Below are 144,179 nucleotides of genomic sequence, written 5' to 3'. Positions count from 1 at the left end.
TTTTATTCGTGATCTTTATGAAAATGATATCATTGGTATGGAATTTGTGCCTTCCGAACAACAATTGGCTGATATTCTCACCAAACCCTTAGACACTGTAACTTTTCAACACTTGCGGCAGTCTATTGGTTTTGTTTTGGTTCATTAAACCGTTTCGATGACTCTTGCCCCTATGCTTATCCTTATCTTTTGGTCAATTGAGTCTGAAACTCCAGTAGGTACTTTCCAGTTCAGTTTCTGTAGGATTGTTGTTGTTTTCTTTTTAGTATCTCTTTAGTGCTTCAAAATCCTTCTTTTCTTTCGAAATTTAAGGTCGCTCTTGTTTTTTTTCAGGAATGACATCAAATGGGGGAGAGTTCTTTTGAACTTGTGCTTAATGGTAATATCTTGCGGGGTGTGCGGCTGTGAAATTTTATAGGGGTTATCTTGTATCTTAAAACTCCTTGATGAATGCATTTAGCTTCGGCTTTATGACTACATATAAATTAAGTTGGTATGTATTTTTTTTTCTTTTAGTCTATGAAACGTCTCTTCTCGGAAATTTCATTAGGATCCCGTTCTTGTACCTTTGCCAATTTTATTGACAAAAAGGGGGAGAATTAATGTGTAGTTCTACTACATATACATATGGTCTTCGGATCATTGTGTAAGGGGGAGTGGTTTCCATGTAAGATGGAGTATTGACTAAGGGGGAGTGATACATATCACCATAGTATTATTGTTAAAGTCGTGATGCAATTGGAATTTGATGTTACATAATAATACTATGTCACTGTATAATGATGATCGAGAATCTCGATTTCTCTCATTGTTATAGATACTGATCTTCAACAACGGTGATGCTACACTTACAACCTTTGGGATCATTGGAGTACTTGGAAGGATGAAGATTTCAAGGAACGTTGAAGATTAGACTATGGAATAAGAGCCACTAAAGTTTATCTTTTTTGTATTACATATGTATTAATAGTTTTGTCACTAAAATTGACAAAGGGGGGGATTGTTAGAGAATAGCTCGGTCGACCTCGCATGTGTTGCTATATCAAGCATGTTTGTCAATGTTAGTGATCAAAACTATGAGTCTTGATTTCTAGTCTACATAGCTAAGTCTCGGACTAGGATAGAAAAGTGTAGTTGAGCTCAAGGACTTCATGGCGATTCATCATACAACGACGAAGATCTACTCAAGGAACCGTGGAACTTCATAAACAAAAAGGTATATGGAGACTTGAACTTATCTATCACTCAAAAGTCTATCTATTCTATCTCCTACTTCTTATGAGACAAAAGTCGTATGCTATATAAACTGGATCATACACATTTGATATTTCGAGCTGAGTATACTCTACTTATATATATCTCGAAATCATGTGTTGGTAAAGCGTTTCGCTTTGATCAGTTTATCTTCACCTAGTGACGAAAGTCATAATGTTTCAATCACTTTGAAAATCGATTTGACGACAAATAGTGTAGCAACTATATAACGTCCTCTAAGAATGTTTTAATGGTTGGAATGAGAGTTTAGGTCTATATAACCAATGATGGATATAAGCATTGTGTGGTGACACATATGTGCATAAGTCATATTCGTTAATCCGAATTTTGCGAACTTTGTTGATTGAGAGAAACCGTAGGAATTGGCTTTGCCAAGTCCGCGAACTCAGTTTGCGAACTCAGTCCGAGAACTGACGGAAGTTCTCTTACCGAGAATTTCTGCTGGCATTTCCAAAAATTCGTTTGTGTGTTTAGTCCGCGAACTGGCAGAAGTCTCTTTGCCGAGATTTTCTGCTGAGTTTGGAAAACTATGCCAGTTGCCTTAAGTCCGCGAACTTGTTTGGGAACTTGAGTGGGTTACGATCTAAAGATGTGCTATGAACATGAACTTAAATTACTAAGGAATGCAGTACGCAAACCGTGGCTAAAGTTCATGAGCCGATACAAATCGAATCGAATCATCTTTGTTTCAATTGTGTCTTGTGTAGTAATAACATAAGATCTCATAGCAATTGAACAACTCTCTAACTAGTTCAATTGAGTCAATTGAACTAGTTATGGTGAAGAAGGACAAGGTTAATATGAAATGCTCATATGGTTAACCTTTTGGGTTACTATATTGAACCAACATACACGTACACGTTTGGGTACGGTTTTCACAAACCCAGTAAACGTATATCTCAAATGTGTGTGACAAGCTAAGTTTTCTATCTAAAGGTTGAGAAATATTAGCTTGAATATAAATCAGGTTTTCATCTAACGGTGAATATTGATTGCTTTTTATCTAAGGCAAAACCCTGATTTGAAGACTATATAAAAGAGACATCTAGCATTGGGAAAAACTAATCCCCACACGTCTGTGTGATACTAGTGCGCTCGCTAGAGTCGATTCTCCTCCAACCTTTGTTTTTCTTCTCTAAAACCAGGTTAACGACTTAAAGAGACCGATACTACTTTTATCGTAGTTGTGTGATCTGATCTTGCATCTTCTATCGTACGAGTATAATCGATTGATTGGCTTGAGATCGTGAGAGTTCTCCGATAGGCAAGATAAAGAAGTTACAAACATCTTCGTCTCACTGTTTGTGATTCCTCGAAAATCCGCTTGTGTAGTCAGGATGGATTGTAGAGAGGTGATTGATTAATCTAGGTTGTTCATCGGGAATATAAGACCGGATTATCAACTGGTTCATGTTCACCTTGATTCCATATCATAAGACAGAACAAAAACCTAGGGTTCTTCTGTGGGAGACATATTTCTCCTTTGATAGACTTTTCTGTGTGAGACAAATTTGTTTATTATCAAGTCTGCGATTTTGGGTTGCAGCAACTCTTAGCTGTGGGGGAGATCAGCTAAGGGAATCAAGTGCGCAGTGTCCTGCTGGGATCAAAGGCGTAGGGAGTACAACTGTACCTTGGATCAGCGGGAGACTGATTGGGGTTCAACTATAGTCCAGTCCGAAGTTAGATTGGAGTAGGCTAGTGTCTGTAGTGGCTTAATACAATGTGTATTCAATCTGGACTAGGTCCCGGGGTTTTTCTGCATTTGCGGTTTCCTCGTTAACAAAACTTCTGGTGTCTGTGTTATTTCTTTTTCGCATTATATTTTTTATATAATTGAAATAATACAGGTTGTGCGTTAAAGATCATCAATTAGAAATCCGACCTTTGGTTGTTGATTGATATTGATTTATCCTTGGACATTGGTCTTTGGTACCGTCCAAGTTATTCCTTGTATTTGATTAGTACTCACAGTTTCTGTTTGAGGAAATCAAATCAAGAAAGAGATATAAACTCATTGATATACTTTTAATTGATTGAGTCTTGTTGATTCTCTTAAAAGTATATTCGGGTTTGTCCATACAGATTGCTAAGAAAATATTGGGTGGTGTTGTTAGACCTCCGCTTTTTCAGTTATTTTTGAGAAAGAAGATAATTTTAGGAGAATAAAAATAGAGGCTCGCTTAAAATTTGGACTGAGATATTGTCGGAATATTTATTTGTTTTAATACCTTCTACGTAGGACCAATCCCGACCTTTTTGTCACTCAAAATTTTCATATATTTTGGAATGATAAGAAAATGGACGTATAGGTAATGGCATACAAATGTACAAACCATATGAATTAATCCTAAAAAAATTATCAAGAAATTAATACAAAATGTGTAGGATTCAACAACAAAATTTTGAGGATACATTAGAGGCCAAGTACATTTCCACTAATTAATACTTGTTAACCAGCGTTTTTATGCATTGCAAAAATTAATTTTCCCAAAGGATTTTAACGTTGCACACAAATTTGCTACGCCATATTTCCAACGTATATACGCGTTGGTGAAATTCATTGCAACGCGTTTATCCGTCACAAACCGGATGTTTTGGTTGTTAGGATTAATGTCTTAGGATTAACCTCTTCACAAGACACTAGTTCTTTGGATCAATGTAGAACTAAAGAAAACAAAAACTAGATGCACTAAACGAAACAAGAAAGACACAAGATTTAACGTGGTTCGGCAATATTCCTACGTCCACAAACGGCTACGATCAACTCTTATTATAGAACAAATTACAGAGAATTAAACCACAACTATGAGCAGCAGGTTGCTGTTCACAAACACCAAACTAATTCTCTATGAACAAACGTTCTAAACCCTAAAATTATCTAATTGTGAGAAATTCTCTAAACTGTGTTGCGTGTGTGTTTCCTTAGGACTTTTACACCTATTTATATAGGCTACAAACTTGAGTTCCAAGTATACGAGTTATACTAGGAAACCACAAACTTGAGTTCCAAGTATATGAGTTATACTAGGAAACCTCAAACTTAGCTAAATCAGGAAACTCCCTAACTTAGGCAAACAAGGAAACCTCTAAAAGATTCTAGACTATTCTAGACTCTTCCTTAAACATCGACAACATAACAATTCTCCACCTTGCCGATGTTTCCACCAAACTGAGCTTGATCTTCATAAGTTAACCGTAGACTCTAATGCCCCTAGGGCCTTAACAATGAGCAGTATTGATCAAGCTGAGACACCTCTCAAACTTGACCTTCGGAACGACTTTTGTCAACATGTCTGTTGGATTATCTTTAGTATCAACCTTCAATAGTTTTACTAATCCGTTATCAACCACTTCTCGAACCTTATGATAACGAACATCAATATGCTTGGTGCGTGAATGACAAACGTGGTTCTTAACCAAACCACGAAGCCATAACGCTTCCTTAAAAGCCTCTGTCACATCAATATACTCTGCCTCCGTAGTAGACAAAGCTATGATTGGTTGTAACATAGACCTCCAACTGATAGGTCCTCCACTCAATGTAAAACAATACCCCGAAGTAGAATGACACGAATCTCTATCACCCGCATAAACAGAATCAACAAATCCACAAACCTTCAAATTCTGCTCCTTCTCAAACACTAAACCAATATCCAAGGTCCCATTAAGATATCTCAATATTCCCTTCACCGCGTACCAATGTGCTCTCCCAGGGTTAGCCATATAACGACTAACTAAACCAACAGCTTGTGCAATATCTGGACGAGTACAAACCATAGCATACATCAAAGAACCTATCGCATTAGCATAGGGTACCTTTGACATAAACTCCGTCTCCTCAGTTGTAGTAGGACACAACTGTTTTGATAACATAATTGTAGGCGGTATTGGAACACTAATAGCTTTGGAGTTATGCATTCTAAAGCGACGAAGAACCTTCTCAATATAGGATTTCTGAGTAAGACATAAATTCCCTTTAGATCTATCTCGAGTAATTTCCATACCCAAAATCTTCTTAGCTGGACCCAAATCCTTCATCTCAAACTTTAAACTCAATTGTTTCTTTAAAACATCAATTTCTGACTTGCTCTTTGCAGCTATGAGCATGTCATCCACATAGATTAAAAGATAAACAAAACTTCCATCCGGAAAATTCTTAAAGTACACACACTGATTGTATTTACTACGAGTATACTTTTTCTGCAACATAAATGTATCAAACCTCTTGTACCATTGTCTTGGATATTGCTTCAAACCATACAATGATTCCTCAAGTCGACACACATGATCTTCCTTACCAGTAACTTCATAACCAATGGTCTGTGACATATAAATGTCTTCCTCCAAATATACATGCAAGAATGTTGTTTTGACATCTAATTGCTTGAGCTCTAAGTCAAACTGCGCCAAAAATGCTAAAAGGACTCGGATAAAAGTGTGTTTAACAACCAGAGAGAAAACTTCATTATAATCCACACCTTCCCTTTATGCATATCCCTTAGCCACTAACCTTTCTTTGTATCGTACACCACTAACAATACCCTTGGAATCTGGAATTCCATCCTCTACCGTATAGACCCACTTGCACCCAATCTTCTTTCGAACCTTACGCAACTTAACAAGTTCCCAAGTGTGATTCTTGTGAAGAGACTTCATCTCCTCATCCATGGATGTTTTCCATTCAATGGCATGAGTATTACTCATTGCCTCTTCAAAGGTAAACGGCTCATCCTCAAAAACAGAAAACGCGTAAGACGCATACTCATCAAAACCATAACGGGTTGGTGGACGTCTCTCACGTTGAGACGTCAAGGACGGAATATTTTCAACTTGTTTCTGTGTAGATTCCTCACTAGGAACCTCAAACTCAACTTCATCTTCTACAAAAGTTTCTTTTTCTTCTTCTATAGTAAATGAACTAGGAACTCTTTGCTCCACCTGCATCGAATCATCTTCAACATCGTTACTACTCTCACTTTCAATTTGAGAGTCCCAACCTGTGAACTTCTTTAAATCAAGCATCGCTTTCTCATTAAAGGTCACATCACGACTAATTATGAACTTATTCAATTCTGGACACCATAGACGATATCCTTTCACACCTAATGGATAACCTAAGAAAGTTGTTTTCTTAGCCCTAACACCCAACTTATCTTCTTTCACATGAAAATAGGCTGGACAACCAAACACCCTTAAATTAGAATAATTCACGGGATTTCCAGTCCATACCTCCATAGGTGACTTACACTTAATAGTTGTTGATGGTGATCGATTCACTAAATAGCACGCCGTATTCACTGCTTCAGCCCACCAAATCTTGTCTAAATTTGCGTTTGACAACATGCACCGTGCTCTCTCAAGTAACGTTCGATTCATTCTCTCTGCTACTCCATTTTGATGTGGTGTACCCTTAACTGTGAAGTGCCTAACGATACCTTGTTTCTCAGAAAACTTCTTCAGTGGGTCTTCGATGTATTCACCGTCATTATCGGAACGTATCTTCTTAACCACACGACCAAGTTGTTCTCTACCATGGTCTTCCACTTCTTAAACACCTCGGTGACTTCATTCTTATGCTTCATGGTGTAAAGCCAAACTCTCCTCGAAAAGTCATCGATAAAGGTCATAAACCACCTAGCACCTCCCTTAGAAACTGTACGAGAGGGACCCCAAACATCCGAATGGATGTAATCTAACATACCATGTGTGTGGTGTACAGCGGTACCAAAACTGCTCTTACATTGCTTCCCGAAGATACAATGCTCCAAGCAATCCTTTACTACTCAACACGGACATACCTTTCTCACTCATATGCCCAAGACGCATATGCCATAGACGTGTTGACTCCACCTGTTTCTCATCAATTGATTGAGAAACCATAGCTCCACCACAAACTATATCTCCTTGTAAGAAATATTGATTACCATTTCTTTCACCGGTCATCTTCAGACTACCATTGTAGAATACCTTCAAGAATCCATATTCAGAAAGATACTTGTATCCAAGAGATTCAAGTACTCCTAACGAAATCAAACTCTTCCTCAAATCTGGAACATGTCTAACCTTTGAAGGTGTTGTGATAACACCATGCGAACGAACTTGTACCGTACTAACTCCAACTGTTTTGCTGGCATTAGAATTGCCCATCATAACAGTACCACCATTCACTTCTCTGTAAGTAGTGAAACAATCCTTTGAATGACACATATGATACGAAACACCGGATTCAAGCATCCAACCATCATTGAGATAACTCTTTGATGTAATGGTTAACACTTCCTCATCAAAACCACACATTGGGTCTTCTAAAACTTCACTGCCTTCAGCAACCGAAGAAACAATATTCTTCGAATCTGATTTCTCACGTTTCTCATCTCTTTCCTTAAGCTTGAGATAGTCAGCCCTAATATGACCTGGTTAACGACAATAATAACACTCAATATCGCTTTTTGTGGAACGACTCTTTGACTTTGACTTCTTATTACCATTCTTTCCCCTATTAACAAACAATCCCTCGACTTGTGCTTCATCGCTGAACTCTTGCTTCCTTAAAGCCTTAGCTTGTAAAGCAGAAACCACATCATTGAAAACCAACTTATCTTCATCTTCGTATTCATCGGTTTTCCCACTCAGCAAATAATCAACAAAAGCATCATACGATAGAGGCAAAAACATAATAATATCATGGATTTATCCGTATCAGAGATAGTGATACTGATATTAGACAAATCAATACAGATCTTATTAAACTCATTAATATGATCCATCATAGACTTACCTGGAGACATCCTAAAGGCATGGAGTCTACGCTTCAAGTAAAGTTCAAAAGTCAAATCCTTTTATAAGTAAAGCTTCTCTAACTTCTCCCACAACACCTTTGCGGAGGTTTCACTCGAAAGGTTATGAGTGATATACCTTGACAAACATAAACGAATAGTTGAGCACGCCATCAAATCAAGGTCATCCCACTTCTCATCAGTCCAATCCTTTGGTAACGTTGCTGGCTTCGCCTTGATTGCTTTGATTTGTTTCATACTAACAAGAATATCTTTTACATCAGTTTTCCATGATATGAAATTATTCTTCCCATTGAACTTGATAATATCAAATCCATGCACCTTCGAAAATCCACTCGATGTAGAACTAGACATCTTCAATTCTAACTATGATCCTCTCCACCTTCACCGCACCACTTGTTAGGATTAATGCCTTAGGATTAACCTCTTCGAAAGACACTAGTTCTTCGGATCAATGTAGAACTAAAGAAAATAGAAAATAGATGCACTAAACGAAACAAGAAAGACACAAGATTTAACGTGGTTCGGCAATATGCCTACGTCCACAAAAGGCTACGATCAACTCTATTATATAACAAATTACAGAGAATTAAACCACAACTATGAGAAGCAGGTTGCTGTTCACATACACCAAACTAATTCTCTATGAACAAACGTTCTAAACCCTAAAATTCTCTAATTGTGAGAACTTCTGTAAACTGTGTTGTGTGTGTTTTTCCTTAGGACTTGTACACCTATTTGTATCGGTTAAAAACTTGAGTTCCAAGTATATGAGTTATACTAGGAAACCACAAACTTGAGTTCCAAGTATTTGAGTTATACTAGGAAACCTCAAACTTAGCTAAATCAGGAAACTCCCTAACTTAGGCAAACAAGGAAACCTCTAAAATATTCTAGACTATTCTAGACTCTTCCTAAAACATTGACAACATAACATTGGTGTAGTTGAAAAAGCGGAGGTCTAACAACACCACTCAATATTTCGATTAGAAATTTGTATGGACTAACTCCGAAACACTTACTAGAGAATCAACTAGACAGTCAGACTCAATTTAGATAAAAGTATCTCAAGGAGTTAATATCTATCTCTTGTTTTGATTCACTCAAGCTAATAGAAATCAGCGAGTCTATAATCAAACATAAGGAATAACTTGGACGATACCAAATACCAATGTCCAAGGATCAATCAATATCAATCAACAACCAAAGGTCGGATTTCCAATTGATTGATTCAAACGCACAACCTGTATTATTTCAATTATATAAACAAATATAATGTGGAAATAAAAATAACACAGACACCAGAATTTTGTTAACGAGGAAACCGCAAATGCAGAAAAACCCCGGGACCTAGTCCAGATTGAATACACACTGTATTAAGCCGCTACAGACACTAGTCTACTCCAAGCTAACTTCGGACTGGACTATAGTTGAACCCCAATCAGTTTCTCACTGATCCAAGGTACAGTTGTACTCCCTACGCCTCTGATCCCAGCAGGATACTACGCACTTGATTCCCTTAGATGATCTCACCCACAACTAAGAGTTGCTACGACCTAAAATCGCAGGCTTTAACAATAAACAAATCTGTCTCACACAGACAAATCTATCAAAGGATCAATCTGTCCCCCACAGGAAAAACCCTAAAACAATTTGTTCCGTCTTTTGATAATAATCAAGGTGAATAAGAACAATTGATAATCCGGTCTTATATTCCCGAAAAACATCCTAGATTAATCAATCACCTCACAACAATCTTAATCGTATGGTAGCGAAACAAGATGTTGTGGAATCACAAACAATGAGACGAAGGTGTTTGTGATTACTTTTTATATCTTGCCTATCGGGGAACTCTCACGATCTCAAGCCAATCAATATGATTGTATTGTTACGATAGAAGATGCAAGATCAGATCACAGAACTACAATAAAATTAGTATCGGTCTGGCTTCACAATCCCAATGAAGTGTTTAAGTCGTTATCTGGTTTTAGAAGAAGAAAACCCAAGGTTAAAGGAGAAATGACTCTAGCACGCAACCTAGTATCACACGTAAAGTGTGGGGATTAGTTTTGCACAATACTAGATGTCTCCTTTATATAGCCTCTCAAATCAGGGTTTTGCCTTAGTTACAAAACAATCAATATTCATCGTTAGATGAAAACCTGATTTAGATTCAAGCTAATATTTCTCAACTGTTAGATCGAAAACTTAGCTTGTCATACACAAATGAATGTACGCTTCTAGGTTTGTTAACCGCACCCAAACGTGTACATTGTTGGTTCAACAATAGTCTACCCAAAGAGGTTAACCATATGAGCATTTCATACCAACCATGTTCTTCTTCACCATAACTAGTTCAATTGACTCAAATGAACTAGTTAAGAGAGTTGTTCAATTGTAAGGAAATCTTATGTAACTTACACAAGACAAAATTGAAGCAAAGATGATTTGATTCACTCGAATCGGTTTATGAACTTTAATAGCCACGGTTTGCAAATGCATTCCTTAGTCTTTTAAGATTAAGTTCAGAAATCATCTTTAGATATATAACCTTCTCAAGTTCGCATACTAGGTTCGAGGACTTAAAACACAGGATAGAGTTCATAGACTCCAGCAAAAATTCTCGGGTTCGCGGACTTGGCTCACGCAAGTAGTTTGTCAACTCCAGCATAAATTCTCAGGTTTGAGAACTTCGGCAGTTCGCGGACTGAGTTCGCGGACTTGGCACTTGCCATACTTCCGGTTCTCTTGATCAACAAAGTTTGAAAACTTCGGTTCAAGGAATCCATTGGTTATGTAATCTAAACTCTCATTACAATCATTGAAACATTCTTAGAGGATGTTATATAGTTGTTACACTATTTCTCGTCAAAGTGATTGAAACATTCATGACTTTCGTCACTAGGTAAAGATAAACTTGGTCGAAGCGAAAATCTTACCAACATATATTTCGAGATATAGATAGGCGAGGTATACTCGGCTCGAAATACCAAATGTGTATGATCTAGTCTATATATATATAGCATACGACTTTTGTCTCAAAGAGTAGAAGATTGAATAGATAGACTTTTGAGTGACAGGTAAGTTCAAGTCTCCACATACCTTTTTGTCGAGAAGTTCCACCGGTTCCTTGAGTAGATCTTCTACTTGTATGATGAATCGCCATGAAGTCCTTGAGTTCAGCTGCACTTACTATCCTAGTCCGAGACTTAGCTATAAGAGACTAGAAATCAAGACTTATAGTTTTGATCACTAACATTGATAAACATGCTTGAGATAGCAACGCATGCGAGTTTGACCGAGCAGTTCTCTAACAATCTCCCCCTTTGTCAATTTTAGCGACAAAACTATCAATACATATGGAATACAAAAAAGATAATGAAACTTTAGTAGCTCCTATTCCACATGTCTAATCTTCAACATTCCTCGAAATCTTTTTCACTTCCAAGTACTCCAATGATCCAAAAGGTTGTAAGTTTAGCACCATCGTTGTTGAAGATCCGTCACTATAACAATGAGAAATCATCGGTCTCGATCATTGTTATACAGTGTCATAGTATTATTACACAGTGACAAAGTTCAATTGTATCACAACTTTAACAATAATACTATGATGATATGTATCACTCCCCCTTAGTCAATACTCCATCTCGATCACGGAAGCCACTCGCCCTTACACAATGATCCGAAAACCATATGTATTTGTAGTATGAACTACATATTAATTCTCCCCCTTTTTGTCAATAAAATTGGGAAAGGTAAAAAGAACGGGATCATAATGAAATTTCCGTAAGAGACATTTCATGACGAAAAGAAAGAAACACACGTCATCTTATTTAGATGCAATCATATACCGAAGCTAACAACATTCATCAAGGAGTTTAAAGATACAAGATAACCCCTCTAAAATTCCACAACCGCACACCCCTCAAGATATGACCATTAAGCACAAGTTCAAAAGAACTCTCCCCCCATTTGATGTCATTACCGAAAGAACAACAACGAGCGACCTTAATTTCAATAGAAACGAAGGATTTTTATTGGACACCAAAACCATAAGAATGATTTTTATATCCAAAACTCAATCAAATTATTCACAAGTAAACCCATGAATGATTAAATTGGAATACATAATAAAATTAACCACAAAAGTGATAAATTTAATTCATTGTGCTCAACATAAGTAAACTTACGGAGCAACGACTAAGATAACCATACAAGAAAGTGATTGGCTTAATCGTTCATGTACTCAATACAAGAGAACTTGTGGAGTAATAACTAGATAACCAAGAAGATGATTAATTTAGTTCTAAATGCTCAACATAACGTACCTTACGGAACAACCAACCAAGCTAATCAAAAATAATCAACTTAGTTTTACCGTGCTCAACATAAGACACATCACGGAGCCTTCACGGTAATACAAGAAGATGGATCAATGAAGATCTATACCGTGGAATACACAAGGATTCATTATTTTTCACAAGTATATACAATAGCAATAATCCTTGGATACAAAAGATTTTAACCTATCTTCCGTCAAGGGTTGACAATATTGGCTTAAATTTTGTGTATGTTGTCAAGAGTTCATCGATCTTGTATCAATATTTGCATATTGACAAGTGAAGGAGTTAACATTAGACAACATATGAGCATTTTATGTAGCAGGTTTTAATTAGAAAGATAAACATTCAAAATCTAAACATAAGGTTACTACATGCCATAAAGTAACTTGTAATACACAAGAGAAGACTAAGCTTGATTGCGATAATATTTCTCAGCAATCTTACAAACCGGTTCGGAGAGTTCAGGATGAGCTTCCAACACAAAGCTTAGTTTTTCTTGAAGACACTTAATTCTTACATCACGTGGGTCTTCAGAGATGACTGGTTTATTCATTTTGTTAATGTTTGTCTGAGACAGAGGAGAAGGATATCCAGTGCAGGTGCCAATGGTCTTGACCTTAAATTGACTGCAGATCCTGCTGATAAGACATGGAAATCCACGGTTCTTTTTCTGTGGAACCATGTGAATCATCTAACGAATAATCAACCCGCAGAAATCAACTTCTTCTCCAGATATTAGGTAGCACATCAATTCAGCAAGAGTTCTACTCCATAGATGCCTATCTAGGGTGCTAGGGATCAGATTAGCAAGCATCAAGTTTACTAAAAGATTTCAAATAGAAACTGATATTGTCGACACACAATTTGCCTCCAGACCAGGACTCACTTCTATTTAGAAGCAATTCAGAGAGTTGTCCCTGTTTTGGCCTAAGATGTTCTGGTTGAGGTACAACAAGAGTATGGTCAAGAGAAATATTCAACAGATATGCAATTAGTTTGCGGTTTACCTCAATTTGTATACCCCCAACCATTTTTTTGAAGTAATAGTTGATTTTGTCTGCTGCATAAAGGTTAGCATAAAACTGGCAAGTCATTTCAGGATAAGACGACCCAAGACCATCATGAATATATCCCCACTCATATTGATTCATGAACTGATGAAACTCAGGTTCGCAAACAGTGCGATCATAAATTCTTTCAACAACAAAATTCCCTTTTAGAAACTTAACATACTTATCCCTAGCAGTAAGACTAACAAAGCTAATTTGAAGGGAAGGATCATAATAAGGCTGGAATATGTCTAAACCAATTTCATCATCTTCAAATTCTACATCACTATCAAGTTCTCGAATTGGTTGAGCACTTGAGCTTTCACCACGACTTATCCTTTTCCTAGACGCCATGAGAAGGCTATAGTGAAGAAGACAACTTACTTGGTTCGCGAACTGTTTTTAATGGTGGAGTACACGAACGAGCTTAGAAAAACAAACCGTCTTCGACCCAGGAAGCACCGTCTTCTTCTGATTCCGAAACTATCAACCACTAGAAGAAGGTTCAAGAAAAAGGAGGAAGAGATATGTAAACTGTTTGGGTTTCTCTCAAGTTCTCGTACTCAAGAAGGTGAAGAGAACAAGAACTAAAGGAAAATCCTTTTTAATATGTCAAGCAAACACGCTGACACGTTCGAGAACTGGACTCGTGCGTGAGATGGTTCCTAACCCAAGGTGTGCGAACTGCACGTGTTGGCTAAGGATGTGTTTGGTACACAAGTACCGTTTTTCAAGAGAGTTTGCATACCATGACACCATGAGAGAGCTTCCTTCCAACAGCTCTTACAACACGAGGTATTGAGACCATCCCAGAACATAGTAATTATAGAACAATCAAAGAGTATTATCAGTGTTGAAGAATTGAAGATCTGATTTCCCTTTTTCCGTCCAAAATATGTTCATGAGGATAATTACCAAGGATTGGGTAATGACAAAATTTATTTGTAACGAGGTGTCCATGTGACTGAGTTATAAACTTTTCTTGAACTATAACCAGTGGGTTGCTAGAAGGTTCCAAAAAAGAGTCACAGTTCTCATTGATGATTAAATCAATGTTAACCTCTACAAGAATATTATTTGCCATAGCTTGATTTAACCTTTCAAGGGATGCTTTCTCATTCTGGAGACACACATCAACATCAGAAGACAGGCTTCAAGCTTCTTTTCAATTTCATAAAAGATTTCAAGGGATTTTGTACCTGGTGAAGGTTTAGATAGAATTTATTTTACGGATTTTAAAAAATCAGTCATGGAAGAGAATTCTGAAAGGGGAAATTAGGCTCAGGCCCAACCCATGGATAACCCATAATATGAGGCCCTTAATTAAAAAAAGTTTAAATCTAGGCCCCGAGTTTTTAAAAGACCTTGATACCCTTATGCATATTGTCAAGCCCATAATTAAATAAAATTTAAATCTAGGCCCAAAATTATTAAATCTAGGCCCGAAATTATTAAAATACAGTGCGAAGGTGTAAACAGAAGTTACACATGCATATGGCATGTGTAACCAGAAGTTACACATCCTTATGATATGTGTAATGCAAAGTTACACTTGTATATATATGCAAATAAATAGACATCAAAAAAAAAACACAAAAAAAAAAAGTTATTACTTTAATATTCATTTACAATAATTTCTTAGCATGTGTAACTAGAAGTTACACACGCATCTGTTTAGTGTAATTGAGAGTTACATATGTGTCTATCTAATGTAACTGAGAGTTACACATGCATCTGACTTGTGTATTCAGCGTCAACTCCAGTTCCAGCGAGACCATTACCACGTTTAAGCAATTAGCTTTTATGAAGTTATCTAAAACCTGAAATATAACAACAAGCAATCAGTATTTATACGATTAAAATGAACAGTACATAAAACAATGTATATTTCAGTTTCACAAGCATCTGACTAGTGTAGCTAGCGGTTACACATGCATCTGAATTGTGTAACTGAGAGTTACACATGCATATAACATGTGTAACTAGGAGATACACATTCATCTGGCTAGTGTAGCTAGCAGTTACACATGCATATGACTAGTGTAACTAAGAGTTACACATACATATTGATATGTGTACCCAAAATCAGTATGTGTAAGTAAAAGTTACACATCTAATTAACATGTGTAACTTGCAGATACACATGCATCTGAATTATGTAACTAGGAGTTACACATGCATCTGACTTAGATATGTCAACATAAAATCAGCAAATCCATCTCTAAATGAATAACACTAGAAAAAACGAGAGGTGACTATCAAGCAATTACCAGTCATAAAATAATACAGTTAACCTTGCAAGTGAATGAGAAGCTCTTAATTAAGATATCACTGCTTCAGCAGAAAGACGTTGTTAGCACTGTATTAACAGAAAGACGTTTTACAGCGCTAGTCTAGATGTACCTAAGCCATTTTCATATTATCGATGACAAAGGACATTTTAAGCAACAGAAAGTAAAGATTCAGACAGTAATTATACTGGCAGAATAATACAAACACCTGGGAACCTTGTGCTAGCACATTAATATCGCAAAAAATGATCACACAACTGATTCAGCAGGGTATAGATATGAACCAAGGAAAACAAAATGCATGTGTAATCAGTAGTTACACATGTAAACAATAGTTACACATGCATATTAGCATAAGTTACACATACAATCATCATGTGTAACTAGAAATTACACATCTAATTATTATGTGTAACTATAAGTATAACCTGCATCTAATTAGTCTAATCTGCATCCACTACTACTCCCTACTACTAGGACTTGATGTTCTTTTCTCAATTTCATAAATATGACCACTATAACATATCCCATCAAATTAGCATGTGTAACTATAAGTTACATATGCATATCCCATCAAATTAGCATGTGTAACTATAAGTTACACATCTAATTTGCATATGTAACTAGTAGATACACATTTATTTGGCTTGTGTACCTAGAAGTTACATATTTAATTAGCATGTGTAACTACTAGTTACACATCCATAGTCTGCACCTGTTTATCCTAACATGCATCTAGCATGCAATATTGAGTTCTCAGAATCAGGCCATAACTTACCACATATCAATTCCATCGGAACCCATGTCCTGCAACTGCAACCAACACCAACTGAGTACAAATCTCAGCACCAGCCAGCTTCATTTCCTCTATTCCATACCACTGTCTTAACTGTAGTTGCACCAGTACATGTAATGTTAACTCCTAACATAAATCTACCTGAGCATCATTAACTCAAACCATTCTGATTCTTCAACCAGTGCATACCTGAGCTATATGATATCAATAACAGTACTCGTTCATTACAAACCAATGCCAAATCTGCATCTGTACAACTTGCACACTCCTACAGCTCTCTATGAACTTTCATACTCTGAAATCAACACATCAATAACCTGTTCAGTACCATTTCATTACAAAAGATCAGCATACCTTCCACTACAAATTTCATCAAATCATAGCATATGTATAATCAGCTAACTAAACACTCATAAACAAGCATGTATAATCATCTAGTACACATAAAATGCATGTGTACTTTGGAGTTACACATGCATATAAAATGTGTATTTGGAGTTACACATGCATATGAAATGTGTAATCAACAGTTACACATGTCATATAAGGTGTGGTGGCTATGGTAGTCACTCCAGCATCTTCCTAGATGCTCATATACAAATCACCTCCAATACATGAATACTAGATACTTCAGTTTTAGAAGGCCAAGGAAGTACCTATTCAGATATAAACGAAGACTCACAAACATCAAATAAAACATACAACTACAGGCCAAGAGCAAACAGCTAAAAAAGGATTGGTTTCACATGAACATCATTCTTGGTTCAGTTTAAATATGTCAATATATGTGATGATATCAAGTGCCAAAGCTAGTCTATCAGTCAAGTCCAGTGAATTACTTGTAAAAGTTTCAGACAAATAACAAAAGGTACTGGCATTTAAAAATCAAAACACAAACCTTCATCCTTGCACTTCTGATACAATTAAGCAAGCTCTATGTAGTTTAACGTAGTCAATCCACTACAAAAGAAAAATTCAGGAACAAATAAAATAATCAAAATTATTGCCAGCACCATTCAATAGTTTCTAAGAACTGTATATGCATATCTCATCAAATTAGCATGTGTAACTTATAGTTACACATCTAATTAACATGTGTAACTAGTAGATACACATCCATTTAGCTTGTGTACCTATAAGTTACACATTTAATTAGCATGTGTAACTACTAGTTACACATCCATAGTCTACCAATGCTAGTTAAACACTCAGACTGTCACGTAGAGTACACATAGCTGCAAACTGATAAACAAGGATATGGTTATAGAAATCACATGATATCCTTCTCAGAGTCGATAAAAGATGAGATTATAGATGGCTAACATATTTAAAACATGATGTGCATAAAAATATATTTCATACCAAAACACCACCACTAAGACAAACAGAATGTAAAGTAGATCCAACTTACAGTGTCTAACACAGCTCCAACATCCATACCAAACCTCTAATCTTCATACCAAAACACCACCACTAACTCCAAATACAAATTATCCATACTAAACCTCTTAGCTTCATACCAAAACACCACCACTAACTAGCAATTACACGAAGATAAGACCTTGGGTGTTTTGGAAGTAACGTCTCAATAATGGGGGGAGGAAAGTTCCTGCAATTGCTTTTGTCTCAACAATTGGGTGATTTTGTTTGCTTAGCATGTGTAATTAGGAGTTATACATGCACCTGACTAGTGTAACTGAGAATTACACATCCATATATGACATGTGTATCCAGCAGTTCAATGAAAACACATATGTAACTATAAGCTACACATTCAATTAGCATGTGTAACTCCTAATTACACATGTGTATACGCAAATTATACATGTGTATACGCAAGTTACACATGAAATTTGGATGTGTAGACGCAAGTTACACATGTTGTGCATCAGAATTCTAAGACTCATACACTTGCACAGTAATTTCTAAGTATCAAACTATCCATACACATTAATGAAACAACACAGAACATGTCGTATTGCTATAAATTTGTACACAGAATACAAAATTAATGAACAACACAAAACATGTCATATTGCTATAAATTTGTACACAAAATACATCTATTCATAAAAAAATGTTGAAAATAAAGCAAGTTATGTCAAATAACAAAGAAAGAATCAGCTTACTTACCACTGACTTCAGATCCTCCTCCAAAACTTCTCCAATACCACCAACTCAACCACTACAACCTCCTCATCTTCCACCAGAACCTGCATATCCACCACCAACACTGCCACATATTCATCAATCAAACGATGTGTAGGCGAGATAAGCAAAATAAAAACAAAAACAAGTCAACAACAACAACAAAAACAACAGAAACAACAATATCCTAAACGCATACCTAGATTTAAAACTTGTTGATTCAATTAAAAACGAGAGAAATCTTATTGATTTTCAGATATTTTCTCGTACGACGAATTCATTTCTGCTGCTGTTGAAGATCTTCTTAGTTCCATTGTTGAATCTGCATAAAAAGTAAGTAATTAGGGTTAAAACTACATTAAAGATCTTCGATTGATTCAAAAAAAAAATCAGGTTCTTCTTCTTCTCATATATGAACAGAATCAATCAAAATAAAAATCAAAAACCTAATCGAATTAATCGAACTAAGAAAAGTAAGAATGATGAACCTAATCGGAAATGATTTCTGCTGCTTCGAATCGATTGAAACTTAGATTCGATTCAAAATCTTCAAAAAAAACAGTCGATCCAACGAAAACCTAACCTGATGCAGCTTAAAAACTAACTAAAACCTAGATTCAAATGAAATCGATTGAATGATTGATTCATATTTGAAGATTAACTGATGATCAGCTGCAAAAACTACTGGATCGATTCGTCTTCTTCTTCTTCACAGATCTGAAACGCTGGAGCCGAGAGAGAAAGAGATGGAGAAGAAAGAGAAAGAGAATGAAGAAATGAAATATTTTCTGATATATTCCTCTTGTATATATACTAAAGGGTAGTGTTGCCATTATTAAAATTCATAATAATTAATTATGGGCCAGATCTGAAGAAAATTTGATGTTTTGGGCCTAGTAATATCATTTTCTGAAAGTATGGAGTTGACAATATATGATCCATTTAGTGGGGCTTCTATATATTGAACCCATATAGTAGGGGGTTCTAGTATTTTTCACATTCTGAAATCCTTGGATCTGGTGGTGCATTTATTGAGATAGCATAACAGTCCACAGAGTCAGATCGCTACAAATACAGACTTGTAAGATCTTGAACGTGTTTGCCTGCTCTGATACCAATCGAAAAATCGGGGGTCTAACAACACCACCCAATATTTCGATTAGCAATCTGTATGGACTAACTCCTAAACACTTACTAGAGAATCAACTAGACAGTCAGACTCAATCTAGATAAAAGTATCTCAAGGAGTTAATATCTCTCTCTTGTTTTGATTCACTCAAGCTAATAGAAATCAACGAGTCTATAATCAAACACAAGGAATAACTTGGATGGTACCAAATACCAATATCCAAGGATCAATCAATATCAATCAACAACCAAAGGTTGGATTTCCAATTGATTGATTCAAACGCACAACCTGTATTATTTCAATTATATAAACAAATATAATGCGGAAATATAAATAACACAGACACCAGAATTTTGTTAACGAGGAAACCGCAAATGCAGAAAAAACCCCGGGACCTAGTCCAGATTGAATACACATTATATTAAGCCGCTACAGACACTAGCCTACTCCAAGCTAACTTCGGACTGGACTATAGTTGAACCCCAATCAGTCTCCCACTGATCCAAGGTACAATTGTACTCCCTATGCCTCTGATCCCAGCAGGATACTGCACACTTGATTCCCTTAGCTGATCTCACCCACAACTAAAAGTTGCTACGACCCAAAATCGCAGGCTTTAACAATAAACAAATCTGTCTCACACAGACAAGTCTATTAAAAGATCAATCTGTCTCCCACAAAAAAACCCTAAATTTTTTTGTTCCGTCTTTTGATAATAATCAAGGTGAACAGGAACCAATTGTAATCCGGTTTTATATTCCCGAAAAACAGCTTAGATTAATCAATCATCTCACAACAAAATGTCGCGGAATCACAAACAATGAGACGAAGGTGTTTGTGATTACTTTTTATATCTTGCCTATCGGAGAACTCTCATGATCTCAAGCCAATCAATATGATTGTACTGTTACGATAGAAGATGCAAGATCAGATCACACAACTACGATAAAAGTAGTATCGGTCTGGCTTCACAATCCCAATGAAGTCTTTAAGTCGTTAACCTGGTTTTAGAAGAAGAAAACCCAAGGTTAAAGGAGAAATGACTCTAGCACGCAAACTAGTATCACACGTAAAGTGTGGGGATTAGTTTTGCACAATAATAGATGTCTCCTTTATATAACCTCTCAAATCAGGGTTTTGCCTTAGTTACAACGCAATCAATATTCACCGTTAGATGAAAACCTGATTTAGATTCAAGCTAATATTTCTCAACCGTTAGATAGAAAACTTAGCTTGTCATACACAAATGACTGTACGCTTCTAGGTTTGTTAACCGCACCCAAACGTGTACATTGTTGGTTCAACAATAGTCTACCCAAATAGGTTAACCATATGAGCGTTTCATACCAACCATGTTCTTCTTCACCATAACTAGTTCAATTGACTCAAATGAACTAGTTAAGAGAGTTGTTCAAGTGCAAGGAAATCTTATGTAACTTACAAAAGACAAATTGAAGCAAAGATGATTTAATTCACTCGAACCGGTTCATGAACTTTAATAGGCACGGTTTGCAAATGTATTCCTTAGTCTTTTAAGATTAAGTTCAGAAATCATCTTTAGATATATAACCTTCTCAAGTTCGCAGACTAGGTTCGCGGATTTAAGACACCGGATAGAGTTTACAAACTCTAGCAGAAATTCTCGGGTTCGAGAACTACGCCGGTTCGCGGACTGGGTTCGCGGACATGGCTCACGCAAGTAGTTTGTCAACTCCAGCAGAAATTCTCGGGTTTGAGAACTTCGGCAGTTCGCGGACTTGGCACTTGCCATATTTCCGGTTCTCTTGATCAACAAAGCTCGAAAACTTCGGTTCAAGGAATCCATTGGTTATGTAATCTAAACTCTCATTCCAATCATTGAAACATTCTTAGAGGACGTTAAACAGTTGTTACACTATTTTTCGTCAAAGCAATTTTCAAAGTGATTGAAACATTCATGACTGTCGTCACTAGGTAAAGATAAACTTGGTCGAAGCGAAAAGCTTACCAACACATATTTCGAGATATAGATAGGCGAGGTATACTCGGATCGAAATACCAAATGTGTATGATCTAGTCTATATATATAGCATACGACTTTTGTCTCAAAGAGTAGGAAATAGAATAGGTAGACTTTTGAGTGACAGATAAGTTCAAGTCTCCACATACCTTTTTGTCTAGAAGTTTCACCGGTTTCTTGAGTAGATCTTCTACTTGTATGATGAATCTCCATGAATTCCTTGATCTCAATTACACTTACTATCCTAGTCCGAGACTTAGCTACAAGAGACTAGAAATCAAGACTTATAGTTTTGATCACTAATATTGACAAACATGTTTGAGATAGCAACGCATGCGAGTTTGACCGAGCAGTGCTCTAACAGTAGTGAGAGGCAATAACTAAACTAAATGAAATGTTGCATCACCTATTTTCTCTTTTATTGAACACTATTAAAACACCATGTTATAGGTGTCATTGGTTGGGTTCAGAGTTCACCGTTTCATTGGATAAATGTTACAACGTGTCTCGTTATGGTACGGATTATCTCTAGTACAATTTACAAAATAATACAAAAAGTGTCCACAAATTTCTTTAGAAATACCTTTCTAAAGATTTCACGAGATCAATACAAAGGGCAGTGACTAAATGCAACCCACGTTTAGGTTAAACACAACCCCGACTAAATACAACCCATAGAAAAATGTAATTTTCTAAATACAACCTAATCATTTTTAACAATTTTTTTTATATACAACCCTACTCGATTCGATCCAATCTTAAATCGAAGCATAATCACGTTTGAAATTCATATTAAGAATGTTAGAAATTCCAAATGAAAGAGCTAAACATAAACACGTAAGGTCATCCAGTCATGATCATCGAGATGACTAAATAGTCAATCACCAGTTGTTGACTCTAATGATTCACAATCATTTAGACCAACTACTATTTTTCCGCTATTTCATTCTCTTTGAAGCTAATAAAAAGAAGTTGGTGTTTGAGATGAAAGACATCATGAAGTTTTCATAATAATTTATATGAGTAACTTACTTGCATATGATTTTAATATAGCATACAACGATTATGATGACTTAGGAAACCTTAGATTTTAAATGTGAAGATTTTTACTTTTCTTCTAGATTTGCTATATGGACAATAGATTTTTAATGCCACCTTTTCCACTATCTGCTGGTTTATCTGGAAAGCAAGATGCGACTTCATTTTCAGGAGTATCCCTCCTACAGCAAATTCTACTGCCAATAACATCATTCAGTATCTCTGCTCTTTTAACATAGTGGTTCACAATCCAAGGAACATTCTCAACAACCCTTTCTATAAAAGAAACTCTGATGCCAATCCTGACAGACTCATAAGAACTGACAAAGAAAAGTTTGAAATTGCTATTAACATAAGCACTATGGATGTTCTTTCTCACAATGCTAATGGTGATGTCTTTCTATATACCAACTTTGCTCTAATTGCTATGCCTTTCTCAGGGAACTGCATGGCAGCAAGAAACTACAAGGACATCGTCCTTGGAATCAACAGAGCAACAAGAGGAGCTAAACTAGCCTTGGATTGGGGGGAGGAGTATCATAGATCCAACATAGACTTCGCAGCACAAGATGATGTAACACTTCAAGTAATCAAGGAAGGCTACCACATAGAAGTTCAAGGCAGATATCACCTAGGATTCCACCAGATGCAAGGAGGAAATTTTAAACTGTTGATTTTATCCTAGGCAATTTAACCAAAGTGGAACACCACCAAAACTTATCGGCAATTAGATTATCTAAACTTTCTATTCAATCTAATTATCTGAAAAACTTAAACTGGAGAGGGCCGAACCTCCAGCAATTCCTCACTACTCTTCAGTCACTTGATATTTCAGATATTATTCACAATACCACTATTATGAATCACAATAAGGTCGTTTGGCTTGGTGTTAATTCTATCCCAGCAAAAACTAAATGATAACCAAAACCTATTACCATTAACCAGAAAATGCTTGTGGCGAGCGATGAAGACATGCTGATACAGTTACCCCTAGCTTTGAAAAAGTTAATGATTATATTTGTTTTAAGCGTTTTACTTTAGAGAGAATTTGTGTCATCAAAATTTTGCCATGATGAATGTAGTCATGAAACCACTGTTTTGTTTTGAAAAGAATTGAGATGTGATTGCAGCAAAAAAAAAAATATTGTCCAGTTTTTCTAGTAATTAAAATTTGGATTATGAGTAATTCTTGCATTTATCTCATGAACCTTGCATTGTGACTTCTATATTCTTCTAGATCAGGATCCAAATTCTTCTGTATAGGCTATAACACTATCTTTTATGGCTCAAATTTCAGTACTTGTCAAAACAGAAAATGGGCTATATAGCCAAAAAGGTGTGTTTCCTGGGCCAAATAGACGGGTGGGGATTTCGTCTGGGTCAAATGGACAATGAAACTATATAATTGAAACTAACCCAATTACCCTTACCTTTCTTCTTCCTCTCTAGATAATATCGACCTCCCTTTCCAGATCTCCATTGTTTCCATTCTTTCATCTTCTGCTCTCTGCTCTCGATCTTCTCTTTCTCCACCACCACCATCATCAACTATAACCACATCTACCACCACCACCATCGACAATACTACAACCACCACCATCAGCATCTACAGCATACTACAACCAACACCACCACCTTCCTCCACCACCGCAACCATCAACAATACTACAACCACCACCATCAGCATCTACAACAATTACAACCAACACCACCACCGCAAACATCAACATCATCGTTGGCATTGATATCACCACCACCACAAACGCCGACTGCCATAATAAAAAACGAGAAATGCAATGAAATCGTTGCATCGCTCAAGGAGAGTTCTCAAATTCATTCAAACCAAAATCAAGTTTTTTTTTTGTTCCATCAATTTCACTGGTAAGTTTCTTGATCCTATTTTTTTTCTTGATTTTACTATCCAAACTTATCAATTTTACACGAATTGATGTTAACAACCTTAATTTTCTGAAATGAATCATTTTATTTATGAGTGAAGTTTCATTCATAACCCTGATTTTGGTTTAATTCTATCTTATGAACGAATTGCATTGGCATGTGTAAATATAGATTAAAACATGATTACAATTGGTTTGGATTAAACTGGTTTCATATTGGTTTAACTTTTGTAAAATCCAATTTAAAATTCATTGAATTTTGTTTGTATGTAACTAGTTTCATCTGGGTTAAGCTTGTGTGAAATCTGGATTGAAATTGATTGAATTTTGTTTGTATGAAATTGGTTTCATCCTGTTTTGGATAGAGTTGGAATTGTTCTCATCAAAGTTAACATGGATGAAACTGGTTTTTGGGTTTTATTTGGTGGGAAGCATGAAATCAGTTTCATCTAGTTTACATGTTGATATACATTTAGATGAAATTAGTTTCATTTAGTTTTCGGTTGGGTTAAATTTGTTTCACCCATGTTTAAACTAAGATGAAACTGGTTTCGTCTTATTTTACATTGGGTTGAATGTGGTTTCATCAATATTTAAACTTTAAACTAATAAGAAACCAGTTTTATCTAGTTTTAAAATAGGTTGAATTTGGGTTGAAACTAAGATGAAATTGGTTTCATTAATTTTTAAATTGAATTAGGTATCACTCATTTTAAACTAGATGAAACTGGTTTCATCTTGTTTTATATTGTTGAATTTGGTTTCGTCATGTTTAGATTAGGTTGAATTTGAATTTTCAGTAATTTTAAACTAGGATGAAACTGATTGCATCATGTTTTAGATTGGGTGAATCTGTCATAAATGATTGATGAATCTTTGATTATTGAATTAGGTATCACTCATTTTAAACTAGATGAAACTGGTTTCATCTTGTTTTAGATTGTTAAATTTGGTTTTGTCATGTTTAGTTTAGGTTGAATTTGAATTTTCAGTCATTTTAAACTAGGATGAAACTGATTACATCCTAATTTTCAGTCATTTTTCAGGATTGCATGAGTTATGAAATGAAGTTGCAGTTGCGGATTGGATTGATCTTGGTTGCAGTACAACCGTAGATGGGGTTATGAAAGGAAGTTCATAGATATGATGTTTCTCCAGTGGTTGATCTCTACTTTTACACCAAATATGAAACATTATGTCCACAAAAAGGCGAGAAGATTTGTTTCTCAAGTTGTTGCAAAATCCTGTAGTGTATTTTGTTGTTGACTCAGTCGATGTAGTTGTGACTGAAATGAATTGAGTTTTGCATGACTGAGAACTGAAGGAATGAAATGATGTGGTGTTGTTTGTTGCCTGCAAGGTTCAAGTGGTTGCAGGTGAATGTGTGAGCAGTGTTGAGGTTGAAATTCATGGATTAACATGCGTGAATTACACTGGTGCTTGCTACTGTGAACGAGCTGCGAAAGAGATGGTCTGAGTATGAGGCAGTGGTTATGTTACAGGAACTGGTAAAGGTTTAGATGAATGCTAGGACTGAGATGGCAGTTGCAGGATGTGAAACTGAATTGCGGCTGAGAGTTCTGAGAGTATGGAGATGCACAAATTGGTGTTGCAGGTCATTGAGAAACTACTGTGTTGCAGGGAATATTGTGTTGCTATAGTTGTGTTGGTGGTTGATTGAATGTGTGTGCTTGTGTTAAATTTAGTATTTGCAGGGAAGGGGTTGAGTGCCAAGGAAGTTGTAATGATGCAAAAGGAGATGAGCTTTAAGAGTTATGAACTGAAGCTGCAAAGAGCCATCATGGCTGGGAATGAAGCAGTGTTGCACCATGATGGCGCGACAGATTAAGGACAATGCATACGGCTTAGGCCAAGGCCAATCATCCTAGTCAGTCAGGCTAGTTATATGACTGCTGACTTTCTTCTGACTCAGTGACTCAGCCTCGACCTTTGATCGTTCACATTGACGGTAGACCCTCAACGACTCAAGTAGCCGACAGTAGATATTTTTTTCCCCTTCAGATTTGGTTTTGTTGGTCCCGCTCAATTTGGATGTTAGATTAAATTCGTACGTGGGACAAATTTGTTTGCTATAAAAAAAAAACTTAGTTTAAAGGGACAAGGGGTATTTTAGGTGAAACATATTTTTTTGTTTTATTTTTTCTGGGTGAAATATCCGAATTGGCTAATTGAACAATATAATTCTGATTTTTGCCTATATAAACATTATCAAAAGCTAGAAATCTATTTCACCCAGGAATTGTTTGTTTTGGTCTTTTTGACCAATTTTGTGTTATCAAAATTTACCACACTACCCAAAACCTGTTGTAGGTGATGCGACTATGTCTGTGAAGGTGGCCCTGCCAAAATTTCTATGGATGACCAAAAAATATACTACGAAGATGCTTGTGGACCCATCCAACGTCTTTTAAAGTGTCGTCACCATGACGACGGTATCCAGAAAAATCCCCATACACATATATCCCATATGATCAAAGTTTGGCACTTACACAATGAGTCGCTTGGCTAACCAACATTGCAATATACCAGATGACAAACGTGACCCAACGCAAATTTTTTTCTCCATGACCAGCAGGAAAATGTAGGCCAGAAACCAAAATTTACTACTTGCAATCCAATCTGTTTCATGAAAATTCTCGATATTGGGGAACGTTTTTCCCAAAATTTGACTCTACTAAGAAAAACTGATAGGACCCATTTTCAGCCTTTGCCATCTTAATAACAGAGGACTTGGGGGAGCGCCATTGAATCCCCTCACGAGAAAAGTCTCGGGAGAAAACGGTGTCGACGTAGAATTTATTTTTTCTTGCGCGAGTCTCTAGTTAAAAATTGCAATTAATCAAAATTTTGCTTTGTGATATATTAAAAACCAGATTTGACTTCAAAAAATCTATTCAGTTTTTCAAAATATACATCGTGATCGATCAATGAATTCTTTCTCCCACATAACTAGCAGAAAATATACGCCGTGAACCAAAATTTACTACTTGCGGTTCGAAATCTTTTAATGTAAATCTCCAGTCTATAGAATAATAAATAATCTGCTTCGTGATACACTAGAAATAGAACCGACTCCAAAAATATCCTTAGTTTTCTAAATATACATTATAGTTGAGTAATGTTTGTCTTCCGATCTTTTGTGTGGATGCACGAGAGGTTTTTCTTTAAAAACCTTGGTTTTGTCTATAGCACTAAAGGGGTCAGACAAGGGGATCCATTGTCTCCTTTCTTATTTATCTTGGTGGTAGAAGTTCTCTCTTTGATGATACAAAAAGTTGTTGGTTTAAATCTTATTCAAGGTTTCAAGCCATCTGCAAATGAAGACACAATAAACCATTTATAATTTGTTGATGATCTAATAATGTTTCTAGATGACACTGAAGAACAAATTACAAATCTTAAGAACCTCTTGATTGCTTTTGAGATGGTTTCAGGATTGAAAGTGAATTTCAAGAAAAGTGCTCTGGTAGCTATAGGAAATGCACAATTTTCTAATTCTGGTGCCTTGATTTTTGGTTGTCCAGTAGTGCAATTTCCCCTAAACTATTTCGGAATTCCTTTAGGCAGCAAATCCAACTCGGTTGCAGTTTGGGAGGTAATTCTGCAGAAATTCCAAAAAAGATTGTCAAATTGGAAAAGAAGACACGTGTCTAAAGGAGGAAGACTGATGCTTATTAAGCATGTACTTTGTAGGCTTCCAATTTACTATTTCTCACTTTTCCAGATTCTTGCTTCTGTGGAAAAATAGATGGACAGTATCATGAGAAGTTTCCTTTGGGGTAATGGAAAAAAGAAGGTTGGGTAGGATGAAAAAGAGTATCCTTCTCAAAATAAAGAGGTGGAGTTGGAGTAAAAAAGTTAAGACTCATTAATAGAGCTTTACATGCTAAATGGATTTGGAGATATAACAATGAAAGAAGGGCCTTCTGGAGATCAATTATGCATCAAAAGTTTAGTGGTTCTGTCAATGCTATCTTTCCATCTGATACAAAAAATCCAGTGGGCAAAAAGTTTGTGGTCTGGCATTTTAAAATCTAAAAGCATCATTCAACAACTATCTACATTACATGTTCAAAGTGGTAATAGATGTTCTTTCTGGAATGATATATGGATAGGAGAACATTCAATTTCCAGCCTTTATCCTTCACTTTACAGGTTAGCCGGGAATAAAAATGCTTCTATTAGAGATATGGTACAAGTTACTGAAAATGGCTCTGCTTGGGATTTCAGTTTCACTAGGAATCTCAAAGAAGATGAAGTAGAAACGGTTGCTGCTTTACTGGGTCAAGCTAATGCTCCAATTTGACAGATTCTGGGACGATTACCTGTCTTGGAATCCTGGTAACAGTTTCTCTGTTAAATCATGCTATGAAGCGATTAAGGTTGCAGGTTTCATCAGATTTCCACATAAGAGTTATATGGAATCCTAGAGTTCCACAAAAGGTTTTATTCTTCACTTGGAAATTATGCTACAATGCAACACCTACTCTTGACACACTGCATAACTCTATTGTAATTAATAGGTGTATTATGTGTAAGAAGGCAGCTGAATCTAACTCCCATTTATTCTTACATTGTGATGAAAAAATAAAGCTCTGGAACTTCTTTTTTACAAGTTTTAAGCTTGTTTGGGTCTTCAGGAAGGATGTCAAGGCAACTTTGTGGGAATGGAATAAAAAGAAAGGGAATTCTTGAAAAAACAAACTTTGGAGTATGATTCCTTTTGCCATTTGGTGGGTAATTTGGAATGAAAAAAATGACAAATTATTTCAGGGAAGATATAAGCATTTCAATCTGCTTTTGGATGAAGTAAAATGCTTTCCCTACAATTGGTCTTTAGGCATCAAGATTTCTGAGAACATCACTATTAACAATTTGTTGTCCAACTGGAATGAAGTGTTGGGTATCACTCAGTCTTCTGCCTTCAAAAGTTGAACATTTTGTCGTTGTGTTTTTGTCTTTATAAGTTTAGTTTAAGGCAAGTTTTGCTTTCTCTTGGGTCTTAAGGTTATTTTGTAGCCTATTCATGGTTTCCACTTCTGTAACACAACTTCATGGTTTCCACTTCTTTGTGGTAACTATTTTTCTTTCTAATATAAGCCCTGTTTGAGTAAAAAAGCAGACATCAACAATTTCATCTCGACTTTTGCAAAAACAGCCCATACGACAAGCCCAACTTAAAATGCGTTCGGATGAAGTAAAAGAATGACAAGCGATCTAAGAATCTAAAGATGCTTCAAAGATTTTCATTTTAAACTAAGAGTTTAGCTCTCCCATAGTTGTTGAGTTTAATATAGGAGCCCTTGGTTACTTCAGGACCGTAAAGTATTTTTAAGGGCGTTGTTTCAATTGATTTATTCGACGAGCATTTGAGATATCATGGACACGCATGCCAAATTTCAATTGTCATCCAACATGAATTTGGACAACCATCCATCACACTAACAGCAGAAACATAACCACTAGTAAGAGTAAGGAGAGAACATCCACTACAACAAAGACTGAGAAAACAACGAGAACAGGAACAGTTGTAAATGAAGTAACAAGAAGAACCAGACTGCAACAAAAACACAATGAGGGTAGCCAAAACAACAAGAAGCGCAAGATGAAGTGCTAAAGCAACAAGAAGGATAATAACATCAACAATACAGGAAACTCGCCAAATGATGTGAAAAAGACTACAGAGAAATTCTAACAAACAATGCCAAAAGCTAAAAAGAACCTTCAGAAATATGAACACAACTACAACACCCTGGATTCACTACAATCACATCTACCAACAGAGTAACCAGGGGGAAAAAGAAAAACCTGGATGACAGAAAGAAATAAAAATATTTAGACAAGAGCCGAACCCATAGCTAAATGCTACCAAGTGTGAACTGTTGCCTTGCAAATAAAGAATAAAAAAAGACATGTTCATTCTACAGATTGATCATCGGTGCCGTATCAAACACTGGCACATAAAAATGATGTTCTGTCTCAACCATAGACTGGCAGAGATAATGACTGAATTACTGGACTACAAAAACTTCCTCAAACAATATTCAATATGAAAAGACTCAGAAAGAATTTTTGGGGGTTCTATTGCTACAGTTTCCTTTTATATATAAGTCTACAGGAAGACAGATTAAGGTCCTAAACAATTCATCAAAACAGAAAATAGAAACTAACCAGTGGTATATAGACAGTGGTATAATAATCATTCATAAAGAATATATTTCAATCTACCAGAAAAAGGTCTCAATAATGTTTTACTTTTAGCCGCTAAAAGAGTTAAAAAGAAAATAAAAGGAAGTTCAGCATATAAACCCAATGAAAGGATACTATCACGAGAATGCTGCAACTCCCAACGAGGTGTCTCCCTCAGCATGCTTCTTGGACTTTCGCCTTTCTTCACTCTTGATTTTCGTACTCATAGGTTTAACATTACTAATCATCCGCAACAAACCATTCAGTAATCTTTTCAATTTTGGGGTCCTTGCAATCAACTTCTTGAAGCAGTTGCGAATTTGTGCGTATTGTATATTGGGTTTTTCATCGCTGAAACGAAGTGGTTACAGTGAATAAAGTCAACTATGCTCAAAAAATAACAAACTGATCCTAAGATAATTGAACAAACTCATAAGAACGCAAGCTAAATTGCAGAACAGTACTGCCATACTAATTTAACTGTAACTAAAACCACAGGATACACTTGAAATAACTAACCTGGCACTTGATGCAAAAGAGAGCTGCTTCATTTCCCTTATCCATTCTTCACCTTTACCAGATGGAATAGAATTTTCTACGTAACAGATACATATATCCAACTGGAGAAAACACATACATACACACACGAAAATAAAAATGTTAGAGGTTTTGTTATTGAAAAGGGAAAATAAGGAAAAACGGACCATAAGACAAACCTTCAGCTGTGGTTTGTAAGTATGAAAGGTGTGGAAGCTCCCAATAGTGTTTTTGGAAAACATATGAACTCGGATTAAATTCATAAATATAGCAATGGAACTCTCCTCATCGACATTTCCGGTATCAGTCTCCAGTTCTTCTGCCCTTTCTATATCGTAATCAGGAATATCATCATCAGGCTCAATTGGACCTTCGGTATAACTCGCATGGTTAAAATTTGAGAAACTAACATTTCCATCATTCGGACTTCCATTCTCCATTTCATCATTTCTGTCACATTCTGATTTTTCTGGATATAACATTCCCCATAGGTCTTCTCCGGAGTGAATTAAATCCACATCTATCTCTAAGACATTGTGGCTCAAATATTCTCTCTGAATATCTCCTGACCTCAAACAGACCGAAGGATCCCCAATTGTTTCAAGGGATTCAGCAAGCAACTTATCGAAAGGCCTTCTGCCTCTTTTCTTGAGGATCTTGACAAAAGTAGGCGGCAGTACGGTTACTATATCGTATCTACTAAGTAGACTGTACAGCAAATCAAAGTGACATCCAGAATTCAAACAAATTAAAGTAACCAAGAGAACCAACTTGAAGACCAGACGAGGGTAGTAAACCATATTGTCAGAATCAATTTTCCATAGCCATTCTAACTGACTTGAGAGAATTTCTTTGATCATGGACGCTATAAAATCGAAAGACCTCCTCGAGAATTTTTTTGAGTCGGCTACTGAAAAAGAGCTTGAGTTGCATCTTAGATTCCCCCAGGGAATTGTTTCACAGACGGAGGATTTTACTGTGAAAAAGGAACCATGCCAAGATGATGCCAAGAAAAGAAGACGTTCTAGAAAATAAACAAACCAGGAAGCTGGCATGCAACCAAACTCTTTGGATTCAAAAGTTTCTTGCAATGATTTTCCGAAACTACTGGCCAAAGAAATGGAGACTGCTCCTGATATCTTGCTCTCTTTCAACTGCTTAATGAAAGTTTTGTAGGCTGGAGTCAGATCCGAACGCTGTATTATAACTTGACAAAGTTCTTCGCTTAGGTTACCACACATAAAAATCTGTAAGACCACACTCCACAATTCCACACAACTTAACCTGCCTTTTGTGCTCATGATTTCAATGGTAACTTCTTTGATTAAATCCTTAGAGAGATCAGTTAGTCTCAGATTCATCATATTTTTGAACTTTGTATATTTCGTATCCGTCAAAATTATTATCTCAGAAAAAATCTCCTTCGAATGTTTCAAACACTTGAGAAGTTCCCCAGGAAGTTTTTTGTCCAATATCTTGTACTCAATAACTGATTTTGCAACTTGGTAACTGTTAAGCGCAGTTATTCCACGTAGGAAAGGAACACTATAAAGCCTGTGAGAAACATGACCACTTTTGAACGTACCAATAATTTTATCGAGGCTTTCCAGCTTCTCCAATACTTGCATACAGAGACTAAGTAGTGAAGAAAACCAATAACTTCGAGCAGAAGATGCAAATTGGTGATCGTTAATGCCAATTAAGTGTCTGGTCTTCAGAAGAAATCGATCCTCAATTTCTTTTCTCCAACAGGCATCACTGTGCAGCAAAAAGTATATGGAACTTTGATTCTGTTCCTGCTTATATACACCTAAGTAACCCAAACAGAAATTCTCATAGCGTTTGCAGTCTTGTTTGTCTTGAGTTCCAAGAGAATTGAGATAATTTAATATGTTTACTATCTTTTCCTTCCATAAATTCCAAAAGTAAGTCAATGTTTCCACGGATACCTTGTTCTGGGATATTAAAAACTCTACATGCTCTACTGTATTCAAAACCACATGATCTACCCAAGCGTACTGTAAAGGTGCTACATCTAAATGGTAATCGATGATTTTCCTTAAAGAAATAATTTCACCGCATAGACTCCCGAGTCTTTGTGAAGCAATAAGAGAGTCTATCATCTCTGACAATCTAATATTGGTGTCTGATAATATGCTTGCCTCTGTTATAACGAATGCGTAAAAAAGATCATCTTTGTTTTTTGCCATCAACAAAACTTTTGCCAAAAGTTTTTCTTTGCCCGGAAATGTTTTCAAGGGCCAACCTTTGTTTCCATTTGCCCAAAGAGAATTTCCAAGAACATAAAACAGAATGACCCCTGCCGCGTCTACTAAGTGCCCTGCCTTCTCTAACATATCTGCCTCAAGAAGATGATCCCCTTTCAATCTCGCCACAGTGGCAGCTTCCATAAATTTTTCAGACCCAGCTTCAAAGACGGCGAGCTCATCAAGATAATCATGAGACATTAAAAAAGTCCTTACCATGTCCAACGAGTTAAAGGCTTTGATAAACTTCATCATATTATTAGTATCCTTCTGTTGATGATAGTGAAGGGCACATCTCTCCAGAAAACTTTGTTCCATATCTATCAGATCTTGGCCTTTGTCTGTATCAGGGTTTAGCCTTGCACTTTCTTTCCAACATTCTATGAATTGAAGACCGGTGTCAAAGAGATTGCCATTCGTGCAAACCAGCAAGCACTTGGAAAAGCAGTTACACCTCGAATACACGTCAGCTGCAGTAGACCAACATCCAGCAAGGCTGAAACAGTCACTAGCATCTTCTAGCCTAGATTCCCCACAGTTTACCAAATAAATCGTACCTGTTACACAAAAAGAAGCTAAGAACATAAGCAAGCTGAACATAACCTGATGGGTAGGATGATTCTAAGATCCATACACTGGCAATCACCTGACGTTACAAGTAATCAAAATTCAGGGAAATAAGTGGAAAAGACTTGATTTTATGTAACCGCAATATAGTGATAGGAACTTTCAAGTGGAAAAAGGTTGATTTTACTAGTTTTCCAGTTGTAGTACCAATTTAGTTTTGAATTCTCTTACTACATCTGTTGTTTCATGCGCTATAGATATGATTACTTCAAGCGCAGAAAATATAGAGGTAATATTCTAAAATGAAGTGTTATAAAATAACAAAGCATAACTAAATAAGTAGGCATGATGTACAGAGGAAAACAGTCCATACCTGCTCTTTTGAAATCCTTTAACTCCATAAAACATTTTGCAGCAAAATCAGCCTTGCCAATTGATTCATAAATCTCAGCTGCCTCTACAAGAGCAACGCGAGCTAGTTCAGTATTAGAACCAAGCATGTGAACACCAGCAGCTCTAAGACCAGAAGCTTTAGCGAATTTCTCCAAGAATAAATCACCAGCTTTTTCAAAGCACATTGTTGCCATCTCAAAATTACCTTCATCCAGTAACTGCACGATAATTAAGCATGTAAAAAATGGTATCTTCAGAGCACAATAGGTAATAAGTTAGTAGCATGGACGCAAGGAAGATGGAAACAGGGTTATCCATAATGCAACTAATTCATATGAAACAATAGGGTATACTCGTGTGATTCCCATCTATAAACAAATCTATGTCTAATCACTTTTTATCCAACCATCCAACAGATGTACATTTGATGGTGTAGTCCTCCAAGTCGCACATGTAACTAATAAAGAAAGATGTTGACGTATTGGCATGTAGCAAAAATGCTAAAATAAATATCCGCACGGAAATTGTGTATTCATGAATGTGCATGAGAGGTTAAAGTTCAAGTTCAAACTTCAACCTTGATACCGCGTGAACTCCATTCCTCTTTGCTGCTTGTAACCTGCATTGCCTGTACAAGTGATTCATCAAGTTCTCTCACTTGAACGAGACATAACTTCTTCCAGTAATCAAACATAGGCTTCGAAAAATCCATATCTAGATTCTCACAGATCCACAATCTCTGCCTAGTACGAGTGATAGCAACATACAATTGCTTCAGTTCAGAGCAGAGAATTTGGTGTTTCTCCTTGCTAAATTTTGGAAATTTCGCATCACTGGAGTCGAGAAGATTTCCTTCCTTCATATACCCATAAACAACTCTCCATTGGCTATTCAAAGGTGATGTTCCAAAAAAGTTGTAAAGCAAAACATCCTACATAAACAACAAATGCAATGTCAGGTTAAATCATATGCTGTAGAGTACACTCATGAAGCACAATAAATAGTTCAAAGATAAAAAAATGGTGGAGCTTGATCTCAAAATACTTAAGGAATACCAGCCACTATCACAAACCTGAAATTCTAAGCCCTTGCATTCTGCTATAGTCAGAACTAGAGCTTGTTTTCCAATATGCTCAGCAATTTCCTTCCTCACAGAATCATCACGCACCAAAATAACTTGTTCTGCACCGAATCCACTCGTACTCCTACCAGCATTTGCACCGCTTTTGCCAAAAATAGTTATAATTGCGTTATCATCATTTGCAGATTCAAGCCAAATTGGTGCTTCTCCATAAATAAGGCTTGTTTCGGGACTTGTATTGTCAATGTGGTGTGGGAAGAATATGTGAAGAAATTCAATCACACTCTCTGACAAGTTGAGAACACCAGCATGAGTACGGAAGTTCTGGTTCAAATGATAGATTTCTGACATACGAGATTGATCCATGTGCTTTGCGTTTCCCATGCCATCACTTCCTGAATCCAAAATAAATTCGTTGTAGAACAAAGACCTTACATCTTGAAATCTAAAATCAACCCCACCAGCAATAGTTTGCGCAGTATCACCAGAAAAAACAAATCCTTCCGCAAAATTTCTACAAATATATTTAAAAAGACCAATCTGTCTCACGGTGAGATCCTGTACTTCATCAATATACACGAAATCCATTTCATCTCCCTGGTAACACCCAGTTTTTAGTCGACGGTGAAGGTCAATGACAAAATCAGCCAAATCAAACTCATCATTCAGTATTTTCTTCTTCTCGTATTCAAGGAAAATATCATAAATCATCTCCCTTCTTTCCCTGCTTATGGATGACACCCGTCCCTCAGATAGTAATATGTACTCCTCCCGATTAAGTCTATCATCAGGTAGCCTTCCAGCAAACAGCCCACCTTTTATGTGCGAAATTATCTCAGTAAAAACCATAGATGAATCAAGCTTCTTGGTCATCTGGCAATTAAAATGAGGCCAGTAAGCTGAGTTGAATCTTTCATAATTGACCTCTTTCATTCTTATAAGAGCACGCAAAGCAAATGACCTTGAAGCTGCAATTTTAGATTGTGAAAGTTCCCTTATATCACTGAATCTATCAAAATACGAACTTCCCGTACTTCCATCAAGCATTGTTAAGAATTTCTGAAATGTTATGACAAGTGGAAAGCTTTCGGGTGGAATGTCCTTAAGAGAATCTGGTATATCTAGATATTGAACTGCATCATCAACATCAGGCAACTCAATGGAATTGTGTTCTGTTAAGGCCCTGCCACTGCTGATAAAGCTGTATTAAAACTACACGAAAACTGATCAGAATACACAAAATACTTAAATATGAAGTGAAGATAAATAATTAACATACAAACATCATCCAAACCCACAAAGGCACCACAATCTACAAAACAAACATACAAAATAAAAAGAAAAATGTAATAGAGAAATCTCAAAGCGGACACTACAAAAATAATCAGATACCTTTTCAAGTCAGAAATTTGGTTTTTAACAGCAGAGCATAGTTTGGGCTGACTGTTACGAACAATTGCCGTAAGAAAGTACCTTTTGTCTCAACCACTCTGCAGAAATTCCCGGTTGGAGCACTCAAAGAAACATCTCCCATGGCTTCCACAAGTCCTGTAGAAGAAAAGTAGTGTTGCTGCTCTTTTTGAAACAATTTCATTGTCAAGACAGTGGTTTTCCCTGTTCCAGACCTGCCAAGAACGAAAGTACTTCTAGGAAAAAGAATCATATCCAATTCCTGATCCGTTACTTCAAAAGGAAGATCGAGCTCTTTCCCATCGCTTCCCGAAAGCAAATGGTTCACCAGACCAGCTGATAAGGAGTAGAACTTCATGAGCAATAGACTATCTCTCACTTTTGAGTTTTCAATGTAACATCTCCCATCTGATATCCCGTCACTTGAACTATCTACTATGTCAGCATTATTAGTATTCTTATATCTAACGATCCCATCATCTATTCTCCAGGTAATTGGCACTACCAAATCCCTGCAACAATAAATAATGAAAACTTTGTGCATATTATTATTTACTAAAATCCACAGTAAAATATTGTTAACATTCAACCTGTAAAGCAACCTTGAAATTTAGAATTGACCAATATTCACCATCTAAAGTCGAATGCAAATTCAAGAGACATTACAACTAAAAAGCTAGTGTTTGTTAGATGAAAGATAGCATATATACCCCTTAACATGTTCCATCTTACAGCGGTTGAGGTATTCGTCAGTGTATATGGAGAATATGCTGTGAAGACTCTTCAGTAGTTTAGATATTTCCTCGAGAGGTAAAATATCCCAAATCTTTAAAACTTGGGTGTAACATGAATATTTTGCAACATCAACGCTAGAAATAATATAAATTCTTCCAACCTTGTACTGTTTCACAAACTGGACAGAGTTACCACATAAAGTTTCAACCTTAAACTTCTTCGGCCGCCAACCATTGGAAAGTTTGACCAGTAGATTAACCACAGATTTTTGTGTTTGTGATGACTTCAGCTTCTTAAAAGACTTCCTAAAGTTATTGCTGAACATGACCTGTAAGTTTGAGGTAAGAGAATGAATAATGAGCAGAAACAAACAAAATGGTAGATATTTGATTTAATCTTGGAATAACTCACCTTCCACAACGCACTTTTGAAAAGCATACTATCTTCATTAAGTAAATTATCTAACTGATCAAGCTCTTTGTTGGCCTTGATCATTGCTTTCACCAGCTCGTCATCTTCATCAGCATTATAAAAACATTGCCGGTCTTTTGCATCACGAATTAAATCTTCCCAGAAAGATCCAATTCTAGACAACTTTTTGTCATTCCCCAAAATCCAAAGGCAGTGCCTGAAAAGTTAACACACAACGAGTTAACGAAGACTAAAAGATGTGTGTGATCAAAATTAGCATGTACAGGAATCTCCTACTTTAAATAAGTACCTAGCCCGTGTTAGAGCAACATTAGTACGTTGAGGATTAGAAAGGAACCCATCTGATCCACCACTATGGTAAGACCCAACAGTAGATATTATTATGACATCTTCCTCGCCACCATGGAATCCATCTGCAGACATCACCTTTACTATAAAGCCCTTTAGCTTCTCATATTTATGAATAACTTTATTCTCTATAGCAGCAATTTGGGCAGAGTATGGAGATATGATACCAATGCTTAAGCAATGCTTGGAGCCTTCCCATGCTGTAAACAGTTAAAAAATCCTTTACAAGTAGAATAAATGGACTAATTAAGATTTAACAGTGCAACTGGGAATAATGTGACATATATTGTATTTCACATCTACGGTATTATTTCACAGTAACAATGGTGTCCTAACTAATACTGAGAATGATACGAAGGCATGATAATGGCAGAACAATAACATGTAAAACTACACAGAATCTTCTACTTAACAATATATAGTATAACAAAAAGATATTGCAATCAGTTTACTAAACATTAATCATACCTTTATAAAGGTTACGCACTATTGCCATAACAACTGCTACTTCAACCATATTTTTTATACTATGCCCAGCTTCTTCAGGCTCCTCCCTTCCATTGGAAATATTTATGAATGAGTAGGGACCAAACATAGGTCCTGGTATATAGTATTTTTTAAAATTTTCACAGAGAACACTAGGAGCATCTATAATCTGGTCTTTATAAAATTTGCGATTTGGAAAGGAGCTTATTTCAGGATGCATTCTGTACTGCATGTTGAGAGCATCTTCCGAATGCCCAAACGAACTTAATCATTCAAAGAGACTTCTTCCAAAGTCAGCTTCATCAGATACCTAAGATTAGAAAGCATTGGAAAATATTAAGAACAAAAACATCATATTAAAGCAAAGAAATTGATGTTATACTTACCCTGCTTCTGACCCTAGCACGTGGATGGCACTCATCGCCAATTAGTACAACGTGTCGTATGGCTTCAAGCTGCATTGGAATCACTGATTCACACTCTTTCAACTGAGCAGCTTCATCAATTACCAATAAATCCAGTGGTTCCAGGTTTACCACATGCAGATTATATGAACTTGACACAGTGGTAAAGATGAGAGATGAATTTTTCAAACAGAACTCTGTTAACAAACTTCTATTTGAGGAACTTGGAAGGCGACTACTTAGAGAATGACCAACAGATCTTAGAACCTGCACACTTTCAATTCTCATCTTGTGTAATGTGGCTGATATATGATTAAAGGCTGTACTTCGTTGTGCCTCGACATAATCTTCTTGTCGTGCAAAGAGTTCTTCTAATTCCTTGTCAGCCACCTGACTTTGGGAGAGCAAAATTTCAAAAGATTCAAGCAAACCACAAAGAGTAACCAACTTTTCGAAATTGTCCAGCAAAATAAGTCTCTTAGGGAGATGAGTGCATATTATTCTGATGCTTCTTTTGAGTGGTACCGCTAAAGCTCTGAAACGGTCTTTTGCAAACTTGAAAAGTGACATGTGGACGTCAGAATCAGTTCCAATATCATCCGTAACATGATCCAAAAGCAAACGATACTGAGATGCACAATCTTCAAGAAAATCCACCATGGAATCGAAATGTTTCTTCCAACCAGTTAATGGAGCAAAACACTCTACAAGACTGTCCACACGATAATCCACATAAATCTTTCGAAGATCATCACAAAACTCCAATTTATCCATACTCCCAAATATGAGAAAGTCCCCTAATGAACAACCTGCCTTGCTCTTTCCCAAGTTTGATTCGCAAGCATCTTTGTGAAGGTTTAAGATACGTAACGCAAGTTCAGCAACTGCAATGCTTTTTGGGGAACAAGCAAGGGTTCTACAATTCATGCTCAGCAAGCTATACACTAATACACTGATGGTTTTGGTTTTCCCTGTCCCAGGTGGACCCCAGACAAGTTTCACAGAAGACCTGTGGTTACAATGCACTGCAGATATAGTCCCAAGTATTGCAGCTCTTTGAGATTCATTAAGAGCCAGTAATTGTGAATCAACTTTTCCATCCCAACTCCTGTCATCTTGTGTAGAACAGAGGCCACACTTTTCCTTTACCTGCATTACCATAAAGCCAATGTGAAAATCATTTCCCACACAATTACTCCATAAGAATTGTTATACTAACATTTTACTTTTCAAGAGGAGGAAAAAATCTTACTATCTTTGTTACCATATCTATGTAATATAAAAGAAAGAGAAACCAAAATTTTAACTAAAAAACCAACTCCAAAAATTGAAACAGAAACAGTGAAGCCAAATCGCGCAATTGCATCCTTTATTTTCACATTACAAAAGGTCTTTAAATGCTTCAGATACACCTAGGCATATATACTTTAAACTGATTAAGTGGTGAATACATCTTACCATGGAATCGGCACACAAAACTTCCTTGATAATATTCAAGTTTCCAAACATATGTAGCGCCTTCCACGTTCTAGTATTTGTCGCCAAGTTTACCAGAAATACTACAAAAAGTGATTTCCTCATGCCCTCTTTCATCTCTATCTTTATGGGCTTTGGGGTCTTAACCTGAAAGTATGTGAGTTTGTCTTCGTCCCCCACAGAATCGGACTCTTTCGCATCTTCTACAACTGAAACCAAAGACCAACTGCTTCCAAACCGCTGCAAGTCCGAAGCAACCTCGGGTACAGTATCACCCAAAATAAACAGATCCCAAGGTTTCGGACTGTATGGTTCTTTGTCATATACTCCATACCGGTTTCTCCAGGAATTGACCTTGACGCAATACAAGAATGACCCCTCATGCAGCTTAGACTCCTCTACTGAGATTACTTCAGCATGAGGTACACCTGACATAAACTCCATTTGCGCACAAATCTCCATGCGAGTTTCTTCGAGTAACGGCATAGTATAAGATAATGTTGCACGGATTCAAAACGCTTTGGTATTTTTTCCACCTAAAAGAAACATACACAATTTCTGAGTTTAAACAGGACATAAAAAATTCAACCAATCATGGTACAAAATCCACATATGAATACCACACCTTAGCTAAACCCAAGATTGTTAAGTTACAAACTTACACAGAAATATGAGTAGCGTAAAGATAAGCTAGGATCATAAAACTGGAAGTCACAACGGCCAATATAAAGTAGTACTTAGTCCCTTGCAAATCCATATAATTGTCGCTGAGGTTGATAGTTCATACTTTAAAACTTCCATAACATTTGGGCATGCATAGACCACCACTGCTCCCACGGAGGTAATGGGTGTTCACAGTGGTGGTCTATGCAGGATCAATTGTAAAACTTCCCTAATATCTCTGGAAATAGCCATAGCGATTACTAAATTGGGGCAAAAATGTTCTAGTGAAGCATTGGTATCTGCAGATTCATATAACTGCTACCAGGGTTAATAGTTCATACTGTAAAACTTCCATAAACCTGTGTTGTGTGGACCACCAAAATACCCATAAACATCACCACCACCATGGTGGTGGTCCATCCAGACCCAACTGTAGAACATCCTTTGCAAAATAGTCATAGTTTTGTATTTCTAAACCTACACCACTATCACCAGCCTATCCTGCACTCCATCATAAACCTGTACTACTAGTAATCACTGAAATTGGGGCTACAATGGTCTACTCAAGCATAATCCGCTTCGTTTATGTGAACTATTCAAGAAATCAAGACTAGAAAATCAAAAAATCTAGGGCAAATTCTGAACTTGAAAGCTATAAAATGATTTAGTGAGTGATTGAGTGAGAGAGAGATAGAATTACCTTGTTTTTGTAGAGATCATCGTTGAGTATATCTTGAATACTCCAAGAAAACACATGTTCTATCAAATCTTTTACAGAAGAAGAAGTCGAAAGTTCGTCGGTTTCTTTAGTACCGGAAGTAGAAGGTTCGTCCATCGGTTTAGTACCGGAAGTAGATGCCATACTCAGTTTCATTCACTATTGCTACTATTTACACACTATAAATCTTCTTTGTCGTCGTCGACTACCTGAGATTTCTACGAGTGAGTGAGGGGAAATGAACCCTAGAAAAATAATGTTGAGAAAATGTGAAGTATGAAATTTTTGGGGAGACGTTAATACCGAGAACTTTTGGGCGCGTACGGAGCTTTATTCATTTATTTATTGTTTTGGCGTCAGAGACGACTGACGAGTGTAACTAATGGTAAAATTTGAGTGGTGTTCTCAACCGCATAGATGAGAACTAGGTCCGCCGTCCGCCTAGCAGCCTACACCAAGGCCTCCCTTGAAAAATAAGGTAAAGCTTTCTGGATAGAGATTTTATCTAGACTCACCGGCACAAAATCCCCACGAGAATTCCGAAAAGAGATCCAACGGTGAAGAAAAGCTCTTTGAGAACTGAATTGTGATATCGGATTTGGATTTGGATTTGGACGAGTGGTTCAAGATGCGAAATTGAAGTTTACTACCATAATAATTGTTCACTGCCATATTGTAGCCAAAAATGAGAAAACATGCTCATTGTACTGCGTCGTCTTAGTCATTTACGTACATTGTCCTCATACTTATTAAAAAACAAATTTGTTCATTCTCAAATTAGGACTTATATCGGAGCTTTGTCAATCGCATAAATGAAACTCAGTTATTGCATGAATGTAACCTTCAACGGAACTAGAGCCAAATAGTATTAATAGCTTTGATTATTTATTTTTTTCACTTTTTTTAATTTTTTCATTCGATCTATATATGAAATTGGTTCAAGAAAATTCTAGGATGGTGAAGGATATTGAAATTGAAGAGATTTATTGAAGATGAAGATTTTGTAGAAATCCATTAAGAGTTAATCGTGGTATCCCCATGAGATTGAGAAGTCGTTGAATTAAACTCAAAATACTAAAGTGTTGTTTGCTTCATCCTTATAGGTCATAAACCATTTATTTGCCCTAGCATTAATTTCCCAAAGAAGCGTATATTTATTTTTATTTTTATTTTTTCTTAAAAGTTAACTGCAACATAAACAAACAAGCAAAGGTAAGCAATTCTTGGTATGGCAACAACCATTACATCATTATGAAACAAATTAGTTATAAAATTTGGCATATTCCTAATCCAGATGCCTTCATGTTCTTTAATAGATCCTTTCTTAGCCAGAAGATTAACAACACTATTTGTTAGAGCACTGCTCGGTCGAACTCGCATGCTTTGCTATCTCAAGCATGTTTGTCAATGTTAGTGATCAAAACTATAAGTCTTGATTTATAGTCTACTTATAGCTAAGTCTCGGACTAGGATAGAAAATGTAGTTGAGCTCAAAGACTCCATGACGATCATCATACAAAGACGAAGAACTACTCAAGGAACTTGTGGAACTTCATCGACTAAAAGGTATGTGGAGACTTGAACTTAGATATCACTCAAGAGTCTATCTACTCTATCTCTTATCTTGAGACAAAAGTCGTATTGCTATATAGACTTTGATTATGCACATTTGCTATTTCGAGCCGAGTTTATCTCGCTTATCTATTTCTCGAAATATGTGTTGGTAAGCTTTCGCTTTGGCCAAGTTCATCTTTACTAATGATGAAAGTCATAAAGTTTCTGGTTTTTGAATAACAATCATATAACGTCCTCTAATAATGTTTCAATGGTTGAAATGAGAGTTTAGAATATATAACCTTGGAAGGATATAAACATTGTGTGGTAACACATATGTGTGTAAGTCCTTATTCCTTGAACCAAAGTATGTGTACTTTGTTGCTTAGGAAAACCGGAACTAAAGTCCGCATACCAGTACGCGCACCATCGGAAGTTCACGTCCCATGAAAATCTGCTGGAGTTTGTGAACTGAAAACAAACTCATTCCGGGTACTTAAGTCCGCGTACCAGTCCGCGTACTTAAGTTGATTATTTTCTAAAAGCGATTATTCGTGAACTTAAGGAATGCATATTTTCAAACCGTGGCTATAAAGTTCATGAAATGATTCGAATAAATCAAATCGTTTTTGCTTCGATTGTGTCTTGTATACTTCTATAAGATCTAAGCAATTGAACATCTCTCTAACTAGTTAATTTGAGTCATTTGAACTAGTTGTGGTAAAGAAGAATATGGTTGATATGGAAGTGCTCATATGGCTAACCATATGGTTAACTACTGTTGAACTAACTAAGTGTACATGTTTGGGTACGGTTACACAAACCTAAATAAACGTGCATTTCATTTGTGTGTAACAAGCTAAGTTCTATCTAACGGTTGAATGATATTAGCTTGAATCTAATCAGGTTTTCATCTAACCGTGAATATTGAATGCTTTAATTGTTACTAAGCTAACATTGATTGCAAACCCTGATTTGAAAGTCTATATAAAGGAGAACTCTAGCAACTGGGAAACCTAATCCCCGACACCTTCTGTGTGATACTAGTTGTATTAGCTAGAGTTGATTCTCCTTTAACCTTAGGTTTATTCTCGAGATCCTGTAGGTGAACAACTTGAAGACTTCATTGGGATTGTGAAGCCAGACCTAACTATTTTCTCTGTAGTTGCGTGATCTGATCTTGCTGTTTCTATCGTATTTGAGTACAATCGTAAGATTGGCTTGAGATTGATATCTCAGATAGGCAAGATATAAAAGAAGTCACAAACACCTTCGTCTCATCGTTTGTGATTCCGCAATATCTTCTTTCGCTAGTTGATTAAGATTATTGTGAGCTGATTGATAATTCTAGGTTGTTCTTCGGGAATAAAAGTCCGGGTTATCAATTGGTTCCTGTTCACCTTGATTTATCAAAAGTCGGAACAAAAACTCGTATTTCTGTGGGAGACAGATTTATCTATTACCGTAGACTTTTCTGTGTGATATAGATTTTTTTATTAAAGTCTTCGACTTTGGGTCGTAGCAACTCTTAGTTGTGGGTGAGATCAGCTAAGGGAATCAAGTGCGTAATATCCTGCTGGGATCAGAGACGTAAGGAGAAAAATTGTACCTTGGATCAGTGTGAGATTGATTGGGGTTCAACTACAGTCCAGACCGAAGTTAGTTTGTAGTATGCTAGTATCTGTAGTGACTTAATACAATGTGTGTTCAATTTGGACTAGGTCCCGGGGTTTTTCTGCATTTGCGGTTTCCTCGTTAACAAAACTTCTGGTGTTTGTGGTACTTCTTTTCCACATTAATATTTGTTATATAATTGAAATATCACAGGTTGTGCGTCGAATCGATCAATTAGGAAATCCAAACTTTGGTTGTTGATTGAAATTGATTGATCCTTGAACATTGTTCTTTGGTACCGTTCAAGTGATTTCTCTAGTATTCAATTAAACTCGCAGATTTCTATTTGCTTGAGTAAGTATTGAATCGAGAAAGAGAGATACAACTCTTTGATATACTTTTATTAAGATTGAATCTGACTGTCTAGAGTATATTGGAGTTTGTCCATACAAATTGCTAAGCATAATATTGGGTGTGGTTGTTAGACCCCCGCTTTTTCAATTGGTATCAGAGAAGGCAAACACGTTTAAAGACCTTATAAGTATGTGTTTGTAGCGATCTGACTCTATGGACAGAAATTCTATCTTCATAAACGTACCAACAGTCTTCGATGGATCAAACTACTTATGGTGGAAAATTATTATGCGTGCTTTTCTTCAAGCTCGTGATTTGCAAACATGGGTACGTGTTGTTAATGGCTATGATCCTCCAGTTAATACAGAAGGAGATGTATCTATACCTAAGGATATTCATAGATATAGTCCATAAGAAATCGTTGTTGCAAAGCAAAATTTTGAAGGCTTAAATGCTATCATACATGCCATTACCCCAGATCTTCCGCATCATTTGACTACGTGCACAAAGTCTAAAGAAGCCTGGGATATCTTTGAAGGAAATACCAGTGAGAAAGAAGCTAGTCTTCAAAACCTAAATTCTGATTGGGAAAACCTTCGTATGGCAGATGAAGAATCATTTGATGAGTTTAATCACAAAGTGTCTGAAATTGTTAATGCATCGTTTGCATTGGGTAAAACTATTCCTGAAAAGGACATTGTAATGAAAATTATCATATCCTTGCCATCCAGATACGATTCTAAGAAGCATGCCATCGTTGAAGGGAATAATCTCGCAACGCTATCCAGAAATACATTGGTTGGGAAGCTAAAGATCTTTGATCATGAGCATACGTCCAAGCCTAGTAAGGATGTTGCTTTCAAAGAACTAAAGAAAACTAAATTACTTGATAAAAGTAAAAATGTGTACATCTCTGAAGATAATCTTTCTGAGGCTGATTCATCAGATGAAAATCTTGACAAGTCAGTTTCGTTGATCACAAGACAGATTAGGGATCTTCTTTTGAAGAGAAGTAAACGGTTCTCCAGGGATAAATCCAAGTCATCAGTTAAACCCCATAACCATGTTCCTCCTAAAAATAGGGATAATGATGAAACTGATGACAAGGATATGCCTCAGTGCTTTAAGTCTAAAGGTTTTGGTCATTTTGCAAATGAGTGTCCAAATCGAAAGAAATACACTGAGAACAAAGGACTTGCTGCAAACTCTTGATGAAATGTCTGACAATTATGACTCTAATGAAGACGAAAAATCAAGTGTTGCATTTCTTTGTGAAAATATTGATTTTGATAATTGCAGCAATACATACATCAATCTCGATATTCTTTCAGAAGAAAACTCAACCAATCTAGAAGATAAAATTGACCTTTCTATTGGAAACTCTGTGTATAACGTTTCAGGTACCACTATGTGTCTAGCAGCTTGCACATCTCAGATGCCTGAATTATATCAATGGCATGTCTTAATTCTCTTATGGACATTATTCATAAGGACTTTTCTCGCAAAGATCTCGGAAACTTATCTTTCTTTTTGGGTGTTGAAGAGACATATGTTACTGATGAATTTTTTCCATCTCAGCAACGGTATGTTGAGGATTTAATTAAAAGAGATAATATGCACAGTGTTAAACCCGTTTCTACACCATTAAGTACCTCAACCGATGTCAATCCTACTAGCAACAATTTATTAAAAGATCCTACATCTTATAGGAGTCTTGTTGGAGGCTTGCAGTATCTTCTCATTAGCCGACTACAAATGGTATTCACAGTGAACAAAGTTTGTTAATTCATGCACTCTCCTACTGAGGCGCATATGCTAATGGTCAAAAGAATTATCTGTTATCTTCAATCCACAACATTTTATGGTATTTTTCTTAAACCATCTCCTTCTTTGCGTTTCAATTTTTCTACTTTCACCGATGCAGATTGGGCTGGTGACCGTTTTGATCGACGATCTACTAGTGGATATTGTGTTTTCTTGAGTCTTCACATCATTTCATGGAGTTCCCGAAAACAGAAAACAGTCTCAAGATCGAGCACATATGCTGAATACCGTGGCCTATCCATTGCTACCGTTGAACTCATATGGATTGAATCGCTCTTAAAATAGTCACGTGTTCGAATTTTCAAGCCACCATTTCTTTGGTATGACAACCTTGGTGCGACTTATTTAACAATGAATCTGGTGTTTCATGGTCGAAAAAAACACATTGAAATTGATTATCACTTCGTACGTGAAAGAGTTCAACAAGGTTTACTTCAAGTGCGTTTTGTCTCCTCCAAAGATCAGGTTGCAGATGTTCTTACCAAAAGTTTGAGTAAAGATCAGTTCTCTAATATGCGATCCCTGTTGACTGTTTCCGACCACCCACTTCGATCGTGGGGGAGTGTTAGAGATATGAGTAATTGAAGATATGCATGGTCAAAGATACACTGTATGTAAGTGAGTTAATTAAGATTTAGTTTCCTTTCCTGTATATATTTTGCATTAATTCCTGTTGATATCTCGGTTGTAATCATGTAAATAATCAATATAAATATATGGAGTCACTCCATTTTTATACAAAGGAAAAGTCAACCAAATATAAAAGGTAATGGTGAGGATCGACCCTGAGACCTCCTACTTCCTAGGAAGAACCTTAACCACTGCTCTATTGCGGATTTTAATGTCTAAAGTGAACATATTTTTAATTTATGACAATACTCGTACATTTTGATAATATTTCTAGGCGTGTATATATATATATTAAAATATAACTCTTCAATAACCAATCATGAATCTTTGCTCCACGCTTCAACAAATGATTCTCTTCTTAAAAATAAAAAAAAACGAGTCACGCTTCACTTCACACTTTAAAAACCTTGTCAGCAGCGTTAGAAACCTTCCCGTGGGTGGTTAACTCGGAATTATACCCGATAAAAATTAGAGGGTTATGTGGAACGATGGAAACAATGGCTAATTGGATCTTTTTCCTGAGTGTTACCTTAGTTAGATTTCTAGGCCCTCTGTGTACTCTTCTGGTGTTGTGTCTTATTATATATTTTGGTAGGAAACTTATTTAGTCGTTTGCTTAAGAAGTCTTAAGCCAATATGCTTCTTCATAAGAAGATTATGTACCTTAATTGCAGAGGTTGGACTGCAATGCGGTTGAAAAGAATACAATCATATTGAAATGACTTATTCTTTTGGTATATCTGTCTGTAGTTTTGGTCTTATATAATGTTTCTTTAATTTTGCATAATTTAAAAGAATATCTTTCAGTAGTTAGCACATGCCTAAGTGCAATTCGGTAGAGCATTTCTGACAAGTCAAACCACATCTTCAGGCATTAGTCATCTTACCTTCAATTTGGTGACGTGAAGAACAAACGAAGCTGATCATTTACTCAGCCAATTTTTTTTAGTAACAGTGACGTCACTGGCATAGCTCGAATTCGTAGATATCAATTTCAAAAGTGGCATAACTTGGTGCTCGACTGATAGTGATGATGTTGCTGTTCAGGATGATGATTCGTTAACTCCAATTCTTATTTGATTAATTAGGGTTTTTCTTTTAGGAGAAGAAAATTACATCTAACTGTTATATTTATTTTGATTTTTAAAACTTCAGTTTTACGATTTGATTGGTATAATAAGAGTTTCGTGTTTTTTATTCGTATATTTCAGGGTATAGCTTTATATGATAGGATTGGGGTGTATTGAGCGTTGATTGAAGTGGTTATGGATTTTGGGTTTTCTTGTGGAGAGTAGTAGAAATAAAAAAAAAAGGGTTGTGTAGTATGAGATCATGTAGCTGTACAATTGAGTAAAATTCAAAAAAGTTTCAATGTTTAAAATTTATTTTTATTGTTTTTTTGTGTGTCACCATCCATTTACCAATTTCAGGTACTCATGTATCAATTTACCAGAGTAATTCATCCAGCATTGTACCGGTCAGATATTTGGATACCACCTAAAAAGTAAACCTTTAATTTAATTAAGTCGAAAGGCAAAATTTAGTTTGTGGTGATTTTCAATAGTAAGGTAAAGTTTTTGGGAACAAATCATGTAAGATTTTTTGTGAATAAGATAGTGCATGGATCCTCCCTTATATTTATCCATACCTAGTTTTATTTTTATTTTCAACATTTTTTTCTTAAACTTGGTTTTTTATTATATTTTTAATATCTTGTATTTTTAACACACGACATATTTTCATAATTAAATTAATATTAATACATTAAGATATTATGAATACTTATGATTTGACAACATTCTTAATGATATTGAAGGTGGCATCTCTTGGATGACAGAAGACAATTTTGTTACCAAACATTTTGTATTCGCTGTTCATTATATTTTCAGTTATGTTGTAAAATTTTCAGTTAAATATAATATTTGTGCAGAGTCATCAACAAACTGAAATAAGAAGCTTAGAAATAGGATCTCTTCTCAGGATGATATCTACAGCCACAATAGTATTTTTGCGCTAGGAATTGTGTATGTAGCCACCTTACAGAGTAATTGGGATTTATCATTTCTTATTATTCAGTTTGAGGGATTCTGAATAGAGTAATTGGGTTTTACCGGATTCCAGGTGTAATCTAACGACTATGTGGATTCAAAAGCAAGTTGTAACAGATCTTTCTACAAAAGCATGTGACACTGCCAAGTAAGCTTGTTCGTTTTAGTGACTGGGATATTAATTTCATCGAGTATAACAGCTTGGATGAGACCCCTATTTTTTGCTCTTTGATTGACTTTCCAAATCACATAATTTTTTTCGAAGTTGATGCCATTGTCTTTTATATTTTTAGCTCCTAGTCCTGTTGAGTTTCAAGTTTTGGTAGTTGATTGTGTAAGAATCGTAAATCATTTAAAAGAATAGAACCATATTAAAACCCAATATTGCTCAATCACGTATCTTTGTCAATATTAAAACCCAATTACTCTATTCAGAATCAATTAAAAGAATACAACCATATCGAAATGACTTATTCTTTTGGTCTATATGTCTCTATAATGTTTCTTTCATTTTTCATAATTGAAGAAAATATGTTTCAGAAGTTAGCACATGCCTAAGTGCAATTCGGTAGAGCATTTATGAAAATCACATAATATATTCTCGTGTTGGTCAAATTACCTTAAATTTGGTGACATGTAAAATGAATGAAGCTGCTCTTTTACTCAACTAATTTTATTTTATCAGCAATGTATTGACATGGCCTGGATTTGTAGATGTCAATTTCAGATACGACATAAAATCGGAAGGCCTTCCAAACATTTTTTTTCGTCTGAGATAATAATTAACGAGTTCTTTATCGGTTGATTTTTGAAACTTCATTTTTACGATTTATTTGTTCGGAGTATATGGAAGGTTTTTTATATTCTGTTTGTATGTTTCGGGGTATAACTTCATATGATAAATTGGTTTATATAGATCGTTGATTGAAATTGATGTGGGGAGTTAGATTTTGGGTTTGTTATGGCGACTGGTGAGAAGTAGACATACAAAGGATTATGTAGTATAAGATCAAGTAGGTCGTACATGGGAGTAAAATGCAAAAATTTCAGTTTCTTAAAACTTATTTCGTGGTTGCATTGGAAAAGAGTATTTTCTTTGATTCCTATGTGTCACCACAAGTCATTCACATTTCAGGTACTAAGAGCGTCCACAATCTTGAAACATACCAAATACCAGATTAAATCTTAGAAAAAATTGGTATTTCCAGAGTTCAAACGCAGTGGGAGAAGACAAAATTTATCCTGGCGCAGATATATAAATACCATATGATGGTTGAACGCTGATATAGTCTACGCCTGGAGCGTTGGTTAAACGCACTCGCGGTACTAGGTGTACATTACATAAACGACTGGTATGAGAGACTATTTGAATTAACGTCAAGAGTCCAGATGTACATATTGATAATTTCTAGTCAAGTGTGAGAATATAAGTCACGCCTGGCTCTGTACGGGGATTACTATGTTCTTTTCTGCCTTTTGGATTGTTAACGAAATAAAACAAAACATAAGAAAGTATCAAAATCCAACCAAAACAGATTTCAAATACAATGAATATCTACTTTAGCCTCCTTCTACAAAAAAAAAAACTTCTTCCACTGTTTGATTTTTTTCTTCTTCCACGCAACATCATTAGAGCCGATTCAATTAGGGTTTGAAGAATGGATCTTAAATTGTCAATTATGGTTAAAATGGAAACCAATTTTGAAGTCTTAAACTCCCATTCTATAAAATCCTAATTGAAACTTATATTAACTCATGAAATTGGATATGGGGTGGTGACTTGTGTTGTTTTATATATCTGTTTCGGTATTCTTGCTCACCTGAAAATCAATTGAGAACTGATTTTTGCTACCATTTGATTGTGTATTGATTGGAGAGGATTTATGGTGATTTTAGGGTCGTGGTTGGAGTAGAAAACATGGGTTGTTGTCGAATTCAGAAACTTAATAAAAAAAGTCAGAAATTCGGTGGAGTTTTAATGACTTGAAATTAACGTAGATAGAAAGGAAACAAGTTAAGTCTTGTATAACTAATCTCGAATACAAGGATGATTTTTTCATTGATGTCGAAAGTCTTAAGGTTCTTCAGAGTAATACGAATTTGTCTCAATATTTCTAGACTTCCTAGTCTAATCTAACGAGGTTGACTATTGTAATATAATCAAGTAGCCTTGAGTTTTTGAACTAAAATATGACAACAAACCTTGACATACCAACGCTTGGTGGGTTCAACCGAGCAATGCTCTAACAGAGTATTTTATCATTCTATAATACTCGTTTAAAATTGCTTGGGAGTATTCTCATAAGTTGTTATTTCTACGGACCTTCAAAAACAAAGGCGATGAAACGATCATATGCAGATTCATGGAAGAACTTGAAGAACGAAGAATTCAAGAAGATGTTGAATAACCAAGGAAATCAAGCATGATGTACTTTGAGTTGAAGGTTTACTTATTTTGTACCCATATGTATTAATAGTATTATCATTAAAATTGACAAAAGGGGGATTGTTAGAGCACTGCTCGGTTGAACTCGCAAGATTTGCTATCTCAAGAATGTTTGCAATGTTGGATGTACAAAACTATATCTTGAATTCTAGTCTACTAAATTCAAGTCTCGGACTAGAATTAGAGTATGGTAGTTGAGTATCAAACATTATTCAATAACCCTCGAAGGTTGAAGACTGAAGATCAAACGAAGATATTTGGAAAACTTCATCAACAAAGAGGTATGTAAAGACTGAACCATCCAATTTACTCATGATATTACCATTCTATCGATGTGAGACTGTATCGTGTGATTTTTAGAAGATTTAACATTGCAAAAAAGAAGTTTCTAGTCAGCTTGACTTAATATTTAGTTTCCAACAAATGGATTGTTTACAACTAAAGTTGTCAAGTAGATGATGAAGCTTTCTAAGCTTTAAACTCGTATTTCGAGAATTATATAAATGAGATAAACTCGACTCGAAATTTCAAATGTGATTCAAGCAATGATGTTCGTAGATCCTTCGTAATCTTATAGTTAACAACAATTTAGTGTTCAAGAACTATTTTTTTTCAAGTTGATCATTTGGAAATCACCCAAGAAATGATAGTTCATATATATAACGATAGAGAATATTTCAAATTATTGAAAGAGAGTTATCAGAATTACTGAGTTTCAAGATACATGGTAGGTATGCATACCCAGTACGCGTACTCTTAGGTTTTGAATTCGTATAAAGAGAGGAGGTACACATTCCAAGTACGTGTACCCTAGGGACCTGAATTCACGAACTGGTTCATAGGTACGTGTATCTCTACGCATACCTATCCAGCACGAGTTAATCACATGCCCATAAACTATTTTCACAAATACATATGGGATTGTCAAATCTCTCGTAAACACTTCTAAGACATCTTTGACCACTAATCACCTTGTATGTGTGAATCATGATTTAAGTCTTGAGTGTTAAATGAACACGATTATGCTTATATGTTCATATGGCATATTTTCCATGAACTATCATTATACACGGTTCCAAAACCATAGACCATGGTATATATATTCTTATATGTAATCTCAAGACGAACTTCTCACATGCTTACATGAACTCCTTACAAGAGTTATATAAAAAATACCTATAGTCTTGAAAGTCTATAAATATAGAAAATCAAACAACTGGAAATTCCAATCCTTGACACTTCTGTGTCATAGTTGTATGCTAGATTCATCCTCTATTAACCTAGGTGTCCTCTGAGAAACGTAATTAAGTTTACGACTCAAAGACTTCACTTAGGGATTCGTGAAGCCAGGTGCGACTATCTTTAATTTGATAGTTCGAGTATCATGATCTTGTTCTTCTTAATTGTCGAGGTTTTCATCAATCTCCAATCAAGAACGATATATATAAATTGCAAAGTCTCATCGTTTCATAATTTGTGATTCCTAAAGATGTATATCTAAAACTCTTATTTGTTGATCGATTTAAGATTGTTCTTGAGAGGTGGTTAGTAATCCAGGATTCTTAGCTAATTAGGTATAAGTGTTTCATATTTATAAGGTTTTCTAGATTTATCTATTGCAAACATATTTCCAAGACGATCTTAAGGGAAATCAAATAGGCTTATATATTAGAGGCAGATTGATATCAAAAGTCTTTTCTGAGGTTGAAGAAACTCTTAGGCTTTAAAGGATGTCATCTAATGAAATCAATTGCGTAGATCCTTGCGAGGTTCAAGAGATGTAATGAGCACGACTACAGCTAACTTGTTCGAAGGGATAATTAGGTCTCAACTATACATTCTAGTCAGAAGTCTGGTAGTAGGCTAGTTTCTATAATGGCTTAATATAATTTGGCTTTCAAAGGTGGACGAGGTCCCGGGGTTTTTCTGCAGGTGTAGTTTTCCTCATTAATAAAACTTCTGGAGTCTTGTGTTTTTCCTTTTCCATATTATACTGTTTAATCTGTATAATAGGTATAACAAAAGTAGTAATCTAGGTAGTTTAAGTCCTTGTTAATTCTGATCAATTACGATTGTTCGTGTATAATTCTTATCTTGAGATGTAGATAACAAGTTTCATACTTGGCGGAGTTCAGATCCTCTTGATTTGGATACGACTAGATTGATTTTGGATATTGATTTGTGAAATCGTCCAAGAACTCTTCTACACAGTCAGGTTCATGTAGTTTTTTTTTTGTCTAGACATATTGACCGTGGAAGAGACAAGAGAAAAACTCTATATACTATTGTTCAAGGATATTTCATTAGATGTACTTGCAATTGTATGAGGTTTTATCCATAAAGGTTCCCAAGCGAAAAAGTTGGCGGTGTACTTGGTACCTTTTCCTTTTCAAAAATGTTATTCCAGCTAAATATCACAATATCTTATCCGAGTTTTAGTGTTCTACCATAAAATAGAAAGATGTGGGTGAGAAGAATTGTGGCAAAAAAAATTTGACTTACAATTTTGATTGCAAACATCTTAAACACATTTAGTAGAATATACGCAGACAACAATTTTCTCTTAGAACAATAATGTTAAGTTTTGGGGTTGGATTGATTTCCGGAACTTCACATTTTTATATATAAGAAATTTGTATACTCAACCTAAGAGATGATCCAATACGCACAAATTGTAGTTTTTTTTTTTTTTTTTGTAATCGAAAAGGTTTTGTTCGACTATTCGGTTGTCCTGTCAATCTTAAAAAACCAACAAGAAATAATATAATGATCCTGTTCACTTTTAGTATTGTAGAGTTTTATAACACGAACGGATCTCTAAATAAATTAGTTTCATAATCACCTATTTACAATTTGCCTAACAAGAAAAAGAAAAAAAGTTAAAAATATTGGAATCAGTCTTGATGTCTAAATACATAGAAATAATACGGTAGAATAGATTATTGGATAAAGTAATCTTAGTATAAAAAATTTCCTCATTTTCCTCTAGAAATATCTTTAAAAAATTTCACTTCAGTTTTGCCAGTAAATTTGTGGGCTTTTCAAATTATGCTTAACGATGTTATCGTTGTTGTGATTCTCCAATTTTTGTATCTTTTTCTTGTCATTTTCGGCATCCCCAAATAAGAATGTTAGACACTATCCCCATAGGTGCTAATAGGTGTATCAGTTTGCTCGAGGGTGTACGATTTCAAATGTATACGTGGTTTTGTTTTGTTTGGAATCGGTACACCCCAGGTAAATGGGTATCCCACGAAAATTGAAACACCGACTCATTTAGAGACTACATCTAATCCATTGTTGTGCCGTCTCCTTAATCTTTCATTCCGTGGCAAGAAATCCGAACAAAGAAAACTAATCTTTGCGGACCAAAGTTTTGCCTCATGCCCCAAAATCCGCACTCAAAGGCAGCCATTTGTGAATAGATTGCGACTGTCTTTTTAATCTTTTCTTTCTCCCAAAGGCTGATCCACTTGGATCATTACATTGATCAGCAAGCACCAACTGGGTTGTTCAAAATGGTAAACAGTAGACCTTTCAACTAGCTTATACTCCATCATCAATAATCAAAATATCTTTTGAACCAAAAGACAAACCAAAGCAAAGTCACACTTTGTTTCGAAGGAAACACAATGATAATAATATTAGGTAACCACCAAACTGCAACTGTTAAAATATGTTGGAAAAGTCAAGAGAAGAAATTTTCTTTTCCAAAGATCTTTTCTTTTGATATTAACAACATAACACCCCACCAGAACCAAGTTGCTGACTTGAGAAACAAAAAAGAGTACTTCTCACATTTTTTATACATTTGAGGTTGCATTTCTTCTCATTTTGCAGAAACAAGTGAACCCAAATTCTATTTATAGTTCATTTTTTTGGCTACACAAAACACTGAAAGAACAATCTAACAGTGTTCCCAAACTACGTACTATGAGAAAACCTTGACGACGTTTACAAAAGGAAAAGGAAAAACACCTGTGAATGGTTTATGAACTCCCAAAAGCTTTTACCACATCTCCGGTTTTGGTTTTTGTTGTAGCAAATGAACGTATGTTGTCAGCTTTTGAATTGTGATGGTGAATGTTTGAAAACAAAGGCAAATGATGGCCAAAGACTGAAAGAAGCTCGTCGGACTTGATTCTTTTTAAGTCACAGAATTGAGCATGAACATCTGTTGTTTGCCGCATCAGCAAGTTGTTTCTCTGTCAAAAACATCCTTTTGTTAGTAGCTCAAAACAAGTAAAGAAGGTGCACAAAACTCAGGGGACACTAATTGCGCTATCCCTACTTTTGTATAAATGGAGGGAGTCCATCGCGGACTAAGAAAACCAACACTAGTTGACCACAGGCTCTACTCTCTAGCTAGCATATGTGGCAACGTTTTTATTTAGTCGATCTAGTGACATAGTTGAGAACCTCTTGCTCAGTGCAGAATGTGCTCCTCCCCCCGCACATGCCAACTCACCAGAAACTACTGATGCAGCTAAATTTTGCTAAAACAAACCATTTGTGTTTGCAAGAATCAAAACACTCACAGGATTACCTATTGCAAGAATCAAGACGCTCACAGTTGAGAATCTCTTGCTCAGTGCAAAGTGTACTTATCTGAAGATTCCAACTCACCTAAAACTACTGATGCGGTTAAATTTTGTTAAAACAATCAATTTGTGTTTGCAAGAATCAAGACTCATACGTATACAGAAAACATATCAAGGCTTTATATGGTTCTAAGAAATTACCACTTTTCTTGTCTACCATTGGATGTTGAACAACTACATGCATAGTTATGGTTCCTCCTGGCATCTCACCAACTGGTACCCTAGACTCGGTGAGGGTTTTGTTGTTCTCCAATATTCTTCCTGCGTTTATCAGCTTCACATCACTTACGGCCTTTGGACCATTTTGTTTACCTACAACGCGAAAACAGCTTTAGTAACAAAATAAAGAGAAAATGAAATAGAACACCAAGTAAGCACAAATTAAACACAACAAGAACAAAAGAAATGATAACATCATGAACAACACTAGTCGTAACCAGTTCAGCAGTAATTGTGCAACCAGGACAATCGTAAACAGACATCAAACCGCAGAATATGATGATTTACAATTTTCTAGTCCAATTACGGAATACGGCAGGGGACCTCAGTCGACACCAACAAAAGCTCATGAAACTGAAGCTATTTGCTAAAAGATAACTACAAAAATGGGTTAAACTCCTCAGTAAGAATCATATAAACACCACAAATAAACAAGCTAGCTAACAGAAAAACCATTTCGCCCTTGGCGAAATTTGGACTTTCTAAACATTAAGCAGTCAATAGAGCTCCAATCAAGCACAGTATCTTTAAACATCAAAGGATAATAATCTACACTGATAGCACAATCAATTTAAAGACCTCATAACAACCATCAATTACAAACATAGAACATGAATGTTTCAATACTAGGCTCGTATGTGCATGAGTTTTAGTAATAAAACCCAACTTACCAGAATCATGATGATTAAGCTGATGATTGATGAGAAGAAACTAGATTTCTCCAATTTCTGCACACTGATTTGGAATCAACAACTGATTCTGGTAAGTTGGGTTTTATTACTAAAACTCATGCACATATCAATTCAGCAAGGGACCTCAGTCGACACCAACAAAAGCTCATGAAATTGAAGCTAATTGCTAAAAGATAACTACCAAAATGGGTTGAACTCCTCAGTTTGATCATATAAACACCACAAATAAACAAGCTAGCTATCAGAAAAACCATTTCGCCCTCGGCGAAATTTTGACTTTCTAAGCATCATGCAGTCATTAGAGCAACAAATGAAAATGTTATTCAGCAGTTCCAATCAAACACAGCATCTTTTGACCATAAAAGGATGATAACCTACACTTGCAACACAATCAATCTAAAGAGTTTATCACAAACCATCAACTACAGACATAGAACATGAAATATTTCAATACTAAAAACCACAAAAATTCCAATTCAATCAAAGCAAAAAGGAAACTAAACAAAAATAGAAAAAAAAGGGGGCAGAGAATACAACCTTGAGGCCATTGAGAAATAATGATTTCTTTCAAAGATCCAACAGTTGTAGTTGGATTATATTTATTTGGACCAATATCACTTCCATCAGCAAGTCTAAATTTCAACTCAATTAATTCTTCTCCACCCATTTTATCATACCCCTCTTCTCCTCCTTCCTAAACAAGATCTTCACCCCAAATATAAAAAAAAAAAATTCTCTCTTAATTTTGACTAAAAACAAAAACCCACATTAGAATTCATGATTAATCAATGAACCCATCACTAAATTGTTGAGATCTTTTCCCAAATCAGAAAAGTCAGCAGCAGCAGAACACAAAAACCCAATATCTGACTTTCCTCAGATGGATATAACAACAATAAATGAAATTCAGGCAGGAAAAAGATTTATTTGATTCTGGACTGAAAAATTTAAGAAGCCATTAATGGATTTGTTTCCTCTTTAAAAGAAAAAACACATCTGAGATTTCTGCAATAAATTATAGGGAGATAAAAATAAATTAAAATAAAAATCTTTGTTGGTGGAGTCTTCAACTTTTCACACACCTTCACCTTTAATAGTGTGTCTCTAGTACAACCCCCCCTTTTATTGCTCTGTGTGTACTGAAAAAGTAAAAGATTAACCCAAATGCCAAGTTTGTTAAGTTTCTTTCACACACTCTGTAACAGAAAATGAAACAGAAAATGAAACAGAAATATGACACCTTTTTTTACTCAGGAATACTGCCTACATCCAGACTTTTCCGAAAATGCTAGTCTTCCCCCGCCCGTGTCTCCCGCCCCTGTTCACCATGAGGTGTCATGTAGATAGCCACACAAAAGGCTCCCTGCTAACTCCAATCCAAAAGTTTAAGGGATAAGATCAATGCCACCTAATGATGGAAAGAAGTGGGGAAGATAGCGGGGGAATGTAACAGCTTCGAGCCTTTTCCTTTTCCAAATGAAAAAAAATCTACCAGCTCCCTCTTGTGGGACCCACACATCTGAATTGCCACGTGTCATGCCATCCCAGGACACTGTTATGTTATTATCCGATAAACAGGGAGCCAACTGGTAAGTTGGAGTAGTTTGCTAAAGTCCAGTAGAAGGGGCTAAGGGAGCCGGTTGGACTAAGTCTTATGGGGTGCTAGTCTACCAGTTAGATTAGCGGACTATCTCCTAAGTTTTATGGGAGTGCTAATCTAGCTGTCCACGTCAGCCCAGCGTTGAATCATTCAGCGCCCATCTCAGCCGTCAGATCAAAAATAAATCTCTCAGTGTTGAACCATTCCGCGAAAAGGTGGTTTTTCAAACGCTGAATCATTCTGCGTAACTATCTAGCAACTGGCCGGAGAAAAAACTAGTGCTAACCTTTTTGTCACACTTTTTTTTTTGAATTACAACACTTAAATGCTAATTTACCACCTCCAATCTAAACCCATAAGACTAAGTCTTAGCAAGACGGCGCAACTGCTCACTACTTGTTAGTACCTGGCTCCATCATGAAATGAAGTGAAGGTACCGAAAGCAAGTGTCCAATCCGAAAGCCTATGATGTCTACATCAATTAGCGGAAACTAAGAACCGATAAACATAGGGAACTATGATGGAAAATCAGGGTAACATAGGATGAAAACCAGAGAACGAAAAGAATGTTGTATCACTGGAGCTTCAAGGCCTTGCGATTCTTTTCAGCAATTATTTCGACCCTTCCCAATAAATTGGCGAGTACAATCGGTTAGCGAAATATTGCTGTCAGGATACAATGAAGCCCTAACAACGTTGTTGGATTCAAAGGTTGTACTCCCTTGACCCAACCAATAACACACTGTATTTGTTTCTGAAGATGCTTAGAGAGAAAGAGTTTTTTTATTTTTTGATTGTAATGGGAAGAATCCTTCGCTATTTATAGAGGGTTTCATGCCTTTTAGAGATGTCGTTTCATCTTCAAAAGACACTATCAAAGGTCGTCATCCATTAATAGGAAGAGACGCGACTGTAGAAAATTTTGGAAACCGAATTAGGTTTTGAATTTTAAAACCAGAAAATTCCCCCCCCTTCGTAGCGGCAAACAATATTGAAAATATCTAACAACTAACCGGTATTTTCTACTGTTATTTTAGACTAGTAGGTAGACTTTGAGAATTTCGAATTCAAGTTGCATGACATATGATGACTCTGCCAAAGAAGCGTCTGTGACCAGACTAGAGTGCTTGCTGATTGTAATCGGGATTTGTTACCATCAATACCACTAATCCCATATTAGCGGTGAATAAGCAATTCAACCAAATCCTCTAATCCATCATTAGTAGTTGGCCAATTACACCCAATGAGTAAGCATTATTAGCCAAATTTAATGAATTTTTAATAGCAGGCCACCGCCATTTTACTTTAGGATTTTCACCTACCAGACTACCCAGACATAAAAAAATATACAGACGGCCAAAATCAAGCATAGGCGGCTGCAGTTCGAGAGCCTACCAACACTCTGTCAGTCTCGGACAAGGAAAACTGAAGTTACCAGGTTACCTGCAAGCAGTTTCGTTTGACTAAAGTGTCTGGAACATGCATTCTTAGCAGTTTTTGACTAAAGTGTTTTTCAACCCTGAAGATCATGCATTCTTCACGGCTGTTCTATACATTTTAAAGATGCAAAGGGAGATAAATGGAACCTAGGATGACGTCGAGAACAAAGAAAAGTAGTGCTTGTAATAATGAGGTTGAAAAGAAGAGGGGTTTAGTTGGATCCCCTCCTTTCAAGTACTGATAAAAAGCAGATACCCAAATTTAGGTTAAAGGAATGATGATTGTTCTAAAATTCTTATTACCAGGAGTTCCGCAGGAAAGCTTTCTGCAATCAGAATAGGAAAAATGGGAAGAAAGAAAGATATATAATAACAAAAGAGATACTGAAAGATATGATTAAGAAGAAAGGAAGGGTGTTAGTAGTGGTGCTTGCACTTGCATCAGAATAAACAGAAAAGATGAAGCATAATAATAAGAAGTACTCGAACACCACAGATACATTATGCCTTCTCATCTTTCACTAATGAAATGTTATTACGAGGACCCTACCATTAATAAGCTTCTAAAACAAAGAGATAGAAGGTGTCATGCTGTGGTAATAAACCTGCATGTTCATCTGTTGCTTCTGCAATGTGAATTTTATCACTTTTAACCCACCTGAGTTTTGGAGCCTACACTGGAAACAAGCTACAAAGGAAAACTTGTTAGAATCTTAATATGACAAACAAGGCTGTAAGAAAACAAGATATCATAAACACAATTCGTGTAACATTGCTATTTTTATGAGAAACGGGCAAAATATATTTTGGGATTTATTCATATTGAGATTTTATTGGTTACATACATGAGAAAGAACAAACAGGAATAAATAAAAGACTTACAACGGCAATCAAACAAAACCAATATAAACTGTGATATTTTATCAAGATAGATGATAAACACAAGATACATTTAAAACAACTTACATAATACCTTTTAGAGCTGCAGAAACGGTAAGTGATTGACCAATATCCTATCATACTTCAATATATCCTCGGCACCAAGAGTCTAGCTCACCAAAATTTCATACTAGCTGCACACTATACGTCTTACGACTGGGTACTATTTTATAAGGGTACTATCCTGAAGAAAGGCAAATGGATGCAATAATTTGATTCCCAAAATAGATACTGGAGAGACTTGATATTGACTGGAACTACGTGTTATATATCAAGAACCTGACAGCTAACTAGTTCGGCAGACCCAAAATTCCTACTACATATGATCCTCCAAACATCAGGTTCTACTTCTTCTGATGATTCCGGTTGATCTTGGGAGGACGACGAGGAGCTAGTTGAAGATTGTGAGCTGACAGAATCAAGCTGGTGATTAGGGTCGGCCTGCATTATTACAATGTCGTGACTGGCATCTTTAGTGATAACATGAAGCTTTCCAAGAAAACCAGCAAGTAGGTATGGAGATTCAGAATCAGTGAAATCCTGAATAGGGACCTTGCCGATAACAACCTTCCAAACATCCTCTTGATGATCATAGATCTTGATTTTACCACTATCTAGTGAAGTAGATGGATCCAAAGCATATAGTTCTCCATCTACCACGACACTAAGTTTCGTGCCAGCCTGCCTAGCAGGCCAACCTTCTCCCATACCACTAGGCATTTCCGACCACGAATTTGTCGAAGGATCGTAAACCTCGCCCCCAACGTCGACGAAAAAGGGCCACGAGTAGAGACTTTGGGGAACACATAATTTCCCTCGATATGAAGTCATTCCTGTTGCAATGGGTTTTAGCATGTCAGCTAAGAATGCAGTAGGTAACATCTGAGCTCTTGAAAACGGCATGCTTGGTACTTCTGACCATATTCCTGTACAAGGATCTAAAACCTCAGCAGATTGAAGAGGAGTCAAACCACCTCGACCCCTACTAACGCCTCCTACAACAAATAGTTTGTTGTTCAATATACCCGTCTTACAATATGCCCTACCTACAGACATAGATTCCACTTCGCTCCAACTATTCAAAATAGGATCAAAACGCCAAACACATTTCACAGCTGAGGCCTTCGAGAATCCACCTAAGACATAGAGGCAGCCATCAACAGCCCCAATGGCACAACCACAGAATGGCAATCGATCTAACGGGCATCTTCGCCCTAACCAGGATCTAAGAACATCTGCAAGCCCAGAGAAGACTCTCTTGTCCTCCTCGCCGTAAGCAATATCAGGCATTGGGGGCAACCTCTGCCAGGCTTGGGACCAAGGATCAAAAGCATGCCATGAGAGCTTATCATCTTCAACCTTAGTCAGTATATACAGCCATTCTTCCGTTTTCCCAAATTCTTTTCTCAAATCATAGAGTTCAGAACTCATGATAGCACTTCTCCAGCTTCTTGACACTGCTTTTCCCTTCAAATAATAAATTCTTGGTAATCTAGCAAGAATCTGAATAGAAATTTCATCAGGGAGAGTAGGAATCAGTCTTGGATTCTCCCCATCAGTGAACGAAGACATCCTCTGCCTCTTGCACATTTCACATCCTGGAACCTCATTGCCCTCTGTCGACCCAACCTTGGTCGAGGCTATACTAAAAAATTGCCCCATAACAACCCTCTGCTTATGTAAATTGTCAGAACACTAGAGTTATTCAGGTGCGAATAAACTAATCCATTCGATGCATTACCTGTGAAAAACAAAACAGTACATTTACAATTTACTAAAAGGAGCAGCTGAAACCAATAAGTAGAGACAGAGTAAAGCAACTTTAAGGAATCAATGTCTGTAAAATCTTCAGAGCTCACTAGCTGCGATTATCATTAAATCAGCTATGCACAGTAAAAACATCAAATCCGAACACCATTTTCTAGTAAAACATTTGATGACCAAACCAAACTGAGCTTGAGATAATATCAAGTATAAAACACTACCGACACGACACCTAACTAGGGCGGCTTCGATAAGATACCACCTAAACTCACAACCACCACACACCACTCTCATTCCCATCAATCATGTACTCAAAATTAGACAAATTCTCTTCCAAGTTCATCTTTTTCCTGAATCAGTCCCTGTCTAAAACATGACTCACTCACCAGAATTCAGAATCAAAAACATCAAATTTTACTCTAAATCCAACATATAATTTCAAATTAAGCAACAAGAGAATCAGATTGAAAACCCTAATATCTTATCTTACACCTACCCCCAAACCAATAATTCCCATCACCAAAACAACTCAACACAAATCAAATTTAACAAAAATTTCACCAAAACAACGAAATTTCAATCAAAATCTACACAATTTACACCAAAAAGAGTAAAAAAGAAACGTCAATAGCTACTTCTGCAAGTCAAACAGCTAAAAATAACGAATTGGAGAAGAAGATAAATAATAATTACCTGAATCTGTAATTGATCTGAGGAAGAAAAAGAAGAATGAAACCCAGAATTAGGGTTTGAAAAGGGGAATACATAGAATCAAAACAGATACTTTGGTTTACATAATTTATTTCTCTCGCTCTTCTTTTTTCCTAAAATTCTTCTCAGAAGTGGAATTTTTTGGAATTGGGTAAACGGGAATGGAATCAAATAATAAACAGATTCGGAAAGTACTGTTTTATCCTGGAATACTGAATTACCAAATTCAGAACCGAATCCATAATTCCACCTACTTACGTCAGTGGGGCCAGCTGAGCTGGTAGCCTCCTGGTACTGTGTCACTCATTTGTCCACCTTTTCTTCCCTCGGAACTTACACGACTTGGTGGTTTTCTTGACCGACTATCTACCGTAACTACCGATTTTGTGCATATCTTTTTGAAGATAATCCGGTGACATTTGGATACCGGGGTTTGAACATTTGGATTCCAACCAATACTAATATCACCCCCAAAACCTGTGTTGAACATCTCATCCTCCCAAGTGGTTAATAGAATGTTACCCTGATAGATTCTTGTCTCAACACTTCTACTGCTCAAGCCATTCTGGAAACATCCATCCACTCGGAGAGAAGGACAGAATAGCGTGGAATCTTTCCGATTCCAGAAAGTTTACTGTAAAATCTCTCTACGAAGACAACATGGATAGATTATACAACAATGATACTCAAACCAGTAATTAGAAAGCCTTATGAAAAATGGATATTGTTCCAGTTATCCAGATCTTCATCTGGAGATGTGCTCATGAGATTCTCCCCATAAATGCTAAAACTGCTAGCATTCTAAACTACATTGATCCTGTCGGGAAATCCAATATGCCAGTTGTGCAATACCGGGAAGGAAACCTTGGCACATATGATGTTAAACTTCCCTGTTGCTAACTGAGTTTGGAACCTCCTGCTTGGCCCAAATCGTGGGAAGTTTGATCATAACACAAACTTCATGGATTGGCTAAACTCTTGGTTCTGTCCTGGAACTATAAATTCTAGCTGCAATATTTATGCAACTACTTGCTGGTACATCTAGAAAGCTAGGCGTGACTTTATTTTTAGTCACATTCAGCCGCATGCCAGACAAACCACCACTAGAATCAACCAGCATTTATGCAACCATAACAGAATACACCATAATCAAAACCACATTCTTAAACCCCTTATTCAATATATGAAGACAATGGGTTAAGCAATGAGGATCTCACAAACTAATTCTCTCTGGATTCTTACAGTTGAAGAGATTTTGGTGTAACTATTGAAATCTGCACTTTACAGGATCTAGAAAATCTGAACTACATCACTGCACTTACAACTCTTGATTTTGAAGGAAACATCATTGAGACTAGAGGATATTCAAGATACTATGGAGAAGGAAGAGCAACAGGAGGAGATGATCTAGCATTTGCTTGGGGTTAAGGAATGTCAGCACACCAGCATAATAAAAATAAGCTGAATCCATAGAAATCTTAGTTCGTTTCAACATGCTTTACCATACTGCAGTCAAGGACGATTTCATCTAAGCTACCATGAACGAATTAGAAGGGAAGAAGATTATGAAAATGATCAGAGTCTATATTTTATTTCTTGTGTCTTAACAAGTCTTAAAGCAATCCATAGGTTTCAAAATTTGGATTCTTTTGATTTGGCTATGTTTTGTAAGAACTCTAATAGCGCGAGTAGTGGCTCCTCTTTGGCCACTAACTCCTTTTTGACTTCTCTTAGTTCGTTTTCTAAAGCCTAAGTTTTTCTATATTAAAAAGTGAATAAAAAATCCACTGACGTTTTATTTCGTATCATACTCGAAATGTATACAAAATCTAGTTTTAGGTTCTTAGATAAACAACCCATGTGAGTAAATGTTGTGATTGACTAGATGTTTTGATGATGCAGTCACAACCACCGATCACTTTTCATCTTGGACATTTAAAATACGAAAAGTATAAGAAGATTGTAGTTAGCAGGGTAGTTTTCGTTATTAGTATGGCAAATCCTAAACTGTCGAATCAGGCCTTTCATGGACGGAGCTCAGTGTAGTTCGATGGTGGCTCCCGCCTCCCCTGTTTCTCATTAATTCATTATAAATCCTTAGGAACTTCTGTTATTTAGAAGAAAATATTGTTAGTTAGCCCCCTTAAATTTATGTTTTGCTTAATTAGTCTCTCCTGAAAAATACTTTTGGCTCCGTCCCTATTCATGAAGGATGTATATATTGCATGTTGCCATCTTGCATCTCTAATCAAATCACTAATGATCTATTCTTCTAATCCCTAATATTATTCAAAGGGTGTTTGTCCGTTTAGATTCCAAAAGCAGAATCTAATTACAGAAGTCAGAAACAAAAAAAAACAAAAAAAAAGTTTTAGAAGTCCGTTTAATTGTTGCTGATTTAGTTTCTAATATTTTTGTCCCCAGAAGCTTGAAAGCAATTTAGGAAAGTAAGGTACGTATTGTTATGTCAGTTTATGGTATTGTTATGATATTTTGTTGGAAGAGAGTTTTCCCATGTTCTCAAAAGTCATCCAACACTGTAGCTGAATTTAGACATTGAAAACAAAAATCTAAAAATCAATTAATCAGGGATTACTTATCATTTTTCGGCACTCTTATGTAAATAAGTAGGAACAGATTTTAAGATAAGCACCAACTGTGAAGTTCACTGTTGACTGAGGTGGAGTAAGGACAAATCATAAAACAAAAGTACGGGGAAAATGATAAGAATGGAGTTGTCTTTTGTAGGTAACAACTCTTTGTCATATTAAATTTCTACGTCAATCACCTACTTTCATTAAACAGTACTTAATTATCGATTGGTATACCTTTAACCTTTTTCTTAATTTCTATTTAATCTCTGTAGTGTTAGCAATCACAATAATTCCATTATCAACAGTTTAAAGTGAATTGGAGCCCCTTGCAGATACATCGACAACTTATTGTTCCAAAGACATCAGTAAATTCATAGTACTTAACTGTAACGGACCAAGAACCACATTCACGACTAGTTGTAGAATTTGGGAAAAAAAATGTCGTGGCAGGCAAGAAGAACCCTCCACAATTTATGCATAGGATTGATAAAATTTGGGAAAATATCAAACCAAGCCATTGCAGATGTTTTGGTATGGGTTTTGGGGTTCGCACTTGAATCCTTTCTTGAAGGAACAGTAGCTCACGTCTAAAGTGTGCAAAAACTCATACTTGCTGCACGATGGATTCATTCATTTTAGGGATTATTTCGTTTCAAGAGCTATAAACTGCATGATGAGACTCTTAACTCTTGTTTATATATATATATATATATATATCGATTATTAGGTAAACTCAAAAATTCACACGGCACGTTTATGCAAGGTTTTTCCGTTGTTTTATTTTCCGATTTGAAACCATTTTACTGAATATAGGCTGTCTTCAGACAAGCAACATAAAGAAAGTAGAAAATATAGGCTGTCTTCAATTTCATTTTTTAATTTAAATGGTGGAGAAAACTGAAAAGAATTATGGGGAAGTTTTCACAAACAACATAAATAAAATAAAGAAGACACAACCATTGTATGCAAGACACCTATTATGATTGGGTCAGGATGGACGACCATCAGATATTTAAAGACTTAAAAGGCCAAATAAAGCTTCCACGTTAAACGGGGAGGAAACCCTCGCTTCCTATTGGCCGAAATAGGTGCTTTATGAGTTTTGTAAAACAAGTGTTTTGGTGAGGACACTTGGCAACGTACTATTCGCTTGGAATTTATCGAAGTCCAAATTCAATTAGGAAATCGTTAACATACCATATTAGTACTCTTTTTTCATGGTAGGATACTCTTTTTTCATGGAAATCATTAACCTACCAAATAAGATTAAAGACTAAAAACTACTTAAACATACAAGATTCATCATGAAAAAGATGTAAATAGCATGGAATATAAAGATTAACACAAGCATATAACGTGGTTCGGCCATGAAGACTTACGTCCACGGAGAAGAAGATGTTTTCTTATTGATTATAAGGTCTTACCCTTGAAAGTGTTACAGATTTCTTATGTATTTCTCACTTTCTCTCTATCTAAGTCTCTCTCAGGAATTCTCTGTAGAAAAACCATCTAAGATTACATAAGTTGTCCACCTCCTGGTACATGGACTGGTATTTATAGACAGAATAAACTCGTAGTCGCTTGATCGTCCGAGCTGGGTGAGCTGTCATCCGTCGTCCTAGCTCCATCGGACTCGTTCTATACCGTCCCTCGTGATGGCATACTTGGCCCTCCCTCCGAGTTGTCGTGCTCTACCTTGGATCGTGTTTCCCTTCTGTGGAGAGCCTCGTGCTCCATCGCCTCTGGGTCGTACTATAGATCGTCCGAGTATTCCGTCATGATGCCCAACTACCAAAGTCCTATTCTTATCCTTCATTAAATGCGGTCTTGCTTTTTAGACTTGACCGCCTGAGCATATTAGACCTTTACATACACGCGTCATTCATGTGGCGCTTGTGAAGTTGCCTCGACTGAGACAAATCCTTCTCTCATCGAATGATTTGGTGCTCCAACCTCATCATCTCATCATATATTCAGCCCTTGGGATGTCGACACGTGGCCGTCGGGCATTTTACCCACACATTTTTCTCCTTTTCTTTGCAACTTGCCTATGGCATGATGGGAATAAAACTGTGTAACTGATCCACTTTTTTCGGCATGTGTACCTGTCAGACCGTTTTAAGATATCTATTGGTTCTCTCAGATTTTCTGGGAACAAGATGTCTTTTATTTTGTACTTTTCCTCCGGAATTCTTATCATCTAGCTTGTCGCGCCTTTGACCTTCTTGGGTTTGGGAAATCTAGTTAGTTTTCCAAAGATTTTCTCGTCTATTTAAGAAGAGTCTTTTTGTGATGAGGGTATGGTCTCCTTCATTATTTTCTCCGATGTATGCTAAATTTTTTCCTCCTCGTCCTCCATGGGAACAAGGTAGTTATTCATGTATTTTTTTTACCATTACGGTATGTCCTCTCATTCATGTATTGCTTCGTTTTTTCTTGATCATGTTGATAGTATTTTTGAATGATGTTGTAGTAATGAGGTTCAAACTCTCGGACTTGTGAAGATTAAATTTAAATATTTAATAAAATTATATACAAAAATATTAACAAAGTGGGCGAGAGGTAACTAAGACACTAGATTCCACTATGACGCAAAATTGAATGATACATATTTCAAAACTCTAATTATCTTTTAAGACTCTTATTTCTTGATTCACAAATAATCTGGAAAATTCTCAAAAATTAATTGTATCCCCTAAGCATAGATTATCTAAACAAAGCATAACCTATCTAATTGAATCACAACTTATGAAGAAATTTTTTGCAAACAATTAAAAACTATGCAAAAGCAGTGATTGAGTGAATTATAAATTAGAGAGAATAAATAATTACCAATTATTCATGCGTAAATAGCTTCCTCATTGCCTTGGTTGTGGGAGAATTAGCCGCTCATCATGTTGGAAAACCTCTCAAAGAATTTCATTGATGCTCAAAAATGGTTTACAAATGATGAGAATATGAGAAATACAATAAAACCAGGTTTGTAACAGTTATAAGTGTACAAACCAGCTGTTACAGAAAACGACAGACAAAAAGTGCTGTAAACATTGTGCTGCGACCCTCTCCTCTGTGTCGCTGACACTGTTGAAAAACGACTGTCTCTGGGAGTCTGTTCTTCGCGTTCTTCAGCAGAAGCAGCAGGAAGCTTGTTGTTCGTCTTGATTTCTCACTCCTCAGCCCTTCTAAAGCCCCCCCCAAAATCTCGACCCCTTAATCCTGTACGGGTGTCCCTTTAGCGCTTGCCCTGGGGTGCAAATAGTATTTTTGGGCATAAATAGTAATTTTTCTGGGATTCCTTCAACGCATTTCTGGGGTGCCTTTAACACATTCCGGGGGTGTAAAACACCACTTTTCGAGCCAATTTCACCGCAAGAGCTTATTTTTCCAAAAACATCTACAAAAACATAAAACACCATAATAAGTACGAAATCGAGTACTAACAATGCAGAATATTGAGGACAAATTAGACACAAAAATGTGTCTATCAAATACCCCCAAACGTATTATTTGTTAGTCCTCGAGCAAAACTAATAAAAAATAAAACCGAGTTAATCTCAAGAGGGTCTACCAGAGGTGTACCCACAAAACCATTACTTCTAATTGGTCACAAGTATCCAAAGAGATATGAGGACATACATATTCTCAACCTATCTCCAAGTAACTAGAATGCCAGAGAAATTAAAGGTGTCAGCTCTAAAGCTGACTGAAGAAATCCGCAACACTGCTGGATAAAGAGATATCCGCTACACAGCTAGATAAACATTATAAGATGCGTCCGCTGCTTTACAGCTGGATAAAATTAGGTGAGAGATAAAGATGAGAGGGACATTTGCTACACAGCTGGACTAATTACGTGTGATGAGTTAAACCAGTGCTAGAAAGATCTTGTACCAGATTGAAAGCGGACTAACAAAGCAACCAAATGTATCTTTCTTCGACTCTCTCATAGTGCTCAATAGAAACAACGTCTTCTTCGGTCTTCAACTGTTGATGATAAACTATCGAACCTCATAGAACCTTGACAATTAACTCTTCTTTTCAATTTCTTCCTTGACTTATAAATTTCTACTTCCCTTTGGCCTTATTGAACAAAACCTTACGATGATTTTTTTTCATTTTTTTTTTTGAACCAAAAATTACAAGACAACAATTTACATGGCCATGAGAGAAGGACTTTCAAAACTTGGATCTTCGCAACTTGTGATGTCTTGGTATCATGGATTCTAACAACTTATATCATTTGCTCTTATAACTTCAACTTTGATTTTTGAATTATTCTTTTCTATTGTTGCTTCTAAACCTAAAACGTCTTCAACTTTCTTCATGGATTTTGATGTCGCTCCGCTTGTTGATGATGATAAGTTTTTATTGAGAGAGAGTCGCAATCCAGTAACTAAGACTACATTGTGAGGTTGCTTTGTCTTTCTGGCATTTCCATACCTACTTGCCTTTCCATCATGTATGGTTAGGTTCATCACGGTTACCCTCTAAAAGGAACAAGTTCTCTCCTGAATTTCAAGGATCTCAATGTCTTTTTCTCTAATGTCTCAAAAGGTTGTTATCCCTAGCATTCCAATTTCTATCTTTTCGGTGAGAAACGGTATGTAAACTTAGCTAACCGGATACCATGTGACGCTAGAAGTTTCAAAAGTGCAACTAAAAAGTTCTTCCATACCCCCAAACTTAAATCTAACATTGTCCTCAATGTTCTAAAGATAAAATTAAAAGCATGAACAAGGAGAAATTGTTACCACTTGAAGCAAAATAGTCAAGGAAAGATATTATCGTGTTGCATGAGCATGGGTTACCTCCCAAGAAGTGCTAAGTTTAAAGTCTTCAGCCAGACATTGGAAGAATTAGTCACCTCGTAGAACCATATAGCAGTAGCCGAAATAATTGTGGGTCATCTGGATAAAAAAGTGTTACCCACAAGAAGAGGAAACTGCAAAAGACCAAGAAGATACCGAATATACCCTTGCTTAAGACAACTACATCTAGTTGTGGTTCAGGTTCAGGATCTATAAAAGGGTCAAAATAAAAAGCTTTCATCGGTTGGATTTCCTCAAAGCTAAGATCCGGTTCAGGCATTAGAGTCTGGAAAAACTCAATTAAGAACTTAGAAGCACATAACAACAACCTGAATAATTGGGGATCTTCTAAGTTAATTAGATTTGACTCACAAAGTTGACCATAAAAATGGTCATTCTTAAGAAAATGTGTCGACCATAATATCCTAAAGTAATTAGGTTTAGTCTCAAAACTTAAATACTGACATATCTGAAAATCATATGTTCCCACAATTAGAAGAAATTTTTTTGGTGGAAAAACAAAGTCAATCTTGGTATCATAGCATGGGTTAACCACATCAACCAGAGGATGGATTTCTAACAACTGAGCTTCTTTTTGGACATCATTAGGTTCGGTAAAACATGTATGCAGATAATCTTGTAAGATGGTTGAGGCATAAATGTCAAGTCCTACACGAGGGAACTTTCTAAGAGTTAAAGAACACGGAGAATGATAATCACCCCCAAACTTAGAGTTTTCTGTGTCTCTATAAAGACTAGTCACAACTTCCCTAATTTCTAGGTCATCAGATTCCTGGAAATGGTCAATTGATTCTTATAAGTTGGGCTCATCCTCACTCATTTCTACGAGTTTATCATCTTCTAAGACTAGTGTTTATAAATCGCTAGATTCTAAAACAGTATTCTCAGGGTAAACTCTTTCCTCTAAATCATTATCGTCTTTGTAAACAGGAAATACTACATCGTCTAAAACGGGGGTATCTCTAGTCAAATCCTCGTCCTTTTGAATAGATGAATAATTATTAAAACTATTTGGATTTGAACTAGAAATAATATTATCATTAAAGAGCTCATTGGGAGTAACAGATTCCTCATCACTATGCCTATATATTTCAGATTCTTCATAAATACTATCCTCATCACAGTCCTCATTATAATAACATGAAAAAGGTCGAACCTCATCAAAACAAGTAGTGTTACCAATTCTAACCTCGTCATCTTGATTATGTGAATAAAAACTATCCTTATTTTCGAGGGTGGTATTGGGAAAACTACACTGGAAATTAAGACTATCCTGAGCAAGTTTTTTCACAATCCTATTTGTACTCTCAGTAAATTGCTTGAGGGTCTCTTCTAGAGACATCTTAGTTGACCGCTCTACGGACTCTTCTGGGAGAAGAATATTATAAGTCTCTTTCATAAATAACTTCCGTGTTGACTCATTGAAACTCTTGAGAGACTCTTCTAGAGAAATAGAAGGATTGTTTTGCTCGTATGACCTGTGGGTATATGGATAGTAATTGGGCTCACAGTGGTATGGACCATAACCTTCAAAAGTTTCGCGTTCCCAATCACTATTCACACAAACAAGGCTGACTCGACCAAATCAAACCTATAAAATCTAGCAAACAACAAGCATGATGGCTCCACTTAGATTGTTTCTAGACCAGCTTCTAATCTTTCGAGATGGAATTCGTTACAATCTGAGCAAACCTCTCTGGAATTAATCCGAGTTTAAGTAAGTTGAATTGAGACGAGGGAAGCTGCGAGGAGCTTTGATACCCAAGGTATCACCGGTATTATAAGGCGGCGCTGTCACGCATTCAACTCGCAGAAACCATCATGAACTTCAAAGTACGCTCAAAAGAGTAACCAATATTTTTCGAACGACTTTCCTATTAAACTCGTTACCCTATAGGTCTCGTTTTACTCAAAATTTTAAGCTTAGGTTCGCGTTTGGTTTCGTTTTCCTAAGGCGGGCAAGAAGGAAACGGTGATGAAATCCGAGTCCTTATATTAATTTGGCCAGGCCTTGCCCTTTACTAGGAAATTAAAACAACCGTATTCGAATCCTCAGCATATATTCACCTTAAGGCATACAATAAACCCGCTGACAGGGGATTCACGGGTGTTTCGAAAGCTTACCTCCCGTACCAGACGGGCGCAGAACCGCTGAAGTCGACTCGGGCCACGACTCCCGTGTCATGTGCGAACCTGAGGGGCCGAGACGATATTGTAATCGTCGTCCTTCCCTGCAAACAGTTTTATATTTAATGTACCCTTCCTTAGGGTTTAAAAAAAATAATTGTCCAAGTCCAAAGTCCAAATAAAGTGCAAAAGAAAAAAATAAAAAAAAAATAATTACAAAAAATGGAAGGTCTCTAAAAAAAATAAATTAAATTCTCTCTCTTTTTTTAAAAAATTTTTCTTTCGCTCTTTTTTTTTTTGCTTTGTCTTTTTCCTTCTCTTTTGGCTTTAAGCTTTGACTCCAAGTCTTTAGTATCCAACTTCAAACCTGTAATACAAAGACACACCCAAAGAAATGTAAAAAGAACAAATGAAATAAAAAAAAAAACTAAAAATTCTACCTAAGCACAAATCCGCGTCGGCGGCGCCAAAATGATAGTATTTTTGAATGATGTTGTAGTAATGAGGTTCAAACTCTCATACTTGTGAAGATTAAATTTAAAGATTTAATAAAATTATATACAAAAATATTAACAAAGTGGGCGAGAGGTAACCAAGACACTAGATTCCACTACGACGCAAAATTGAATGATACATATTTCAAAACTCTAATTATCTTTTAAGACTCTTATTTCTTAATTCACAAATAATCTGGAAAATTTTCAAAAATTAATTGTATCCCCTAAGCATATATTATCTAAACAAAGCATAACCTATCTAATTGAATTACAACTAACGAAGAAATTTTTTGCAAACAATTAAAAACTCTGCAAAAGCAGTGATTGAGTGAATTATAAATTATAAATTAGAGAGAATAAATAATTACCAATTATTCATGCGTAAATAGCTTCCTCATTGCCTTGGTTGTGAGAGAATTAGCCGCTCATCATGTTGGAAAACCTCTCAAAGAATTTCATTGATGCTCAAAAATGGTTTACAAATGATGAGAATATGAGAATTACAATAAAACCGGGTTTGTAACAGTTATAAGTGTTACAAACCAGCTGTTATAGAAAACGACAGACAAAAAGTGCCGTAACACTGTGTTGCGACCCTCTCCTCTGTGTCGCTGACATTGTTGAAAAATGACTGTCTCTGGGAGTCTGTTCTTCGGGTTCTTCAGCAGCAGCAGCAGCAGGAAGCTTGTTGTTCGTCTTGATTTCTCACTCCTCAGCCCTTCTAAAGCCCCCCCAAAATCTCAACCCCTTAATCCTGTACGAGTGTCCCTTTAGCACTTGCCCTGGGGTACAAATAGTATTTTTGGGCGTAAATAGTAATTTTTCTGGGATTCCTTCAGCGCATTTCTGGGGTGCCTTTAACACATTTCGGGGGTGTAAAACACCACTTTTCGAGCCAATTTCGCCGCAAGAACTTATTTTTTCAAAAACATCTACAAAAACATAAAACACCATAATAAGTACGAAATCGAGTACTAACAATACAGAACATTGAGGACAAATTAGACACAAAAATGTGTCTATCACCTGTTCTAGATCATTACCAATGTCTTCTCAGAGAGACCTATCTTTTCACATGACATCTTTAGTCTCGTCTGTTTGTCAAGTGACTGCACCTCCTGTTATGGGATCTCGTATTTATCACTGATTTCCCTTCTACGGGCAAGCTTCGAAACACTTCGTGTGTTGTGTTTCTTCTTACGATTGGCCTTGGGAACACTGTATGCTATGCGGAGGTGCTAGGGTATAAAATACTATTTCTGTTTTCAAATGTATATATATATATATATATATATACCTTTCCCCTGTTTTATGCCGTAGCACCGGAGGCTTGTCATATGTTTAAAGCGGTGGGAAATCTATTGGTGGTTTTCTCCAGTCCAGGGTGTGTGTGAAGAGAAGTGTTGGTTTTGCTCCTTCTCATGGATGCTTCCTCGGACGAGGAACAAGTAGGTGAGGAAACTGTTGCTCCAAGCGCGGCGCGAGCGCGATGCTCTTGTCCGAAGGCATCGTGTAATTTGTAGCTCTATATTGTTCATAGTTTGTTTATTTGATTACTTTGTGCGAGTTGTGTGGCTCGGAGGAATGACCATATGTAATATTGATCTGATCATGGATGTAAAAGCCAAGGAGTGATCAGTTCCTGTGTTTGGATAAGGCACCGCTTATAGTATTGGAAGTTTACATAGGATCTTTTCCTTCGCGCTCTCTCAAATTTTTTTTTTTTTGCTTCCCTATTTGGGACTAGATTTCCCCCATATGGCTTGGAGGGTGATACCTCGGTCGAGTGATACTTGCCCCGTACATGGGAAGGCATCTCGATTCTGGTTATCTCCTGTTATAGAGGACATCATCCGATTTTGTGATCGTGATGGCATTACCTTAGGTCTGTGTCCGTGTCGGATAGCTTAGGTAATGTACCTGTATCATTATGTGTAGAATGGAAGGTGTTGCTAGCACCGTGCCATAGTGGTGTATGGGCTTTTGTAGTATGCAAGTATGGGATGTAGTACTAATCAAAAAACAAGAAGGGAAAACAAAACAGAAAAGAATAAAAGTAAATAAAATAAACAAAGCAAAAAAAGGCGAAATTAACACAAAAGGAGCGATTTTATTATTTGTCAAAAGAGAGCTTTCTAAGCTCTGAGTACATTCCAGGAAGGTTTTATGACCAGTGTACAAGTAGGGATCATGCCCTATTCTAGGACCGTTGGACGGTTTTCCTAAGCGTTGTAAGCTTTTAGGTATTTGATGTTCCATGGGCGTTCAAGTTCTTCGCTGTTGGATTTGAGCAATCTGTATGCTCCATCCCCTGCCTTAGCGAGGACTGTTAGTGGGCCTTCCCATATGGGTGCAAATTTTCCTGAATCGCGTTGGTAGGGTGGAATCTCGCGCCAGACTTTATCGCCTGGGCTGAATTGTCTCTGGTGAACACGTTTGTTGTATTCCCGAGCCAATTTTCTGTGATAATTTTCTATTGTTTGGAGAGCAATTTCTCTGTTTTCTTCCAAATCGTCCAGCTTGGAGAGTATCATGTGCGAGGTCAGATTTTTCTCCCATGCCTCGGTCTTCGTTGTGGGGATCATGGCTTCTGTTGGTATGATTGCCTCTGTTCCATATGTGAGGGCGAAGGGAGACATTCCTGTGGCTTCCCTTTTTGTGGTTTGATAGGCCCATAGGACGTTGTGTAGTTGTTCACACCAACTAGCTCCATATCCGTCAAGTTTCTTCTTGAGGATGTCGACGATAGTTTTGTTGGTGGCCTCTGCCTGGCCATTGCTCTCAGGATAGATTGGTGTAGATTTTTTTTTCTGATCTTGAAACAATTGAAGAGAAGATCGATGTTTTTCCCTCGGAGTTGTGCCCCATTATCAGATACAATGGCGGTCGGGATACCGAAGCGGCATATAATATGCTCGAAGAGAAATTTAATGACATCATGGTCTCTTATGTGTCTTAAAGCCGAGGCCTCCAACCATTTAGTGAAGTAGTCTGTGGCCACGATTAAATACTTCTTTTGTCCAGTACCGGCTTTTAGGGGTCCGACAATATCCACCCCCCATTTGGAGAATGTCCAAGGACTTAGGACGAACTTTAAGTTCATTGAAGGTGCATGTCTTCTTTTGCCAAATTTTTGGCACTCTATGCAAATTTTTGCCATTTTCTTCGAGTCCTCGTTCATGCGAGTCCAAAAATACCCCTGTAGACTTGCTTTATGAGCGAGGGATCGTCCTCCACTATGGTTTCCTGCGTAACCATAGTGTATTTCTTTTAGTATGGTTTGTCCTTCCGCAAATTAGAGACATCCGAGGAGAGGCCCAAGGTAGGATTGTTTGTATAACACGCCCTCCCGGAGTTGGTAGTTATCAGACCTTGATATTATCTTGTGTGCGATTAATTGATCGCTGGGGAGGTATTCGTTAGCTAGATACTTGATGATGGGCGTCCTCCAGTCATCCTCTGGCAGACTTTCCTCCTGGGCTACTGAGTCGACAACGAGGATGTCCATGTTTCCTTCCAATAGGATGGAGGGGAGTAGAACCTTTTCGATTCTGACATTGGTAGCTTCAGGGATAACTGTCATGGAAGCTATGAATGCTAAGGCATCATCATATCTGTTGTTGATTCGGTTTAAGTGGCGGAACATGATGTTTGGTATCTGCTCGATATAGTTCTTAGCGAGTTGAAGGTATCTCCGCAGACATGGATCCGAGGCTTGGTACGTTCCATCTATCTGCCGGATAATGAGTTGTGAATCGCTTGTGAGACGCACATTATGGATGCCCAAAGCGATGATGACTCGGAGGGCATGTATTACTGCCTCGTATTCGATTATATTGTTAGTGAAAGGGAATTCGAGCCTTAAGCTATAGACGATCCTTCGGCCGGTGGGGGTTATAAAAAACCATTCTGATACATGATCCTTCCGAGTTACACGACCCATTGACGAAGACCACCCATCGGTTGGGGTCCTTAGAGCGAAGTAGTTCGGGAGGATCCTCTAACTCGTCTTGCATCCCCGGGATTTCTTCAATCTTATCAGTATCGTCCATCTGGAAATCCTCTAAGAAATCTGCGACCACCTGGGTCTTGATTGCTGTTTGGGCTTGGTATTTAACACCGAATCGTTTGATTTGGGCCCCCAATTTGGAGATTCTACCTGCTCTGTCGGCATGGTCTAACACGAACTCTATGGGGGCTTTAGTGATGACTATTACAGTGTGCGCATGAAAATAAGTACGTAGATTTTGTGTTGCATAAACCAGAGATAACACTATCTTATCGATCCTTGAATAGTTTTTCTCAGCTGACGTCAAAGTTTTGCTGATGAAATATATTGGTTGTTCCGCGTCTGCATCTATGTGAGTGAGTACTGAACTAATCGAAGTATTGGTTGATGATAGGTAGATGTAGAGGTTTTCAACTAGGTTAGGCTTTTGAAGGATTGGCAAGGTTGCCAGATGTTCCTTGATTTTTTGAAAGGCTTACTCACAAGCACTAGTCCAAGAAAACTTTTCACCCTTCTTTAAGGTGTTGAAGAAGTCTCTGCATTTGTCAGAAGATCGGGCGATAAATCTGCCCAAGGCTGCCAGCCGACCATTCAGTCTTTGCACATCCTTGACCGTGGCTGGGGAAGGCATTTCCAATATGGCCCGTACCTTCTCGGGGTCAACCTCGATTCCTCGTTTGGGGACCAGATAACCCAAGAATTTGCCTGAGGTTACTCTGAAGGCACATTTTGCGGGATTGATCTTCATGTTAAATTTTCTCATTTGTTCGAAAATTTCCCTGAGATCATGTGCATGATCTTGTGGGAGTTTTCTCTTAACAAGCATGTCGTCTACGTATACCTCTAGGTTTTGTGTATCCAACCGTCAAACATCTTTCCACCATTCTTTGGTAGGTGCCCCTGCATTTTTTAACCCAAATGACATCTTGGTATAGCAGTATAGGCCACGAGGGATGAAGAAAGCGGTATGTTCTTGATCTTCCTCGGCGAGGGGGATCTGGTAATAACCAGAGTATCCGTCCATCAGAGATAATAATCTGTATCCTGAGGTTGCTTCTACAAGCTGGTGTATGTTAGGGAGTGGGAAGCTGTCCTTGGGGTAAGCTTTATTAAGGTCGCTAAAGTCGATACAGATCCTTACTCCTCCGTTTTTCTTTGGCACGATCACCATGTTAGAAATCCATGTTGGGTAATGGACTTCTCTTATCACCCCTGAAACTTCCATTTTCTTTAGCTCTTTCTAGATGGCTTCATGGTATTCTTGTGCCACTCATCTCATTTTTTGCCGAATGGGCTTGTGCTTTGGGTCAATTTTCAGATGATGACATCACACTTCAGGGTCTATTCCTGGCATATCTTCCATATGCCACGCAAAGAAATCGGAATATTCCCTTAGAACTTGTATTAGTTTATCTTCTTCTTCTTTGCTAAGGAGTGTCCCTATTTTTACCATACCCGGGTTTTCAGATGTTCTGATGTTGACTTCCTTGGTTGGCTCCGAGGCCGAGAAATTTGATTTTAATTCTCCTATATCGGAGAGGTTTGTATGGGTCCCATGGGTGAGTCCGATGGGACACTATTTTCCATTGCGAGTTCGTTGCCTGATCGTCTCGCCTCATTCTTTATGGCTATATAAGCATCGCTTTCGGCCTGATTTTTGGCATTCTTAGCTCGTTTCTTTTTTCCTCTGGCTTTGTTCTCTCTGTATTGAACTTCTGTCTTGTAGCAGCATTTTGCTTCAGTAATATCTCCAATGATTTCTGCCACTCCTCTAGGTGTAGGAAACATTAGCCTTTGATGGTAGGTCGAGGCCACTCCTTTGATTCCGTGGACCCAGGATCGTCCCACAATGGCTGTGTAAGGTGATAGTACATCTACCACGTAGAAGGTGGTTAGGGTGAGGATCTTTCCCACCCGAACTTCTAGCGTTATTTCACCTTTTGGGCGGGTTGATGACCCGTTGAAGCCAAATATGTTGTAAGTGGAGGGGACGAGACATTCGTTTGTGAGACCCATTTGTTTAAATGTTTCATAGAATAAGATCTCCACTGAACTGCCACCATCGATCAAAATTCTGGACATCGCCCATGGGAGTGCCTTGGTTTTTGTCTCCTCGCCCTCGGGCTCAGGGAGTGTGATGGCCATCATAACCACTAGTGGGTCGCTATGGTTTTGTCCTCCTTATGGTGCTTCTGAGGATGCAAAGGTAATGGGAAGTTTCATCCATTCCTCCAATTCGGGTTCTCTGGATGCACTGAAGACTTCATCGACGTTGAAATTTCGTTTGTGAAGTCATCCAGTGATATTTCCTTCTCGGACGGGGGTGACTATCACCGAGTGTGATATGGTGTTACAGTATAAGTACCGTGCCTCGGGGAAGATCTCCATACGATATATGGGTGCCCCATAGGTCAGTGTCATACGATAAGTTCTAAGGTGCTCGGTTGCATCTCTTGTTCCTGTGAACGGGGGTGTGTACACCGGTGAGGAGCATTTTCTTGGGAAGGGTAATCTTAATATATTTTCAGATAAGGGAGATTGTCCTGCTTCCACTGACAACTTCTTGTTCTCCTGCTTCCCTGTAGCTTCTCTATACATTGCCTCAAGTCGGTTGAATCGGGCTTGGAGTTCGTCCTCATCTCGCTAGTTTCGGCCTTCTTGCTCCTTCCCAGAGCTCTCTCGGGCAAGAAATATGGTTCATGGGGGCGATGCCTTGATCTCCCTGAGTCCTCGTCCGATTGTTCAATGTATGACACAATCTTAGAGCGAGTTGACCTCGAGTTCTCCCCTTGCTTTGGGTTTGTGGCTGCGAGATTCTCGGTCTCGTAGTCAATATTTACTTCGTCGATTCGGTTCTTGTTTCGTCTGTGTTTGGTATCAACATTTGATGACCCTTCGGATAGGATAACCTCGTGGTCAGGCACACCTCTATTTCCCTTAGGAAATCAATCCGTTGTTTCCTCGCTCGAGGTATCAGGGATGTTAATTCGTTCGTCGTCTTGCAAATGATCGAAAGGGTTTTCCTCCTCCGGGATTTCTTCAATGGTGGTGGTGCTTTCATTGAGAGCACCACCACCTTTGTTACTTGGCGTTTTAGCCAAGTAAGTGGTGAGTGGTACCTTCTTTGTTACTTGGCGTTTTAGCATGTGGTTTCTCCGTTAAAGTTTTCTATTGCGCATTTCTAAGTTCATCATTCTCTTATTCTGTACCCCTTGGGTTTTCAGGATGGCTGCAATTGCAGCATTAGCATCGGCGAGGTCCGAAGGGTTGTCCTTCTTGGCCTCACCGTTTGCTGTTTGTCTCGGCAAGCAGCTCAACCTTCCTGGCTGAGTAAGACGAATATCGTCACGTTTCTCGAAGGGGTTTCCCTCGCCTTCGGAGCTAGAATTATCAGTTAGTTCTTCCCGATATTGGTCATCGGGTTGTCCCTCGCCTGGGATCAAAGGCTCGACTGGCTCCATATCGTCGAGTCCTTCTGTTTGGGCTCCACCATTTTCTCCTTGGCTCTCACGAGTAGATCGTCGCGTCACCATTACCTTCCCTGCATCATATGCAATAATACTTAATTTGTCTTTTCTTTTAGAAAAGTGGGACCTTATATTTACAGGTCACATGCAATTACTAAGTCATAGTTCAGACTTGACAATTTAGTACAGGAAGACTTTGCAGTAGATTTTGGAGACATGTTAAAATGTCAAAACATCCCTGTTTGCATGAGGTGTTGATGATGGAATAAAGGTGTTTTTCCAGTCCTCTTTTTTCGAGGAAATATCTCCCTCAACACGCCATACCCCTATAGGGAAAGAATCTAATTATGACGATTGAGTACGTTTTCCCATTCTAGGAAATATATCTGATCATCTTTTAACTTATGACTTCAAACAAAAATTTTAGTTTGATGACTGATTATATACTCATTAATTCCTCCCCTTGACTTAAATTCAAATTCTTAAGAAGTAGATTCCGAGATTATGGCGAGTTTGATGATGAACATCAAGAAAAGTTTGTCTTTTTCAACTCTCATAAGGTGATTGCTTCCTTATGTAGTCTACTGACTAGCATCTCTTCCCATCTCTTTCATGGAGGAGATCGATTGAGCACCGAAGCATTTAGGACTCCATGTTTACTCCGACCTGCAACTCTCCTGAGCTACTTGAGTAAAACTTTGAAAATCTTGAAAATAACAAGAAATCTTAAATAAAATTAGTGAAAAACGTAGATCTGTTGATCTTGAGGTTCTCCTAGACTTCTTAGATCGTGAAGATCATTTTTATGTCCGAGCTTTACTCATTCACCTCAACAGAAATCTACTTTGTAGTGTGAAAACACTTCTCTTACAGAGATTATGAAAGAAACATAGAGTTGTTGTTAGGGAGGTAGATTAATCTTCATACCTCCCTGTTTCTAGCGCCAAAATGTAGTTGCATATTTTCTGACTACTACACCCAAGTAAGATTAAAGACTAAAAACTACTTAAACATACAAGATTCATCATGAACAAGATGCAAATATCATGAAATGTAAAGATTAACACAAGCATATAACGTGGTTCGGCCATGAAGACCTACGTCCACGGAGAAGAAGATGTTTTCTTATTGATTATAAGGTCTTAACCTTGAAAGTGTTACAGATATCTTCTAGATTTCTCACTTTCTCTCTATCTAAGTCTCTCTCAGGAATTTTCTGTAGAAAAACCATCTAAGATTACATAAATTGTCCACCTCCTGGTACACGGACTGGTATTTATAGAAAGAATAAACTCGTAGTCGCTTGATCGTCCGAGCTGGGTGAGCTGTCATCCGTCTTCCTAGCTCTCTCGGACTCATTCTATACCGTCCCTCGCGATGGCATACTTGGTCCTCCCTCCGAGTTGTCTTGATCTCCCTTGGATCGTGTTGCTCTTCTGTGGAGAACCTCGTGCTCCATCGCCTCTGGGTCGTAGTGTAGATCGTCCGAGTATTCCATCATGATGCCCAACTACCCAAGTCATATTCTTATCCTTCATTAAATGAGGTCTTGCTTTTTAGACTTGACCGTCTGAGCAGATTAGACCTTTACATACACGCGTCATTCATGTGGCGCTTGTGCAGTTGCCTCGACTGAGACAAATCCTTCTCTCATCGAATGATTTGGTGCTCCAACCTCATCATATCATCATATATTCATCCTTGGGATGTCGACACGTGGACGTCGGGTATTTTACCCACACAGGCGCGACTGGCATGCCTTGGCGCGGAGACGTGGATGGCATGGTTTTCCACTGGCACGGTGGCGCGGCTGGCATGGTTGGCATGCCTTGGCGCGGAGACGTGGCTGGCATGGTTTTCCATTGGCACGGTGGTGCGACTGGCATGGTTGGCATGCCTCGGCGCGGAGACGTGGCTGGCATGGTTTTTTATTGGCACGGTGGTGCGGCTGGCATGGTTGGCATGCCTTGGCGCGCAGACGTGGATGGCATAGTTTGCCAATGGCACGGTGGTGCGGCTGGCATGGTTGGTATGCCTTGGCGCAGAGATGTGGCTGGCATGGTTTGCCATTGGCACGGTGGTGCGGCTAGCATGGTTGGCATGCCTTGGCGTGGAGACGTGGCTGGCATGGTTTGCCATTGGAATGGTGGTGCGGCTGGCATGCATGGCGCGGAGAAGTGGCTGGCATGGTTTGCTATTGGCACGGTGGTGCGAGAATTAGGGTTTGGTATATACGAAGATATGTGAGTCAATACTAAGGGTTCTGCCGTGGAACATGACACATGTATATATAAAAAAAAAGGTACCCTGGTAATTCTTAACTAGGCATGCTGATTGATTCAATAAATGCGCTGGTGGTCATAGTGACGTCATGTCAGATGTACGGTTTTACGATTTTACCCCTAAACTAAAAACCACCATCAACAACCGGATACAAGACGATGGTCCTTGAACTCCGACGGTGTTTTCAGTATTAAGTCTCTCTATGCTAAACTTAATTTTGTTGATGGAGTCAATAACTTCCCACATCAATTTATTTGATAGAAGAACATTCCGCCAAAAGTTAACTTCCTCATCTGGTGTGCAGTTCATGGAAGGTTGAACACTATTGATGTTCTAGCTAGAAAAGGTATCACTCATTAAGATGGATGTACCCTATGTGGAGATGCTTTTGAGATTGCAGATCATATTTTTTTATACTATAGAGTGACTAGCAGGATATAGTCACTTCTAACACCTAAAAATTGGGCATGGTTTTTTCCTAGAAACCTTTATGACCTTGCTCATTGCTGGGACTTTAATCAATTTTTCAGCCACAGGTAAACACTATCGGTCTCTCATTCCATCCGCAGTTGTTTGGGTCTTATGGAAGGAAAGAAATACTAGAACCTTTCAAGAAGAACATACATTCAAAACAGATTCATACTTGGGTAATGAAGCTAAGTCTTTGGTGATTGCCTGGGCTTCTTCTTTTGGATTTCAAGCACATTTGAACTACTCCTTTTCTGTCCAAAATTGGGACAATCTTTTTATGTAACTTTTTGTTTTTACTTTCTTCTTTCAGTTCTGGTAGCTATGTTTGTACATTCTTTAACTTAATAATATCTCTCTTTCAATCTAAAAAAAATGGGGTCGTTACCGTACTAATCTACCTTACGGTAATATCAGAGACTATTTTGTAACCAAATTCTGTATTTTAATATTCCGGTGATGTAAAATAAAATTAGGACTTGTAAAGTAATTAAGTGTGATCAACTCGATAGTTATTACGACAAAAAACATATGTAACCACTTAACATGGTCTAGTTTAAATCTTTGTAAATAAGAAAATCCAAGAAATACCACAAGACGTAGGTTAAAAACTAAATTTATGGCACGAACTACTGTTTTCGAAATCATGTTTTCTTTACTATGATGATCCAACTTCACAAATCAGGTCTATTACTCAACAATTGGTTTTAAAACTTCTCCAAGAAGATCGATTGTTTGTAGATTACCAAAGATATCTAGGCAGCCCTGAAATCCACGGGAGACGACTACCAAATTTTTTTTTTTGATAATAAAGAAATCTTGTGTCATTTATTTTATAAATGGACAATATGCTTGCTTAGTATATTCTTATTTTGCGAATCAATTAACCCTAAATTGAATGAATCAATTAACCATAAATTGAATACACGACAATGTGTCCCACAAAATCAATTTTGGAAATGTCTGGAAAATCAATTTTGGCGAGGTCTAGTCTCTCCTTTATTACAAGGAAAGACTGTCGTCAAGTTTTTTCAATTGGTTTTGTCACGTCCAGTTTTAATAACGGTCCAAATCAAAATTAGTAGACGTTGAGGTTTGATATATCGAATTATAGTCATTTTTATAGAGTTTAATAAGAGGAACATATCGTCAAAGTATTAGCTTCAAATCCATTGACGTTTGGATTCTACCGAAAAGTTGGTAAAAATCCTATAAAGAATATCATATAAAATAATCCATGGATTCTTCTTCCTCATTGATAAAATACTGATTAAATTACCCTAGATTGTCATGTTTAGTTCTAAATCAAGTTTTTGTTTCGGTTTGAGGTTTGTACTTGAGTTCGTTATTGAGTGAAAAGTGGATCACGTCTTAAATGTGCAATTTTAAGTGCAATTCGTTAGAGAGACAGAACATCACAGAGCTGAAAAAATCAAGTTGCAGAAGACCACCATTTCTGCTGCTGCTGTGAAGAACACGAAGAACAAAGGACCATCAGAGACTGTCGTTCATGCTACAGTGACAACGACAATCAGATGAGGGTCGCAGGGTTACAGTAACAACAACAGTTCATCTATATCGTTCTCTATAACAGTGATTGCAACAATTATAAACGTTGCAAACACCCGATTTTCATCATTCTCTCCCTTTCATCTTTGTAAACACCCTTTGAGCAATAATAATGATTTTTGAGCGTGTTTCCAACATGATGATGAGCTAATTCTCTCACAACCAAGGCAATGAGAAAGCTATTTATGAATGAATAATTGGTAACTATGTTATTTTCTCTAGTTTATAATTTATAATTCACTCAATCACTGCTTTTGCAGAGTTTTTAATTGTTTGCATAATTTTCTTCATTAGTTGTAATTCAATTAGACAAAATATACTCTTTATTAGATAATTTATGCTTAGGGGATACAATTAATATTTGAGAATTTGCCTGATTATATGTGAATTAAGAAATAGGGGACTTAAAAGATAATTAAAGTTTTGGATTATTACCATAATTTATTCATGTGTAATAGTGGAATCAGTGTCTTAGTTATTCCTGATATCTTGAAATCAAATTTTGAGTTAAGTTTTCTTTATTTTTAAGTTTTATTAATTCTAGAATCTTTTGCTTTCACAAGCCTCAACGAACTTTTTACTACAACAATTTTGAGATAACATCAATATTACCATAACATGTTTCAGATAATGCACCAAATTTCGGGTCATGCGATAGACTTTGATTGGGCTTTAAAATGTCTATGTTGTGAACTCTTTTTTTTTTAGAATCCATACGAAGGACATGTTCTTAGGCATTTGGATTAAAATATAGTTCACTTTTATCTTTGTTTGTTTTCTATTTGGGATGTTAGTTAATCATGCGATAGAAGTTCCTCTGACATATATAAGATTGTTGTTGATTTATCTTGTTTATGTTTTCAAAACAAAGACCAAATGATTTCTTTATCCGGAAAACTAAAAAACAAAATTCAAAATTCAAATTCTACAAAGAATACCGAGCATACCTAAATATTCTTAGACATTGGAGGTAACTGAAATTACACTAGATTTATATTAAAGATCGTAACATTCAGATATACCGCATACTCAAGTTACTCGATGAAAATTTTTCTCTTGATATTCGAAATTATTAACCTTAAATTGTGCATTCTTGATAAGGCAAACCACCAAAATGAATTTAATTTCTCAGTAAAATATGGTAAAGTTAATTTTTGATGTATACTTATCCGTTCTAGCAAAGTTTGAAGCAAGCCACATATTTTTTTTCCCTGGGAAGCATTTAACCAACCCACCTGAAACCATGTATCAATGATTGTTTATAAATTAATAATTTATATATTAAAAAAAAAGTTATAAAGTTTTTGAATTTTATTTTTAGTCACTCAGGTTTCAATACCTACTTCTTCTTCTAAAGAAAATCCATAACCCATTTTTGTTAACCAAGATTCAATGGGAGTTTTAATTAGTAGCAATTAACAACCAATAGTTCTAATAATTGGATGCGATGGAGGTGGAATTGGCAATCGTTAAGCAAGAGCTTTTGTAAATCAGAATATATTGTGATAGCAACAAATAGGTCTTTATCTTCCATGAGGGATCTTCAAGGGGAGGATCAAGATAGGTTTTTGTGCTACGAATTAGATGTTGTCTAGAAAGTTGTGAACTTTGCAGTTGAGAAATTTGGTAAAATTCTTGTGAATAATGTTGGTATTCATTGTGGTAGTCCTCTTGTTGAAATTCCACTCTCTGCTATTTAAAATACCTTCAACACCAATGTCTATGGCATGACCTATGAACCTTCTTTTTCCTTGTTCTTTCAATTAGCGAATATCTCATGAATCGCCCAAATCTTGATTTCAATAATATGTTCACTGCTATTGTAAATTTACATGGAGGACATTCTTAGTTACTGGGTAGGTTGTAGGTCAATGGAACATTTGGATTACAAGGAAGAATTTGAGATACATAAAAATTCTAGGTTCCATGGTAAAACTTTCTATTAACGGTTAGATCTTTGGTCACGAATCGTCTTTCTAATGAGTAACACAAATTTATGTCATAGTGACTAACTTTGGGAATGGTCCGAAAATTGAGTTGCGAGGAAAATTTTAGATGTAAAAGGCAGCTTTGGAGTCACAATACATATTTTGAGATACATAACAAAATGTGAAATCACAAGGTAAGTTTGGGTCATGAAAGTTATTATGGATTTATGAGTTACATAACAAATTTTGTCACACAGAAAAATCTTGGTTTTCAAGGTACATTTTAGGTCATGAGATAAGTTGTATATTACCATAACATGTTTCAGATATTTCACAAAATTTTGGGTCATGCGATGGAGTTTAATAGGCATTAAAACATCTATGCTGTGAACTCTTTTTTTAGAATTCATACTATTTTTGAAGGATTTATTCCTAGACATTTGGATTAAAATATTGTTTATTTTATTTTATTTTCTGTTTGAGATGTTAGTTAATCATGCACTATGAGATCCTTTTGACATATATATAAGATTTATGTTGATTTGTTTTTCTTATGTTTTCAAAAACTAAGAGAAAATTAATTTTTTTTCTGGAAAACTAAGAAACAAAATCGAAACTTCAAATTCTACAAAGAATACAGAACATACCTAAAAATTCTAAGATATTGGAGGGAACTAAAATTACACTGGATTTACTTCGAAGACCTTAACATCCATAGACACCGGATACAGAATTAAGATATTGGAGGGAACTAAAATTACACTGGATTTACTTCGAAGACCTTAACATCCATAGACACCGGATACAAAATTTATTCGACGGAAAAAATATATCTCCCCCTTTAATGAGAGCAATGCTAAGTTGAAAACGGCTAACCAATTTGAAACTAGAATTAAACATAACTGTTGAATATGTTGATTGTAAAACTGAACCGTTAGATCTGGGAGAAAAAAAATTCGTGTGAACTATTGAATGGTGAAAGCCGTCAATGTGATAAGGACTTCGGTGCAATATATAAATATTACGGGGACTCTATGAAGAATCTTAGTGAACAAACGAATATTTTTAGGGACCTATATAAATGAGATATAGTAACGCTTATGGACGTTGCTAACTGGTGGATAAAGCGTTATTGTATATTTTGGGAATGGAAATACCCTCTTAAATCAAGTTGCGAGGGTGTGATGTGTGCGTAACCTACGCGCAACGCGCGTGCATGCTTCTTGTATTTGATAATTGAAATTGTTAACTTTAAGTTGTGCACTCTTGGATGATACTGTATTTCTATATTAAGTATGTATTTTTTTTTCCTCAGTTTAGTATCTTTTAGTAGCTTTATTGGTAGTAGGAAGAGTGTGTAACTTTGCTTGTATTTTGGTTTCAGTCACAGTAATCTTTTAATGGAATTCTAGTTTGTTTAGCATTAGATACTTCTAGCGCAGAGATTGGACACTTCGTCTAGACCATTCACCACTAAGGACTCGGGTCGAAGTTATAAACGAATCCCGAAATCAAGGAGGTAGACAAGTCTCGGGTCAATTGCATCAACCCCGATCACCAACAACCAAGTTTTTATGGACTTAGTTATCCATCAAACGTACAACTTTTCTTACGGAAAGCATTCGTCGAAGGCCTATGGACCCTCGAAAACTTCATCCAGATCCATCCCATCTACTACATCTACTCTAGCTGTAACTCTAATCTGGAAATTGAAACTTGCCTTTTTCTTCAATGTCATGTTATTGTAAACTCTTGTAATGGCCTTATAGTATTTTAATGAATTTCATGCTTAAAAAGAAAAAGAAAAAGAAAAAGGTAAAACTTAAAAAACATGGCGAGATTGAGGTATATCCAGATTAATTGGGGTATACCCATTTTAAATCCATCCAAGGTATTGTGTTAATTGGTGTCTAAAAGATGCTAAAAGACCAAATTATCCTTACTATTTTCATCCAAATTTAAACCCTGCCGACTAAAACTAAGAAAAATCTAAAACTTAGCAAAATAATTTTCAAAATCTATTTAAAACTCTACATGATCAAATCAAAAAGAAAAAGGAAATGAAACAAAAAATACATAGGGGTTTGAGATTGGGTATGATTTTGTGCCAATCTCAAACTGAGTATGTATTACTCATACTCAGTTTGAGATTGGGTACAAAATCATACCCAATCCCAAACCCTTTATTCCACATTTTTATCAAAAGTTGGCAGGGTATTTTTTCTCGATCCTGCCGACTAATACATGATTCCACAACGCCGGTAGGGTATTTTTTGTCGATCCTGCCGACTATATATGATTCCAAACGTCGGCAGGGTATTTTTTGTCGACCTTGCTGACTAATACTAGTCGCCAGTTTCCTAGGTTGAATATCGTGACGACTTTTCATCTATGAAATTAGCATTTACAGGGTCGTCACGGTATACATCCTTATACCTTGCCGACTATACTTTAGTCGGCAGGTTATGAAATTAATACCTTGCCGACTAATCATGCATTTCTAAACACCTTTCTCTGTACGTCAAAAATCCTATAATCGGCAGGGTATTTTTTTGTCGAACTTGCCGACTTTTCATACTTTCAGAATTGAGAATGTTGATTCGTTCTGTAATTTTGAGTATGAAATCACTCAGCAGCTTTGCAATCCCATTTGTAGAAGTGTTTGGCTAGTTTGGTTTCATTGACATTACAAAAAATATCTCAAAAAAAAAATCCTCAAAAATCATAACACATAATCCATGAGTTCAATCCAAATAATACCTAATTTGAGAATTTTAATTCAACTAATTAATTAACCTAAACACATTATTAGTGTTGATTAATAAAGGGTAATTAAACATTTTGAAAATATATGGTTAAGAGGTATTCTCTTTTACTTCAAAATGATTTAGGTTTTGTCTCATTAAATATACCCCAATCAAGTCAAGTTAAAAAAAATGAATTCAATCAAAACCTTTAAAATCCTAAGGCATATGAGACCCCACGTCACGGTCACAAAAACTCCCTCGTAAAAGTGAACACCACCCACCTCACCAAATTGCTCCAAATTTCTCTCTCCTCACCAAATTTCACAAAATTTTTCTCTTTTTCATTCAAATTTTCTCTCTCCTCAGAACTCCGGGAAATAAAAAGAAAAAAACTAAACCTAGGTTTGCTCTCCGCCGAGAAAAACTTCTTCTTTCTCATATTCTGTAGATTGATGGAGTTCAAATCTTTGGTTTCAAGGGAGACGAGGCTAATCTTTTTACTCGATTTTGATTTCACGGGTAATATATTCCCTGTTCAGAATTATAAAGAAAATTTTGATTTTTCTCTCTATATTTTCCAATCGATTGTTGGGTTTTAATCCAGACCTCTGCACCTTTTTATTGCTTTCTTCTCCGTTATACCTCTTGATTTCTTTTTCGTATTTGGGAAGCATTTAACTAACCCACGTGAGAACCTCTATCAATAATTTATCAATACCTTATCTTGTAAATCAATTAAACCCTAAATTAAGTTTCTGAATTTTATTTCTAATCACTCAATTTCAATACCCACTTTTTCTCTGAAGAAAATCCATAACCCATTTGTTGTTAATCAAGATTCAATGGGGGCTTCAATCAGCAGCAAAGAACAACCAGTAGTTCTAATAACTGGATGCAGTGAAGGTGGAATTGGCAACTGTTTAGCAAGAGCTTTTGCTAATCAAAATTGTATTGTGATAGCAACAAGTAGGTCTTTATCTTCCATGAGAGATCTTCAAGGCGAGGATCAAGGTAAGTTTTTTCTACAAGAATTGGATGTTGATGATGAAGAAAGTATTAATAAAGTTGTAAACTTTGCAATTGAGAAATTCAGTAGAATTGATATTCTTGTGAATAACGCTGGTATTCACTGTGTTGGTCCTCTTGTTGGAATCCCACTCTCTGCTATTGAAAATACATTCAACACCAATGTCTATGGTATGAACTATGAACCCTCTTTTTCCTTGTTCAAATCTCATGAATTTCCCAAATCTTAATTTCAATAATTGTATGTTCGTGAATTTCAATACAAACCCTTTTTAGGATTTAATCAGTTTATCTCAGAGAATTATTACGATTCTTTTGATTGAAATTGGGTTTGGAAATTTCAGTACATAAGAATACTGCAACATCATTATGGCACTACAGTGTACGGAATTTTAGTATTATCATTCTCACATTTAGTATGTATCAACCAACTACTTTAGTACTTGCAGCAATATAGGTTAGTGATGCTATACAGAACACGTCAGAGTTATTGAAGTACTATGGCTTCTGCAGCATTCACCATAAATGGGGAAGAAGAATCCCACTTTTGAGTTTTGACGCTGTGAATCTATTCATTTTGAGTAGTTGAGATGTTAATGAATGTGTCATTTTTTGTTTTCCAATCTGTCAGACTGAAACCATGGACGAATATATTTGAAGATCCAAAACATCCCTAACAATTGGTAGTTCACATGGTAGATTCTATCTAGAAGTATGCCTATACCTTAGTCTAATGAATGAATTCGCCAAGAAGATTCACCTTCCCCTCGAATGCCCATTAAATCAATCCACCATTGTTTGCTAAAATCCACATATTTTCAGTTAGAACGTTATTCCGCCTTCAAAGTATGATCGAGTCTTATGATAGAACATCTCAGCTTCCAAGATTCCCAAAATGGAATCCAGGAATTGCATTGTTTTAAAATAGGTAATTGCCATCCTCTTCTTCTAAAGATGTCAATGGTCATCACCCAAGTGAAGACATTCCCTTATTTCTTTCGAATTATTCAATATCTTTTTTGATATAGACTATCCATCGATGAACTAGCTTTTCGTTTGTTTGTCCCACCATAATACCAGATTGTCACTACCCTCGGTTTGCATTAGCTTTTGGTTTTCCTCATAAATCTCGTATTTGAACGGTATTTGCTTATCACTTTTACTGATTGCTCTTTCACAGAATCGAACTGCGGGTGTTTGGGATCAGTGTGACGACTGTGGTTCCTGGAGCAATAAAATCAAATTTCGGAAATGCTTCTGAGACAAGTTATAACCGGCTGCCTGAATGGAAATTTTACAAAGCATTCGCGGATGCAATTCGTTCAAGAACCACTTTGTCACAGGGTCCTAAGTCGACCCCAGGAGAAGAACTTGCAAAGAACACAGTAGCTGCTGTGCTGAAGAAGAACCCACCAGCATGGTTCTCTTATGGTCGTCTTTCATTTGTATCAGCTATCTTATATCACTTGCCACTCTGTATCAGAGATTTCATATTAAGAATGGCAATGAAAGCTTGAAGTCCTCTGAAAACTCTGTTGCTTAGTTACTTACTAGTTACCCTGCTTGTATTTTCAAGGGTATATTATTCTTTTAGCAAAAAAAAAGAAAAGAAAAAAACAATAAAATCAAGTGTTTAATTTTTTTTATATTTTGAAAAACAGTTTGCTTGTGGATATCAGTTTTGATTTTCCAAAAACTAAATGTAAAAATGTCTGATAATATGATCCATCTGTTGAAAACACTTTGTACGGTCCCGAAGAAAACCATAGCTAAGCACTTCTTAGGAAAGTATAACAGGAGTTTAAGAATACTGAACATCATGTTCTGCAAATTAGCTCACTTTGCACAGTGAACTACAGATTACTGCTCTATGTCGATGCAAAACTGTGTTTAACAATTATTGTCCATGGGTCACTCATAATCAAGCTAAAAATAAACAAAAGAATCTCACTATTTGTTTGGTAAATAACAATTGGTTACAATCTGATTAGTAATTACTCTAATCCATTTGGGAAAACTTTTGCCTCACTGAGGCTGATGTTGCCTAGTGTAGTACAACATTGCAGGAGGTTGAAGGGGCCGAAAGCTAGGAGGCACTGGGGGTTGCTGTAATAGCTGTGTTGGTTGCTGTTGTGTGTATGGTGCAACTGCAAGGTTCATCATGTGTTGCTGCTGTGGTGGACCTGGCTGAGGAGGTGCTTGTTGTGGTGGCGCTTGTTGTGGTTGTAAATTGCCGTAAGAATACGTCACTCCAGTCATAATCCCACTAGGCGGTTGAAGGTATTGCTGTTGAGAAGGCTGGGTTGTCATTATGTGATAAAGAGGCTGTGACGTTGAAGCTTGGTTTTGTATTGGTGAAGGTTGATGCATTACAACTGTTTGATAGGAAGGAGTTGTGGGAGCGGTAGGCGGTTGTGCAGTGATGTAAACATTTGAGTCCATTACAGCCATGTGTTTTTCCATATTTGGCTTTGTTCCATTAGAAGTGGTTGTCGTTACTGAACCTACACCCTTCGCTTCCTGTGCGGCAAAACTTGAGAGAACAGAAGTCATTATTTGCCGTGATGAGGTTGAAGCTGTTAATTTGTCCGCAACCAAAGCTGCAATGGATGCAGCAGTCTTTGATTTTGAATTTGCATCGGCTGATGAAGATGCATCTGTTTCATTGTTGAGCCGCTTTCGCATGTTACAGGCTTCTTCTGACTGGGCCATAGCTACCTTATCATTCAACGAAAAGCAAGAATTTAATGAGCCCTGGGATACATGATCCATAAGCGTATATAACAAAAAAAGGACTGTCTGGATGACAAAAAAAATGGCAGTATAAGAACTGCCAGCATATGTTTGTCAAAAATAATCAGGCCAAGAGGTACCTGTAGTTGTGTGCGCACATTCTCCAGTTCAGACTCCTGAAGAAAAAATATGAATTAGTATGGATCACAATACTCTAAATTTATTCATTTTAAATTTTTGATCAACTTGGGTATAACTATAATGTCAACCAGGCACTTTTAAGTCACGACTGATTTGACCCATCATTACCTGCTCATGTAATGCTTCTTTTAATTGAGATACCAAGGCTGCTCTAGTTGCTTCAACTGACTTTAGTTTCTCAATGCATTCTTTCAAAACGCTTTCTTCCTCCTGTAGCTCATTGGCTAAAGTTGTCCTCTGCGGATCTCCCTCTAAAGAAGAGTTGAAAGTAAAAATAAATTTCAGCGTCACCAAATGCTATGAGTACTCGGAACAAGGCTTCAATACAGTTGAACAATATTATTCTCAAATTACCTTTTGTACAGGCAACATCAACATCTTTCTCCATTTTTCTCACATGGTGGACAGCCGACTTGCAATTGTTCATCAGCAAGTCTTCATCAGGATGCTCGCTCAGCACAGAGTGAAATGCAGATACTATTTTCTCAGCAGTGCCTCCAACGGTCAGTTTCTAGTTTTCAAATTACAAAATAATATAATGAGCATTGTGTCAAGAATGTTCAAGAGAACAAACATATATTAGGATTGAAGAAAATAAATGTGCTTACTGTTCTTATGGAACGAGAATCTCTTTTTACAATTCGAACAGCTCGGGAGCGTTTTTTGTTCAACTCTAGCGGAGGGAGTGATTCCTTTCCAAGCATTAAATCTTTAAGACTCTGACGAGATCCAAATACTCTCCTTTCTTCCCAAATTTCGACCTATTAATTGGCAAAGCAGTCACGCAAACACGTTTCATTATACAGAAATTGTCATACAAATTATTGTGGTCTACTCTCAGTAAAGAGGGAAAGGACCATACCAATCTGGAAACCACGGTCTTGCCATGATCATCTCCATTCTCATGAACATCCTTGAGTGCCCCAGGAAGAACCTTCCAAAACTCAGCAACAAATTCAGTTCCTTTCCATTTGCTGTTCTGAAGTATATCATTGGCTAGATATAAGAACGAAATTTTCTGCGCCTTCTCTGAAGCATGGAATTGCTTCTCCCATGTAGCAACAACAAGTTCTGCTTTCGTCCGGTGAAAGATACACCAATGTGACAGTGCTATGACAAAGTTAAGGAAACCAACTCAAATAGCTAATGTATCACAAAATTGTAAATACCACAGATAAAAAAAACACGAAACAAATAATCGAACAAACTGAATTAGGCCATGACGCATAAATTTTTAAAGTATGTAACTAAGAAAGGATACTCTCAATACACTGCTGGGTGTTATTGAGCTTAGAGAGCTTATCAGCAAGTATTTGCTCATTGAACACACTATTCATCCCAGCTCAATATTGGTCGTCGCCAAGTCTAATAAAAAACCCCAAAAAGGTATAAATAAACCCTAAATTCTTCACTTTGTTCAATCCACCACCCCAATCTACTCCTGTAATCAGCAACTATATACCTAAAAAAGCATCAAAACACACAAAATTAGAAAAACCCAGAATCCCAAAACCCTAATTATGCCCAACAAATTAATAAAAATTTGATCTTTATAGCCTTACACATCAGATTAAACAAAACCCAGATTTCCAAAACCCTAAAAATTTGATCTTTGGAATCATAAACAAGAAACCCAGACCCCTTTTTACATAGGAATAGGATCTAAGCTCAGGTGAGATTCAAAGTATGATATGAGGGAGGGAAAAGAAAGAAGACTGAAGGAGTTATCTGTATTACCTGGATATCTTAAGAGACATTACTTTGAAGAAGAAGAAGATAAATTTTGAAACCCTAGAAAAGGTTTTGCAAGAAGATGAAGATGGAGAAGAAGAAACATTGTAACGGAGGAAATTTGCGGAAAACGTTATTATTGTTTTAAGCCGCGATTCAGAAATTTTAAGATTTTTTTCCTTTAAACGGAAAATCAAAATTGTAGCCACTGTTTATTAACTCTTGGGACAGAGAGGATTACAAAGAAAACAATCTCCGCCGCTGGTTTTTAAGATCATGGATGCTACAACGGCTTACACCTTGCTTACACTTGTATCGTAGTTTGGTACAGTTGGCTTAGAGCAACTACAATGGGACCAACAAATAAGTATGATTTATCCATTATACACCTACAGTGGGGCTGGCAAATCATTAAAACAGATGAACAAACCATTAAATCAAAGGGTTGTTCATCGCGTCTCAGATTGAGTCGATCGACTTACTATGAGATGATCGAAACCGTCTGGCTCACAATGAGTCGAGCCTCGGTTCTAGTTGAAGCAACCATCATCCCACACTAAGACGACCGGCTCATACTGAACCGACAATGGCTAGTACATCCAACGACTATCAATCCCCCACCTATACATTGAATCGAGTTGAACTCCATAACCACACCTTCCTTCTACACCGACAAATTTTCTGAGTAATGGCCCAGTCATATATTAATCTAGCGGAATTTACGATTGATGAAGGTTTGTCGCTTTGTCGAAACTACGTAGCTTTATATTCGGATAGGTGTGCAGAACGACGTCAAAATGGGTTAATGAGTATGGGTTACATCCACAAAATCTATGAAAACTTCTGCAGTGATACCGGTAACCCCAATAACCGTAATGCGGCTGGGTTGTTTTGTCGAATTGGTTGGAGAATTCATAGCTTTGGTTCGGCTTGTTAATATTATCGACTTAAGGGTGAGTCTAATGCTAATGTTGTATTGAAAGCTCGAGAGGAATGGCGAACCTTATTTTCTTTATTGGTGGAATCCTGAGTCTCAATACCTCTCGATATTCTGACAATCTTGTGTATATATTTTCTTTATTTTTAGTGTTTTCTATTAAAGTCTGAAATCGAAACTCATCAAGTCTGAGGAACGAACCTTATTTCTTACCACTTTAAACTACATCAGTATCTTATTGGCCACGTTCTTCACAAGGTATTCATTCTCTATCTTTTACCAGAAATCCTTAGTTGAAGTCTCGTGCTGATAATTAACTCTTAATATTGTTGCTAAATACCCTCAAATCGAACTTAGGCATAATTTATTCATCTTGTTCCATTGCTTGTCAGACATCTCCGTAAGCCGACCTTCTAGAGCTTCCTCTAGGTCAAGATGAACAAGAGTATCCACAACATTTGTTCTCTATTGAACTAACTTGAGTTGTGACCTGTGTGAATGAAATATTTCTTTTTTTGTTCCTTTATCTTTATTTGTGGATTCTGATGATTCTATCGTATCCTCTGGTTTTTTTGTATCAACCATTATTCATAAACAAACAAATATAGGGAAAAACGAAACCTTTGAGATCAGAATTATCTCAAGCAATCTTCATAAGAAAAAAAACCTTCACATCAACTGCAATATGAATACCCGTATCCAAGAGCGTCTCATTGCTCTATACAAATTGTTGTGCAAATAACTGTGGAAGCATTACGTGTACACATCTACAGTGGTACTTTAGTAATCCAAATAATAAAATCACACAGATACACAAGAAGAACAAGTATTTAACGAGGTTTAATCCTCAAGAGGTAATAAAAAAAATTATACATCATTGTATAAGTGGGAGCAATATACAAATACTTTAGAGAAGAAGAGACTTCTGGTGTGTGTCCACTAGGTTCCTTTTATGTCTATTTATACATATCAATATGACTAGAAAAATTTGTCAACAAGGATTACTTTTCCTACAATCATATAGGGTTTCCTTACTTAACTCTAAGAGAGTTGCTATACTTAGGACACAAGTATTAGTTTCCTTAACTAACTATATTTCCTAAAATACAATCCTTGACGGACCTACCAACAATTCTCAATTGGAAAGTTTTCTCATTTATGTATTGAACATTAGCCGGTGGGTGCCTATCTTTCATTCGATGTGTTGTATTGTTCTTTTTTCTTTTGAATATAGATTTATAAAGAACAAATCATTTTTTTAATACGAAAGGAAATTGCATTGATAATCAAATTTACATAGTTGTTTGATTAGCTATAAGTGCCGAGAATAGCCAGTTTAGCAATAACAACTTGTCATTATACTGAATTTGTCAAAGATAAAGATTTCTTCACAATAGAGTTTGTGGAATTATTTCCCTCATGATGGATGAAACTATACTCCCATGTGGCAGAACTATTGAGTAGATAAATTGGAGGAAGGATACATTAATATCATTATGATAGCTTGAAATTACTTTACTATTGGGCTTTGTTATTTTAGCTATTTCTACCCCACCCAATCTAAGTGCATGTTATTGTTTCCCCTTATTACAACCAAAAATAAATGTAGGTGACGTCAACTTACCAGAGTTTGTAATCTTTTCCAGTTGGCAAGATGTTATTCTTATCCGTTAATCACTGCTCCGTTGCCGAGCCCTCTGACCATTTATTATTCTCAGTAACAAAATTGTTTATTTTATAAAAAAATTCTTTCACCTGTTGTATCTTTGTCCCCCATTATTCCGGCTGGTGCGCCCCTCCTTCTCATACAACTGTCTTCCTCCCTACTCTTCGATGATCCCTCCATATTCTGATCCTTCCCTTTTACCCCGCTCAGATCACTAGCGCTAACTTTTTCCAGTATGTGGAGACGCAGTTCTTTGTAATATAAAACTGAAAAGTCCAGGTGGTGCCTACTAATGAATAACCGTAATGCGGCTGGGTTGTTTTGTCGAATTGGTTGGAGAATTCATAGCTTTGGTTCGGCTTGTTAATGTTATCGACTTAAGGGTGAGTCTAATGCTAATGTTGTATTTAAAGCTCGAGAGGAATGGCGAACCTTATTTTCTTTATTGGTGGAATCCTGATTCTCAATACCTCTCGATATTCTGACAATCTTGTGTATATATTTTCTTTATTTTTAGTGTTTTCTATTAAAGTCTGAAATCGAAACTCATCAAGTCTGAGGAACGAACCTTATTTCTTACCACTTTAAACTACATCAATATCTTATTGGCCACGTTCTTCATAAGATATTCCTTCTCTATCTTTTACCAGAATCCTTAGTTGAAGTCTCGTGCTGATAATTAACTCTTAGTATTGTTTTTAAATATCCTCAAATCGAACTTAGGCATAATTTATTCATCTTATTCCATTGCTTGTCAGACATCTCTGTAAGCCGACCTTCTAGAGCTTCCTCTAGGTCAAGATGAACAAGAGCATCCACAACATTTGTTCTCTATTGAACTAACTTGAGTTGTGACCTGTGTGAATGATATATTTGTTTTTTTGTTCCTTTATCTTTATTTGTGGACTCTGATGATTCTATCATATCCTATGGTTTTTTTGTATCAACCATTGTTCTTAAACAAACAAATATAGAGAAAAACAAAACCTTTGAGATCAGAATTATATCAAGCAATCTACATAAGAAAAAAAAACCTTCACATCAACCGCAATATGAATACCCGTATCCAAGAGCGTCTCCTTGCTCTATACAAATTGTTGTGCAAATAACTGTGGAAGCATTACGTGTACACATCTAAAGTGGTACTTTAGTAATCCAAATAATAAAATCACACAGATGCACAAAAAGAACAAGAATTTAACGAGGTTTAATCCTCAAGAGGTAATAAAAAAATTATACATCAATGTATAAGTGAGAGCAATATACAAAGCCTTTAGAGAAGAAGAGACTTCTGGTGTGTGTCCACTAGGTTCCTTTTATGTCTATTTATACATATCAATATGACTAGAAAAATTTGTCGACAAGGATTACTTTTCCTACAAGCATATAGGGTTTCCTAACTTAACTCTAAGAGAGTTGCTATACTTAGGACACATGTATTAGTTTCCTTAACTAACTAGATTTCCTAAAATACAATCCTTGACGGACCTACCAACAGTTCTCAATTGGAAAGTTTTCTCGTTTATGTATTGAACATTAGCCGGTGGGTGTCTATCTTTCATTCGATGTGTTGTATTGTTCTTTTTTCTTTTGAATATAGATTTATAAAGAAAAATCATTTTTTAATACGAAAGGAAATTGCATTGATAATCAAATTTACATAGTTGTTTGATTAGCTATAAGTGCCGAGAATAGCCAGTTTAGCAATAACAACTTGTCATTCTACTGAATTTGTCAAAGATAAAGATTTCTTCACAATAGAGTTTGTGGCATTATTTCCCTCATGATGGATGAAACTATACTCCCATGTGGCAAAACTATTGAGTATATAAATTGGAGGTAAGGATACATTAATATCATTATGATAGCTTGAAATTACTTTACTATTGGGCTTTGTTATTTTAGCTATTTCTACCCCACCCAATCTAAGTGCATGTTATTGTTTCCCCTTATTACAACCAAAAATAAATGTAGGTGACGTCAACTTACCAGAGTTTGTAATATTTTCCAGTTGGCAAGATGCTATTCTTATCCGTTAGTCACTGCTCCGTTGCCGAGCCCTCTGACCGTTTATTATTCTCAGTAACAAAATTGTTTACTTTATAAAAAAAAAAATCACTTGTTGTATCTTTGTCCCCCATTATTACGGCTGGTGCGCCCCTCCTTCTCATACAGCTATCTTCCTCCCTAATCTTCGATGATGCTTTCATATTCTGATCCTTCCCTTTTACCCCGCTCAGATCACTAGAGCTAACTTTCTCCGGTATGTGGAGACGCAGTTCTTTGTAATATAAAACTAAAAAGCCCAGGTGGTGCCTACTAATGAATAAGAGTTTCACGATGGTGAAAGAGATTTTTCTCTCTCGAACAGTTTTGTTTTGTTACAATAGGCTCAGACTGCAGGAGTCCCTGAATGAAAAATAGAAAAACTATTTCATAGCAAGTCAGGTAATAAAATAATCATTTGGGGAGCTTTTTGAGCGTCGCACTGATGGCGTCGTAGTTAAGTTAACTAACCAGTGGGACCAATGGATCTAGCCCAGAATCCACATAAATATGTATTTAGAAGGCTCCGCTACATATTAATCTATTTTTAACATGCTCTATCCCCTAGACTATTTCTTCAAGTAAGTCAAAGACCACCAGCAACATTTCTTGGGAAACATGAAAATTAGTAATAAAATGAAATCGGCAACGTTAACTTCCCCAATTATCTTATGCATTTCCTTACCCGGATCAGGTTTTATTTTTTGTTGAAGGACGTAGAGTTTGCAAATAAGGGGATTCTTTTGTTTTGAATTTTTAATTCCAACCACTGATAATTGATGTTTGCATCTCCTAATCATACACATAGTTTTCATATTATAAGCATTGTGATTTTCCAAAAAGATAGATCAAACTCATTTGACTTGATAAATCTTAGCCATTCTAGTGACTATTTTATTTCATGGTAATTTCTTTTCAATGGTAAGCACAAGTTATTACTGATAATATTTTACATTTTCAAATGAAACGATATATCCATAATTTATATTATGATTTTTTTTATGTTCAAACCTGCGAAAACGAAGTTTCATAAATAAAAAAAAAAGAAAAGAAACATACATAGCATAATTTCCGAATTCATAAAAGAAAAAAGGATATTCACATGCGAAAATTATATTATCTATATACAAAATCAATAAATGAAAATACAAGAAAGTTATATGTGAAAATAAAATACAATATTATCAGAAGACACTATGTTTTTAATACTTGAAACACATTTTTATATACAGTTAAATTAGTATTGATGCAAATAGTATGATTGCTCGATATCATCCCCAATATTATCATTCGCAGTTATGATAACGATTCTGTGTTAATAAGACGATGGAGTTATCTTACCGGTGGAATGCTACAAAAAGAAATTATCCACTCCCCATTGTCTCTGATCCACTTGTCCGTGGAAGGGATTCTGGTTTGCAATTTGTCCAAACAATGGATAAATTCTTCAAGGGTAAACAACAATTTTTCAAAGATAAGAAATGGCATACTGGGGCAAGTTAATTTCAACTGCAATTATTGTAATTATAGCTTCTCCTACTATTTTGTTTATTTGGTAACTAACGTTTTCTTAGGAAAATATGGGATTCTTATCGTCCTCATGAGCATGTTCCTGAGGTAATAGTAGATATTTCAATCACTCGAATTTTTAATCCCGGTGAAAACACGGTTCGAGCATTTTTTATGTTTTGTCAAAACCGAAATCTCCAAAATATGGCTTTCGTAAGTCATTCAGTATCGATTTGGATAGTATCAAGTTGACGTTTTAACATGTGTATAAAACATTGAATTTAGAGGTAATGTTTCTCTAAATTTTGATCTTATAGTTACTGTTAGAGCACTGCTCGGTCGAAATCGCAAGTGTTGTTCTCTCAAGATTGTTTGTCAAGTTTAGGTGATCAAAACTATAAGTCTTGATTTCTAGTCTACTTATAGCTATGTCTCGGTTTAGTATAGAATGTGTAGTTGAGCTTTAGACTTCTCGGCGTTTATCGATTGAAGACGAAGATCTACTGAGGAGAGCTTGGAGGAAATTCATCAACAAAAGGTATGTGGAGACTAAAACTTATCTATCACTCAGAAGTCTATTCTATTCTATCTCCTAATGAGACTAAGTCGTATAACTATATAGACTTTTATATTATACTCATTTGTATTTCTAGCTGAGTTTAACTCAGTTATCTATCTCTCGAAATATGTGTTGGAAGCTTTTTTGTTTAGCTACGTTCATCATTACTGTTGACGAGTTTAGTTGGAAACAATTTATTTGTTGGAAACTAAATAATAAGTCAAAAGATGATCATGTGAAAATTTCCTTGAAATATCTTACATGATTTGTGTGAGACAATCATTTGATGTCGACTCAGAATGTTTCGGATTGATCATTCGATCATTTGAAAATTACTTATAAGCTAATAGTTTGTGTGAAACAGCTATTGTCGTCTTCTAAGGATGTTTCAATAATTGAAATGGGAGTTTAGAACAATTAACCATTGTCTGGATACAACACGGTATGCACACTAGTATGCAAACTGTTGTGGTATGATTCAGGTTCGGGTACCTTGTTTGCATACCAGTATGCGAATGATTTTTAACTGTTAAAGTCCGGGAACCAAGTTTGCGTACTAGTATGCAGACGGTTCTACCTGAGTTAGGTCCGGGACAACAGTATGCATACCGGTTTGCAAACTACTGGACAAGACCAAAGTCCGGAACTATATAGTATGCGTACGCGTTTGCAAACTTAGTTGGTTAAGTTCTAAAATCGGTTAAGTATGTTTTCATACTCATACATTTATGAATTAAGGAATGCCATCTTTGCAAACCGTGGCTTAATGTTCATGAATTGATTCTCAGGAATCAATCCGATTTTGCTTCAACTGTTTCTTATATACTTCTATGAGATATATATAATTGAACAACTCTATGAGTAACAAAATTAGATTCATTTGATTGTCTTTCATGTTTGATTGCGACTAGAGTCGATTCTCCTTGAACCTAGGTTTTTCCAAAACTTATAGGTTAACGACTTGAAGACTTCATTTGGGATTCGTGAAGCCATACCCAACTATTTTCTATGTAGTTGCGAGTTCTGATCTTATTTTTTCTATCGTATTGAGTACTATCTTCTTTAAGATTTGCTCGAGATTTATCTCTGATAGGTAAGATATAAAAAGTAATCACAATAACTTCATCTACTACCATATAGTTAAGTTATTATGAGGTGATTGATATTTCTAGGTTGTTCTTAGGGAATATAAGACCGGATTATCACTTGGTTCCTGTTCACCTTGATTTATCAAAACCACGGAACAAAACTTCATAGGTACTTCTGTGGGAGACAGATTTATCTATCATAATAAACTTTTCTGTGGGAGACAGATTTGTTTGTATGTCTCCGACTTTTGGTTGTAGGAACTCTTAGTTATGTGTGAGATCAGTTAAGGGAATCAAGTACGTAGATTCCTGCTGGGATTCAGAGGCGTAAAGAACGTGACTTTACCTTAACCGGTATGAGACTTGGTCAGGAATCAACTACATTCCAGTCCGAAGTTAACTTGTAGTAGATTAGTGTCTGTAGCGGCTTAATACAGTATGGTGTTCAAATCTGGACTAGGTCCTGGGGTTTTTCTTCATTTTCGGTTTCCTCGTTAACAAAACTCATGGTGTCTATGTTATTTGTTTTCCACAAAATCAGTTCATTGATTCATTCCTGTTGATTTTCCGATTAATTTGAGAAGGAGATCTAATGTAATGACTCGTCCCTCCACCGATATTGTCCCCACTTAGCCACTGCGGTTATCCGGCAGTGTGGGGTTTACAACGAGTATCGCTGCGGTAATCCAGCAGCAACTTCCCGGGAGGTCACCCATCCCTGGATTGCTCCCGTCCGAGCACGCTTAACTATAAAGTTTTCTGCCAACTCTGGAGCCAATTGTGCTGAAAAGGCCTCGGTGTTATGAAAGGATAAACCATTACCTATATTTCATTCCATCGGCGAACTACTACCGAAATTTGGGTATTACAATACCACCACCTTAAATTGGAACCGTCCTCGGCTCCAGAATATATTTTCAAGCCCAGATCTCTGAAGTTCCCTACCCCTCATGAGAGGGGTACCTGACATATCCCGTCCAGCGTACTCTCTCGCCCTCAGAAGGAGAACCTTCGTCGGCTCTGATGCCATTCGGTAATGACCCATCAAAAATCCACCGATACTGTCCCCACCTAGCCATTGCGGTTATCCGACAGTGTGGGGTTTTCAACTGGCATCGCTGCGGTAATCCAACAGCAACTTCCCGGGAGGTCACCCATCCCTCAATTGCTCCCGCCCGAGCACGCTTAACTGTAGAGTTTTCTGCCAACTCTGGAGCCAATTGTGCTGAAAAGGCCTCGGTGTTAGGAAAGGACAAACCATTATCTATATTCCATTCCACCGGCGAACCACTGCCGAAATCGAGGTATTACATATAACTCTTGGATATCTTTCCTTGATTGCGTCTGACTGTCTAGTTGATTCTCTTGGAATTATATTGGAGTTAGTCCATAAAGATTGCCGAACGAAATATTAGGTGTGGTTGTTAGACCCCCGCCTTTTCAATTGGTATCAGAGCAGGCAAACACACTAAGACCTCATAAGTCTGTGTTTGTAACAATGTAAATCTATGGACAGAAGTGTTATCTCTATAAACGTACCTCCAATCTTCGATGGCTCGAATTACTTATGGTGGAAAATTGCCATGTGTGCCTTTCTCCAAGCGCGTGATTTTAAATCATGGGTTTGTATTGTTAATGGCTATAATCCTCCAATGGTTACAGTAAACAGTGTAACTGCTAAAAAGGATATTGGTGTGTATGAACCTGGCGAGGTTCTCGCTGCAAAGTAAAATTCTGATGGTTTAAATGCGATCATCCATGCCATTACCCAGATCTTTAACACCATGTGACCACGTGCAATAAGTTTAAAGATGCTTGAGATATTTTAGAAGTCGTATTTGAAGGGAATACCTCTGGAAAGGAAGCTAGGCTTCAAAACCTAAATTCTGATTGGGAAAACCTTCGTATGGCTGATGAAGATTCATTTGATGAGTTTAATCACAAAGTGTCTGAAATTGTTAATGCATCCTTTGGATTAGGTAAAACTATTCCTGAAAAGGATATTGTGATGAAAATTCTCAGAACGTTGCCAGCTAGATACGATTCTAAGAAACATGCCATCGTTAAGGGAAATAAACTTGAAACACATTCCAGAAATACTCTTGTTAGGAAGTTAAAGATCTTAGATCATGAGCATACATCCAAATCTGGAAAGGATATTGCTTTCAAAGAACAAAAGAACACTAAATTACTTGATAAAAGTAAAAGTGTTAGCAACTCTGTAGTTGATCCTATTGACACTGATTCATCAAATGAAGATCTTGACAACTCAGTCTCACTGATCACAAGACAGTTTAGAGATCTTCTTTTGAAGAGAAGTAAACGGTTCATCAGAGATAAACCCAAGTCATCAGTCAAACCTCATGATCGTGCCCCTCCTAAAAACTGGGACACTGTCGCGAGGACATGCCACATTGCTTCAAGTGTAAAGGTTTTGGTCATTTTGCTAATGACTGTCCAAATCGTAGAAAATTCACTGGGAACAAAGGTCTTGCTGCAACTCTTGATGAAATGTATGACCACTTTGATTCAAATGAAGATGAAAAATCAAGTGTAGCACTCCTTGGTGAAAATATTAATTTTGATAATTGTAGCAATACGTACATCAATCTTGATATTCTTTATGGAGAAACTTATTCGACCACTTTGGAGGATAAAATGGATTTTACCCTTCTACTGAAAATTCTATCTCACATGTTTCAGGAACTTCAATTTGTTTAGCAGCATCCTCCGCAATAGTGTCTGAACCGTCCTCCACATTGACATGTTCTTATTGTAGTCATGAACTCTCTAATTGTTTCAAGTACAAACATAAAGTAAGATATGTCAACAAACTTCAATGGAGAGAAAATCGATTAGCAAACAAGCTTAAACTTGTTTTAAAGTCAAACCCATCCGAGGTATGTAAATTTAACTCATCTCCAAAGAAGTTAATTTCTAAAGAAAAAGATAGACCCATACGGAAAAGAACTAGGTCTAAACGATCTATGAAAAGGGTACAGAGAATTTCAAACAGGGATTATATGGTGAACAGATTATTGTTCACCCCAACACAACCTAATTGTGTTGAAAGTGCATCTTGTCTCATGTGCCCGGTTTCAAAGAGACAAGAGTTATGCACAAATCGGGTTTTAGGAAAAGTTTTTTTTTTTTTTTTTTGGAATTTTGTTGATCTTTTCATATCCTAAATTAGTATTGAAAAGGTTTTCCCTGTTTGATCATTAAAAGAAGGTTAAAATCGACAATTCCACCTTTTTTGGGTTGAGAGTTCCGTGTACGTGTATCCTACTTACTCTGTTTATAGGAACCGTAACCCTACATTCTTTTTTCCTTCCCTGAGAAACTCTTTTTATCAAAAGATTGCTTGTTGAGCTAGTTTTGTGTACTTCTCTCACAATTCCGTATTTGAATGGAGACTCCAAGCATCATATCTTCTGATGGAAAATATGTTAATATGATTGTTAAGCCATCAATCATGAAAGAAAAGGATAAATCTCATTCCTATACAACTTTTAAGAGAAAAAGAAAGAATATGAGAAACCAAGGGCTAACCCCTCAAATCTTCAGAAGTTTTCTGGTGTTCTTGAAGAATTGAAAAAACAAGGATGGAGATGCAGCAAATATAAGATATTGTTCTAAGATCTCTTGAAATTCAGAAGGACCTGGTTCGGCATCAGTCAAGAAGGTTTGTTGGAATTGACTCCTTTCTTCACGAACCTTACAAAGGAAACATTTTGACCATCTTCAATTTGACATGTCGTCCAGTTATCGGCCTTGTACTTTTACATGACTGGAAAAACATCTTCTTATAGAGAAGATAAGGTTTACAAATATGGAAGTAAATATACCATCAATACTGAACATAATAACATTGTTGGGTTAATATATTTACCATTTGAAAATTAGTAATGATAATAAATAAATGATGGAAAGTTGTAATGTTATCTCCAACACTCCTCAAAAACCTTTCAGACTTTCTTTGGAACAAGAGTATTCACTGAGGGTTATAAAGTTCTGATATAATTGCATATTGGTGTTCGCTCTAAATTTTCTAACGACTCGACAAAACCAAGTAATGTCACTGAGCTAGCATTTGGAAATAGACATTGGCCAAATGCCCACAACACGAACACACGTTTGAGGTCCTCGTAATGTTCGAGGAACAAAGACGGTATTTTTGCTATCCTTTTACGTTTATTTTTCTTTAAAGAACTTTTCAACGCATACACTTTCAATCCATGTGTTTTTGGTCTTTTGTGATCTGGATTTCCTTCTAGATCATTTGAGTATAATTGAAATCAATCTCTCAAGCTTCCTTTATACTCCGACTTTAATTTGTCAAGTGGAAGTACATTTCCTGACATATAATTCTCGTCAACATATACAAATTTAAAGATGTAACTTCGATAAACAACATATTAATGTTAGTTGAATGTAAATAAAACAAAGAGCTAAACATTGAATTACAAGAAACACGGATGCCACCACGGATGTATTCGGACTGTATCTCTAACAAGAAGAGGAAGGCATACTCGAACATCGTATTGAACTCAGACCACCCACCTCTTAGAGCGACTGAATTAACTTCTTGATTGCTAGATACATGCACAGGGAGTATACCAATACCAGCTAGTTGTCTCACATTTTGAAAATCATAGTCTTTATGCTACTCATAGTTCTTTTTGTTTCTTTTTTGTTTTTGGAAACCGGTGCTCGTTGATCCTTTGACTTTTCAGTTTGTTTTTGTTTTTGGCGTCTCCATTCTGAAGAAAAAATTAGTACAACAAATTTGGTAATAACTAGGGATCAAAAAGATTTCTGTTTAGAAAAATTTGGAAAATATAATAGGTGTAAACAGGAATAATGGAAGGTGTGCTTATTTATAGACGAGATAAAGTCGACCGTTGGCGCTATAGAGTCGCCGGTTGACGGTATTAATTATGTCGAGCAACATAGTCTAAATCGTCAATGATGAAGGCTATGGCTGGCGCTCTCCAAATGAACGCTCGATAATAATAACAGAGTGCCTTTGTTTACGATTCTACTACGAGTCGCGACAAGTCGACAACTCTCTCATGAAACATAGTAGTATTAGCCAACTCTGTTGCAAAACCGACAGTCTATGCACTGCCAGTAGAGCTTTGACATACGGTAGGAATTCATGATATCAACTTCAGTTGTCCCATTACAAAGTGTGTTTGCTTACAGTTGTCCCATTACAAATAACTTAACTCAGTCACTAACTCCGCCTACTTAGCTATACATAAATAAACTCTTAGACTGAAATCGACCAAAAGAGGGTCATCTGATCAGATCAATACCTAGATCAGATCTTTGATTACTCTGCAAGAAGGTGCCCACCTCATACCTGCGGCAATAACAGTGAAATGGATCAGATTTGACATCTATTCTACTCCTAGTAAATAAGATTTCAACGTACTTCAAAACTGAGAAACAGGAATCAGTGGACATACCTCTGTACTCTACTTGGTGTTTTTTCCTCGTCTGGCAAGCTTAGCTGCGACCTGCTCCTCAGACAATGGTAGAAAGAAAATACGAGGGGTGCATGTAGTTCTCATGAAAAAATCATCCATTGCAACAATTCGAAGATTTTCGTTTTGGGGAAGAGGAGGTGGGGGTGGAAGAGGGAGGTGTTCCCTAGTAGGAGCTGGATGTTTAGATGTCATTAGTGGTGGTGGTGGTGGGAGTTGCTTCCTCTGGACTGCTTGACGGAAAGAAGCTTCAAATGGTGGTTTGGAAGATAATGGTGCTGTTGGCGAAGTACTTTTTGGGTGGTGCTGACAGGAGCTGCAGCAGGTGCTTCAGCACGCATTTTCACATCTCGAGGGTCAACAAAATCAGCAAACAGTAGCTTTCCACCATAGGTAGGCCACTGCAAATTACATACAGCATTACGAGTCTCTGTCGCTTCCTCCACAGACGAATACTGCAGATAGATCGAAAGAAGATGTACAAAAGATCAAGCTACGTAGCATTGCACCAGAGAAACACGGACGTAAGAAAATATGCAGCCATGGCACTGCAACACCCCTTTGGTCTTTGCAAACCATACTCTTCTCACCATATGCATTAAGAACAACAAAAACTCATCGTAGGTCAGCAAGCATCACCAGATTCACCACTATAATTACATAACACAAAGACTAGTATAATACTGAAAAAAACGAGACAACAGCCGACAAGTAGGACAAAAATCATAAATGTAGGGACGGCATACCGTTATATAGCAGTGCGTCTTAATGTGGTCCATCCAGAAACTGCATACAGCACCAGTTTTTGCCAGAAGTTCCTGCACCGCTTTTAGAGTGAATGGCCGTAGAAACTTGTCAATTCTAAGTGAAGTTGTCGGAGGCTTTGCTGATGGTGGAACTGCAAAAACGTAAAAAACAACCATCCCAATCAGGTATAAAACCAATAGTATCACATCTAAATAATGGGATTAGCAATACCAGAATCCTTACCTACACACCCTTGTGCACTTTCAGGGCTAAGTTTTGAGTCAGATTTAGCAACGCTCTGTTTGGGTGCATCAGATGGAAACGCATTTTTCAGTGTTGTGCAAGATTTAAGAGTAGAGGCTTGCAGTTCAGGAACTTTTTGAGCTTCTGAACTCCACCTACGCCGCCTCTTCGAAGGTTTATTGTTCTTGTCAATTTCTTGATCTGTGCATGAAGAATAATAAACACCTTAATAAAGCTGTGAAATTTTGCATGGTAAAAGCTAATTAAAAGCTATATTTAGCTTCAAATTTGAGGTTTACAAATACCACCACTTGTAGTGCGCAATGAACAAAAACTAGCCAGCCTCTAAACCGCCAAGCAGATTCACTTTGAGGTTGATTTCAAGCGGGACTCACTCTCAGATATGCTCCCGGCCATGTATAGCATATACTATATCCATATGCTAAATATGACATACCCAAATACCATACAGCTGATGCCACTGTGAGTGAAAATTTCACACCATTGTGGGTGGTCTTATGCCTACCAAATGACACCATTCTAGCATAACCATTATCAAACTGACACATAGAATACAAGGTCATATTAAGTGCAGAGACATTTTGATAAGTCAGAAGAGTACACACTGCATCACTAAAAGTTCACCAAAAATGAATCTGTAGACTAATGTGTGCTAAAACCTGCTACTATAACCCTTTTAGGCCTGACGACTATTTGCAATAGGCAGTCACTAAAAACATTACTCAATTTTGAAACAACCAGCAAGCTTTGACATCTGAACGAGAAACATGTTAAGCAAGGGATTTATAGGCGATAGAAGAGCACTATTCATTGCAAAAGTTAATAAACTGAAAAGAGAACTAAAATACAACACACATGATCTAAACGTAAAACTGATAACCAGGGTAGAACATATATACATTTCAGTTAAAGATTAGAGTCATCAACTTTACCTTCGAGTTTTTGTTTCTCACAAGGAACACCATGACTCATCTTCCCTTCAGGAGAAATGCCCTTATCAGAAACGCTGTCCCTCGTAAGACCAACATGATTTTCTTCTTTTACATCATTAACCTCGGGTAGGCTATTTTTCTCTCTCATCTCATCAGAATTATGTTTTGACTCAGCATGCCTACTCTCTGATATGTGTTCCTCCACAGATTCATCCCCTGTACTCCAATCCAGATTTAATTTTTCCAACGAGGCATCTGTATCATCATTTTTCTTATCAAGGTTCACAATAGCCCTAGTCTCATCAAACTCCCCTTCCATAGAGTCCTGGTTCTCACACGGCTCTTGACCAACCGGAGAACGCAGAGTTCCATTATCTGGAGAAACATCGTTGGATAATGGTTGCACCATCTCCGGCATAACAACATTTTGTTTTATAAGGAAGTTATCAGCATTTAAATTATCCTTTAGTTCGATGTTTTCAATAATTGACGCACAATCAGTAGAAATAGACTCAGACTTTACTTGAAACCCTAAATCACGGATAACTTCAGATACCTGACTATTTTGAATGGACGGGCTACGCATCGAACCCCCAAAAGGATGATTTGGAACCTCAGGCTCCCTATCAGCTTCCTTGTTCTGAAATTCTTCATTACTGCATAAAAACTCAGTAACCACACTCTGGGTGACTGTGACACTGGCTTCCACAGAAACTGCGACAACCACGCCCGCTGCAGTAGAATCACTAGCCTCCTTCATTACTGCTGCAGAATCAGTAGCATCCATAATTGCTGCACTAGAACCAATGACCCCAGATCCTTAACATCAGCCTGACCCATTACAGAGGAACTGTCATCAACAGCACCAGCATCAACCATAGGCTCATCAGCTTCAACCCTTTTGCCTTCATTAGCTATATCTAATGGCACCGCAGCACCACAAGAACCCAAGCTTCCACCTCTTCTTGAATCAACCTTGCAACGTTTTTCTCTATCTGAAAGCACACATTAAGCTTTTTCGATGACCCCGAAAGCTGATTGAATTTCCGGAAACTTGTTCTTAACGGGTTCCAAACTTCTGACCAGCTCTGTGTACTCAAACACTATGTCAGACTCATTGGCTGCCTTGTTAGTCTGGAGAACCAAGTGCCAATCACTTCCACTCTTCCTTTGAGACTCAGCTGTACATGCTATGTCACATACTTTTATCAATTCATCAATATATTCAAGTCCTGGATATGATTTCTGTGCATCCAGCAACTTTCTCCTAGCACCAACATAATCTTTGTGCTTCATCAGGATTAATGCAACTCTTCTTCGGACAGCTGCTTCTACCTCAACCATCACCATCCCCTCTAATTCACAAAATTCCCAAATCTAATATCACCGAAAAGAAAGGAAAAAGAAAAAAATCAATAAAGTAAGTGTGCATTTTTTAAATTTCAAAATAACATCAATTTAAGATCCAAACTATCATACACAGATTAGAAGGAAATATACTTGCAAGTAAATTTTTTTGAGAAGGCTTGGTGAAGTGATGATCAGCAACCCTAATTTCACAACACAACCAAATACTATTACACAAAAAGAAAATTAAAATTAAACTGAAAATTAAAATATACTATATTCAGATAAGATAGCCAAGTAAAATAAAAATAAAAAATCTGATGAGAAAATGCGAGATCTGGTTGGTTTCTTCTTCCGTTTTCTGTCTTCTCTCAACGGCTATCAAAAGAAGAGGAGGATGAAGCGCTTGGTATTCTACGCCTTCAAATTTTTTGTGAAGTAACATTTCAGCTACCAATGCTTAATTGATATTTCAGCCCAACTTTTATTCATTCAACAACACCAAGGTTACCAGCTCAAGCATGTCCACGTAAGGACGACGGACATACACCATTCCACGACTCTTATCAGCCACCACGTCCGTTGCAAAACCACCAGATTTATCCACTACCTTCTTCTATACGAGCATTAACGCACAGTAGAATTAACATACAGTAATAGTTCTATTTATTTTTTGATAAACAGTAGCTTTATATTAAGTAATTGAGAAAAATAGTTGAACTGAAAAAAGAAAAATCATCAAAATTTCTTTCAAAAAAAAAAAAAGAAAAATCATCAAAATAATCCTCGGAAAAGATTTGCGAACCAGATAGAATTAAAGTTCAGCTTCGCAAACCCTTCCACACGCAGCAGTTTAATGATGAAAATCAAAGACCAATAACAGAATGGGTTTGTTTACAGTAGTCTAGTTATAAATAACTCTCTCCTCTATCTCTCTCTTGCTAACTCAGCCTACTCAGCTGTACATAAAAAGACTCTTGACTGATCAAAACCCTTATTCCACTACATATACTAGATCAGATCTTTGATTACTCTACAAGAAGATGTCCATCTCATACCTGCAGCAATAGAAGTGCAATGTATCAGATTTGCCATCTATTTTGCTCCTCGTGAATAAGATTTCAAAGTACTTCGAAACTGAGAAACAGGATTCAGTGGACATACCTCTGTACTCTCTACTTGGTGTTTCTGGCTTGTCTCGCAAGCTTAGCTGCGACCTGCTCCTCGGACAATGGTAGATAGTAAATCCGAGGGGTGGATGTAGTTTTCCTGAATAAATCGTCAAGGGTAACAATTGGAGGATCTTCCTCTTGGGGAAGAGGAGGTGGGGGTGGAAGAGATGCGTGTTCCCTAGTTGGAGGTGGAGGTTCAGATGTCATTGGTGGTGGCGGGAGTTGCTTCTTCTGGACTGCTTGGCGGGGAGAAATTTCAGGCGGTGGTTTGGATGATAATGGTCCTGACTTCGGAGTTTTTGGGGTGGTGCTGACAGGAGCTGCAGGAGGTGCTTCAGCCCGCGTTTTCACATCTTCAGGGTCAACAAAATCAGCAACCAGTAGCTTTCCGCCATTGGTAGGCCATTGCAAATTATATAAAGCATTTCGAGTCTCCGTTGCTTCCTCCACAGATGAATACTGCAGAAAGATGGAAAAAAGTTGAGCAAAAGAATAAGCTCTGCAGCACTGCACCAGAGAAACATGGACATACAAAAATATGCAGCCATGGTAACGTAACCCCCCTTTGGGAAGAGAGAGAATAAAGTATAAGGCTGCTTGGTGAATAAAAACTATAATTACATAACAACACACCAACCAGTAAGTTTTGTAGAAGTTAAGAAAAGAGTCCACAGGTAAGTTGGACAAAATTAGCATACCGTAACATAGCAGTGCGTCTTAATGTGGTCCATCCAGAAACTGCATACAGCACCAGTTTTCGCCAGAAGTTCCTGCACCGCTTTTAGAGTGAATGGCCTTAGAAAATTGTCGATTCTAAGTGAAGTTGTCGGAGGCTTTGCTGACGGTGGAACTGCAAAAATGTCAAAAACAACCATCCCCAATCAGGTACAGAACAAATAGTCTTATGTCTAAATAGTGAGATCACATATACCAGGATCCTTACCTACACGCTCCTGTGCACCTTTAGGGGTAAGTGTTGAATCAGACTTGGCAACGTTCCTTTTCGGTGCACCAGATGGAATTGCATCTTCATGTGATTTAAGAGTAGAGGTCTGCAGTTCAGGAATTTTTAGAGTTTCTGGGTTCCACCGACGTTGCCTCTTTGGAGCTTCGTTGTTCTTGCCAACTTCTTGATCTGTGCAAGAAGAATAATAAACACCTTAAGAAAGCGTAACTATTATCAAACTGACACGTAGAATACAATGTCATATCAAGTGCAGAGACATTTTGGCAAGTTAGAAGAGTACACACAGCATCACTGAAAGTTACCAAAAATGAATTTTAAGACCTAAAGTGTGCTAAAACCTGCTACAGTACTTTGATTTCCATCTGTCTGCGTACGGTAACTGAGATGGAATTTTATTATTTTGCAAAACTATGACCTGTTTAGGCCTGATGACTATCTGCAATAGTAGTCACTAAGTACACGACAGAATTTTAAAACAATCAGCAAGCTTTGACACCTGAACTAGATACCTATTCAGTACAAAATCTACAGGCGATGCGAGCGCACTTCCATTGCAACAGTTAACAAACTGGAAAGAGAACTAGAATGCAACAGGCATGATCTCAACCACAATATTGATAACCAGGGTAGAACATAAATCTAAGTATTTAAGTTCAAGACCAGAGTACTATCAACTTTACCTTGGAGTTTTCGTTTCTCCGCAGGAACAGCATGACCCCCTTCAGCAGAAACGCTGTCAATCATAACACCAACATGATTGTTTTCTTTTACATCACTGACCTTCATCTCATCAGAATTATGTTTTGACTCAACATGCCTACTCTCTGATATGTCTTCCTCCATAGATTCATCCCCTGAACTCCTATCTAGATTTAATTTTTCCAATGAGGCATCCGTGGCATCATTTTTCTTATGAAGGTCCACAGTATCCCTAGTTTCATCTAACCCTTCCATCTCACAAGGCCCTTGACCATCCAGAGAACGCAAAGCTCCATCATCTGGAGAAACATCATTGGATGATGGTTGCACCATCTCCGGCATAACAACATTTTGTTCTATATGGAAATTATCAGCATTTAAATTACCCTTTAGTTCATTCTTTTCAATAATTGACACAGAACTAGTAGAAATAGACTCAGACCTTACTTGAAACCCTAAATCACGGCTAACCTTGGATACCTGGCTATTTTGATTGGACAGGCCATGCATTGAATCCCCAGAAGCATGATTTGGAACCTCAGGCTCCCTATCAGCTTCCTTGTTCTCCAATTCTTCATCACTGGATAAAACATCAGTAACCACACTCTGGGTGACTGTGACATTCGTTTCCACAGAAACTGCAACAACCACGTCCGCTGCAGCAGAATCAGTAGCATCCATTAATACTGCAGCAGAATCAGTAGCATCCATAATTGCTGCAGTAGAATCAGTACAAGCCACGGATCCAACATCCTGAACATCACCCTGACCCATGACAGATGAACTGTCATCAACAGCACCAACATCAACCATAGCCTCATCAGCTTCCACCCTTTTGCTTTTGTTTTCACTATTTTCCCTAACATCGTCAACAATAGGAGTGCTAACTGACTGAGCCTCCCCAACATTAGTATTCTGATGTTCAGGAGTACCAATTTTTCCAACGGTAGAATCGGTCTCTTTCTGAATAGGTTCTTCAACTACAACCCAATCATTCTCAACTTCTGGGGTGTTAATCATCGGAACCTCCCCATCTTTGGAAACCTGAGGTTCAACATTTCCCTCAGCAGGCTGAGTCCCCACATTACCATCAGCCTGAGTCTCAGAATTGACCCCATTATCAACATTTTCAATAACAGATTCATTCTCCTCCACATTTTGTACTGTCTCTTCTTGTTCATTCTCCGTCTCATTTTCAACAGTCTCTTGTTGTTGTTCTCTCTCGCTTAAAATATCGAAATCTAAACGTTTAATCAACTCATCTTTCAAACCCCTAACTGGTAATTTCCTTTTCTTAAGCTCTTCTTTTAACTCTGTAACTTTCCATTGTTCAAGTGGTTTCCCATTCAATACTGAATACATTTTGCTCAAATTCCTAACTTATCTTCACAACCTTAATCACCAAACAACAAATAAAAAAACCAAAAATCAACAAAAAATTAATAACCAAATTAAGATCCAAAATCATAGGGAGAAGAAAAGACTTACAGTGACAATGTTGAGAAGGCTTGATGATAACGATGATGAAACGATGAATAATAACTCCTCCTCCCTAATATGTAGGTATAAGATATAGAACGTAAAACCCTAATTTCAGAGAACACAAAACCAGATTTTATTAGACAAAAAAAACAAACAAACAAACAAACAAACAAAAAACAATTAAAAACAAAAATAAAATTCAGATAATGAAATAAAATCTAATCTAATGTAATTAGATTTCTCAGGAGAAATCAGAAGAAAAAAAGCCCTTAAATTTCTAGGTTTCCTTCGAGTTTTCTTCTTCAGTTTTTTCTGTTTTGTTGTATGGTTTATCAAGAGGAGCGCGAGATTTGGTATTCACGATTTCGGTCCTTTATTTACACGATTCACAATTCTACGCCCTATATAATTTAGAAATACCAATTATACCCCTCGCTGAAATTAGGTAACTTGAATTTGATATTTCAGCCCAATCTTTTGCAAAATTCAACCCCACCAAAATCAGCTAGGTCCCAACCGGTTGCCAGGCTCCTACCGACACAGGCATATTCGTACATTTGGTATGCTGTGTGGCTTGATAAACTGGCCGAGTCACCGTAGGACAAGCTTATAGCAATAGAGTCCCCGTTGATTTCATCTCGCAATAGTAGTTTTTATCTCCAAATGTCGTTATTTTATCGCCTGTAAAAGAGCACTCATCTCCTTTATTTTTTCATATCTTCCTTTCACATTTCTTTCTCCATCTTCTCCGAAGAACAAAATTGCTAAATCTATTTCAAATTTGTTTTGGTACTAATTTTATTTTTCAATTGAGTAGAAAAGAAATAAAAACAAGGAAAAACATAAAAGATAAAATATCAAACAACACCCCAATAAATAGATAGCGGAATCAGAAAAGAAAACATGAATTTGCAAATGCTAGGCAACTAGTCCTAATGTACTCTCTGTATATATATCCTGATGTATATTTAGCCATCCAGAACTAGTTAATTTAATTAGACAATCTAAAAAGTGGGTGGTTTGAGTTTAATGAAATGTTTGAGATCCTTTAAAGATAATCCGAAGATATCCTTGTAGTAGCGTTTATATTAGACAACCTTAATCTCCAACATAACAAAATAAAAAAAAAATCAACAAAAATAAGTAACTATCTAATGAATTTAAGATTTCATATGGGTTAGCTCCACATTATACACGTTTGCTAAAATTGTTGAAATCTTTAGATCTCATTGAGTACTCCTTTATGAGTTTTGAGAAGAACGAATCCTCCCGTTCTGAGTAGCTTAGCTGGTGTGTCGTATTCCATTACCCTTCCTGCGCAAGACGTCAGCCATAAATTCAATCAGACAATACTATAAGCCACTTTTTTAAATCTTTCAAAATTTAGTTACGTACCTTCACTGAGGACGAGAACAAGATCACTATCTATGACCGTATGAATTCTGTGAGCTACAGTGACAACCGTACAATTTTCTAACTTCCGAGTTATGATCTTCTGTACAATTCCGTCCGTAGCTGTATCAACAGATGCAATCGCTTCATCAAGAACGAGAACGCTACTTCTCTTTAACAATGCCCTTCCAAAACAGAATAAATGTCTTTGACCTGTTGGGTGCAATAATCAAAAACAAATAAAAATCAAATAAGCAAAAGTTATTGATACTTAGCTCCTTTATAATGGAAATGATTGCTTTGACGAAACGAACAAGCTCCCCGCATCTCCGCAACAGCAACAAGGCAAAACTTTGGAAAATAGAGTGAGTCACGTGTTCAACACACTGTCCTTAAGACATTAGCGCCCGGCTACACTCAAGAGTGATGCTATATCCCTCACAGGACGGATATCTCCAAGATAAAACACCCTAATACACCTACTACTAGCATATGTAGTAGATGCTCAACTTGAGCTTGGCAACTCCGAAAAAACCGTTAAGGAAAATCGCGAATGCTTAAAAACCGCTATAAAATATTTTCCCTTAGGGGTCCCTCTAAAATATAGAGCAACCCCTTTCCCATAGATTTTACAAAAGTAGTGAAATTCTTTATATAATTGACAAATACAACTTAAGAAGAAAAACTCCCCGATGTGGGACTAAAAGGTTTATATAGTTTCTTAAAACTACTAAAAATTGGAAACTCCACGATGTGGGACTAAAAAGTTTCATTCACAAAATAAAACAATAAATTATAATTTTTTATTAAAACTTTAAAAAATTATTTTTTTTATTAATCGTTTTCCAACAATCCCCCACATGAATGAAAACTCAATAAAACATGAAAACACAGATAGATCTTGGTAAATAAACATCCCAACCTCACGATCCAAACAGACTGATCGTGCAAGTGTTGAAATCATACTAGTCATTTCTACGTCCTCTCCCTCACACAAAATTGTGTTGACCCCAGGGTCATACTATGGATTGCATAAATCATAATAGTATTGAGAGCTTTCATCTTTAGTTCTCACATGGTGAGACTATAGGTATCTTTCACCAAAGTGAAAAAGCATGAACTAGTGAAGCCTTAGTGACCTTTAGGTCCTAAGTTCCAGTAATACCAAAACCATCAAAATGAAAATCACATAAAAAACGCAGGAAATACCATTTTAGGCAGAGGTGTCCATGAGGTCTTGAACCTTTGCTTAGTGAGATATTACCAGAATTACTTGCTAGCGACAGTGAACTATGTCTTGAACTGCTAGCATTTGATGTAATTCGTGATAACAACCACGGGTGATATCTCCAAGATTGCTGCCAAGCTCGTGCCGTTTTGTCCGTTTTGGCCCTGGACGTATCCTGTTTCTCAGAATGCTCTAGAGAATCAGCTCATATTCTCACAGGAAGCGACCCACTTCCTCATTCAGATAGGTGAGTTTCCATAAAGAGTGTTACTGCTACACCCCACTTCAATCTTAAATTGAAACTATAGAACTCATTAAGACTTATTAAAAAGTCATCCTCCACATGCAGTCACACTATCACGTCTACACCATAGGGAAGGGGCAGAGAATGAAAATCTCTGATAGTGTTTACCTTTACCCACCACAAATTAGTTGTCTCATTCGAAACCTTGATCATGGGATCTCCAGTCAGCAAGGTTGAGTATCCTTCATGGCAAGTTTAATATATGAGCTTAAGCCCCAACCCCCTCGATGCATTTTTAACTATCTCTTTGTACAAACCTTTCGTCAAAGATTGCGCGATATTCTCCTTGGAATTTATCCAATCAATGGAAATAATGCTGATTGAGATTAGTTATTTCTTAGCTTTAACTATTATAGCTTGGCTAACACAATGTATAGATATAGCTGGCACAGGCCTATGCCAAAGAGGAATGTCTTCTAAAAAGCATCTTAGGCACTCGGCCCCCTCTCATGCTTTATCTAACGCAATACTCTCAGATTCCATAATGAATTGAGCCATATGTTTGTTTGTAAATCTTCCAACAACAAACCCACATGTTAGAGTGAAACCATATCCACTCGTAGACTTAGACTCCTCTGAGTCAACTATCCAGTTTGCATCATAAAGTCCCAAGGACAACAAGATACCTTTCATAAATCAAAAGAGTATTTTAGGTACCATAATACTCTACTCAGTGCATCTGAATTCTCTTGCTCTGGACTACAATTATATCCACTTAACTTACTCACAATATAGGCAATGTCTGGATTCTTACAGTTCACTAAATTCATCAGACATCCTATAACTTTTGAGTATTCAAGTTAAGATACTCCACTACCCTTATTTTTCTTGAGACTACAAGAATAATCATACGAAGTACAAGCAGGTTTACAATCAAACTGATTGTATCTCTTAAGCACAACTCAACATAATGAGAACGACTAAGACTTATAAATGTTTGATTATCTTCTAATCCTCATCCCTAAGATTACATCAAAAGGGCCCAAGTCTTTCAAGTCAATGTTCTCATTCAGTGCATGTTTTTAGTGGAATTGATCACATCTATGTTTGTATCAAGCATATCATCAACATACAAGCATACAATTACACAGACATCCTTAACAAGTTACTTGTAGACATACTTGTCAGATTCATTAATTTAAATCCACTATCCATTATCACATGATTAAATTTTCCATGTCACTGTTTACGTGCTTATTTGAAAACCATACAAATATTTTTCAAATTACAAACTTTTTATTCACAACCTTTCACTACAAAGTCTTCAGGTTGATCTATGTAAATTTCTTTACCTAATTCACGGTTTTAGAAAAAGCTGTCTTAACATCCATCTGATGTATCTCTACGTTCTTTATGGCAGCAATAACAATTAGTATCTCAACGGAAGTAATTTCCGTCAAAATTGAATTAGAATCAAGGAAATCTACACCTTCTTTTAGTTTATAGCCTTTAGCTACCAACTTAGCTTAATATTTTTCCACAGTTTCATCTACCTATCGTTTCCTCTTAAAGACTCATTGACATCCCATGGTCTTACAACCTGGAGGTAAACTAACAAGCTCCCAAGTCTGGTTCCAACGGACTGAGTCCATTTCACTAAATGAAGCTTCTTACCAGAATGAGGTTTCAGTAGATATTAAGGCTTCTTTACAAGTCTGTGGCTCAGACTAAGCTAGGCATGTTATGAAGTCGGTTTCATAAGAAGTCTCAAGTCTAATTATTTTACTTCTCTTAGGCTCAACATCAACTTCATCTTCCTTTAAAATAAGTTCTGACTATTTGAAGATAAATCTAGGGGATCAACAACACATCTCTAATGAGGTACAGGTTTAGAATAAACATGTTCAAAGAACTCAGCATCCCTAGATTCCGTAATAATATTCACACCAATGTCAGAAAAAATCAGAACACACAACCAAAAATCTATTTGTAGAAGTATACTCAATATACCCTATACGAAAACACAATCAACATTTTTGGTTTCAATCTAGTTCTTTTAGGAAGAGGAATTACAATCTTAGTCAAACCCCCCACACTTTGACACATTCATAAGAAGGTCATCTACCGTTCCATAAACCATATGGAGTTTCATCTGATTCTTAAAAGGGTACTTTATTCAGGATATACTAGTTAAGAGGACTGCCTCCCCCCACAAGGCCGCAGGTAATCCTGAACTAATCAACATGGAAATTATCATCTCCTTAAGGATACGGTTGTTATGTTCAAGGCTTCTAATTGGTTTCCAACTTCAAGTTTATACATCTTAAGGCTTCTAAGGCGTCATCCTTATCCTAAGCAAGTATACAAGATAGTACCTCGTACAATCATCTACGGAAGTTATAACCATCTTTTACCACAGTGGTTTTGGGTTGAACTCATGTCAACTAGGCCTAACTGAATTAATTCTAAAGGCTTAGAATTACTCTGAACATTTGTGCTAAAAGATTTTATAGCATATTTTGATTCTTCACAGATTTCACTTTTGTGTTCAAAATCCAAACTAAATTTGGGTACGAAGCCTATGCTAGCCAGTTAAGCATTGACTTATAAGTTTACGGTTCCAAGTCTACCACGTAAAACAATCAATCACACAAAGATATCACAAGAATCAACTACGTTCACATCATCAGTTTTTCCGTTAAGCTTATATAGACCTAAAGTCCTATAACTCTTGCTTAAAAAATCACTGCCTAGTTACAACAAGTTTTCCAGATTCAATTAAGATCTTAAATATTTTTCCATATACAACAGAACAAGATACAAGATTTTCGCATATGCTCGGAACATGAAAACTTCATTCAATGTGAGAATATTACAGATATGAGCTTCTGCTCGACCTTTTCCTTTTATGCAACCTCTATTGCATATGAGTTACTCAATAAGAGTTTCTCGACATCCCCTATCTTATGATAGGAGGTGAACAGGTCTCTGTTTCAACAAACATTCTTGGTGGCTCCAAAGTCCACCTACTGGTCTCTCACATTGGTTATTAAAATAACTTCCGACATCATGCCACCAAACTCGTTCTAGTTTGTTTCAACTAAATTAGCATTAACTTTCTACTTATTAAGGTTTTTATGTTGTCTACAATTTACTGCCGCGTGGACAGGAATTTTACAAACATAACACTCACCCTTAACTAAAGTAATTCCGGATTCAGGTTTACGAAATATACCTTTATCATGAAGACCATGCTTAGAGTTGCGTTCGATGTTCTCACCTTTGCCATCTTTGGAAGATTTGTTTCCAACCACATGCGGCTATTAGCCATGTCCCTCGGAGATGACACCTTTATTCACAAATCACAATTCCAAATCAGAAAGTAAAATATGAGTTTTGAAGATAACATCTATATATACAAACTTCGTTTGAATCAGCGTTTCAAAAAACTCATGGTTACCCCACAAAAATTAATTTAGTTAACAACAATTTTCTGCTCGTCAGAATTTTTCAGAAACGTTTTTCTGTTTTGTAAAATATCAAAAAAATACTTTTACAACTCGAAAAATTCTGAAATTTTACGCGGGTAACTATCAGGATGTCTAATACGTTGTGTCAAAAGGGGTTAATCGAAATTCCTTCTAGATTAAAAGATAAAATTGAAAATCTACAGCTGACCAGAAATTCGTTTTTGTTTTTTCACTCCACAATTAACATCCATGATTCACAAACCAATCAATCGTTTTCGATTATTACAAGCGCTAATGTCTTAAGATTGTTGGGTGCAATAATCAAAAACAAAGAAAAATCAAATAAGCAAAAGTTATTGATACTTAGCTCCTTTATAATGGAAGTGATTGCTTTGACGAAACGAACAAGCTCCCCGCATCTCCGCAACAGCAACAAGGCAAAACTTTGGAAAATAGAGTGAGTCACGTGTTCAACACGCTGTCCTTAAGACATTAGCGCCCGGCTACACTCAAGAGTGATGCTATAGCCCTCACAGGACGGATATCTCCAGGATAAAACACCCTAATACACCTACTACTAGCATATGTAGTAGATGCTCAACTTGAGCTTGGCAACTCCGAAAAAACCGTTAAGGAAAATCGTGAATGCTTAAAAACCGCTATAAAATATTTTCCCTTAGGGGTCCCTCTAAAATATAGAGCAACCCCTTTCCCATAGATTTTACAAAAGTAGTGAAATTCTTTATATAATTGACAAATACAACTTAAGAAGAAAAACTCCCCGATGTGGGACTAAAAGGTTTATATAGTTTCTTAAAACTACTAAAAATTGGAAACTCCACGATGTGGGACTAAAAAGTTTCATTCACAAAATAAAACAATAAATTATAATTTTTTATTAAAACTTTAAAAAATTATTTTTTTTATTAATCGTCTTCCAACATGACCTACACTCCAGTTTTCTCCGTTCTCAACCACTGTAAAGGCATACATGCATAGACAGCAACTAAAACTTCAGACAAGCCCGTAACTTGATCATAGTTACGTTTCATATTCCTTATTAGAAGACTCTTACCTGGTGAGTCCAATTTTTCTTCCTTGGCACGTACTAGATCACCTAGTTGACATTTATCCAACGCCTAAAAACAATTTAATTTAATCTTCAGCAAGCTTTCAGAATAAATGATAAATAAGTTCTTTTATATGGAAAAATAATAACAAATAACAACCTCCCATATTTCTCTGTCAGAGAATTGCTCTAGAGGATCGAGGTTTCCTCTAATGGTTCCTTCGAACAATGTCGGATCTTGAGGAATGATGCTAAGTTTGGATCTCAAGTCATGTAGACCTATACTGCTGATATCAATATCATCAATTACAATGCTTCCTTCTTTAGGTTCCACTGTCCGAAAGAGAACTTGTATAAGAGTTGATTTCCCGCTCCCTGTTCTTCCTACAACTCCAACTTTCTTTCTTCCTGGAACTGTGCAGTTTATGTTTTTTAAGACGGATGGAAGATGTTCGGCATATCGAATCTGCAGAAAAGTAATGATAATCAGTTATCTCTACCAATTTGGAATGTTGAGTAATGGAGTATTAGGATATATTTAGGGGCTTTACGTACGTGCAAGTTTTTGAAGCAAATCTTTCAAACTCAGGCCAGTTGCTTGGTGGTCTACAATTCTCAATCACAAGAGGGGCTTCACTACTTAGTTTCGAATATTGCGATATCCTTTCTACTGAAATCATTTTATTTTCTGCATTGCACAAGTTCCATATGACAGATGCTTGAAGTACGTTCAAATTGAGTCCATATGTCACTGCTAGCCCTGCAATACCTATATTTTGGTCCAACTTGCAATTAGCTAACTAACTTCAAATATCGACATTAGATTTACCTTTTTTTTTGTGCGTGGAAATGAGAATTTGTATTGCTTACTTGGCTTGATAACTCCTTCGGGTAGGCTCACGAGCACAACTAATGAGGATGCGAACACAAGATTAGACAATATGTTCAGTCTGAAGGAGAGCCATTCCATGGCCTTGATTCATTATCAATGAGTCCTAGGTTCGTTTTCATGAAGCGCTCTTCTTGGTCGTATGCCCTGATTGTTGCAGCTCCTGCAAGTGATTCTGCAAAGTGATGGAGGTATGGAGCTCTTTGAATCCCAGATAAGCGTGCCAGTTCTCTTGCAGTAGGTGTATAATATTGCTGTAGCAGTGATCCATTATAAGACACGGATATTCAACTTAAAATCCTCATTTAGGGGTAGACCTTTTTCTTTTTTATCGTTAAATGGTTTGAAATGACTATGAGCCGTTCCAATACCTGGCTTGAACGCCCATTTAGTGAGTAAGAAAAGAAACACTCTCTTAGACTCATAACAGTCCAAAAAGGAGGCCTTACCTGGTACCATATGCATATTCCCATCACTGGGATGAAGATGACAAATACTTGCCATGCAACCTGTGACATAACTGCAATAGTCCCCAGAATTTGAATGATTGAGAAAGCACACGAGCCCACCTTCCCGGGTAATTCCAAATCCAGCACACTTTGATCTGTAGATGCCTGGTAAATGAGAAACATTTTCAGGGCGTTATTTGTCTGAATATCCTGTGGAGTTTCATGAACATCAATTGTAGAACACCATAAATACAACCCCGAGTTTCCGTCACTATGTGCATGATATTGGAAGTGTTTGTGTTAACTTACTCGATTTAAGATTCTTCCGGTTGGAGTCGAATCGAAGAAAGACATTGGCGCCCTGAGCACACTATGAAGCATGTTGACGAAGAGTTTTTGTGCCGTTAGAGTGCCGTCCATAGCTACCAATTATGCGCGGGCCAGTGCGCAAAATGCACTTCCTACTGATAGAACTATATACACAAGGAACATTGATTTCATGTCTACTACTGGCTTGGAATCTGTAGTGATAGGAGAAGCCCATGCCATCCAGTAGTTGCTGGCTATCTGTAATACTTGGAAACTAGTTTGAGATAAGATTATCAATGGAACCAATGCACAACCCCACACCAGGGTCAAGTATGACCAATAAACGTCTTTGCCGATACTTCCTGTTTCTCTTTCTTCCTCTTGTGTCAATCTCCCAGCTGCTTTGCCTATTATCTCTAGAGAGAGATCCTGTTCTGAATCATGTATACCCGTTACATATGTTTTTGTTGTTGTACTATCTATCTCTGTTTCAATTAAATTAGACATCGCCTTCTCCGAGGAATTTTCGACATTATTGATTGATTCTAGAGCTTCCGTATGTGCACCAACCAACAACTCAATCCAAAATTCTGTTTAACAAGTTCGTCGAATCTTCCAGCTTGAACGATATTTCCTTGTTGCATCATCTGTTACGTAAACATTAATAAGGTTAGCTTATTATGTCTTACTTCTTGTAAGTAATCCTAGAAACCTTGAATTTCATTTTTGCATGGGAGTTCAGCAATAGACAAGAATGTTGTGCTAACAATCTCTTACCAGAATTCCGTCAGCCGACGGGAGAAACTCTACTTGGTGCGTCACATAAAATATAGTCTTGTCTTTGAGGATTCCCATCAGACATTCCTGCATGCACCAAAGTTAAACGTACATACATAAAATTAGAAGCATATAGTATGATTATTCAAGCACGTTAGATAACCATGCATTCTACTACGCGGGAAAAAATGTCTAACCTCAAAAAGTTGTCTTCCGGTATGAGCATCAACGGCACTGAATGGGTCATCGAGAATATATATGTCAGCATCCTGGTAAGCAGCTCGAGCAAGTTGTATCCTTTGTTTCTGACCTCCACTCATATTAATTCCTCGTTCTCCTATCTCTGTCAAGTCTCCAGCTTGGAAGAGCTCAAAATCCTTTGTCAATGCACATGCTCTTACTGTTCTCTCATATTTGACTTGATCATATGGATTCCCGAAGAGAATGTTGTCTCTTATATTTCCAGTTAATATCCAGGAGGACTGAGGGACATATCCCTTCGTCCCACTAACTTTCACTGTTCCGAAAATCTTCGGTATTTCTCCGATTATGCAAGAGAGTAAACTAGACTTCCCTGACCCGACAGTTCAACAAATTGCAACTTTCATCCCTTTCATCACTTTTAACTGTATTCCGCTGAGGGTTGGAGTACTTGATTCAGGGTCCCAACTGAATCTCCCGTTCTCAATCTCGAGCGCGACCTCCTCCGACGTCTCTTTTGGAACAGAAATGACCGCATCTTCTTGTATTTCATCTTCTTGGAGATATGATGCAACCCTGTCAACTGAAATTTTAGCTTGCACAATAGCTGACAGCGAGTCTGTCAAAGTGAATATCGGATCTTGTAACATTCTGAATGTTGCCAATGCAGATAAGACTTTCCCTGCTGTTAGTGGGATCCTAAGTAAAATGCATGCACCAAAAGTCGCTGCAGATATTAATGCGGGGATCCCCAGAAGATAAAAGACGAGACTGCAAATAAGCGCGATGATTTCCATATCCAGCCATACTCAATTTTCCTCAAATTTTCAATCTTTAGAAGGTACTTGATATCCCAAGCTTGAAGTTTCAGAGTTTTCATGTTTCGAAGAACTTCTGACGTAGCTTTCATACGTGCGTCCTTGGCTTCCATGATCTTTGACTGGAAGGATTTCTGGATAGTGCCTGTAATAGGTATGTTGCAAGCCATCATTAGTAAGGTTGCCGCCAATCCAGCATATGCACCAAGGCCTACATTAATCTATAGGATGTACGTTGCCAGTGAAATTTGTATTGGCAGCATCCATATCGTATTCATGAACCAGATGAAGTCTGTAATTCGGTTGATATCGACACTCATGAGGTTAATTATCTCTCCACTACTGTGTTTTTGTCTAGACTGGCTGGACAGATGAAGACCCTTTTTATATATGTGGGATATCAAAGCCGCTCTCAGACGCATGCCTAACTGCCTCTGTGCAATCACTTCAACCATTTTAGCACTTAAGAATGCTAGTGCAATTATGTAGCCCGTCTTTACGCTGTAATTCTTCTTCTGACTTAAAAACGCCACAAAATCATTTATCAGGTACGGGCCAACATATGATGCACCCGCATTGACCACTGCGAAGACGGCATTGACAGCTGCTTTTTTCCTGATCAATAGAAAGATTGCCTTGTAGATGGATGGGTTATTGGTGCTATGATCTCTCTCCTTGACCTGTCGTAAACTATCGCTAAACAAATGAGAGAGGAATTCTGGGATATCAATGTCTGGGATATCATCTTGTTCAAGCGCTTTCTTATATCCAGCTTTGAATAGAGGAGTGAGCCAAGAGAATGTAATCAGTTGGAGAAGAGTAGCCTTTGAGTAAGGAGATTCTTTTTCCCTTTTGCCTCCTGGATGTTTTTCAGTTTTGCGCAGTAGCGGCTCTGTGTTGCTATTTGTTATGAAGCTGATGCCTGTTGTCCCTCTGACTGAAATACCAAGCAAGTACGCCGAGGCAATCAAACCAAGGAAATCCGCGTAACTGCCTACTCCAGGAGATTTATGGTTTATAAGAATGTTACGAGTGTCCACAACTGTATGGATAACGGATAATAAGAAGCTCAAAATCCACCAGGCTCTTAGCACCCATGGAAGCTTCAAAGACCTTGAGTTCGGAAGGGTGATAACCATAAGCAATGTGATTAACCATGATACCACTTGCAAGATTTCTTGACAGAAAACTAAAAGTTTTGATTCGCAATAAAGGGATTTGTCCCCGTTTAACATTCTCAAAAGCATCAGTAAGTGCACTCCGGTTAGTAAAACGGAACAACCTATAGTAGCTCTGTAAGCGGAACCAAGTCTTATGCTTCCGGGGTACTTTTCTGCTTCTAACTCTTCTGTAAATCCTGATCGATGTCCACATTTTTTCCGTATGAAACACATTAGAACACTTCCAAGAACCCCAAATTGGACTAACATGCTGAGTTCATCCAATGAACATGGTGTCATTAATGTCATTCCAGCTTTCCACTCCTCTAAAATTTCATAATCTGCAGAAATTTCAATTTGTATGTTAATGACGTAGAAGACTTACTGATTTTTCTCGGTATCAAAAAAGATTTTATTTATTTTTTGACTGAAAAACTTAAAATTTTATTGAAAAAGAAAAAAACATACAAAAAAAAAAAGCAAACTGTAGTGCAGCAACAGAGAATGGCAGAGAAGCCCACTCAGAAGAAAAGAAAAAAACAAAAGATGAGCACCAATTACAACCAAGACAAACCAAGCACACTATCCCACCACTACTGATTCTCTAACAGAATAACAATACTGGGAAGCCACTAGCTGCAGTGGTAATCTTTCTTTCTTATTTTCTTTTACATTATGCACAGCTTTTTTAAAAGTAACGTAAATGAATGCTAACTAGATGAGCACCAAGAAGAAAATAAACGTTCTAGTCGGACTATGAGATCTGAAAATAGCAAAGTCCATGTTTCACAACCAGCAGTTTTTAGTAGTTCTATGTAGCAAAACTCATTCTCAAGCTCAGATCTTAGCTTTCTAATGAATATGGAAAGGAATAAGGCAGTCAACAAGGATTAAGAACTTCAAACCATGGCATGACAGTAAACTTTTTTTTTACGCCCATAAAATTTATCAAACATATATTTTCTCTATATTCTTGTATATGAGATTGTGAATATAAGATGAGCTTACTTGATATTCTGTTTGAATCAAACATATCTGCATGAACCAATCAGGCAGCTCTCTGCTTAGAACGCTTGCGCATTATCTCGAGGCCGATGAAGTCGAAGATCTCGAAGAGCGAGGTCTACCAAAATGATCAGTGGCTTGAGTTACCAGGGACGCGACAAGAAGGCAAGAAGCTAGTGGGTGAGGGAGAGAGAGAGAGTGAGTGAAAGAATGTGAAGAGGGAAGAAGAGACTGTGTTTGAGATGAGGAATCTTATACTAAAAATGCGAAGAGAATAAAATGTGTCGGAATGAAAAAAGCTAACTTGGTACTAAGATGATGATGTCCGTTTATAAGATTTTGTCATGTATAGGTAATGAAGTAGTAGTAGTCGACTAAGCAAATTACAAATGGTAACAGTAAAATTATGGTTTTATCTCCTCTACCTAGCTTGAATTTTAACTAAAAGTACAAAAGTAAGGCAAGTATCCAGTTTCATCGGATATTATTTGGCATGATTGACTTGATGGATGTAATTATTGACAGAATGTGTGGTGGTAGTGATGTTTCAAAGCACAATGTAACTTCTTTTACTGATAGCTAGCTCCTAACTTTTCTTCTTTTACATATACCGTAAATAGAATACAATATTTTGAGAAAGATGGCAGGAACAAACATAAAGACACTTTGCATTCTAATGGGCATTCAGTCACTTTCTTCCTCGCTGTCGTCCAAGGCAAGGTGATTCAGATTTTCTTCCAGTGGAGGAAGTCCATCTTCAGAATCATAGTCAGACCCACTTTCATTGATTGTTCGCGATACTTCAAATCCCCCTGAAATATCACAGGACGAAACAACATTAAGCACAGTTTAATAAGAAATTCTACAATGTGGTTCAAAGCATGGATCCTGTAATAATTTCTTATAGTAGATAATATCTTGGCTTCTTTAGTTAATCTTAATCTAAATCACCCTTACTCGGGAAGGGATCGTGCGTAAAAAATAATCTAAAGTCGAAATAACATCGAAAATATCATGGGTTATGTTTGTTGAACGATTGCATCTGTAAATGTAAACTTAGTTTTAAAGTACTTGATACGACATTGAATACACTACTCAAACTGAATGCTCTAAAGCAATAACAAACAATGAAAACATACCATCTGCATCTTGAGAATTATCCTTTGGCGCCTTAGCGTTCTTGGCAAGCCAATCATTCTGAACGGAAATAATTTCTGCACTGTTGTTGCATTGCGAATATGCCTTCAATAGCTCCCTGCAAGGGATCAAGTCCGCTCAAATTTAGTCATTATAGCCCAACTTTTATTATTATAACAAAGAATTGTTCACTTTAGTAGGGAAAGTCATCAGTATCTACACACAAATATTTCTTGTTTTATCTCTTACGGAATACATACTTGTTCAGAGACAAGAACGCGTGACCCCACTTAAATTTGCCTAACAACACATTTGCTGCATCCTCCTCTCCACTGCCAAACATAAAACAGAATTTTTAAAGCTGTTTTCATATCAACTATCCGAAGTATTAATAAAATTAAATTAAGATTTGCAACAGACTAATTTGGTTTTCATATTGTATAATAAAAAATCTGGATTCTTGGTTTCCCATGAAATCCATGTTTTTCACTTTCCCAACGACTGGCAAGAATTATAACTTAACCAGGAAACAAGTAATCTAATTATAGCTGGTACCAAAGAAGGTATGAGTACAATACCATATAATTAGAGCGGCAGACAATGCTTCCACACAGGATAGCTGACATGGCCGGCCATAATTTACGTTATTTGCTGCCACTAACCACGGCACTGCAAGTTTGAAGTTCAATCGTTGAGATGTAAAACATTGCTTAGTATTAACTAACTAGATTAGCAATACAATGATCCTAAACAAGCACAACCACAACCACAAAAGTTCCTGTGACGATTAGGGCTCTAAATTAGAAGAATGAAATGGTTCAGAAAAGAAAGGTAATTGATGCAAAGCACCATCAACCGAACCATCTTTCAGTTCCAAGAAATGGACGATGTAAACCTTTTATGACTAATAGACAAAAAAGCTGCTATTCTGTAATTAACAGAAGATATTTTATCAATTCTTAAGAAAATGGATAGAATTTCGTACAGAGACGAGGAGCACCACAACGAAGCTTCACAAAAGGCACATCACCCAAGCGGGCCCATGAGCAATCTACTACAGCTAGCCCTTTTCTCTTCATTAATGGGTGATCTTCCTTTGAGACACATTGCGTCCCAACAGGACTGCCAAATTTTAGACAAGGATTAAATGTTATCAGGCATAGCAGCCATCTTCAAAGTTTAAAATCACAAGAGCCTCTCCAGATACGAAGGACACATGCTAAGACAAGAAATACGCAACTGTGTTTACATAATTTAAAAGCAGCAAGGAAGCATCATCCATTAGAGGTGATGTCAGTGAGGACTATAATCCATGACACTTTGAATATGAAAATTTTACCAACAAGGATAATGTAGTCCATAAATATACCTTAGAACAATTCCAGCAAAGCCATTAGTCACCCGCAACTCCTGCATGGCGAAATTCTTATGAGTGATGAACCTAGTAGGTAGCGGCGAATGTAAGTAATCAACACTTGAAGTGGGTAATTTATCTGATAAGGACAGATGAACTTCAAAGGGTAGCATGCCAAAACATTGAAATATATTCATATGCTTCTTTCTTGTTCTGGTTTCCTTTTATTTGTTGTTTTCTTTTTTGCAAATTGGAACTACAGGCTTATATTTGGATATTACGAAACACCAAGCTTGGTTCCACTTGAACCTATTTGACATAGACAGAACATCTTCAACTTTCCCTTGGCGCTTACTGCAAGGGAGCCAACTACATGGCTGACCAATATTAACGAGTCCTAGGCCACAGATCCTGTACATCTAGATTGCTCTGCCCACTGAATGGGAGCCAACTACATGGCTAACCATGAACAAGCGACCTAAATGTACATGATCTATAGCCTAGGACTCGTTAATGGTTAGCCATGCAGTGGGAAAATTATTAAACTCTTCATTTCTTTGTTTCATTTGTTATTCTTATAGTAGGGGTAAATATAATCTATATGATTTCACCAATTTCTAAAACTAGAGACGAATATAATAAGACTTATTTTTTGTACGGACATTGCAGCTCCAGCTTCTAAAACTAGGGACCAATAAAATGAGACTTATTTTTGCCCGGCCATTGCAGCTTCAGCTATTAGCTCATACTACAAACCATACTGGAAATTGTTAGGAAACTATGTCAAAATCCATACTGATAAACAAGAACGCCACAACTTGATACCAAATAGAACCTAAGCAATAGAAAGTGGACACTTACCTTCAACAAACCAAATCGTGAAAGTTTACGACCTGTGCATCTCTTGGCATCGCACTGTCCAAAATCCTGGATCCACAACAAATAACTTGCTTAAATCTCGAAAGGTAATTAGAAACAATGCACAATATCATATAATAACTCTTGAACCAGCAAGTAAATGCAGTACATATACAAATAGGAGCACAACTTGAAAGAGAATATATCTACGGGTAGAAGCATACCCACATGGCAAGTTGAATAGTTGATACTGCAGATTCCTCTTCAGTTGAAGCATCTGCAAGAAAAGCAGTTAAATTCTCCAGCTTCCAGAGTTAGGACTGTAAGCTACGTATATACAGCAGAAAACAAACATGCAGAAGAATTTGGATTTCCATTTTGACAACCTGAGGATAAAGCTAAATAAACATATTCAGAACAGTAGGCCTAGCTTCACATCTGTGTATATAATCTGCACCTACTCTCTATAAGTTCAAGCTTTTAGACAAGATGGTTGATAGACATGGTACCGAAGTAGTTCCTTGGAAGATGTGAAGTACAGGTGTTTGTTGGTCCCATTACTTGGTCTACTCCGATGCCATGTTAAACATCCATCTTCTCCAAAAGCTCAAAGTTATAAAGTGTTTGTTACTAGTTAAGCAAGCATACCATGGAGTCTCCACTTTCATCAAAATATAACTGTAACTAATTTTGCAGACCACAAAGGATAGAAGTTAGTACCATGTAATAAGTTTGGAACAGACTTTTAACGGACAGAAGTTTCTAAACCACTGTACTGACTTATCAATCTAAAGCAAATAGTGATCCCGTTAATGCACGAATCAGCTTCTTGACCTGAAGAGTAAAACACAAGAGTTTGGCAAGTAGCAGTTACGAATTTTAAATGGTACAGTCATAGGCTACTTTTCTTGTAGAGATGTAAGGTACACTTGAAGTCAAATCAAGAGCTAATTTTTCGTGAAAATGTTCTACTCATCGTGCAGACCATTCTCACGGAAAATTATATCATTCTAAAATATGCAACCCCATCTTGTGAGCTGAATTCCCCTTCTTTTTTTTTTTTTTTGCTATAACACCATAGCATCATGGGGGTTAATAATTTTAGGCTGAAGTAATTTATAGTGGGGATCCCCTGCATGATAAGTAGAACATCCTCACAAAAAATTAACTCTTGATTCAACACCAGGTCTGCTCTACAACTCCATCAAGAAACAATATACCTATTTCACCATAAGGTTATGTGACACTCTCTATACTACCATAAAAGAAATGGGACCTACGTGGTCCCAAATTTTATTAAAGAAAATACAATACCAGAGAGATTAAAGTCTCGACAGAAAAATGAAAACATAAACAAAAAGATATACAACACATTCCATGATGCCATGGTGACCGAAATGGAAATACTGCTTTATCTTTGACTTGGATGTACGCATTTCAGCATGCCAAGACAGTTGACACAGCAACTTGCAAACTAGTCTTGGGTCTACAACAAACGCTGGTTTGCAAATTTTTGAGAACTAGCACATATGCTACTTTGTGAAAACAAGATAAAAACTGAAACCAGCTTTTCATGCCTCAACATTCTGTAAAGAATTGCTTACTAGCATTTATCGTCTAAACATACAACATAACCAGGCAAATCCTAACCAACAACTACTCATGCAAAAACGCTTCTGAGTTGCCTCTTCTAACAAGATTGTAGTATGTTCCAATTTTCCATTGTCCTCCAATACCTTTTTTTTTTTTACAAAAATCTCAAGAGAGCAAAAAGAATATTGCGAATTTCTTTAACCAATCCAGTTTCAACATGAACCCTTGTTAATAACCCTCTAAATATCCAAACAAAATTACAAACAATGCCATGATTATTACCAAAAAAATAAATAAAATTATACCTTGATCTCTTGGGAGAGACTCCCCATTACCATCTTCACTGTAAAAAAAGCAAAGACAAATTTTAGGCAATTAAAAACAAAACCCAGAATCTAAAAGATAAAAGTGAATCAATTTATTAGCTTCAAACCAAAAATCAAAGCTTATAAACTAAAAAAAGAATATGTTCTTACTTAGGAAATTCACAAAGATTACTGGATTGTCCCCTATGATTAGAAGCGTGACCTTTGTTTCTTCTTGGTTTATTATGACCCATTTTTAATAACTCACTGCAATCTTACTAATTAGGGTTTTCTGAAGAAAATAAAGAAAGAGTTTCAGAGAAAGAGAGATGAAAAAGTGAGTCAAGTCTGTAGTGAGACAGAGAGCTTACACGTCCTGGTCGGTTTTCTTTTGGGGTTTTGACGAGTTCGAGAAAAGGCCAAATCGGTGAGTTATTGTGGTTTTTATTATTTTGAAGCATTCATTGTATTAAGTTGAACTGAGATTACACGTTGGATGTTATGCCCATAGAATCTGCTATCACGATAGAATTTATAGGTGGGGGAATGATATTGTCCCATACTGTTGTTGCGAGCTTGCCTGTAGAGCAATCATACGTCGTTCGATTGCCAGACCGTCTGTTGCTTGATTTCATTCTCTATAGACGTGTCTAATAGGATATTGCTGAATTTGGATAAACCTATACTTGATTTCTGCAATCTGATTAGAAATATGCCATGGAGCATCGACGTCCGAGGTTAGAAATCTCGTTAAGCTCTCCAAGTCTGTTTTCAAACTGAACTTTTGGCCATTCACGTTATGTCGACGTTCTAGAAGCGATGAGCATGGCTCGAGTTTCCTCTGCAAGTGCAGTGGTGATACCCAATGATTGTGCTATTTCTAAGATTGTTTCGTCCCCCTCATTTCGTCATATAATGAAAACACTGAGGGTACCAAAATACACCACCAACTTTTTCGTAGGCAACCTGTATGGACAAAACCTAAATACAATTTTGAGAGTTCAACTTAATGAATCTTAATCAATGAATAATATTCAGAGTTATATATATATATATTTCTCTCACAATCAGAAAGTTAATAGAACCAAATCCGTGAACCAGATATACGTGTGAGAGTTCTTGGATGGTCTCAAAAATCAATATCCAAAAATCAATCAAGTTGTGTCCAACAAACAAGGACGGATGTATCTACTTTGATATTTCAACTATAAAGATAAACAATATATTGCGGGAAAAAAAATAACACAGACATGTCCTGGTCGGATTTCTTTTGAGGTTTTGACAAGTTCGAGAAAAGGCCAAATCGGTGAGTTATTGTGGTATTTATTTTTTTGAAGCATTCATTGTATTAAGTTAAACTGAGATTACACGTTGGAATGTTATGCCCATAGAATCTGCTATCACAATAGAATTTATAAGTGGGGAATGATATTTTCCCAGATTGTTGTTGCGAGCTTCCCTGTAGAGCAATCATCTGTCGTTCGATTGCCGGACCGTCTGTTGCTTGATTTCCTTCTCTATAGACGTGTCTAATATGATATTGATGAATTTGGGTAAACCTATACTTGATTTCTACAATATGATTAGAAATATACCATGGAGCATCGGCGTCCGAGGTTAGAAATCCCGTTAAGTTCTCCAAGTCTGTTTTCAAACTGAACTTTTGGCAATTCTCGTTCAATCGTCGTTCTAGAAGCGATGAGCATAGCTCAAGTTTCCTCTGCAAGTGCAGCGGTGATACCCAATGGTCGTGATATTGCTAAGATTGTTTCGCCCCTCTCATTTCGGCATATAATAAAAACACTGAGGGTACCAAAATACACCACCAACTTTTTCATAGGCAAAATGTATGGACAAAACCTAAATACAATTCTGAGAGTTCAACTTAATGAATCTTAATCAAGGAATAATATTCAGAGTTGTATTTCTTTCTCTCACAATCAAGAAGTTAACAGAACCAAATCTGTGAACCTGATATGCGTGTGAGATTTCTTGGACGATCTCAAAAATCAATATCCAAGAATCAATCAAGTCGTATCCAATAAACAAGGATGGATGTATCTACTTTGATTGATTTACGTACAACCTGTGATATTTCAATTTTAAAGATAAACAATATAATGCAGAAAAAGAAATAACACATACACTAAAAATTTTGTTAACGAGGAAACCGCAAATGCAGAAAAACCCCGGGACCTAGTCCATATTGAACACCAAACTGTATTAAGCCTCTACAGACACTAGCCTACTACCAATTAACTTCTGAATGGAATGTAGTTGAGACCGAATTAAACCCTCACAACAATCAGTTACAGTCGCGTTCCTTACGCCTCTTGAATCCCAGCAGGACTCCGCGCAAATGATTCCCTTAACTGACGTCATTTATAGCCTGAGAGTTTATTCAACTCAATTGAAGACTTTAAACCAATCTTCCTTCCATAGACTTTAAGCATATATGTGTGATTTTCTTTTTGATCGTAGATCAATGTGAGATTGGAAATCGGTAGCAATAGATAAAGTCTAACTAACCTCAAAATCCAGACTTATGTTTCCCGAAGAGCAGCCTAGATTATTATTCACCTCACCAGTATTAAACTTGTGTAATCAATCAAAGTCTGAAACGAATAGAAATATGATTATTTTTATCTATCTTTTTCAAGTGAGCAGCTCAACAATCGAACAAGATTAGGATACCCGAGCTACCAAGATAAACAATAGCTGTACCTGGCTTCACGAATACCTATGAAGTTTTTTTAGTCGCTAAACCCTAAAAGGGTTTTAGGAAGATGACGACTCTAGTTTACAACTAGGTTACACAAAAACTAGTGTCGGGATTCAAAGATCCCAGTTGTTTGAGGTTCTCCTTTTATAGACTTTCAAACCATAGGTTGCTTCAGGTTTAATTAAGCAAAGATAGCTTTGGAACCAAGCAAAAAATATCCACCATTAGATAAATCTTTGAATCAAATTTGCATAACAAAATATACACTCTGGTTAGAATGAACCCTGTACAAAGACAATGTTCATGAATGGTTAGCTGAAACTAGCCAACTGAACTATAAGCTTAATCATTTTCAAAAACACTTAAGATTTTTAAGTTTGAATCACAATCATAAGTTATAATGTGATCAATCATGTATATATAGTGTTCTTAGAGATTTATTCAAATGCTAATTATCTCACAAAAGTAATTTTATGTGCATCTGAAAATACTCGACAGGGTAAGTACATATACTTAAACCTAGTTCGTGAACATATTTGTCATGGTACGTGTACCAAGTATGTGTACTCTTAAGTTCCGGAAAATACAGAAATTTTCTGGTATGTGTACTGGGTATGGATACCACACCGGTTCCAAAACCGACAGATCTTTTTCAGTATGCGTACTAGTTTGCGAACCGTTTCGGGTTCACGAGTTCACAGACTTTTTGTGGTATGGATACCTGGTATGCATACCAACTAAGTCATGTCGAATTATTGCTATGTTGGTACGTGCACTGGGTACATGTACTACGGCTCCGGACCTATAATAGTTTTCCCAGTTTGTGAAACTGGTATGCATACTGTCCAGTATCCAGATTTTCAGTAATTTTATATTTCTCTCTAGATCGATTCGAAACATTCCAAAATAACATCAATGACACATATTATTGTTCCAGGCTATTTTCAAATGATAATCTTGAATCATAATTTTAGTTGCGAACAATAAATTGTTCATAATCGAAATCATCAAGTATGAACAAATGTTTATTAAGCTTAGTCATATATATTTCGAGAAGTTCCTTAACTTGGTAATTAGTTCTCGAGATTCTTGATATGTGTACGATAGTCTAACTAGTTACGCGACAACATATCATAGATATAAAGATGAATATAACTTGAGAAATAGGTGGTTCAGTCTTCACTTACCTTTTGTTGAAAAAGTTCTCCAAAATCTTCGGTTATCTTCGCCTTCAAACAATAGAACGAAATGATGACTGCGGTGATGTCAGTTTGTCAACTACACTTCTATCCTAATCCGAGACTTAACTAATTGTAGACTAGAAATCAAGATATGGTTTTGACAACTAAATTTGACAACAAGCTTGAGATAGCAACACTTGTGAGTTTTACCGAGCAATGCTCTAACATATAATACATGCTCTAGATATTCCGGGATATCCCCTTGCTGCCCTGTCCGTGTTAAACTATATAGTTATTGTGGTTATATTTGCACCCAGCATTTTACTGCTGCCTGCTGATATTCGCCCATTTACACGCATAGAGGGTCGTAGGCCCATAGTTTCTCATTGACACTTACCAAAAAGCACAACCCATTTTGTGACACATATATGATCTTACCATCTATATTGAATTGTCACCCTATTTGTTTATTGTCGATTCACGTTCCGAATCTGACTCAGTGTTTAACTCGGGTCGAATCATATATTGTTACAACATTTGTTTTTCGTTTTTCTGATGTTTGTCTCGGTTTCGGTGGCATAGGTAGGGGTGGGATAGCCCCTCCCCATCCCCCACCACCCTGAAAAATTTATATAATCATTGTATTATAATTTATTTTTAAATTGGGAAAGAGATATTTTATTAGATAAAAGAATTAACAAAAGAGCTACAAGAAGTAACATTAAAAACAACAAAAGAAAAATACAACTAATAAAAAGTGGCATCCCAATTGTCACCTGCAGAGACTATGCGATGGCCACAAATAGAAGTCCAAGCAGTAATCATAGATTTATCTTCAATGATGAGGTCAACATCAGTTTTAAGGATGTGTGTACTCTGAAAAGTCTGAGCATTTCTTTCTCCACAAATAACCCAAACCACAACTGCAGGTATCATATTCTAGAAAAATGCATTATAACTATGATTCATCTATTATCAACCATGAACTAAATCGTATAAGGAGTTTGCAATAATCCAGCACCTATAGGAAGGAATTAGGTTTAACCACATTTTATAAGCTACTTTGCAGTGAAGCAACATATAATTAGTTGTTTCTTCTAAATCTCCACACATAATGCAGTCATTATCCAGAGTCATTCCCTTTCCCATCAACATATCTTTGGTGTTAAGCTTGCCATAGACAGCACACCAAACAAAAAAGCTAACTTTATGAGGGATGATTGGGTTTCAGAAAAACTTATAAGGAAAATCATTAACATCATCTGACACGATGAGCCGAGAATAAAGAGTCTTGATAGAAAACACTACATTATCGTCGAAGCACTATATTCTTGTATCAGGGAAGTTATCCAAAGGAGGTGGAGAAGATTCGATTTTTAGAATTACAGTAGCAAACTGGTTCACTTCATCATCTAATAATCTTCTTTTGAAATCAAAAACCCAACTACCCTTAGAGATGTGAGACGCAACTGAAGAATTTTTATTTTTTGCCAATCTAAAAAGATTTGGGAAAGAACTTTTAAGGGATTCAGCACCACTCCATCTATCAAGACAAAATGCAACTTTTACACCTGGGTGTATAGTTAGGGAATATAGTTTCCTCATATAACATAGTCCTTAGTTCCTCAATTTTTCATGTTAAATTCCTTAATTTTAGGAATTTAGTCCCCCTATTTCTTAAGTTTTTTTAGGAATTTAGTCCCCCTATTTTTTAAGTTTAGAATTTAGTCCACCTAGTTAATCAAAAATAAATAAATATCTTAGTGATATATTCCTCTTACAAAGCTCTATATACCTACTGTTAGAGCACTGCTCGGTCGAACTCGCATGTATTGATATCTCAAGCATGTTTGTCAATGTTAGTGATCAAAACTATAAGTCTTGATTTCTAGTCTACTTATAGCTAAGTCTCAGACTAGGATATAAAGTGTAGTTGAGCTCAAGACTCCATGACGATCATCATACAAAGACGAAAGAACTACTCAAGGAACTGGTGGAACTTCATCGACTAAAAGGTATGTGGAGACTTGAACTTATCTATCACTCAAAAGTCTATCTACTTTATCTCCTATCTTGAGACAAAAGTCGTATTGCTATATAGACTTTGATTATACACATTTGCTATTTCGAGCCGAGTTTATCTCGCTTATCTATTTCTCGAAATATGTGTTGGTAAGCTTTCGCTTTGGCCAAGTTCATCTTTACTAGTGACTAAAGTCATATTAGTTTCAATTATTTGAAAACCACTTTAACGAAAAATAGTTTGTAAACAACAACTATATGACGTCCTCTAAGAATATTTTAATGATTGAAATGAGAGTTTAGAATATATAACCTTGGAAGGATATAAACATTGTGTGGTAACACATATGTGTGTAAGTCCTTATTCCTTGAACCAGACCCAACTATTTTCTTTGTAGTTGTGTGATTTGATCTTGTTGTTTCTATCGTATTTTAGTACAATAGTAAGATTGGCTTGAGATTGATTTCTCCGATAAAGAAGATATAAAAGAAGTCACAAACACCTTCGTCTCATCGTTTGTGATTCCGCAATATCTTCTTTCGCTAGTCGATTAAGATTATTGTAAGGTGATTGATAATTATAGGTTGTTCTTCGGGAATATAAGTCCGGGGTTATCAATTGGTCCCTGTTCACCTTGAGCTATCAAAAGACGGAACAAAAACTCGTAGGTATTTCTGTGGGAGACAGATTTATCTATTACCGTAAAATTTTGTGTGTGATACAGATTTTTTTATTAAAGTCTTCGACTTTGGGTCGTAGCAACTCTTAATTGTGGGTGAGATCAACTAAGGGAATCAAGTGCGTAGTATCCTGCTGGGATCAGAGACGTAAGGAGCGCAACTGTACCTTGGATCAGTGTGAGATTGATTGGGGTTCAACTACAGTCCAGACCGAAGTTAGTATGTAGTAGGCTAGTGTCTGTAGCGGCTTAATACAATGTGTATTCAATCTGGACTAGGTCCCGAGGTTTTTCTGCATTTGTGATTTTCTCGTTAACAAAACTTCTGGTATCTGTGTTATTTCTTTTCCGCATTATATTTTGTTATATAATTGAAATATCACAGGTTGTGCGTTGAATCGATCAATTGGGAAATCCAAGCTTTGGTTGTTGATTGAAATTGATTGATCCTTGAATATTGGTCTTTGGTACCGTTCAAGTAGTTTTTCTTGTATTCAGTTAGACTCGCAGATTTCTATTTTCTCGAGTAAGTATTGAATCGAGAAAGTGAGATATAACTCTTTGATATGCTTTTATTAAGATTGAGTCTGACTGTCTTGTTGATTCTCTTAAAATTATATTGGAGTTTTTCCATACAGATTGCTAAGCGAAATATTGGGTGTGGTTGTTAGACCCTCGCTTTTTCACCTACAAAAAATAAATGCATTCGGAAATACCAATCCTCACTATCTACCAATCATAAATTCAACGGTGGAAAATCCGTTGATTTTCAACAATTGATTTTCTAAGTGGTAGATGGTGGTGTTATATGTCTCGGAATATGTTATTTCTTGGTGAGTATATATAGCTTTGTAAGAGGAACATATCCTCAAAATATTAGTTTCAAATCCGATAACCATTAGGTTTTATTCAAAAAAAAGAAAATGAAGTACAAAGTGTGAGATGTTGTGAGAATAAAAGTGTAAGTGGATCCACTCTCAAAAATAAAATAACAAAATATTGGTATAATAGTTTTCTCATTGTGTATTACACTTACGAAAAAATACAATCCATTTTGTGACATATAATTTTACCATCTATTGAATCAAAGGTTGTTCACTTTAAGAGGTTGTGAAACCCAATTACCACCTTGTTTATTTATTGCTTGATAATAATCTATATCTGACTTGGTGTTTAACTCAGGTTGAATCATACATTCTCAGATCATTTTTTTTTCGTTTTTTCTGATGTTTGGCTCGGTAATTTACTTTGATTATAATATAATTGAGA

General features: G+C 36.8%; 9 protein-coding genes and 1 pseudogene across 17 annotated transcripts; 1 reads left to right on the top strand and 9 right to left on the bottom strand.

Moving 5' to 3' along the window:
• Positions 1-30,986: 30,986 nt before the first annotated feature.
• LOC113281814 lies at positions 30,987-36,907 on the bottom strand. The gene is made up of 6 exons (XM_026530683.1): positions 35,816-36,907; positions 35,321-35,674; positions 34,724-34,961; positions 31,696-34,340; positions 31,499-31,599; positions 30,987-31,330 (listed from the first exon to the last, which is right to left on the bottom strand). The coding sequence occupies exons 1-6, from the start codon at positions 36,869-36,871 to the stop codon at positions 31,117-31,119; spliced, it is 4,608 nt and encodes a 1,535-aa protein (XP_026386468.1). The 5' UTR covers positions 36,872-36,907; the 3' UTR covers positions 30,987-31,116.
• LOC113281822 lies at positions 36,903-42,790 on the bottom strand. Of its 7 annotated transcripts, none has more exons than XM_026530710.1 (7): positions 39,622-39,762; positions 39,218-39,545; positions 38,691-38,949; positions 38,381-38,597; positions 37,945-38,297; positions 37,217-37,746; positions 36,903-37,025 (listed from the first exon to the last, which is right to left on the bottom strand). In XM_026530710.1, exons 2-6 carry the CDS (start codon positions 39,465-39,467, stop codon positions 37,221-37,223), a joined length of 1,605 nt encoding a protein of 534 aa, XP_026386495.1. In that variant the 5' UTR covers positions 39,468-39,545; positions 39,622-39,762; the 3' UTR covers positions 36,903-37,025; positions 37,217-37,220. The 7 variants fall into 7 exon arrangements, with proteins under 7 accessions (XP_026386495.1, XP_026386503.1, XP_026386510.1 ...); XM_026530718.1 differs by having other exon boundaries at positions 36,903-37,036; positions 37,298-37,746; XM_026530725.1 differs by having other exon boundaries at positions 36,915-37,025; positions 37,298-37,746.
• A 13,853-nt stretch (positions 42,791-56,643) lies between these two features.
• On the bottom strand, positions 56,644-59,677 carry LOC113281806 (membrane-anchored ubiquitin-fold protein 3-like). Its single transcript, XM_026530672.1, has 3 exons — positions 59,016-59,677; positions 57,709-57,879; positions 56,644-57,171 (listed from the first exon to the last, which is right to left on the bottom strand). Exons 1-3 carry the CDS (start codon positions 59,143-59,145, stop codon positions 57,119-57,121), a joined length of 354 nt encoding a protein of 117 aa, XP_026386457.1. The 5' UTR covers positions 59,146-59,677; the 3' UTR covers positions 56,644-57,118.
• A 2,624-nt stretch (positions 59,678-62,301) lies between these two features.
• On the bottom strand, positions 62,302-65,105 carry LOC113281799 (F-box/kelch-repeat protein At1g22040-like). Its single transcript, XM_026530661.1, has 2 exons — positions 64,914-65,105; positions 62,302-64,197 (listed from the first exon to the last, which is right to left on the bottom strand). The coding sequence occupies exon 2, from the start codon at positions 64,116-64,118 to the stop codon at positions 62,721-62,723; it is 1,398 nt and encodes a 465-aa protein (XP_026386446.1). The 5' UTR covers positions 64,119-64,197; positions 64,914-65,105; the 3' UTR covers positions 62,302-62,720.
• Positions 65,106-91,799: 26,694 nt separating this feature from the next.
• On the top strand, positions 91,800-94,216 carry LOC113281792 (NADPH-dependent 1-acyldihydroxyacetone phosphate reductase-like). The gene is made up of 2 exons (XM_026530647.1): positions 91,800-92,646; positions 93,656-94,216. The coding sequence occupies exons 1-2, from the start codon at positions 92,292-92,294 to the stop codon at positions 93,685-93,687; spliced, it is 387 nt and encodes a 128-aa protein (XP_026386432.1). The 5' UTR covers positions 91,800-92,291; the 3' UTR covers positions 93,688-94,216.
• An 84-nt stretch (positions 94,217-94,300) lies between these two features.
• On the bottom strand, positions 94,301-97,311 carry LOC113281783 (regulation of nuclear pre-mRNA domain-containing protein 1B-like). The gene is made up of 8 exons (XM_026530635.1): positions 97,147-97,311; positions 96,671-96,871; positions 96,272-96,519; positions 96,018-96,170; positions 95,764-95,920; positions 95,518-95,660; positions 95,349-95,384; positions 94,301-95,193 (listed from the first exon to the last, which is right to left on the bottom strand). The coding sequence occupies exons 2-8, from the start codon at positions 96,744-96,746 to the stop codon at positions 94,501-94,503; spliced, it is 1,506 nt and encodes a 501-aa protein (XP_026386420.1). The 5' UTR covers positions 96,747-96,871; positions 97,147-97,311; the 3' UTR covers positions 94,301-94,500.
• A 12,669-nt stretch (positions 97,312-109,980) lies between these two features.
• LOC113281774 (apoptotic chromatin condensation inducer in the nucleus-like) lies at positions 109,981-114,365 on the bottom strand. Of its 2 annotated transcripts, XM_026530616.1 has the most exons (6): positions 113,881-114,365; positions 112,381-113,757; positions 111,428-111,628; positions 111,184-111,335; positions 110,420-110,892; positions 109,981-110,313 (listed from the first exon to the last, which is right to left on the bottom strand). In XM_026530616.1, the coding sequence occupies exons 2-5, from the start codon at positions 113,165-113,167 to the stop codon at positions 110,632-110,634; spliced, it is 1,401 nt and encodes a 466-aa protein (XP_026386401.1). In that variant the 5' UTR covers positions 113,168-113,757; positions 113,881-114,365; the 3' UTR covers positions 109,981-110,313; positions 110,420-110,631. The 2 variants fall into 2 exon arrangements, with proteins under 2 accessions (XP_026386401.1, XP_026386408.1); XM_026530623.1 differs by lacking the exon at positions 109,981-110,313 and having other exon boundaries at positions 110,722-111,019.
• Positions 114,366-114,579: 214 nt separating this feature from the next.
• LOC113281762 lies at positions 114,580-118,952 on the bottom strand. Of its 2 annotated transcripts, XM_026530611.1 has the most exons (7): positions 118,477-118,952; positions 118,054-118,152; positions 116,547-117,958; positions 115,843-116,034; positions 115,598-115,749; positions 114,892-115,358; positions 114,580-114,785 (listed from the first exon to the last, which is right to left on the bottom strand). In XM_026530611.1, the coding sequence occupies exons 3-6, from the start codon at positions 117,925-117,927 to the stop codon at positions 114,903-114,905; spliced, it is 2,181 nt and encodes a 726-aa protein (XP_026386396.1). In that variant the 5' UTR covers positions 117,928-117,958; positions 118,054-118,152; positions 118,477-118,952; the 3' UTR covers positions 114,580-114,785; positions 114,892-114,902. The 2 variants fall into 2 exon arrangements, with proteins under 2 accessions (XP_026386396.1, XP_026386392.1); XM_026530607.1 differs by having other exon boundaries at positions 118,054-118,952.
• Positions 118,953-119,235: 283 nt separating this feature from the next.
• Positions 119,236-131,249, bottom strand: LOC113271466 (annotated as a pseudogene).
• A 281-nt stretch (positions 131,250-131,530) lies between these two features.
• LOC113281759 (ribosome biogenesis protein TSR3 homolog) lies at positions 131,531-136,679 on the bottom strand. The gene is made up of 10 exons (XM_026530593.1): positions 136,477-136,679; positions 136,306-136,343; positions 134,632-134,684; positions 134,411-134,476; positions 133,565-133,605; positions 133,181-133,317; positions 132,774-132,864; positions 132,456-132,527; positions 132,198-132,313; positions 131,531-131,870 (listed from the first exon to the last, which is right to left on the bottom strand). Exons 1-10 carry the CDS (start codon positions 136,557-136,559, stop codon positions 131,743-131,745), a joined length of 825 nt encoding a protein of 274 aa, XP_026386378.1. The 5' UTR covers positions 136,560-136,679; the 3' UTR covers positions 131,531-131,742.
• Positions 136,680-144,179: the final 7,500 nt, after the last annotated feature.

The sequence above is a fragment of the Papaver somniferum genome, chromosome 1 (genome assembly GCF_003573695.1).
Source record: "Papaver somniferum cultivar HN1 chromosome 1, ASM357369v1, whole genome shotgun sequence".
In the NCBI taxonomy this organism is placed as follows: domain Eukaryota; kingdom Viridiplantae; phylum Streptophyta; class Magnoliopsida; order Ranunculales; family Papaveraceae; genus Papaver; species Papaver somniferum.
This window is presented reverse-complemented; position numbering and strand designations above follow the sequence as displayed.

Bases quoted from the DNA above. Each gene is read 5' to 3' on its own strand.
- LOC113281762 (XM_026530607.1), bottom strand. From the start codon at position 117,927: ATGTATTCAGTATTGAATGGGAAACCACTTGAACAATGGAAAGTTACA. The intron at 116,035-116,546 runs GTAAAGTTGATA...CTTCTTGCACAG, and splicing joins GGAGAAACGAAAACTCCAAG to ATCAAGAAGTTGGCAAGAAC. The intron at 115,359-115,597 runs GTATGCTAATTT...ATCTTTCTGCAG, and splicing joins AGACGCACTGCTATGTTACG to TATTCATCTGTGGAGGAAGC.
- LOC113281822 (XM_026530695.1), bottom strand. From the start codon at position 41,601: ATGCCGTTACTCGAAGAAACTCGCATGGAGATTTGTGCGCAAATGGAG. The intron at 40,789-41,097 runs GTAAGATGTATT...ATGGTAATGCAG, and splicing joins TTTTGTGTGCCGATTCCATG to GTAAAGGAAAAGTGTGGCCT. The intron at 39,546-39,621 runs GTAAGTATAACA...TTCTAATCTTAG, and splicing joins GTGCTAGGGTCAGAAGCAGG to GTATCTGATGAAGCTGACTT.
- LOC113281759 (XM_026530593.1), bottom strand. From the start codon at position 136,559: ATGGGTCATAATAAACCAAGAAGAAACAAAGGTCACGCTTCTAATCAT. The intron at 132,865-133,180 runs GTACGAAATTCT...TCAAACTTGCAG, and splicing joins TTGTGGTGCTCCTCGTCTCT to TGCCGTGGTTAGTGGCAGCA. The intron at 132,528-132,773 runs GTATTGTACTCA...TATGTTTGGCAG, and splicing joins TCTGCCGCTCTAATTATATG to TGGAGAGGAGGATGCAGCAA.
- LOC113281799 (XM_026530661.1), bottom strand. From the start codon at position 64,118: ATGGGGCAATTTTTTAGTATAGCCTCGACCAAGGTTGGGTCGACAGAG.
- LOC113281774 (XM_026530616.1), bottom strand. From the start codon at position 113,167: ATGGATGCTACTGATTCTGCAGCAGTAATGAAGGAGGCTAGTGATTCT. The intron at 111,336-111,427 runs GTAAGGATTCTG...ACGTTTTTGCAG, and splicing joins AAGTGCACAAGGGTGTGTAG to TTCCACCATCAGCAAAGCCT. The intron at 110,893-111,183 runs GTATGCCGTCCC...ATCTATCTGCAG, and splicing joins AGACGCACTGCTATATAACG to TATTCGTCTGTGGAGGAAGC.
- LOC113281792 (XM_026530647.1), top strand. From the start codon at position 92,292: ATGGGGGCTTCAATCAGCAGCAAAGAACAACCAGTAGTTCTAATAACT. The intron at 92,647-93,655 runs GTATGAACTATG...GCTCTTTCACAG, and splicing joins ATTCAACACCAATGTCTATG to AATCGAACTGCGGGTGTTTG.
- LOC113281806 (XM_026530672.1), bottom strand. From the start codon at position 59,145: ATGGGTGGAGAAGAATTAATTGAGTTGAAATTTAGACTTGCTGATGGA. The intron at 57,880-59,015 runs GTTGTATTCTCT...TTCGCGTTGTAG, and splicing joins TATTTCTCAATGGCCTCAAG to GTAAACAAAATGGTCCAAAG. The intron at 57,172-57,708 runs GTAATTTCTTAG...TGTTTTTGACAG, and splicing joins AATGGTAGACAAGAAAAGTG to AGAAACAACTTGCTGATGCG.
- LOC113281783 (XM_026530635.1), bottom strand. From the start codon at position 96,746: ATGAATAGTGTGTTCAATGAGCAAATACTTGCTGATAAGCTCTCTAAG. The intron at 96,171-96,271 runs GTATGGTCCTTT...GCCAATTAATAG, and splicing joins AGACCGTGGTTTCCAGATTG to GTCGAAATTTGGGAAGAAAG. The intron at 95,194-95,348 runs GTACCTCTTGGC...TTGAATGATAAG, and splicing joins ATGTGCGCACACAACTACAG to GTAGCTATGGCCCAGTCAGA.
- LOC113281814 (XM_026530683.1), bottom strand. From the start codon at position 36,871: ATGCTTGATGGAAGTACGGGAAGTTCGTATTTTGATAGATTCAGTGAT. The intron at 34,962-35,320 runs GTTGAAGTTTGA...ATTATCGTGCAG, and splicing joins GGAGTTCACGCGGTATCAAG to TTACTGGATGAAGGTAATTT. The intron at 34,341-34,723 runs GTATGGACTGTT...TTTGTGTAACAG, and splicing joins AAAGGATTTCAAAAGAGCAG to GTACGATTTATTTGGTAAAC.